Below are 144,179 nucleotides of genomic sequence, written 5' to 3' on the forward strand. Positions count from 1 at the left end.
TTTGTACCCAGGATTAGAAGGGAAATAATATATGTGCATAGAAAACCTCTAATACAATCAACAGAATAACAAACTGATAAAATTCGTGGCCAGTTTAGAGAAAAGAGTAAAGTGTTCACAACCATCTGGGAGAATTGAGTCATTCATCAAAAACGCATGAATATCTACCAAGTTTAATGTTAGGCAGTGGAGGTGATAATGACATATGTCAGACTTATCACTACAATTAAAACATTTCTATCTCCCTGAAATAGGCCTTTCCTGTTTCATCTCCTGGCAAAAAAAATTCCTGCTGTTCGGAAGCTGTGCCTTTTCCCCCTCCTCAGGGGTGTGCTTTCTTATCCTACACTTGTGCAATAGTGGCGCCTCAGCACCACCAATCTCACCAGCCCCTCACCCACCCATGTTTATCAAAGAGTGAGTGTGTAATCAAGACAGGTCAAGCAGACTGTCCCATTGGGCTTATTATACAAAAAAGAGATATATTAAGTGTTCCATTTCCTGAGGATAGGAACTGCCCTCACTAGTAGACAATGGAGCCAAACTGACCACAGAAGCAAAGGCATGAGAAACGGAGATGAATAATGGTCTTTCCAAAGACCAAAAGAAAAAAGTTTCATTTTAATTTGACAAAATAGGCAAGTTGTAAACTATCGAGAATTTACAAGACTTTCTAGGCCAGAGGATGGCTACCTACAGTCCACACACCAAATCCAGCCTACTGAATTTGAATTACTATTTTGTGTACGTTTAAATTATTTTATTTTAAATGGCTACATAGATATGACATATTTTCAATTTTGCCTCATAAGCCCAAATTCTATAATTCTATCAGCCCCTTTACTGGGAAAGTTTGCTCCAAACTGTGCTAGGCAGAAAGAAAGTTCAGTAAGTTAAACCTGTGAATAAGAAGGAGGTAATATGAGAAAAGTGAGTTTGTGGGTTTTTTTTAATGGTCCTGCTAACTATTGACCTATTTTTAACCTCCTTTGGTTATAGAGCTTATTTATAGCGGCAGTACTTTCTGTTTCCTCCCTAAATCTATTGTTTTCACTTCTCTACCAAGCTCTGCCTTGGGAGGCAGACATCATTAGATAAGTCATCAGGCCCCCTTGCCTTCTGGCTTCCTGTTGAGTTTATACAATGAGAAATACTGGCAGAAGGTCACAAGGTCACAAGGCAGGAGAGAAATATCAGTGCATGTATTACATTCTTCTTCCCCTATGCTAAACTCAAATATGGCCATGGTTGTGTCATTCTGTGACTAATGCCTGTCCCTAGGCCTCTTCCATAGCAAAACTTTATATTTTGTTTTCTGCAGTTCTGGGAGTTGGACTTAGGGACTTGCGCTTGCTAGGCAGGTGCTCTTGAGCCATGCCCCCAACCCTTTTAGCTCTGGTTATTTTTGAGATAAGGTCTTATTTTTTGCCTAGGCCAGCCTAGATCTCCATCCTCCTACTTATGTTTCCTGCATAGCTTGGATTACAGGTACACACTACCACTCAGATTTTTTTGTTTATCTGGGGGAGGATCTCTTCCTTACTTTTTACCCTCAAGTTGAGATCCCCCTGATCTCTGTCTTCTGAATAGCTGGGATTGCAGGTGGAAGCCACCTGGCCTGCCTCTCCAGGGTTTCTAAAGATGACATTTCCTTCTATTGCCCCTTAGGACTAGGGGGATAACGGCTTCCCACTGTAGATAGTTCCCTTAACCTTGCCAAAACCTCAGTAACTAGTCCTTTCATTACATTCTTTTCAGTTGAAACATTTTGATTGTGACTTTTTTCTTGTCTAAAATCTGATACACTAAGATATGCCAAAAGGTCACTGCTTTGCTTTGTTTAAAAAAGTCATTTCTGGTCTGGATATGAATGAATATATATCTGAAAAAAAAAAAAAAGCCTGTTGTTTAGGGCATGCCTACTGATTGCTGCCTTCAAGAGAAAAAGTTGTGAAAAGGACCCAGAATCCCCATCTAGTTTCTAGAGCAGATGACCAGGAAAACCCCCTGCCTACTTGGGCTTTCCCTGTCTGACTCATCCCCCAACATGAGCATACAATTAGAAGTCAGGTTATAGAATCTGACACCTTCAACAGAAGACTGAAAGCAGCATGGGTAATAACTAAAGATTTTTTGAGAATTTAATTAATGGGAGGTGGATATATGGTAAATTCCTATAACTAATTTATATCTTTTCATGTCTTCATATGTCAATTTCACAATAAAAAAAAAAAAACCACTGGAGCAGGCCTCCCAGAGGGAGTATAAATCCCTAATGTGGAGCAGATCTCAAACAAGTAATTCAGGATCAAATCACAGCTTGAATTATACAGTGAGAACCACTAATTGACTTTTTAAGATAATACACACTTTCTATTTTAAGAAAGATAAACCATTATATTATCAGAAGCAATCTACATGTCCACTGAAATCCCCATCAAAACTCCAATGATGTACATCACGGAAATTAAAAAATCAACCCTAAAGTTCCTATGGAAGCACAAAAGACTAAGTACCCAAGGCAATAGTGAGCAAAAAAAAGCAACTGAGCATTGAAGGTATCACAATACTCAACTTAAAACTATACTACAGAGCCATAGCAATAAAAGCAGCATGGTACTAGCACAAAAACAGACATGAAGAGCAATGAAACAGAATAGAAAACCCAGATATGAATCTATGCAGATTTGCCCACCTGATTTTTTAATAAAACCACCCAAAACAAATAATGAAGAAAAGCCAGCTTCTTCAACAATGTTGCTGGGAAAACTGGATATCTACATGCAGAAAACTGCAACTGCATCCATTTCTTTCATCCTGTACAAATATCAACTCAAAGTGGAATAAGGACTTTACTATAAAGCCTGAAGCTTTGAGGCCAATTCAGGAAAGACTAGGATAAACACTGGAACTTATAGGCATAAGAAATAACTTCCTAAATAGAACTTCAATGTGTCAGCAACTAAGAGAAAGGATAGACAAATGAGACTACATGAAATTAAAAAACACAACAAGAGAAATGGTCACCAGATTGAAGAGGCAGCTATACCTCTGACAAGGGATTAATGACAAGAATATGCAGGGAACTCATAAAACTAAACTCCGCCCCCAAAAAATCAATGACCCAATGAAGAAATGGGCAAATGAACTAAACAGAGCTTTTTCAAAAGAAGATGTCCAAATGGCCGAAAAACACATGAGAAATGCTCAACACCCCTGGTCATAAAGGAAATGCAAATCGAAACCACATTAAGATTCCACCTCACTCCTGTTACAATGGCTATCATCAAACACAAACATGGCTGGTAGAGTGGATCAAGTGCTAGAGCACCTGATGGCAAATGTGCCACCAAAAAAGAAAAAAAAGAACACAACAAATGTTGGCAAGGATGTGGAGAAAAAGGACCCTCGTACACTGTTGGTGGGAATGTATAAGCACTATGAAAAACATTTTGGGGCCTCCTCAAAAAAACTAAAAATAAAACTGCCATATAATCCAGCAATAGAACTTCTAGGCAGACACCCAAAAAACTGTAAATGTGGTTACAATAAAGACACTTTTACAGCAGTGTTTAATGCAGCATTATTCACAATGGCCAAGCTATGGACACAGCCCAAGATGCCCCACAGCTGATGAATAGATCATGAAAATGTGGTGGTTATATACAATGGAATTTTATTCATCCATAAAGAAGAATGAACTTTTGTCATTTGCAGGTAAACGAAAAGAATTGGAGAACATCATCATTAAGTAAGGCTAGCCACGTTCACAAAGCCAAAGACCACGTTTTCTCTTATATGTGGAATATAGACACTATACAAATACAAACAATATTGTATATACATACAAATATGTACAGAACTTGTACCCCAAACTGGGACTGGTAGAGGAAGCCAAAGGAGGAGGAAAAGAAGGAAAGAAAGGTATCAAGTGAATAAGAACAAAATGCATCACATCTGTGGGAACAAGATACAAGGAAACACACTGAGAACCATTAAACGACACAGGATGGGGGGAAAGGGCAAGGAAGAGTGGTGGATGGGAGCTACATTGACTAAAGCACAATGCATGTACAGGTGTAATAGCAGGACAAAAATCCCATTGAATAATGAACAAACACCTAAACAATGAAGGACGGGAATGAAAAGCAGGTCACTCTAAGGTAAGGTCACTAATGGGAGGGATAGGGTAAAAGAAAGAAGTAAAGAAGGTGAATATGTTGATATACTGCCTATAAAAGAATGAATATAGCATGTTTAAACCTGTTGAAATCATCATAAGAAGGGGACTAAGGGAGAAAGGAGAAAAATGAAGGGGATGAATAAATTCAGGATATAATACATACTTACATGGAAATGTCATAACGAAACTCCCTGTACTGATATCTTAAGCAAAAATGTCTTTTCGCAAAAACAGAGAACAGGAAAGTAAAACAGGTCCTGTTTAGGGGTTGGTACCAGTGGAAGGGAGGAGGATATAAGGAAAGGGTGAAGGAGGGTGAATATGGTGGAACGTTTATGTATTCATATATGAAAATGGAAAAATAAGACCATTCTAAGAATGGAGGTGGGGGGATAAAGGAGAATGATGAATAAGGGGGTGAATTTAATACATATTATAAGCACTTTAGTAGATGTCACAATGTACCTTCAGACAAAAATTATATGATTTTTAAAATTTTATAGAAAGATAAGCCAGGCATAGTGTTGCATGCCTGTAATTCCGGTACTCAGGAAACTAAGGCAGGAATATTGAAAGTTTGAGACGAGCCTGAGTTACATAGAGAGAACCTGTCCCCCCCCCCCCCACAAAAGCCAATACATAAATAAATAAGCAAATTGGGGAATAATTTTTAAAATGTGTAAACGTGGAGAATTTGGTTGTAAGAACTTCAGTTGGAAATATAAAATTCAACAAATTCCTCTCAAACTGGAGGTACCAGAGGATAAGCTCTGGGAGGGCAGGGGTTTTTATCTGTTTCATTCACTGCTATATGGGGACTCAATAAACTTTAAATAAATTGATATAGTCATCCAGTAATATTCCCAATAAAAATCCTAAGGAAAGCTATATGAGCAAATAAATTAATGACATCAGGCCTTGACAATATAGGAAAGCTGCTCTAAAGAGTTACAAATACTGCAGGAAAAACTTCTCCATCTCTGGGCAAGCAATCTCTCCTACCTTATACGCAATCTTCCTGAGAGAGCAGTTCCCAAAAGAAGACTGTATTAGAACTGCAATCCACCTGTATCAAGGAGACTACATTAATTTGCTGGGGCTGCTGTAACAAAAGTCCACAGACTAGGTGGGTTAAACAACAAATATTTTATCACAGTGCTGTGGTCTGGAAGTCAGATCAAAAAGTATAAGCAGATTTGGTTTGGTTTGGTTTTGGCTTGGCTTTTACTTTTGTTTTGTTTTGTTTTATTTTTTGTTTTATTCTGAAGCCTGTCTTCTTGGCTTGCAAAAGCTAGCTTTCCTGTTGGGTCTGACATAGTCTTTTCTCCATGAGTATACACCCAACAAGGTTCTTTATATGCCAAATTCTTTTCTTATGGGGATATCAGACAGATTTGGATTACAGCCCACCTCAATGTCCACATTTTATCTTAATCTTCTCTTAAAAGGCCCACATACAATCACACTTAGTAGTAATTGGGGTTCAGAAGGACGCAATTTAGTTCGCAGCAGTCTTTTCAAGATAAACAATTACACCATCCTGTTTATCTCTGTTCCAGGCCTCAAAGCATTTTTTGTTGTTGTTGTTTATTTATTCACATGTGCATACATTGTTTGGGTCATTTCTCCACCCTGCCCACCTCCCCTATCCTTTCCCCCTCCCCTCCTCAGTTTCAGGCAAGTCCTGTTCTGCCCTTTCACTGATTTTGTTGAAGAAAGGACATATGCATAATAAGAAAGACAAAACGTTTTTTGCTAGTTGAGTTAAGGATAGCTATACAGAAAAATTCCTACTATTGCTTTCATATACCCATGTGTTACCACCCAAGTTGAAAACCCAAAACATGCAAGCTTTTGATGTCTCCACTCCAGAGGAACTAATACAGAAACCTTAAAACAACAGGTTATCATGAGCAGGGGATCAGGAACCAAGGTAAAGATCAGTTAGAGATGAATCAACTTAGCTCAAAGCATTTTTAAAATTTATTTTTATTGTCATATTCTTGTTGTACTGGAGGTACACTGTGACATTTACAAATATGCTTATAATATATCTCAGTTAAATTCACAGCCTCTGTCACTTTCCTTCATCTGTCTCCCCTAATCCTTGGAATAGGTCTGTTTCCATTTTCCTATATGAGTACATAATATTTCTACCATGTTCACTTCCTTCACCTTTTCCTTATATCCTTCCCTATCCCACTGGTACCAACCCCCAAACAGGACCTGTTTTACCTTCCTGTTCTCTATTTTTGAAAAAAGATATTTTTTTGTTTATTTAAGATAGCTATACAGGAAGTTTCATTGTGACACTTCCGTATATATGTGTTGTATTCCGAATTTATTCATCCCCTCCATTTTTCTTCTTTCTACCTTAGTCCCCTTCTTATGGTGATTTTAACAGGTTTAACAGGTTTAAATATTCTATATTCGTTCTTGTATAGAAAGTACATCAACCATTTTCACCTTCTTTGCTTCCTTTCCCGTTCCCCCTCCCATGAATACCCTACCCTTAGCATGACCTGCTCTTCATTCCTGTCCTGTGTTGCTTAAATGTCTGTTCATTGTTCACTGGGATTTTTGCCTTGGGATTATACCTGCACGTGCATTGTACCTACGTCAATTTAACTACACTTCCTTACTCTTTTCCCCCATCCCGTATTGTTTAATAGAACCCAACCACTCAAACCACTCCAAAGAGATTTTTTTTAACTAACTTTAGCAATAACCTCCATGTTGCCAAATCCAGAGGTCAATCCTCTTATTAATTAACTAATCCTCTTGTTAATTAATCATAACAGAGATGCACCTCATTCCTTCATTTTTGTTTTTGTTTTTGAGGTAATAGGGTTTTAACTCAGGCCCTTGTACTTGCTAAGCAAGCACTCTACCAATTCAGCCACTCCTCCAGCCCTTTTTTTCTCTAGGCTATGTTTCAGATAAGATCTCAAGTTTTTGCCCAGGACCAGCCTTGGACCATTATCCTCCTACCTGCACCTCCAGAGTAGCTGGGATCACAGACATGACCCACCATACCAAGCTTGTTTGCTGAGATGGGGTCTCTCTAACTCTTTGTCCAGACTGATTTTAAACTATGACATTATTGATCTCTGCCTCCTAAGTAGCTGGGATGACAGGGGTGAAACAGCATGCCTGGCACCTACATCCAATATTCAAAAACTGTTTTTTTTTTTTTTTGAATGATTCTTAAAATATTTTTATTTAAATATTTAATATAGCTGCAAAAGAGAAAAGGGATATTAATCATTAGCAACTTAGCTACAGGTGAATTGATCTTGGTCAGAGGATCATACTTATGAAACATGTTTTCCAGGAAGTAATTTTCCATATTATAATTGTGAAATTTGTATAAAGAATTGAAATATTGTGGGTTTCAAAAACTGTTTTGATTCCTCTTTATCATTTTAATTATATTTTGTTTCATTGTTTGCTCACCTTTTTATCTTTAAAGACAATTGTAGGCTGGCAGAGTGGCTCAAAGGGTAAGAATGCCTGCCTAGCAAGTATGAGGACCTGAGTTCAAACCCCAGTACTGCCAGAAAAAAAAAATTGAGGTAAAAACAATTGTACATCACTAGTTAACTGTTGAGAAGTTACTTAATCCAATGAATGTTCAACTCTTGAATTATATTGGGCAATGAGCTCTACCAGTTATTGGCTATAGCTGTGGGTTAACAAATACATCCAAAGTGCAGCATTGGTGTTATAGTGGTGAGCATAGCTGCCTTCCAAATCCATCCAAAATCTCCCTGGTAAGTTACAAAGGAAGTCAGTCTGAAACCCAAATATATGTGTGTGTGGGTGTGCGCACGCGCATGTGTGTATGTGTGTGCGTGTGTGTGTTGTAATGACTGTGTATATATACACACATTTATATATACCATCTATATTTATATGTACATATATAAACATGTACTAGCAAATTGATATAAAAAAAGTCATAAAAAATGTTTTGAAAACTTGATAAAGTCCTAAGTTCTTATTGTTTTATGAAATTTGACTACTGAATCCATAAAAGATTTGTGCAAACATAGACATTGTTGCAACACATGGAGGGTAAAAGGGTCCCTTAATTCTTATACTCTGTCAAAACAAGAGCCTGGAATTTCTTTGAGCAATCTAAGTGATGCTATAAGATTTATATTGTAGATTTACGATTTTAAGGACCACCTTCAGCTTTTGCTACAGCTTCCTTTAGAGGGTAAGCTTCTTGTAGACTTCTTAAAACTCCCTCAGTTTGTTTTCATAGTTACACAACTGTCCACCCCTAGAATGGACCCCTACCCTATAGGTTACATTTGTTAACATTCCTCTCCAGTTTCCAAGCTTTTCGATGTACAAGTTTTCAGAGAGCTCTCCAGTTCTCCAACTTCTATTTCCTAACTATCCTTACACTGGAAAATTCATTCAATCTGTTTGTTTTAGAGGCCAGCTCTCAGAGTAAATGATACTGTCAAAATAAAACCAGTTTGACTGAAAAAATTAGTAGTTCATGTTATTCAACATAATATTCTGATAGCTCCAAAATTTTTTTTTGACTCAGACTCTCTCCTGAGTTCCACATTCATGTATTTAGCTGATTACTTTTCATATTCTTTTGAATGTTTAGCTGGCATTTATGTGTAAATGACCAAAGCTAACCTCTTGATTTCCACAATGCTTTCTGCTCCTCTGCATACCTCTGCTCTATAGAGAACACCTCTACTCACACACTATCACGTCCAAATATAAATCTCTCTATCATAGTCACATCAGCACATTCAGTCAACTCAAACCTCAAATTCAGCTAAAATTTGACTAAATCTCATTTCCTGTATGCTACCACTATTGTCCAAGACCCTATCATCTCCCACTTAGATTTTTGTCATAGCCTCCTTTCCAGTCTTCTTATTTCTGCCCTTGTTCCCCTAGAGTTTATTATCAACCCATAACCAGAGTGACTTAAAATATGCAGAGCATGTAATTTATTTTGTACATTTTGTATATTTTGTTTCTTATCTTCCTCAAGATATAGTCCAAAATATGTAATCTACTAGGGGCACCCACCCCTCTGTTCTTAGCTCTTAACCATCTCTTCATTCTCTCACTCACTATTCTATCACATTCCATGTTCTTTGATAAGCTATACATATTCATGTCTCAGGACCTTTTCACTTAACTGATCCCTCTTTCTTGTAAGCACCTCCCCCATGACAATAACTGTGTGATGTACTGCCCAGATTTCATCCAGGTGCTCATATGTCTTCATCTGAGATCTTCCCTGTCCTAATGTAAAATAGCAACTCAATCTCTGTCACTCCATATATTGCCCACTCTTTTTCCTCTACAAGTCAGCAGTTCCTATAGATATTGAATGCTTATTTTTTTTAATCTGTCCAGTTTCCCACCAGGTCTGGATGTTTGTCTATATGGATTGCCTCTGTGTCTTCAGTACTTAGAATAAAGTTTGCATGTAATACCTGCTCTTAAAATATGTACAGAATAGGGGATGAGGGTGTAGCTCAGTGAAGGGGAGAGGGGGAATGCTTACAAGCATTCACAAAGCCCTGAATTCAGTCCCCAACATATACATGTGTGTGTGTGTGTGTGTAGAGAAACAACAGTATTAAAAAAAAAACCAGATATCTCACACTTTGCCAAGAGGACACTTAAGCTTATACTACTACAGTGAGAAAGGGGAAAAAATCCCAAGTTTCTGCTACAATGCAGAACACTTCTGTGTCCCCCAAATATATGGGTTCCCCTGCCATACACACATACCAAACAATTCAGCAGATTCTCCAGTGGACAAGCTGGGTCCCTTCTAATTCAATTTAATTCTTACATTGTGTATATAACCTATTGGCTATAAACTGAGATTCCCACAAACCCCTCCTGGGTTCAATTAATTTGATAAGTAGCTCCAAACTCACAGAAACAATAATTTATTATTGTAAATGATATTACAAATTATATAAATGAACAGCTAGATGGAAGAGATGCATAAGGTGAGGTATGAGAGAAATAGGAGAAGAGGCATAGAGTTTCCAAGCCATTTCTGGACATGCTACCTTCCAGCAATTTCCACCTGCTAAGCCACATGAACCCACTCCTTCTGTGTTCTCTATGGGAGTTTCATTTCCTAGGTGTGATTGATTGGATCATTGGGCATTGATGATTATCCAGCAGTCCCTCTCTGCTCCCTGGAGGTGGTAGGTGGTACTGAAAAGTTCCCACCAGCTAATCTTGCCTTCATCTTTCCTGTGACAACCCTCATCCCAAAGAGGAGCTCCTAGTCATCAGTCAGCTCAAGAGCATACAAAAGACACTCATCATTCTGGAAATTCCAATGATGTTAGGAGTTGTGCACCAGAAAACAGGGATACTATAGAATTCTTAAAACTGTTGAAATCACCATAAGAAGGGGACTAAGGTAGAAGAAAGGAGAAAAATAGAGGAGGTAAATCTATCTGGATTATAATGCATATATACATGGAAATGTCACAAGGAAACTCTCTGTATAGCTATCTTAAACAAATAGAAATGTCATTTTGTTCTTTTACAAAAATGGAGAATAAGAAGGCAGAACAGTTCTGGCCTAGTAGTTAGGGGAGGATGTGGGAAGAGGGTGTAGGAGGATGAATATGGTGCCAATACTGTGTACAAATGTATATAAATGGAAAAACGGGACCAGTTGAAACTATTCCAAGAATGGGGGATAATGGAGAATTATGGAGGGGGTGAATTCAACTATGATATACTATAAGAACTTTTGGAAATGCTACAATGTATGTCCTGGGGAGTGGCTCAAGCGAGAGAGTGCCTGACTCACAGGTATGAGGCCCTGAGTTCAAACCCCAGTACCTCCAAAAAAAAAAAAATTCATTACAATGTACGTCCAGCATAACAATAATTAAAAAAAATGGGGATGAGGACCAAATGTAAATTTCACAATATCACAATCACCATGTTCTGAAGTCCAGATTTTATTTAAGGGCCATTTATTTCTTACAGATAAATAAATATCTAATTTGAAAAAATAGAATTAAAATAGATTTATTGATAACTACTGTCTTTTGAGAGGCTTTCCATGACTGCCACAGAGTGCAGGCAAAAGACAATGTTGAAGAGTCAATGAGGAGAAGGATTCGGAGTCACTGATTGGTACAAGTTGCATAATGTAAAGATTGTGAGTTAACACTCATCTAGAGCAAGATTCATCAGAGTGTGAGCAATGGTAAAAGGTTCCTTACATGCTGCAGTTATTACAATAAGTTCCACAGATTAGAGTATTATCTATAGACTACATAAGTGATAAATCTCTCATAAATCATATTTTGAACATTTAAATGATTGATAAATACAAATTTGTTTGCAAGTATTACTAAATTCATAGGGTTTATTATAATGTACCTTTTTAACTAAAGGTTCATAAAAAGAAAAATACATATGTAGGGAGATCATGCTTAAAAGAGCTTTAAGCTGGACAATACTGAAGCCCATTATTAGAGGATAAACCACACAGTCATGGTTTTTCTGCAGAAAGTTTACATGTAAAGGCTACTCGGCAGGTAATCTAACAAAACTTAAAACCAAGGCTTGTCAGAACAGAGAAGATTTTCTGGTAAATTAATTTCTGATCAGAACATAATTCAGCAATCCTTTTAAAACAGACAATCTAATCCAAATTCCTCATAATGTCATCACAATGTCCACCATTCAATCAAAAGTTACTTTGTTACAAAGAAGTAACAAAATGAGAGGTGGTGAAAAATCACGAAGAAGGGAATTGGAGGATATAGATACTAATATGTTGGATTTAGTAGGCAAGTACATAAAAAAGCTCTTATAAGCAACTGTTATCCATATTTTAAGGACCGAAAGCAAAATATATGGCTTTAATGCATTACCAGTGGTGAAATGTCAGAGAAATAGAAAGTATACAAAAGTCAGTGAAAAATAATATACAGTTTTAGTGCATTAAAACTAAAAAATGCATGGCAATTCTACAACCAACAAACAGAATATTTGAAGTAGAAAAAAAATCACCGGATGACTTTAATAGTAGATTTGAGATAATAGAATAAAGACTTGGTGAACTTGAGGATAGATCAGTACAAAGTATTTAATCTGAAAAATAAGAAAGCAATTTTTTTTTTGTTAAGAAAGCAATTCTTAAAAAATGCCAAAAATCTTTTCTGACACACTGGTACATTCCTATAATTTTAGCTACTCAGGAAGCTGAGCCAGAAGGATCAGTTGAGCCCAAGAGTTCAATTCCAGCCTGGGCAACATAAAAAGATTGTATCTTAAAAAAGAAAGAAAGAAAGAAAGAAAAGCCTCCCATACCAGTGGTACAATATTGTACTGTTTATAATACATGTGCCTGAAGACCAGAGGATCAGAGAGAAAATAATGCAGAAAAAATGTTTGAGAAAACAATGATTGAAAATTTTCCAAATTTATTTCAAAACATCAATCTACATGTTCAAGAAGCTTGGGAAACTCCAGAAGTAGAAATATAAAGGAAAGGCCCTAGGACACTCTAGTCAAAATGTTGAGAGATGGAGATGAGAAAATCTTCAAGGCATGCACGATAAATAAAAAGCACATTGCATACAAGCAAATACCTATACAAATGATGGCAGACTTCTAATCAGAAACAATATACACCACAAAATATTAAAACGGTAACCTTAATATGTTCAAAAATAACAAATATCTGTCAGGTAAGTATTAAATATGTAGCAAAATTGTCCTTCAAAAATAAAAATGTGACTCAAAGGTAGAGTTCTTGCATAGTAAGTGCCAAGCTCTGTGTTCAGTCCCCAGTACCACAAAACAACAACAACAATATCAACAGCATTTTCAGATAAAAGCTGAGAAATTTGTAACCACAGATCTACACTCTTTGAAGCAAAGTTAAAAAGAATGTAGTGGCACGCACCTGTAGTCCCAGCTCCTCTAAGGGCTGAGGGGGAGGATCACTTGCCAGTAGCTCAAAGCTAGCCTGGAAACACAGAGACCTCATTTTAGAAAAGAAAAAAAGGGTAAGAATAATAAAGAAAACTTCAAATTTAAGACAGAGAATGATTATCTAAAGATGAGAATGTTTTCAAAAGATTAGACTCTTATCTTTTCTCTTTATTTCCAAAAATAACAATTTATTATTTAAAGCAAATAAAAGTAATAATTGTAAGGTAATGTTTACAAAGAATGTATAACTAAAATTCATAACAAAAACACAATGTAATGAGTGAATCAGTGAAAATAAATTTCCATGAGGTTTAAATGTGAAAAACTCAGAAGTTAGGAGGAGAGAACATGAACCAATTAATTCATTTTATGTGTCCAGAATTGTGCTGACCATAAAACCTGGCAGAGATATTTTATAAAAGTAGCAACATAGACCCATATACTCATGAAGATAGATCCAAAAATCTTCAACAACATTTTATCAGATTAAATCCAGAAATAAGACAAAAAGGTTAACAGTTAAATACCCAGTGTTTAACCCATAAACAGGCCCTAGAAGGCTCCTCTTTTAAGGAGATGAGGGTAGCTTAGCAACAAAGGAAAACTCACCACTGCTGCCCTGATATGGGGTTGGCTACAGAATTGTATAGAGTTTAACTGGGATTTTGATGATTGGTTGTTTCTTTCTCATGGGTTGTGTTGATTGGTTATTTGTTCCTTAGATCATAGTTTGAATTTAATTCGCATGGGAACATCTCCTGAGAGTGGATTCCTGATCCCATCTGGCCCATTTCACTTGCTTGACTCATTTCCACATTCCATCCAGTCAGTCCTTGACATTTTTCCACCTGCCCTGTTTCCTTAAAAGGGACCCTCCTTCACATCATTAAACATTTTACATTGCAATATTCAGTTAGATATTATGTATATATGTGAATGTCTAAATAAAAATCCTAAGAAATCTAAAAGCAACTACTAGAAATAATAATAAAGCAAGAGAACAGTGTAAACATTGAGATGCAAAAAGCAATTGTATTTCTATCTGTTAGTAACATATAATAAGAAAATGGAAGTAAAAGTTAAATTTACTGTAGCATCAAAATGCATAGAAGTTTTAGGATTGAGTTTAGACGGTCTGCTGTCCCAGAGTCCGAGCTCGCTGGCTGGCGGAGATGCCTGCCCCAGGCCTGGCGATGGCGAGTGGCCAGGTGCTCCCGGCCTTCCTGCTCTGCAGCGCACTGCTCATCATGAAGATGTACGTGGTAGCTGTCATCACAGGCCAAGTGAGGCTTCGGAAGAAGGGCTCACCGGAACGACATGGAGACCATCTATCCCTTCCTCTTTCTGGGCCTCGTCTACTCTTTCCTGGGCCCTAACCCTTTCGTGGCCTGGCTGCACTTCCTTGTCTTCCTTGTGGGCCGCATGGTACACACTGTGGCCTACCTGGGCAAGCTGCGGGCGCCCATCCGCTCAGTGTCCTACACCCTGGCCCAGCTCCCCTGCGCGTCCATGGGGCCCTGCAGATCCTCTGGGAGGCAGCCCGCCACCTGTGAGCAGCAGCTGACACCTCCTCGGCCACCAGACTGGGATGAAAGCCACTGTGGCTATACCTGCAGACTTCGTGTCACTTCCAGATTGGATAGTTCGAAGTCCTGGTTTCCTGGCCACCCATGAATGATGGGTCTGGGCCCAGTGGGCCTCTCAGTGTGAGTGTGTGCATGAATGTGCGTCCAGGTTTATGAGACCTTTGAATTCCTTAGAAAGTTGTTCAGCTTAAGTAACAGAGTGTTAGACATTGCTTTCCTAGCTGGGCACCAGTGGCTCGTGCTTATAATCCTAGCTACTGAGATCAGGAAGATCACAGTTTCAGGCCAGCCTGGGCAAATACTTTGTGAGACCCCCATCTCCAAAATAGCCAGAGCAAAATGGACTGGAGGTGTGGCTCAAGCAGTAGAACACTTGCTTTGTGAATGTGAAGCCCTGAGTTCAAACCCCAGTCCCACCAAAACACAAAACAAATCACTCCCTCTCCTGCCCTAAGAGGAAGAAGAAAGAGGGGAGACTCTTCAGAATTGTCAAATCCGTACTTCTCAACCCGCTAGGATGCAGACTTCTAGACTGTGACTTCTTCCACCCCCCAGAGATCTGGCACAGCCAGTCAAAGGGAAAGCCTGGCTGTGTGGGGTTTGATTTTGGTTTGGTTTGGTTTCTAGAGTCAGAGTCTCAGGCTGGCTTTGAGCTCCCAATTCTCCTGCCTCAGCCTCCTGAGTGCTGGGATTATAGGCCTGTACCACCACGCCTGGCCCACGTGTTTTAAAAAGGCCTCCATGAGAGTTCCAGGGATGGAAAGTTCCCACTGGACATGGGATGCTTGTGACTTTTATGGAGGGATGGCTGTCACCGTTTCCTGTGGACACTTCCCTTGCCCTTCACTCCCAGTTTCTCAGCTGGCTCCTCCTCCATGTCTCAGGCAGGTAGGAAGTTCTCTTCAAGGCTTTGGTTGCTCCACAGAGCTGTCAGCTTGGGACAATGGGCTGTGAGTGACCAATCACTAAAAGGAACTTTCTGTCTCCTCCAGTATTTGTGAGATTTGAAAACTTAATGTTCCCTGTGGGGAATCACGAGCGTGCATGCATGTGTGTGTTGTCTTGTCTTGAGACCTGTGTGGTTTTTCCTACATCATTAAATAGCAGTGCCTGACCTGTGCAGCCACTTTCTCTTAAAAAAAAAAAAAAAAAGGATTGAGTTTAAGGAATATATGCAAGACATCTAGCCTGAACATTGTCTTCAGTTCTGTGAGTAATATTTGGTATTACTGTATTATTGGTATCTGTAGTCATGGATCAGAAGAAAAAATAGATTATGAGGTTATTGTTCTCAAAAATTGATCTATAGATATAGTGCAATTTCATTTAAACTTCCAATAGGCTTTTTTGGTAGAAATTGACAAGTTGACTTGCAATGCAAATACTAAATGTTCAAAACAATTTGTGAAAAGAACAAAGCTGACTGATTTGCACTTCTGGTTTTCAGATCTTATTAAACTACAGTAAATAGGACTGCAAAATTGGCATTAGAAAATAATTCAGTGAAATAAAATAGAGAATCTGGAAATTCCATGTATTTGTTTAGCTGATTTTCTTTCATAAATGAGGCAGACTAGAATAGGGAAACTTTGGGACTCATAAGTAGGTTGCCTAGGGATGGCCCAGATCACCCTCTCCTTGAGGGAATCTCCCATGCCCCTCCCTGCTTACTGATTATTGGATGAGAATCACCTGGTTCCTCCCTTCCCATAGATTAGTGTAAATTTTAAAAGTACCTAAAAAAGAGAAGCTTGCTCTCTCCACCTCCAGATTCCACCTGCCCTACCATGCTCCCCTTTGTAATTTCCTTTCCTAATTTACAATAAACCCCATTTACACCCCAAGCGGTCTGCTTGGGTTGTGCGATTCTTTCACACCAGAGTGCAAGAACCAAGATCTTCTGGAAAAAATTTTTCCATTAACAGAAAAATGCCATGGATTGTCTTGTTAACAACTGAAGGAATTACTATTTTAGAAAAGTGACAGGTACTAATTCTAAATATACTCATCTTACGGAACTGCCTATAAAAATGTGGCCATCAAAACAAACATCATTTTGTATCTGTTTTCCCTTGTTTCTACCTCATTTTCTTTACTTCTTTTGCTTCTGCTGCTCTTACATTTCCCAATAAGTGGTAACATGCAGTTAACACTTAAGTTTTGCCACAGCTTCTGTTTCTAATGGCCCCAGGCAAGTTAACTGATAGAAGGAGTGGCTCCCAGGAGCTAATCCTCAGTATTATAAGGTTAATCATTCAGGTTCTAGAAGCCATAGGGACTCATTCCATTGCTATTATTAATCAGAGTATCAAAAATTCCTGACCTCTGATGGAATCACATTTATTAAAGCTTTCACTTTTGCTTAAGTAAAGAAGTAGGGATAGAAGGAAGACCATCAGAAGGTGAAGTAGTTTTTACAACTGATTGACATAGAGGCATTTATAATAACCAGGTTCTAAAAGCTAGGAAAAAAATTTTTTTAAATCCTTGATTAATCTTCCATAACAAAGGGAAAGAATGGGTCCTGAAGTCTTGAGAAGAAGATATTTGGGTGTTTGACCCTCCTAAATTCCCTGGGCTGTCATAGCCAGCAGAACCAGTCCTTGCCACTTGCCAGAAGAAAACAGCCTAATTTAAAGACCATGTAATAACCTCATTCATGACTGACTTGCAATATGACCATTGGTGTTCTAGGGATCCATGACTGTCATTGCCTGTTGTCTCCAGGACTGTTGATCAAGTATTAAAACAACTTGAATAGAGAATTATAAACCTCAAAACTTCTGTTGTGATTTCTTGAAGCCTGGAAGAAATGGCGATTGTTTATAGTAAATGAAGGTGAAATGCTGGAATGTCCATGCCATTTAACTGAAGGATTTTTTTGAGAAGACTCAGGGAAGTGGGAAAATCGGAAAGAAATTGTTATGCAACACCTCAGAACTATCACCTAAAGCCCAGAAAGCACTGCCTCACTAAGGTAAAAATAAATGCATAGGTGAAGACCATGCTGAAATCACTGGAAATCTTAGTGATAGTTTCCTTCATCCGTGGAAGATGCTGCTATAGAGCTAAGCTACCTTATAAGTGTGGGGAAAATAAGCACATGACTTTACAATGGTTCAGATCAAATGGAAAGCTACATGGGCAGAAATTGTGGAGTAACAAGTCTATCTCTCAGTGGGCTTACTGTCTATATACTAATCTTACGATTAATTCCACAATCAAACAAATATGTAACTGAAATGTGCACACTTAGCAGTTGAAAGAATTCTTGCATGGATTCTTTGACCTTTGGAAAAGTGACAATTCAAGGTGGCAAGTAGAAATATCTAAAACTGCATCCCCTACCCCAAAGATAATAAGTAAGAAATAATATCATATTCCAAAAGAGTTTAAGAGATTCAAGATACCATGAAAGATTTAAAATATAAAGGAACATTATTACTCAGCATTTTCCTGATCAATTGATCTGTTTGATCTCTGTAATAAACAGATAGTGGGAAGCTTCCATAACTTTAACAAAATCATAACAGTATTCATTGCTTTCTGTCTGATTTCAAGAACTGGGAAGGGTCTGAGATTTTACTCTATTTGCAAGAAAATAAGTTATTCTGCTACAATTTCATGAAATTCATGGGCAGAAATTCATGGCAGAAATCATAAAATTCCTGGGTTAAAAATAAAGGATAGTTTATTACTCACAGAAATAGCAGTGTCAAGATCATCAACTTTCACCAGCTCCCAAGCCTCAGTTCACAAAGGGCAATGGGAGGAGCGCCAGGGATTTCTGCACTAAAGGGTTGTATTACAGAAGAGGAACATCAAGCTTTTAAGACCCTGACTCTTTGATAATGGTCACTAAGCTTGCTTGATCTTTGTCTTGATGGGACATATGTTTTTATTTTTATTAAATCCAGACTAGAAATAAGCCTATTCTTTGCTCTAAAGGGAGAGGCTATCTCTATTTTCCAGAGCTATTTGCTATGCAAACATCCCTGAAGACATAGTCTGGAACAAAGGTAACAGAGAAATGTGGGATATCCATTGAAAAATGATTCCCAACACCAGATGTTTTATCTTTTTTTAAGCACATTAATCCAGCCATTGGCATTTGGTACACTGTCATCAAATTAGTGATCTCTTTATTGTGGAGGATCAACTATAGTTTGCCTTTACGTACTATGTTACTTCTCCTAGAATCTTTTGTAATATCGTCTTTGAGTATCTTGGCTATGTTGATCATTTTCACAACTTGTAGAATATAATTCTAATCTCTTCTGCAGATAACTTCATTCAGATTTGCCTTGTGTTTTAGTGAATTTTCTGATGCTATAACAGAATACCTGACAATAGGCAATGTATAAAGAAAAGTGTTTTATTTGGCTTTTAATCATATTGGCTAGAAAATCTAAAAAGCATGGTTCCACCCCATGTGGCAACAGAAAAGAGGATCAGAAAGGAAAACATCCACATTCAGAAGAGGCACATGTGTGAGCAAGGAAGTAAGAGAGTGGAGAGGAGCCAGGTTCATTTTTTATAACAACTCTCTCTCATGGTAACAAGTCCAGTCCTGTGAGACAGCGTTAATCCACTCATGAGCATAGATCCCAGAGTATCTAATTACCTTCCACTAGACCACACCTCTTAAAGTTGCCACCACCTCAATATTGCCACACTGGGGACCAAGCTCTCAGAAAATGAATCTTTGGGAAAAAAATCAGATTCAAGCCATAGTACCTCATAAGCAAAAGAGGCAATTGTCTTCAATGTTCTAATAGGAAAAATGTGCCCCATAAAGATTCAAGAGTAAGGATCTGAACTAAACCAGGATAAGCTTATTTCAAAGAGACATTTGGCAATGTCTGGAAATATTTTTGGTTGTAAAAATCAGGAAGGGAGGTGACATCAAGAAGATAGAGGTCAGAGGAGCAACTAAACATCCTATAATGTACAAGATAGCCCCTCCTTCCATAATAATTATCCAACCCCAAATCTTAATAGTGCTAATATTGAGGAAACTCTGCTTTAAAGCAATAAATGTACTATAGTTTCTTGCAAATTCTAAACAACAAAAGCGGAATAAGGCATGTGGACCCATTTGAATTTTAGAAGTAACATTTACTATTTTGACTCTTTGAGTGACCTAGAAGATGCATGTTTTGAATGAGCCCCTATACAAAAGACAGTTTTATGCAGTTTTTTCCATATTTTGGTGCAAGCTATCTTACCATTTAAGACACATGCATTTGGCTCAGCTCTACCCTTATTCCTGGTTCTAGTACTTCACTTGCTTCCTAGCCACAGAGGTTGTAGCAACAGCTTTTGTCATTCCCATGTTGACAACCATCCAACTATTTCTTTATTTTTTATTTTTTTAACTGTTGTGCTGGGTGGGGGTAAACAGTAGCATTTACAAAGGTTCTTACAATGTAGGAAATATATCATACTTGAATTCACCCACTCCACTGATCTCCTTCATCCCCCTACCTTCAATTCCTGGAATAGTTTCAATAGGTACCATTTTTGCATTTATATACATGTGTATACATTATTTGTACCATATTCATCCTCCTACTCCTTTCCCCACCACCACCCTCCCCACTGGTGCCACCTTCCTCCACACCCTGCCACAGAACCTGTTCTGCCCTCCTGTTCTCCAATTTTGTAGAAAAAGCATAAAAGATGAAAAGAGAAAACATGATGTTTTTGCTAGTATGAGATGAATATAGCTACACAGGCAGATTCCTTGTGTTGTTTCCATGCACGTATGTGTTGCAACCTTAATTGGTTTATTTCTTCTAGTCCTCTTCACTCCTCCCCAGTCCACTTCCCGTGGTGACCCTGGCCAGTGTAAGAATTCTATATTCATTCCTGCACAGTGAGCATATCCACCGCATTCAAGTTTTTGCTTTCCTTCCCTTACCCTATCCCTCCTGTGCATGGCCTCCCTTAGTGTGTCCCATGTCCCATAATATTGCTACATTTGCTTTAGGTCTATAATCTGCATATGAGAAAGAACATGCAGCTTTTGGCCTTTGGAGCCTGACTAATTTCAATTAAGATGAACATCTATTTCTGCTTGTCCTACCAACCCAAATAAAGAAGCCTCTACATAAAATGCTGACTAGCAAAGACAGACTAGTTCATGGTTTGTTAGTAGTACAATATTGAGGAGGTTCCTGTTTCTCTATTAAAAGGTTCAGATGAAGGAAGGGAATTAATAGAGCCTGAAAGTTAATAAGCTTAATAAGTTAATAGAGCTGGGGAGTTAATAAGTTCTGGGACTGACCAGTGAGATCCAAGAGATGAGATGGAAGCAACAGAGCATCCCTGGTACTTCCTACCCACCACTGACTGTTCTGGGGTGAGTATCCTTTGTAGTAGTTCATACTTACCCTGTAGGACTCAGCAATGGAAGTGTTTTCACATGAGAGTGTAGCCAGCACAGAAACACATCGCATTGTATTTGCTTTCCCTTTGTCTATGCCTCACTTTTCTCTTTCCTTTTGTGTTTCCATGAACTCTTTATTAGCATGGAATTTTGCCTCAGGTATTCTTTTTTAAAGAACTCAGGCTAAGATGCATTGTGCCAGAATATGGATGGCACACATGGAAATGTGGTTGATGAAGAGATTGTACTGATGGATTGAGCAGAGATTATGCAGAATCTTCAATGTCAAACTAAGGATTGAAAGTATGCTGAGTTCCAAAAATGTGTGATTCTGTATTCATACGGAATGACAAGAGCAAGGCTCCACATCAATGAAATGACTCAGGGTCTGTCCAGGCATACATTAGCTAATTAAACTGGGGAGCTAATATTGCTGATTCTTTCTTTTCATGTAATTCCTATGAATCTCTCTCTCATTTAATTATGTGGACTTTACTTTTCTTCCTGCCACAAACCCATCTCTCATGTATGGGGGAGAAAAGGTCTGCAAGTGGTGAACCACGGATTCTGCAAGAAATGACTTAATGAGAAAATCTGTAGCAACCACAAGCATGAAAGTTTCCCCTCCTCACCTTTCCCCTCCATAACAGAGAAGACTATTTGGTGCTCAAGTAGCCAAGGGGAATCCCAAAGTAGGTCTTCTGTGCCACTGCCATTATCAATATTTCTATAGTGCTTCAGGGAATTTTTAAAACTAACATGGAATCTGGTTAGTATTGTATGTTTTTACTTACATTTATAAAACAAAGATTTATAATATAAACTAAATAGTTAATTCAGTTATGTATAAATTATGAAATGTGTTAGAGTTCAACAATTATTATGCCTCATTTATGAATACTAAAATAAAAAATCCAGCTTAATAGATTTGTGAAGTTTACCTGTGCTCTTTATGTCTTTGAAATGCAATGAATCCTAGGCCAGAGGACCAACTTCTGGGATTCCACATGGCAGGTCTGACCACTTGCCCCAATATGCCAATTGAAGAGATGAGTATTGGTGAAGGTCAGAGAAAGGAGATATATTAATGCTCTGGCATGCACAGGAAGAGGGTAGAAAGCATTTCAACCCATCTTTTGAGTACTGGCAGGAGGTTTAGGTTAAAATAGAGGAAGAGTTGGGGCAGTAGGGAGAGGTATACATAAACAGTCCCAGGCAAAGTGTGGCCTGGTTGATCGTTATCTTGGTTCTGATTCAGCTTGGGTTCCAGAGAACTTGTTATTGCTGTCATCACTTGAGAGGAGCAATCTAGTTTCCATGAGATGGTTATTCTACCTCCTGAGTGCAGCCCCATTACTATTGGTAACTGCCCTGCCAGTTTTCTCTATTCCTTTGGAGGTGGTTTCAGTCCGTTGTCATAAAGATATTATCCACCATTCTTTCCATTCCCACTATCAAAGGTGACTAAAGGAGAGACTGACACAGAACAAAGGAGACAGATGCAAAATGGAAGCAGGGATGTCAGGCTTTTATTCTGCTTGTTTTAGGATGTGGGTCCAAGCGAAGATTCAGGGCTTTATAGCAAAAGCAGTTTCTAATTACCTATTAAGAAGCAATGTGGTCTTTCTTTATGTTTCAAGGGAAAAGAACATAAAGACAACTAGTGTTTGACAGGTTTCTGTGCAATGAAGTTCTGAGGATAAAAATGTGATGTGAGTATTGTATTGATGGAGTACAATATTTCAAATTGGTTATCCAGAGAAACTGCAGATCTCTGTAGGCACAGGATAGCTGTGAAAGCCTGACCTTTTCCCAAAGAGGTTTACAATTGTAAAAAAGATGTGCATGAGAAAAGTAAACAACTAGGGGACATAAACAGGCTTTTCTAGTTTATACCTCCCTTTCTCAGCCTAGGAAAAACTTTTCACAGGAGGAAGAGATTGGGGTTTGATACCTGGCTCAGACCGAGATTACCACAGCTGGCTATTTCCTGGGGGTACTTTCTCTGCATAACATGACAATCTTGCTCCTTGTGCACCTTCTCTCTTCATCATTCCATAGTCTGAACCATTTTCTTACTCCCAGAAGGGCTCTTTCATCAGCTCTGTATGGACTTTAACTGTCTAAGCACCCTTTGAGTTCCACACTGTATTTGTGTAGATTCTGTATTTATAACAATAAATGTGTCACGTTTCCCCATATTAATCTGCCTATTACCAATTTACTTGCAGACTAAAATTATGAAAACTTCAGGGGGAGAAAAGAAAATTTAAGACTTCCCTACTATATTTACATTGTATTAAATGTGTCTTAATTTGTTTCTGTAGGAACACACATTCAGACAAGGATTTAAGAAATGGGTTATATGAGAGGAAATACCAGGAGGAGAGTGTGAGGGAAAGAAGGGCATATGGGAAAGAAAGCAAAAAGCCAAGAGAGAGTGCTATTTAGCTGTATGACTCTGCGCAACTGGAGCACTGATCCACTAAGGAACTGGAGGGAAAAGTGAACGACATTCTGCAGTTGTACCAGTTGAGGTGGAGACAGCCTGCATTGTTATTTTTCAAGACCTCTTCTTTCATTGGATGAAGGCTGCTTCAGGGAGCCTTTGAAATTTCCTTTTAAAGCTATCAGAAAAAGTTTCTCTTTTGAAATGTGTCCTTTCCCAGTGATGGTCTAACACAAATCTGGGCAAAACAAGTGTTCCTCATCCTAACCTGCATCTGGCCACGCAGAAAGCTATAACCCCCAAATGGCATAACATGGGTTACAATTATGATGTACTCTGTATACAGCTGCACATTGTCCTGTTAACCTGTCACATTGGGAGGAACATTGGAAAAAGAGTAAGAAGATAAGGAAATTAGCATCGGACAAATATAACACTGATGAGTAGTGCATCACAGACTGAATTTAAGCATTCTGAATCTTAGTAATGGGGTTCTTGAAATATGGAGCACAGATTTCTGAGTAATTTTCTCACTTGGTAACACTTAGCTCATAACATCAGTTATGGTCAGGGTTAAACAGGTCCTTCAAAACTGACTGTGAGATTTGTAATCTCAGATGCTACTGCTTAAATTTCTAACTTAAATTCCTTCCCAGAGGAATAACTGTACAAGGGATGTCAGGAATGCCTGATGGAGGTGTGTCCTACCAAAACTATTGTTACTGAGGTCCTGGGCAGAGGCTTGGCTCTGGGGAGTTCAGTAAACCAGGTTTGCCACCCACTGCCTAGACAGCCCAATTTAACAGAAGGACACAGAGAGGTAGTGAAGCAGAAAAGGAGTTTATTTTGATGTGGTCATATTGAGAAGGTGGTGGGTCTAGGCATCTCCTAAGAAAACTTTTTTCCCCATATGGGCAGTGTTGTATAGGGGAAGGACCATGGTGGGAAAGGGATGTCAAAATGGGGTCTGGTTATGTAGAATTCTCTTGACTCCAAGAATTGTGGAGTAGTTTCAGTTCCAGCATGAAATGATTGTCTGCAGGGCTCCATGTTCCTGAAATTCGAGATAAACTAGGAAAGAGAAATAACTTAAAAGAAATAGATTAGAGGGAAAAAATGGAGTCAGTTAAGACAAGGACTGGGTCCTCTTTCAGTGGGGAGCAGAGAACAATTCCAAAGGAGCTTCTGTTATACTGTTAGTGGAGCTGAGCTTCAGCAGCCAGTAAAACATTGATTACTGGCTGCTGAAGCTCAGAGTTTCCTTCCAGGGAACTCTTTCTTCTGAACCCCCACCTCTTAGCAAAGCTCTCAGTAGTACCAATAAATCTGCATTCATCCTGTTATGGTACTTAATGGACTTAAGAGCAGCTGAGCTAAAAAGTCATACCCAGGCAGGAGTTACAAATTATAACAAGTCAGGGTAAAAGCTCCATAAATATTGACTCCACTTAATGGTTTCTGTCAGAGGAAGAAATCTCATTGTGATAATGGCAAGTTCTCCCTAAAGCACTGCTCTTTGACCAGGCATTCTGCAGATGTATTAATATTACCAAGAATTTAGTTAGCCAAACTTAATCTGAATAGTCCAATATATAACTTTGTCTATTAATCAATATACTGATGGCATTGGAGGTTTTTCACAGTGAAACCTTGAAAAATATTATGGTGAAAACTCAAATGAAATTTGTGGAGAGTGAGGTAGCCTCATGAATCAACTAGGACTGAACAAAATCACATTAAGTGAAGCCAAGAATGCTGTTATCGTTTTACAGTAGTCTGTGGGTATGATGGTGTTGTATTGACCTCGATTCTTTGGGTACAGTGTTTAAAATTACGACACGGTTCTGATGGAGGGAAAAGGAGAATTAACAGGAAAAGAGTAGCACAGTGAGAATGTACAAGGCTTTTGTTACTAGTGATGGTATGCCCCTGTGAAGATATGGAACAGGCATTTCAGGAGAGAAACCCTGGCTGTCTAAACAGTGACAGCACAAATGGAGACCAAGTGAGCAGTTGGTGGGTAAGGAACTTCTGCCCCCAGTTATCATTGTTTAGATTCTTTGTTAGGGTGGGTTCTTGGCTCCTTCCTTAACTCTGCCAGTGCATGCACACATGTTGTCAAGCTTGGGAACCTCTGTAGGAGGTGTTTGTTAATCATAAACCCGGGTGCTTGTTACTTAAGGTTTGTCTCACACATAGGGTTGAGGGCTGTTCCCTTTCCCACTCATGTCTGGCTACTTACGTGTGGTAACAGAAATGCTCTGTGTTTTTTTTTTTTCTTTCTTTCTTTTTTTTCAAATTTTAAGCCAGCAGTGAATGAGAGAAATTCTTCTTCTGGTTTGAATGACTAGAATCCCAATCAATTTGGCCTCCCAGAAAGAAGGCTGGAATCCACCTAGAGAAGAGGAAATGGCTCAGTTAGTTAAGGAGAGGAAGAAGACATTCTGTGGTTAGGGAAGTAAGTCATTCCTGTAAATGAAAGAAAATAAGTTAATAAAATGAAATGCAAACAAAAATAGACTTAGGAAAAAGAGTAACTATTCAAAGTTAAACACATCAGTGATTTTTTTTTTTTTTTTGGAATTGAACTCAAGATCTTTCACACAAGCCTGCTGTGGGTATTATTGTGCTAGTACAATGCTGAGAGTTAAAATTTAAAAAGAAATTGATTACCCTTTGTTCTAAAAAAAAGACAAAGAAATAGATTAGGACTAAAGAACAATAGTAGAATAAAAAAATTGTTTATTACAATTGCCACAGAATTTTCAAAAGAAAAGGATCTGAGATATTATTAACTTCAACATCTTTTTCCATTTCTTTTTTTTTTATTATCATATTATTGTCGTACTGGTGGTACACTGTTACAGTTACAAAAGTTCTTACCATGTATCGTCGTTGAAATCATCTCCTTCATCATTCTCCTTTATCCCTCCTCTCCCTATTCCTGGTGTACCTTCTGTTTTATTTTATTTCATTTTTATTGTGCTGAATTCCTTTTTTTTTTAATCTCTGTACTGGATGGGGGCACATTGTAGCATTTACAAAAGTTCTTACAATGTATCAAATATATCATATTTGAATTTACCCCCTCCATTGTCTCCTTTTCTTTTCCCTCCCTGCATTCCTGGAATGGTTTCAACAGGTGTCATTTTTGCATTTACATACATGTATACATTTTGGCACTGTATTCACCCTCCTACACCTTTCCCCACCACCTTCCCCATCCCACTGTACAAACTGCCATCCCCCCTCACTGCAGGACTTGTTCTGCCCTCTTGTTTTACAATTTTGTAGAAGAAAAAAGAAAAAAAAAGACATTTTTCCCCGTTTGTGATAAAGATAGCTATACAGGATGTTTCCTTGTGATATTTCCATGTTTGTATTATAACTCTAATTGGTTCATCTCCTCCTCTATTTTTTCTTCATTCTACTCTTGTCCCTTTCTTATGGTTAACCTCAACATCTTACATGTGAGAGATCAAAGCCCAAAAATTTAGAAGTTCCAATGTTCTGTTATAGAAGTGGAAAGTGCCACTTATTTTCTAAAAGTTCAACTCAATCAAAGACAATGTAAATATTTTTAAGTGCAATGTAACATGCATAAAGTTTTCTTAAAATTAATTTTCTTAATAAATGGTGATTATTTAAATAAGGATAATCATCCATGGAATGTTATTCACTTCATCCAACATTTACAATCAATACTATGTGTCTGATTTTTTTTTTAATTAAAAAAAGTTTTTTTATTCATATGTGCATACAATGTTTGGGTCATTTCTCCCCCCTTCCCCCTCCCCACTCCTTTACCCTCCATATGTGTCTGATTCTATGTTAAATATTTTATATCTATTTTCTTCACAGGATAGAAGAAATGTAGTACAAGGAAAACTGAGGAATTACTATCATTGTTTCCTGGCAACTTGGAATTTCAAGGAAGATCCAGAAATTGGCTTAATAATAAAATGAAAATTGGTTTAATAAAATGCAACAGGTACAATAACACATGTTAGGATGCAAGGCTATGAAAGATGAAACAATTAATTCTGTTCTAAGAAGAAGATCAGGAAATTTTTAAATTGGAATATATGCTTTGACCTTTGAGTTTTGAAACAATGAGTTTGCAGGTAGCATGGATAAAGGATATTCTAGACAAAGGGAATTGTGTGAACAAAGAAATGGTCTTTTGAAAGCATTCCCTTACCTCTACTGAACCGAGGCAAAGTCTAAGCTGGTTATCAGGATAAGAGAAAAGTAAAAGCTGAAATCAAGGTCAGAGAAGAACAAACTAGACTCCAGAGAGTAGGTCTTAATAAAGCTAGGAAAGTGACCAAGGACAGATGTATTACTCTATGAGACAGACACTTCCAAGGGACAGATTTTAGATTAATCAAAAATTGAAATCCAAAAGGAATACAGAAGGTAAAAGATAAAGTTATAGGAGTCTCATGATTTGAAGGTATTTTCAGAGAAGAAAGGCTTTTCATATCCAAGCAGCTCTGAAAAGATGTTTGAAAGAAGCATGCCTTTTTTTTTTTTTTTTTTGCCTTTGCTTGGCTTCAATACTGTTGCTTCTCACAGACATTGACATTATTTTCCAGGCAAAACAAGCATCAGTACAGTTTATTTCCTACTTTTTTGCACACATGAATGTGTCCACATGTTGCTAGTTAACTTGTCTATCAAATCATCAAAGTTATGTTTGGTTTTCCTCTACTTCCCTTACTCAATGCCAACTATTTCTTCACTTAGGGGACAACAGACACATATTCCTTTCTCATCCTCTTTTTCTCCAGGCACCATGACTCTGTATTTAAATGTCTCAGCTCAACCTGGATTTGCAGACATTCATCCATCTGCTTGCCTTGGAATAACCCTATTCTATGTCAAGATAATCAAGACTTCATACATCTAGCAGGTGGGGTTTGAATTAATCAGTTTAATTGGAGGCAGTGAAGCACAAACTGAACCACAAGTGAACTCTTATTCTGTTCCTTTATTCATTTATTTAATCATCAGATATTTCTGGGAAACATATATGGGCCAGGAATTCTGGTTGCTGGAGACAGATACCATTATGCACAAGGCAAAGATACACTATAGCATGTTGACTCTTATAGTGCAATAGAGAAAGATACTGTACAAAAACATACATGAGTATTGATTTAGAGCTGGGGCACAAGCTTTTCAGTAAATGTACTGAGAGGTTATAACAGGTTGACCAACTTAGTTTGAAAAACAATCAGAGATTTTTCTAAGGAAGTAGCAACTTTAACCGAAGCTTAAAATATAGTGAGTGTGTGTGTGTGTGTGTGTGTGTGTTTGTGTGTGTAGTGTGCCTCTCTGCAGGTGCAATGTTCCTGTGGTAGAAAGTAGCTTGACATATTAGAAGAACTGAAAGGAGGCTAATGTGGCTGACTTATGGTAAAGAGAATGTAGATATGGATGAGATTAGAGATGTAGAGGGAGGCTTGTAATGTAAGGCCTTATAAACCAAGCTATGACTTTCAATATTTATCCTGAGGGTAGTGAAAAACAGTTGAAGGGTTTTAGTGTTGCATGCAGGTACTTGGATTTCCAAAAGATTACTTGAACAATTTATGGAGGTGGATTGAAGGTGAGCCACAATGGGCAGGAGGAGACTTGTTAATGAGTGTATTTTAGTAGTGTAGATGTGAGGTGTTATTTTCTTGGTCTACAGCTGATAAGAAAGAAGTGAAAGACTCAAGAAATTAGGAGGTTTAATTTAAATTGTTGTAATTGATTGGAAAGGGAAGGACAAGAGAAAAGTAAAGGTTTCTTGAATGAATTACTGTGTAAGTGGCCATGTAATTTTGTAAGATACTAAATACCAAAAGAGAAGTGAAACACTTTGGTAAAGATGCATAGTTCAGTTTTAGGTATGATTAAGAAGCTTATATGAAATCCACGTGGGACAGTGTTTTTGTATACACAGGTGTAGTACTCAAAAGAGTGAGAAGAAAGTTGTAAATTCTGTTGTCTCTGGCAAGTAGATAATAATTAAAGCCATGTATAGCTTAAGAACAGATCAAAACATGATAGTAATGTTAGAAGCAAACCTTGAGGAAGTTCATTTTTAAAGGTCAGAAAATAAGGAAGTGATAGAAGAAAGTGAGAAACAGTGACCAGCAAAGTAGGAGGAAACTACGGAGTTTTTCTAAGGAGAAGGATGAGGTCAACAATGGAGATGCTACAAAGATATCCAAGAAGAAGAAGATACTAATGTATTTGTCGGATGTAGCAGCAATATTTTTTTTTGGGAAAAAAAACTGTTTCAGTGGAGTTTTTGAAAAAGAGGTGAAAGCAAGATTGAAATGAACTGAAAAGTAAATTTGAGGGGAATAAGTAGAGGTGGGATATTTGCCTTGACATCACAGAAAAACTGGGAAAGAGAGAGAGAGAGAGAAACTAAAGATCTAAAGATCCAGCTATAAAAGGAATAATTGATAATATTAACCTCTGGAGAAAATTGGAGGAACATAGTTAGCAGACAATAGACGATCCTGATCATTGACAGGTTAGACTTTGCAACTATCATCATCATGGTAGTTGAAGAAAGGTAGGAATATTTGTATCATATCCCAGAATTCCTGTTCTTGTTGGCCAAGGGGTCTACCCTTTAAGTGCATCCCAAACCTTTTTCATGACAGTTTCTCTAGTGTTAGCTGAGTCTGTTTTCTTGCTGCTTTTAAATATCCATGGAGATAGAGCATCTTTATCTTATATAGAGATTGTTAAATTAACCTTGTGTCTTCTAATAGACCCAGGATTATTGGATCTAGCTTTTGCTCTCTTCCTGTTCCTAGACACTTTATAATTCAGGTAATTCTTGCTTAATGGTTCCACTTTGGTTATACTAAATATTGTTTTGTTTTACACCATATTGTATAAATGTAGAACCATATATTTTACCCTTTATGTGAAGCCCCAGGCTAAATCAGAATCAGGTTCCCCATTTACTTCTACTTAGGCATCTTCCCTGCTGTCCAACATAATGGAAGATGCCTCATGAAAACAGATTAAACTTCCACACTAAAGTGTCTGTTCTGGTAATTTCTGCTACTATACCTACTCACTGGAGCAAAGCTCATTCTGGATGTTGTTAGTGGTTCATATTTGATAATTAGTATATATATTGTTGTTACTATTACTCCCCTTTGTACTTTGTAGAGAGGCTCTTCTTAGTAATGCTGTGACAAAATAACACAGTGTCTTATCTTGAGATTTAAAAAATAAAGCAAAATTCCAAGTTTGGGGTTATTACAAACAATCTTATAGAGACAAAAAGGATTATAAGGGAATATTATGAAAAATTGTATGTATGCCAACAATTTAAAAAAAATCTATACAAAATGGATAAATTCCAAGAAAGATACAAATTATTAAGACCAAATCAAGAAGAAACAGACCAGTAAAAAAGTAAAAAGATTAAATGAGCCTTTCCAAGTAACTCACAAAGAAAAAGGAGGTGACTTTACTGTAGAATTGTACCAAATGTTTAAAGAAAAATGAATACTAGTCCATTTTGTAAACTCTTAAAAATGTAGAAGAGGAGAGAAACATTGTAAGTTGATTCTATGAGGCCAATATTACCCTGATATCAAAACTGGACAATGACATCATAAGAAAAGAAAACCACAGAACAATATGCCTAATAAGCATAGATACAAAAATCTTCAATAAAATGCTAACAAACTGAACCCAGCAATATATTAGAAAGATCATATACCAGGATCAAATGGAATTCATCCCAGGAGTACAAGTTTTATTTAATAAATAAAAATCAATGTCATGCACTATATTAATAGAATAGAAAAGACCTTTATGATATTTCAGTAGATGGAGGAAAAGAATTTAGAAAAATACAGTACCCTTTCATAATGAAAACACATGACAAAGTAGAAATTGAAGAGAACTTCCTTAATTTACAAAATGGGCATTTACCAAAAACCCAGAATTAGTATTATACATAACAGAGAAAAGTTGAAAGCTTTCCACCCTAAGTTCAGGAACAAGATAAGGAAGTTGACTGTCACCATATCTATTCAATATTGCATTAGAAATTCTAGACAAGGCAATTAAGTAAGAAAAATAAATAAAAGACACCCATATTATAAAGGAAAGAGTAAAATTATCTCTATTTGTTGATGACATCATATTAGAAATTGTAAGGTACATGCAAACAAGTACATGACAGCAAATAAGAGTTCAGCAAAATTGCAATATATAAGATTCATATACAAAAATCAATAGTATTTTCATATTTTAGCAATGAGCAATGCAAAATGAAATTAAGAAAATAATTCTATTTACAAATAAATAAGTATATGAGCACTAGTAAGAGTTCAGCAGCATTGCAATATATAAGATCAATACAAAAATCAATAGCACTTTCATATTTTAGCAACAAATAATGAACAATAAGATTAAGAAAAGAACTCCATTTATAATAGAATAAAAGAAGGCATGGTGGCTCATGCCTATAAATCTCAGAATTTATGAGGTAGAAGCAGGAGGATTTTGTAAAGACAGACTCAGCTACGTAACAAGTTTTAAGCCAGCCTGGGCAAAGAAGCATGCCTCTGTCTCAAAAAAAAAAAAAAAAAAAGCAACAACACAACAAAAACCCTAAAAACAAAAAACAAACAAACAAAAAAACAAAAACAAATACAAAATAACCCCCCACAAAACAAAGTTGGGATGTAGCTCATTGGCAAAATGCTCATCTAATGTGCAAGGTCCTGGGTTTGATCTCCAACACTGAAAAAAAATAGTAAACTGAATAAATGAGGTACAAAACTAACTTGTTCACCAAAACACAAAACAGCACTGAAAGAAATTAAATGTCTAAATACTTATGAAGATAGCCTGAATTTGCAAATATAAACATTTAATATTGTTAAAAGTGCAACATTTCCCAAATTGATCTACATATTGAATGCCACCTCTGTCAAAATTCAGGTTTCTTTCTTCCCTTAAATTTTTGTTTTTCAGAAATTGACAAGCTGATCCTAAAATTTATATGGAAATGCAAGGGACACAAGAATCCCAAAGTCATCTTGCAAAAGAAGGACAAAGTTTGAAGTCTCACACTTTTCAATTTAAAGCCTCTGACAAAGCCACATTAATCAAGACAGTGTGATTACTAGTATAAGGATAAACAAATTGATCAATGGAAAAGAAGTGAGAGTCCAGAAATAAAGCCATACATCTAAACTTGGTTGATTTTGACAAGATGCCAAGACTATTCAATCAGCGAAAGAATAATTTTCTAAATAAATGGTGCTGGGACAACTTGATAGCTATATGGAAAATAAAAAAGTTTTTGCACATGAACACATCATGTGGAAAATTTAACTCAAAATGGATCAAAGACCTCCGTTTTATGTTTAACACGATAAACTTCCTTAGGAATAAGTCTTTATGGTTTTGAATTAGGCAATGGCTTCTTAAATACATTGCTAACAACACAAGAAGCAAAGAAAAGTAGATAATTAGACTTAACCTAAGTAAAAAACTTCTGTGTTTCTAAGAACACTATTAAGAAAGTGAAACAAAAACCCACACCCTGTGAAAAAACTGTAAAGGACTAGAATCAAGAACTAAAACTTTTAGAGCTCACTAACAAAAAGACAAACCAAGTTTTAAAAAATGGGTCAAAGAAGATGAGTAGATATTTCTACTTTGTTTTGACAAATACAGGGCATTCTGAGCTCTTTAAAATGAAAAAATTCAAGTGCTATCTTGTCTAACTGCCAGACCTCCACTTTGGCCTTTTTCCTTCTGCATGTTGTTTTTATTCATTAGTTTAACTCTGTGTTAGAAATTCTAGAAAGAAATTAAAAAGAGGTCAAAATTTGTTCAATTTTTCTTCTTTAAAAAAAAACTCAAGTGTTTAATTGCTCTGAAAGGAATTATTCACATTAGTTAGGTTAGCATAGGGGTCTCATGTGCTTTTCATGTCACTAATTATGAGAAATAGTTAAGATCTAAGTAAAATTTAGAGCTAACTGCACACTGTAAATTACAGTTTGGCAATGATTTCATTGACAAAATGGAAATGCTGTTTGTATATAATGACTGATATATGGATTGTGGGATCTAAGAATTGAATATACAATGTGAAAATGCATCAGTCATTTTCACCTCTGTTTTCTTTCCTTAATGTGATATGTGAGCAAGGCAGCCCTTCTATTAAGCATGAAGTTTTGTGGTTGAGTAGATCTGGGTCTCACTTTTGGCTCTACAACTTTCTTTCTTTGCTGTGAAAGTGAAAGATCATAACCATTTTTATATAACCATTTTAATCAGTTGAGGGACTGATGTGGAAATTAAATGAGGCATTATTTGTGAGGTGCTTAGAATAGGGCCTAGAATGTATAATTACTCAATAAACTGCAACAATGGTATTGCTGTATATTATAACTGCATATACTAAGAGCCCTAGAAACAAATATTGTAACTTCATTTATCCATTCAATATAATTGATAGTAAAAATTTGTTTTTATTTGAACAATTTGAATATGTGCTCAATATAAGGGACTTATTTTTTGTTTTCACTAAAAAATAATTATTTTAAATAGACAAAAGTGCTACTTATTTATCATGTAAAACACAATTTATTGAAATATATGTACATTGTGGAATGGCTAAATCAGGCTAATTAGCATATACATTACCTTACTTGCATACAATTTTTTTTTGTGTGTGTGGTGAGAACACTTAAAATCTACTCTCAGTGATCTTCAAAAATATAATTGTGATGGCAGTGGCACAAAAATAGATATGAAGACCAGTGGAACAGAATAGAGGACCCGAATATGAACCCTCCTCATTTTTGACAAAGTTGCCAAAAACATACAATTGAGAAAAGACAGCCTCTTCAACAGATGTTGCTGGAAAAAGTTGTTATCTGCCTGCAGAAAACTGAAACTACATCCATGTACTAGCATCAACCCAATAGTGGATTAAGGACTTTAATATCAGACCCGAAACCTTGCAGTTAGTACACAAAAGAGCTGGGAATACTATGGAAGCAATAGGTATAGGCAAGGACTTCCTCAGTAGAACTCCAGCAGCCCAGCAACTAAGAGAAAGGGTGGACAAATGGGACCTCATGAAATTAAAAAGAGACCACCCACAGAGTGGGAGAAAATATTTGCTGGCTATACATCAGACAAGGGACTGCTAACCAGAATATATAGGGAGCTCAAAAACCTAAACTCCTTAAAAATTAATGAACTAATAAAGAAGTGGGCAACTGAACTCAATAAATCTTTTCCTAAGGAAGAAGTCCAAATGGGCAAAAAATACATGACAAAATGCTCACCATCCCTGGCCATAAAGGAAATGCAAATCAAAACCACACTAAGATTCCACCTCACTCATGTTAGAATAGCTATCATCAAGAACACCACCACCAACAAATATTGGCAAGGATGCAGGAAAAAAGGAACCCTTATACACTACTGGTGGGAATCTAAGCTAGTATAACCACTTTGGAAAACAGTTTGGAGGCTTCTTAAAAAAGAACTTTCCATATGATCCAATAATTCCACTCCTAGGGATATATCCAAAGGAATGTGACTCAGATTATTCCAAAAGCACCTGCATGTCCATGTTTATTGCAGTACTATTCACAATAGCCAAGTTATGCAAACAGCCAAAATGCCCCACTAACAACCAATAGATTAAGAAAATGTGGTATTTATACACAGTGGAATTTTACTCAGCCACAAGGAAGAATGAAATTTTGTCATTCGCAGGTAAATGGATGGAACTGAAGAACATTATTTTAAATGAAGTTAGCTAGGCTCAGAAGGCCAAAAATTGCATATTCTCCCTCATATGCGGACTTTAGACCTAAAACAAATGCAGTCATATTATTGGACATGGGTCATACACTAAGGGGAGAATGTGCATGGGAGGCATAGGGAAAGGGAAGGAAACCTAAAACTTGAATGTGGTTGATGTAGAGGAGCGAATACTGTAATCTTAAACTGGCAGAGGCCACTATGGGAAGGGGAAAAGGAAATAGTGAAGAGGTCTGGCAGAGATGAACCAGTGTGGTTTACAATACACAAGTGCATGGAAGCAATGCTAGGAATCTCTCTGTATAACTATCTTTAACTCAAACTAGCAAAATCCCTATGTCTTTCTTACTATCACTTATGTTTTCTCTTTAACAAAATCAGGGCGGAACAGGTTCTGCCCAGAAGCTGGAGTGGGGGAAGTGGTCCAAACAATGTATACACCTGTAAGTAAATGTAAAAATAACAAAATAAAAGAAAGAAAAAAATACACTTTGATAAAATAATTCACTTAATCCTAGAATAAACTTATGAGGTAAGTAATTCTTTTTAGAGATGAGGAAAGCAAAGCACAGATGTTTAGAGCTAAATTTTAATGAAGTCAAGCGAACTATTTATTACCTTGACAACTGTATAGAACTCAAATTTTGTTTTCATAAGGAAATTTAATTGCATTTTCTGGCAATAGTGTGTGAGGGAAATAGAGTATTTTTTTGGAAAAAAAGAATATAATTGCTATTAACTGGAGTCATCACATTGTACAAATAATCTCTTGAAGTCTGTGCTTTTGGAGTAATAGCTAAAATATTAAAAACTATTGCCCAGATCAAGGCCATAGAACTTTTCTCCTACATTTTTCTTTAATAGTTTTATGGTTTCAGGTTTTACATTAAGTCTTTAATCTATTTTGAATTGATTTTTGTATGTGGTCTAAGATAAGGATCTAATTTTATCCTTTACCATGTGATTATCCAGTTCCCCCAACTTATTGAAGTCCCCCACTTATTGAAGAGACTAACCTTTACCCATTGTGCATTGAACTCAGGCCCTTGCACTTCCTAGGCAGTTCTCTACCACTTGAGACATACTCCAGCCCTTTCTGCTTTAAGTTATTTTTCAGGTAGGGTCTTTTTCCTAGGTCAGCCTGAACTGTGATCCTCCTAGTTATATCTCTCACATAGCTGGGATGGCAGGTGCACACCACCACACACAGCTTTATTGGTGGAGATGAGAGTCACAAATTTCTGCCCAGGCTGGCCTGGAATTTTGATCATCCTGATGTCTGCCTCATGACTAGCTATGATTACAGCTATAAGCCACCATACCTGGCCTACATGTCTGTTTTTATGCCAGTATCAAGCTATTTTTATTATTAAAATTTTGCTGTATATTTTGAGCAGGTAATATAATCTCTCCATATTTGTCCTTTTTTACTCATTTGCTTTCACTTTTGGGGGTCATATGAGATTCTATATGAATGTTTCACTGTGATCTTTTTCATTTTCTTTCTTTCCTTTTGTTTTCTTTTATTTTTATGTGGTGCTTAGAATCAAATTCAGAGCCTCCTACATGGTAGGCAAAGACTTTACCATCAATCCCTAGCCTTGATCAATGTTTTGTGTTTTTTCAGTATACAGGTTTTCTTACCTCTTTGGTTAAATCTGTTCCTAAGTATTTTAATTTTGAGGTGCTACTGTAAATGATACTGTTTTCATGTTTTTTTCTTAAGATATGTTTAGTGTATAGAAAGGCTATTTCTTTTTTGTATGCTGATTTTGTAGCCTTTGACTTAATTGAAATTCTGTTAACATTTAAAAAGTCCAATGTTACTTTTATTGGGCTTTTAAATTATTTTTCTAGCCTTTATTTTATTTATTTCTTTTCTGATCTTTATTTTTCTTTAATTTTAATGTCTTTGAGCTTAGTTTGTTTGTGTTTTTCTAGTTTCTTGAGGTGTAATATTAGACTGTTTATTTGAGATCTTTTTTTGGCATAGGTGTTTATTGATGTAAACTTTTGTCTTAGAATTGTTTTCTCTGTATCTCATAAATTTTATACTGTTGTAGTTCCATTTGTCTTTGTCTCCAGATGTCAACATAGGTGAATGGCAGGTTCTTGGTCTTGCCAAGGGGAGAATTCAGGGGAGGATGCACAGATGCATTTTAATAAAGTGAGATTTATTTAAGCAAAAGCTAAATTTTATTGAAGCAGAAGCAAATGCAAAGAAATATTTATTCCTCAGTGCAAACTGAGGTTGTACACCTGGACCAAGGAGTCAAGTGCATTGAGCTGTCAGGTCTTAGGCACTTTTATGGATAGGGTTTAATGATTTTTGTTAAACATATGTACATTGTAAATATTTCTTAGAAAAGGGAGGACATTTCCAAGAACTGGGGAACTGGAAGTAGCTTACCTAGTAAAGTGTCTTCAGAGCCAAGATGGTGACTTGATGAGAGGTGTGCACATGTTTTCTGGATTTGAAGTTGGGAAAATCCTTATTGGGGTTTATTGCTGGGGACCATTTGCTGCTGCACCAAGAAATTGCCTCAACCATGGCCAACCTTTACACCAGGACAATGGTGGAACACAATGTTCTGTGAAATGTATGTGGATACAATTCTGCACCTTTTCTCTGGCTCCTTTGTGTTGTTGTTGCCTTTCCACCTGCCTAAAATATCAAAGATATTTAAAAAAATTCCCCTTAATTTCTATGTTGACCCAATGGGTTGTTCAGGAGCACATTGCTAAATTTTCATGAACTTAAAAATTTTCTTAAAGTATTTATGTTATTGATTCCTGGTTTCATTCTGAGGCAGGTTAGATAGAATAAGGCCAGAGGCCACTGCATGGTAGCTAAAGGCTGATGCCACAGTAGAGCTTCAACATGGTAGGACATCATGTGATCACTCAAATAGCGACAAACAAGACCTTGCCAGAACTGGCCGGGACTGATATGGCTGATAGAGATGACCAAACTAATTCATTGTAATGGCATTTGCAGTTTCAGCTGTTCCCATCATGAATCTGATGTTATGACACATCCAAAAACCCATATAAGGACAGAAAAGGAGAGTAAGCCCTATTCTGGGAAAATCCTGATCCATTCTGGGAATTCTCTGGTCTTTCTCCTCCGAAGCTCAAGAGTAATGCTCCCTTGCATTGAAGTTTGTCCATTGGATAAGCTGTCTAAAACCCCTGTGGATACAAATTACCATAAGAATGCCCACACTCACCTTTCAGTGTGTACATTTTCTTTGTAATAAAAAAAAACTCATTCCCAATTACTTACTTAGTCTCATCTCTAAATTCTTTTTCTCATGGTAACAAGAACTTGAAAACACTGGGTAGATGTCTCCCTGTCTTTCCCTGAGACGAGCCAAAACCCTCACTGTGGCAGCAATACTTTTGTGGTTGATGAAGGCTTACTTGTAGTCTAATATATAATCTATTGTGGAGAATATTTTCACTTGAGAAGAATGTAGATTCTTTTGCTGTTGAGTGGAATGTTCTGTGTACATGTTAGGTCCATTGTTCTAAAATTTAAGTTAGTCTGATACTTCTTTATTGATCTTCTGTCTGGATGGTCTGTCAATTGTCAAAAGTCAGGTATGAAATCACCTATTATTATTGTATTGCAGTCTATCTCTTCCTTCAGTTAATTAGTGTTTGCTTTAAATATTTAGGTGCTCTTATAATAAACATACATGTTTATAATAATGGTATCTGTTTGATGACTTGGCTTCATTATCATTTTATAGTGATCATCATCTCATTTTATAGTTTTAAACTAACATCTATTTTTACTGAATCAAATTTAGCTACCCTGTTCTCTCTTAGTTTTTATTTTAATGGAAAAGCTTTTCTTTATCCTTTCACTTTCAACCTATTTCTGTCCTCAAAGGTGAAAAGAGTCTCTTTTAAGGCAGCATATAGTTGGGTCTTGTTTTTTTTTTTTATACCATTCATCTATATCTTTTTATTGAAGAATTTAATCCATTTACATTCAAGGTAATTATTCATAGGTAAGGACTTGCTACTGTCATTTATTGCTCACTTCACTTTGCGATTAAAACTTTTCTCTAGTGGTTTGTCTTGTCTTCTCACTTGTATTTGTCTTTTGTGTATCTACTACAGATCTTTATTTTTGGTTATGATGAAGCTTACATAAAACATCTTGCTGTTATAACATGCTATTCTAAGATGATGACAACTCTTTCTTGAGACAGAGAAAGTACATTTTTGCTCTATTCTCCTCTACATTTTCTGCTTTTGATGTCCGAGTTTATATTTTATGGTGTGCATTTTCTAAAAGTGATTGTAGTTACTATTATTATTATTTGTAATGACTTTGGGTTTAAATTTTTACCCTCAAGATGTATGGGATTTATTTATAAAGCACTATTGCAGTATTAGAATATTATGAATTGACTGTGTACTAGCTTAACAGTGAGTTTCATACTTTAATCCATTACACATTAGTGTCCTTTTCTTACAGTGTGAAGAACTCTCTTTAGAATTTCTTTTAAAACAAGTCTGATGGTAATGAAGTCCCTTAGCCTGTGTTTTTCCGAGGAAGTTTTTCTCTCCATCATTTCTGAAGGACAGCTTGAGACTTAGTTTTCACCACTTTGCCAATATCCCCTAAACCATGACAGAAATAAAGATTTGTGACATTGCACAAGATTTCCTACAACAAAAATTTGTGGAACAAAAGCTGTGAGAAAAAAAGTCATCTTATTTAGGAATTAGTCATCATACTCAACTTTTTAAGAGAATAGTTAAATTATTTGCCAGTTGCAAAATAACGTCCATGGGTGGTAGAGCACTTGCCTACCATGCATAATCTCCAGCCCCTCCAAAAACAACAACAAAGAAAAAAAAAAAGAGAAAACAACAACATCAAACTTCATGAGGATTCAGGTTCTTTGTGCAGTTTACATCAAAACTTAAATATAGATTAAGTAAATCTCATTTTTATTTATGCTTATTTATATTTACATTTTGCTTGTATTTCAACAAATTACGTTTGTTTCTTTTAAATTAAAGAAACATGAGCTGAATATATCACTAGTACTGACATATTTAACTTTCCCATTTTATTGAGAAACTTATTCCAAGGTCTTATTTTTGGGTTATTGGTTCGATTTATTATAAGTATTTTATGTAGTATTCTTAATTTTGTTTTGTGTTTAACTTATAATTGTATGATTTTTCATTGTATTTGTACACTTTCTCTACATTAAGTGATACCGATTTTTGATTTTTCATCTTGACTTTTTCCTAAAAAATAGACTTTAAAAAGCTAATTTAAAAAACTTGTTAAATATATCATGACATATCATCAAGACGTATTTGAATGACAGGTTTTGAAACACTGCAGAATGATAAGCTTCTAGGATCAAGGTTTAAAGACATTGTTCATTCTTGAATTTTGAGATTTAAATAAAAACAGACACTTAAGTGCAATTGTTCTTTCAACTCATTTAGCATTATAACCATTTGTAAAGTTTAGGGCATTATCTTATTATTGCTTTTCAACTATTAGATATTTCAGTTATTTAGTCACACATCAAACATATTCTCAATTTTCATTCAGATCACTGTGATACTCGCAACTAGAGATAGAAATGGCTATGACAGCTCTCAATGTGTTATCCATTTAATAGTACAGGCACACATACAAAATGAATGAATTTGGAACTATGAAATATAAATAAAGTGTTGTGGCAGTTCTAAGAAGAAAAACAATATTATGACTGAAAGTAAAAACAAACAAATGAATAAATAAAAATGTTCCCCAAGTCTAAACACACCTGGTAGCATTTGATCAGAGACTTCAAAAATGAGTAGGCAAAATCGCCATGAAATAAAGGACTCCAGGCAGATAGAAACATGTCAATAAAGCTTTGGAGTGAAGAAAGTGCAGTTTACGTTCAGGAATTATGAGTGATAAATGAACCTGCCAAAGAAAGGGGAAAAGAAGCCTAAATATCAAGCTGAGTAATTTAGACTTTATTCAGAAAAATATTAAAGCAATGGGTTAGTGAAAAGTTTGGTTATTGCCTGAACTTACTGTCATCATGGGCTGTTGTGTGTACTCTTAGAATTGAGTCAGATTTAGTGCTGATGCATCTTAAGTCCCTTGAGAGAAGTAAATACTAAGACTAGAGGTCATTATAACATCTTTGGATAGGAATTGGAGCTATATTGAAAGACTGACTAAAAATTAACGATTAAAGTAAGTGTTAAAGAGAGTAATTGATGGGACATTTGCCAACTTTGAATTAATTAAATTGAGCCTTAATTTATAAAAGTGCTGCTTGCAGCAAAATGAAACCATCTTTCTCCAATGCAGTGAGACAGTAATGCTATCCCATTATGATTCATTTCGAATTGGAGCTCTTCCCAAATTTAATCTAGTTGGTTGGTTAAGAATGAACTAACCGATGGTTGCATCAGTATCAGGAAGACCATCATTTGGCACAAAATTAGTCAAATGGAAGGTGTTGTTCCTACTTTTACCTGCTTTGCATGATCAAAATCTGAATATTAATAGGATTTGAGTTTAATTAATCCCAGAATCAGGAAATTAGACAATATTTTACAAAAATCTATGTTCTAAGTTTTTGTTTTATGCTTGTGCATGTGTTTAATTGTGTGGGCATGCATAAGAATGCCTGCTTTTAGTGAAATGGGCATGAGTGAGATACATTGATTGGGTTCTTCCTGCCATTGATTGTGTAGCCAACCTGTCACTTCTCCAAGTAGTGGATCATGTTGACAGGATGCATTACATTTTATGAATTTTTTTCTTTATCTAGAAGATTTGTAATTGAAATACACTTCCCTTTTAAGAGTGAGCTCCTCTGCATTTCACAGCCATTGAAATATTTATCTTGAGCAGACAGTGAGTTTCTCTGCTAGCACAGAAGACTTTTAAGATGAAGATCTTCTCAACCTCTCTTTGCTTTGGACTCCTGACGTTTTTATCTGTGATGATCCTTTTAGAATCAGTGCATGGACGGCCATATCTTACCCAAGGTATGTACACATGATCTAAAATCCTACAGGTGGGTAAATAATCCTTATCTTCCTGTTTGCATCACTTTGATTTTTCTGTCATTAATGAAATTAAGCTTTATGACAATAATATAATTCAGTTACCAAATCTCCTTTAAACAGTTGCTATTTTGAATTAAGGTAGTGCACTGTGCTCTCTGCAAGTAAATTGTGCCAGATGAACTTTACCCAGCATTGTACTAAATTAATCTTGATTTCAATTTGTTTTTTCTTTTGAATGCTATGATCAAACATCAGGAACATGTATACAGCAACATAGTCACATGATCTTTGCACAGTCTAAAGTACATTTTGGAAAATGAAAAAGGAGATTTTCATTATTTGAGAATATTAGCAAATTACTTGTGAAAAGAGAGCATCTCAGAGAAAAATACCTGCAGATAAAAATGTGTTTGTAGAGACTGAGGACAATAACACACAGGGAAATCTCTATGATACTTTCAGGAAGGCAGTGCTGGTGCTTCTGCTATGTACTGACTGCATTTATCAGATTTCTAATAAATTTGTGGTACTTAAGCTAAATGAAATAATTTAATCTATGACATTTATAAAATATATACCCATATAAAATTGATGATAGTAAGTTATTGCTTATGGCATTATAATATTTCAATCTTTCTTTAAATATGTCAGTAGATCCTAATCTGAAAATCAGTAGAGTTGGATTTTGTGCTGATTCATTGAGGCAGACAATTTTATCAAGACCTTTCTTTATGTATTTATTTATGTTTTAAGAATAGTGACTTAAAATAATATCGCCTCAAGATTGAAATTCTGGGGTTTTCTTCAATCTAGCACACCTTCTTGTCAGGAAGAAGATATTCTTTTACTTTATCTTATGTAGTTGGAGCCAGGAGAAAATGTAATAAATTTTGTTTATGTGACAGTGACTTAAAGAATCAAAATTCTTCATATTTGGATTTTATTCATCTTCACTAGCCCTTTTTTCCTCCAGTGGTTTTAAAAGTCAATAAAAATTAGAGCTATCATTTAGCATTGGGAAGACATTGCATAAGTGTTATCATTTATTTACAAGGATATTACCACTGAAAGACAAATAGTATCAGAAACCTAAATAAAAGCCTGGGAATCAAAGATTCTGGATTTTATCTGTGACACTAACATTTTATCTTTGTCTGGTCAAAATCAATGCACTTGTAGGTCTCTGCTGCTCCCTCTGCCAAATAATGAGATTCCCAGTGGTTTCAACACAGTGTAAATATGTGAAGAAAAATATCATTTGTTGAGGACTTTGCAAAAATTAGTATGTGTACATGTGTACATGGCAATTGTAACTTCTGATTTCATATATATGAGAAATATAAAGAGGAAAATACTACTCTGAAGCATTTGCTAGGTTACCATTAAGTATTACCTCTGACAAGAGAGTTCCATAGTGACTTGCTTCTATCACTGGCTCCATAACGGATGTATTTTTCTTTTGTGATTTTAGTGTCATCATCCTATGTAAATGAGGATGATTAAATTTTTAGTAAGATTATTTTATGATCTAAATTGATTAAGACTGGTGAGGCATGCTTCTCTTCATGCATACAATTTTCCAAAACAACTAAATAATTGACTTTATCTTTCAAATAAACATTTATGGACAGACACAGATGATAAAGTTGGAGTCATCAGCCTTCTCTCTGTGTGGCAGATAATATACAAGACGAATACCACAATTCTGCCAGATTTTATTTTGTGGGAGCCATATAAAAACATGCTTCAATGGGCAAGCCTAAAACTGGGAAAGCAGATTACCACAAATATCATAACCAAGATGACTGTGGAAAATTTCTTTTTGATGTAGTATCATTTTGGGAGTTTCTTTCTGGTAAAACTTCTTGTCTCTATTCAGTTAAAGCTTCAGATGTGAATACAAGCAGGAGAACTGAGTTGCTAAGATTTCACACCTTCGGGAATAATCTGTAATGAATCAGCATTTTCTGTTTATTTGCCAAAACACTCACTCTTTCCTCTACGAACAGCTTTAGTATCTTTTTTGCCAAAGATAGATCTAAATTTTGATATTTTATATTGAAATATCCTTGTCAATATTAATTCAAAGATAGAAACATATTTAAGGTTACATGTACTTATTCCTTTGAAGCTGTATGTTTTTAAACTTAAACAAGAAACAAAATTATTTTCTATTATTTTTCTTAGTTCACATGTTTATTTTAGCAATGAAATATAAAGAATCTTGAAAAATCATTTTGTTCAATGATACATATGAAAGATGGTTATCTTACAAAGTAGTGACAAGAATTTCTGAAGACAAAGAGGTAAGCAGGTATAATCCCTGGAAGCAGAACTGGTGAAGGCCAATAATTCATTTTGTCTTTTGAAAAATGTTTCACATAAGCACAGAAATTGTCCATTAAGTAAAGGAAAGCTTCAGATCTCTAGCTAACTTCCTTCCAGTTTTATAAATTTTGTAAGCTGGAAGAATTGAATCTGTTTCTCTTATCACCATATAATTGTTGAAACAAATAGTCATTGTCATCTGGCTCTAAAGTTTACCTTCCCCCCAAGAAATAATTCAAAATATTAAAATGTAACATTTTAATTAATGATTAAAGTGAAAATTATATTTTTGTATAATCAGGTCTTACTCTTAAAGTATCTCATGAGAATTTTTGTGTAGTCAATGTTGAGCAAAGTAACACTGATATTCTATTAATATATTAAATACTCAAGCCCACACTAATTTCTGTGTTCATGGAGAACTGAACAACAATTAAGTATCTTTGGTCAATGAAGAAACCTTTGATGCTGCTATCTGCCCCAAGTCATCATTTTCTTTCTTTAGTGAGCCATTTAATTTATTTCATCAACTGAATGAATGACACAGGGAGACAGATGACTTAAAGAAAAATATCTAGTAAGATAATGAGCCATTCTTCCAGTGGAAACCATAGTACTTTTGGTCCTAATCTCCAGCCTGATTAATCTAGCCTCTGCCCACACTGCCACAGTTAGGATGAGGAATTGGGGAGGGAAAGTGATCCTATAGAAACTATATGATAAACTTTTGATTTTTCAGGCCAACATATATTAATTATTATTTCAATGACATTATCGTTAATAGAAATCTTCCTGAATTCTCATGTTCAGTACTTGAATGAAGTCTGTTGTCCCAATTTTAATTACAGAATAAAGACTAATATGCTGAGAGAGTTGGGGACCTGAACAATAAATGGCTGGGAGGTAACCAGAGAATGATTCAAAGGTGTCAATAAGGAAAAATTTGGCGGCATTCTGTTTCTTCCACAAGGTTTTCTTGGAGGGTTTAAAAGCAGTTACTGGAACACAAATTGACTCTTATTTAAATGCATATCAAATAAAACCACAAAATCAAATGTTCTTTTATCTTAGAAACAACTTTCAGCCTTTACTTCTTCTGTTAAATGCAATAGCAGAAAAATTCAAAAACATAGATTTTAAAGATGAAAGTAAAATTCTCCTGCAATATCACTATGCAGAAGACCACAGGTTACACTTTAGGATGTGACCTTCCAGTTATATTATTTGTCTTTCTGCTTCTCTTTCATGATCTCTTCCTGTGTAACATACATGCACTGATTTTTAAAGTGGTCTATCTTTTTGGCTAGGACATCTCCCAACATCTCTTTCATTGGTGGATATCTGCATTGATGGTTGTCTGTAAAACTCATTTGATTAGGACACTTCCAGTACTAGATTGACAATGGTGGTCTGTGATCACTACAGGCAATGAATTGTTTCCAGTGAAAGAAGATGTGAATCTTGAACTATTGCTGGCTCTACTCAGTAAAAATTTTGATATCCAAAGGCCCTCCCACATTGGTGAGTGAAGAATAAAGTCATGCTTTTTCTATTAAAAATAATAGAACCTATTTTATCTCCAGACTTGCTCTTTCTAAATGGCAATTTATATTAAGTAAAATAATTATTCCTTTATGTGTGATACACTGAAGACATAAATGTTTTTCTTACATAGTCATGCTAAAAGCCATGGGATTATTTGAAAACATTAAATAATGTTTGTGTGTAGCTATTTTAAACAAACCAAAATGTCAGTTTTTTTCTTTTACAAAGTCAGAGAACAGGAGGGCAGAACAGGTCTTGCCTAGGGGGGGTTGGTACCAGTGGGAGGAGGGAGGAGGTGGAGAAATGGTGAGGGAGGGTGAATATGGTGCAAATGCTGTGTACACTGTATGTAAATGGAAAGATGAGACCTGTTGAAATTGTTCCAGGAAAGGGGGTGGGGGAGATAAAGGAGAATGGTGGAAAGGGGGAAATTCAAGTATGATATGTTTGATATACTGTAAGAACTTTTGTAAATGCCACAATGTACAAATGCACAACAATAAAAAGAGAGAAAAGAAAAAAGATTTTGTTGTTGGATTTGAGGGTCCTAATGGGATTGGTAACCACAGAAGTAAAAAACAATTACTTTTTCTCACATTTTCCTCTCATGGATGCAACTCTCCACTGTCACTGTTAATATTTCTTTTATTAAATGTTTTTTTTTAATTTGTTCTGGGTTTGGTTTTGGTCTTTTTAGTCCACTGCACCCAGCACTAAGTGCATTTTTTTGGGGGGGGGAATTGAACCCAGAGCACTACTAGGCAAGTGCTTTTTTTCTTGATCCATGTCCCCAACTTGTTTTATTATGTTTCTGAGATAGGGCCTCACTATCTTTGCCCATGAGACTGGTCTCGAACTGCATCCTCCTGCCTTTACCACCAGAATAGCTGAGATTACAGGTGTGGGCCAACACACTCAACCACTAATGTTTTAAAACATTGTATTTTGATAGGTTTCCACTATAAATTTCACCAATTAACTGTGGTTTTTGTGATAGTGAAAGTCCCTTTTATTTGGGAAATGGCTGAGTAGAGACTATGAATTGGAAATTGAGGCTATATCAACTGAGATTGTTTTCATTTGAAGAACAGGAGAATCTGATTTACAAACATGCCTCTGACTGCTCTTCAAGAAATTACTGAGACCTTATCAGAAATTTAGCAAGTTTGGACTTAGAGAACAAGTGTGTGACAATATGACAAAGTGGTACCCTCTCAGACAACTGAAGTATGTTTTTTTTACTATTCTTGTACTGGGGATACATTGTGACATTTACAGAAGTTCTTACAATATATCATAGTTGCATTCACCTGTACATCATTCTCCTTTATCCTTCCTGCCCCATTCCTGGAATAGTTTCAACAGGCCTCATTTTTCCATTTATATACATCTGTAGACACTATTTGTATCATATTCACCCTCTTATACACTTTCCCCACATTCTCCCCCCTTCCACTGGTACCAACCCCAAAGAAAGGACATGTTCTCCCCGCTTGTTCTTTGTTTTTGTAAAAAAATAAAATGACATTTTTGTTTAAGATAGCTGTATAAGGAGTTTCTTTATGACATTTCCATGTATATATGTATTATAACTGAAATTGGTTCATCCCCTCTATTTTTCTCCTTTCTACCTCAGTCCCCATCTTAAGGTGATTTGAACAGGTTTAAGAATTCTATATTCATTCTTGTATAGGAGGTACATCATCCATATTCACCTTCTTTACTTTGTTTCTATACAAGACAGGGTGGGTAAATGAAGTACTATTTTAAAAGGTTTGTATTTGCAGGACAGAATATTAGTTAAAAGAATTCTTTTGTGGCTGGAATATAGCTCATGCTAGCCTAGAATGCTCCAGACCCTAGGTTTTATTCCTGGCAATGCAAATAAAAATAAACAACAAATGAAAACAAAAAAAGACCCTCCCCAAATAATAAATACTTTAAAGAAGTTGGGATTGTAAGGTTGGAAGTAGGATATTTTACTGGAGAAATATAAATGACATTATTAAAGGGAAGCATTCACACCCACATTATAAAGTTTGGAGAGTTACTGTTTTGGAGGAATTTCCATTTTGATTGAATTATATGTAGAATTTGTGTCCTCTTTTTTCCACTTAATATTGCTCCATGAGAATGTCCGCAAGTCAGTAAAAATACAGTACTTTCTTTTTAAATAATAGTACATGTTAGAACTCTGCTATACTTTAGAAAACTGTGCCTGTTGTTGGAAATAAGTATTTTCTCTTGATGTGACTGGTTGCATCTCAGTATGATGGACATTGAAAAATATATTGAGGGCTTTACATTAGGAATGGATGGGTTGACCTCAAATAATATAAAAAAGTCCTTTGCCTTCCATATAAAATTATGAATGTGTTTCCTGAAGTGACTTAAATATTATATGCAATGTACATTTTTCATATGACAAATGTTTCTTGCAGATGTAGAGCTGGCTAACAAACTGGAAGAACTTAACCAGGTGAGAATGAGAAACACTTAAATGCTCAATTTTAATAATTATTGCAAGACAATTTATTTTTGACACAATGTTTTTTAAAAAATCACTAATACTACAGTGTGAAACTTTTAATCCTGCTAGAGAAAGAGTAAAGTAATTCACTAGGAGAAATAGTCAAGTTATACTAGAAAATTAAAAATATAACAAAACTATGCCTGATGTGATCACTCCAATTACCCAACCTTGAGACCTTGGGCCCATAGCAATTCTCTCTCACTGGTGTTTTGTGAAGTTTCCTCCCCGGACAAAATTTCATATGGTCTTAGCAAACGAAGCGTGTAAGGGTGGAGCTCTGCAGCTGGGTTAGAGAAACTGCAGTGCTGCCCTCTTGACAGGGAGCTCCCTGTGAGCCCATCTTTTCCAGTTCTTTATATTCTATAAAGAACGTTTGGAAACTGTTGAATTGTATGATCTCTAAACTCCTTCAAATATAAATGCTTGCTATTTCATTATTGTGCAAACAGTACTGCAAGTTAGGAAAGGAGAGAGAATTGTGCCCATCATTCTTTCCTGAGTAGCAAGGACAGGGAGACATGCAGTGGCCCAGGCTTGACGCTACTTGAGTGAAATGAGGACTTCAGGCAATTAGAGAGATTTTCAGAAATGAAGACGGTTGAATTCTGAGTGGAAATCATAGGCCTCAAAATACATCTCCCTTTCTGCTAGAAAGGACAGAGACTTCAAGAAATCTAAGCTTCACACAATTCTCTGGAATTCCTTGAAAAGGACTGTTGTTCTTCATAGGTGACACAAAATCAGGTCCAGCTACCAGGCTACATGTGCAGGCTGCCCCCACACTGCCTTTCTTTGCAAAAATCCTGTTTTGTTTTGTTTTGTTTTTCCTGATCTCTGTTGAGCCACATACCTTTTTTAATGAGCCTCTAAATGCATTTCGTGTCTTTTTATTTCTTTTTGTTTTTTTCTTATTCCTTTTCTTTTGCACTTTCTTCAATCTTTCCTTCTTTTTCTTTCTTTCTTGATTTTATCCTTCCTCTTCTTCTATAGAGAACAGCATAGTTGTTATTAAAGACTAATGAATTATCATTTAAAATCCTGAACAGTTAGAAAAGCTAAAAGAACAGCTTATGGAGGCAAAGGTCGCTGAGATGCCCTACGCTATAGGTGGTCTATCTGTTTCCCATCCTAACAAACGAGGTAAGCTTTCATTTCTAAATTTTAAAATGGGCTTCCAAAAGATTAGTTTTGTAATTACTTCTAAGAGGGAATAAAGTTGGCAGTTTTTAATCATGTGATGGTACTCAAGATCACAGCTCAGATTTTTAAGAAGCAAGCCCAATGAAAGTGCTCCACCAGGTGTGCTTCTGATCCTTGTTATGGTTGCAACAGTGAGTAGCAGTTACTTTCTGGGCTTAAATGAAATAGGTTCTTATTGTTTCAAAACACTGGTGTACCCTTTCTATTTTGGCTTAAATATTGATGCCAGGAAGATTAAAATAGAAACAATCCAGTTTTAACTCAACTCAGAATTTGTTTTTTTGTTATACTGAGTTTTGAACACAGGACCTCATGTTTGCTAAGCAGGCACCATGTGAGCCATATCTCCAGTCTTTTTTGCCTTGGTTATTTTTTAGGTAGGGTGTTGAATTTTTTGCCCAGGCTGGCCATGACTTTCATCCTTCTACTTATGCCCCCCGAGTAGCTGGGATGACAGGTATATGCTACCATACCTGTTTTATTGATTGAGATGGTATTTCCTAATTTATTGCTTGAGCTGGCTTTGAACTCAGATCCTTCTGCACTCTGCCTCTTGAATAGCTGGAATTCCTGCCATGAGCCATGGCACCCAGACCTTCAATTCAGAATTTTATTGATACAAAGAGAACCCTAATTGCTATAACACTTGTTATAAATTCAAGGATTGACCCAGAATGTTTAATTTTAGAAAAATTATTTTTTTGAATCACTTTAAATATTTGTAACTTTTCTAGGATATTCTTGTTTCTTGTTGACTTGGCTATTATTTTTGAAAAGTTATATGTACTTTATATTTCTCCAATTTAAATGATATCAGATATTTAAGGATATATATATACATATATACATATATATGTATATGTATATATATATGTCTCTTGTCCCAAATTTGTCTGTAACTTCTGTAAAGACATATTTTTACACTACTACTAAGAGGGAAGAGGATACACTAGTATTAAGAACTTAGCATATCCCAGATATTTTATATTTTAATATCTCAAAATGCAGTGACTAAGTACTTGGACTCTAAAGCTAGAGACCCTGGGTTCAAATCTTTATTTTGCCATTTCCTACCTATGTTGTCTTAGGTGTTTAATTTCTTATGCATCATTTTTTCTTAGCTCTCAAAAACATATAATAAAAATATTTCTCATGGCAATGTTAGAATGAGATAAATTAATTTAATTTAGAATAATATCTGACATACAGTAAGCACTATGCAAGGTTAAGTTAAAATCATTTTAATGAAGACTACTACCATTATTAGTTTATTCTCTATTATAGCTAAAAATATAACTATTTTATAGATGAGAAACTGTATTTTAGTGGGGTTAAATTACATTCCCCAAATAATCCACCCGCTATGAGACTTGGAGAATGAATCTGAAGGAGGAAGTAGTGTAGGATAATGTCAAAGGTGGAGAGGAGGGGAACTTGAGCCTACTAAAGAGTTTGTATTTTTACTTTATATCTCATGGGCAACCGCTGGAAAGTTATAAGCAAATCAGTGATTGATAGGAAATAAAATTTAATAGAATCACTCTTCATGCTTTATGGAGAATATAGTGCAAAAGAGGAGCAAGAATGGGAGCAGAGACTTTGATAGAGGCCCTTTAATGGTTTAGAAGATAAATGGTTGAGCTTAGATTAGGGTAGCAGTAGCAAATTGAGAAGGGATCTGATTCTGTATATATTTTAAACAAAAACTCAACAAAATTTGCTGTATAATTATATATGGGCTATAACAGGATGACAGGTATCAAAATAATTCGTAGGTTTTACTTCTGAGCAACTAGGAAATAAGGGCAATTTCTATTTATTGATAGCTGGAGGAGGAGAGAATTTGGAGGAGAAGGGTTGAATAGAATTTGGACAGACCTTTCCTTAGTATAGTTTAGGCCACAATGTGTAAACAATGTTAATCTAAATCTCAGAAGCCTAATTTCATATAGTCAAATGCATGTAGCAAGTACCTCTCCATTTCATAGCTATATTACCTAGCCTGTTGTTATATTTTAACCTCTTTCAAGACGATCAAAATAGAGAAATACAGAGGATGTGCTGATGTTGCACACCTTATGCCCCAGGTACTCAGAAGGCAGAAACAAGAGGATCACTAGTTCAAGGCCAACCCTGGGGAAAGTTAGCCAGACTTTACCTGTAAAACAAAATAAACACAAAAAGGGGTCTAGTTAAAGTGATAGCTTCCCTTGTAGCTGTAAGGTCCTGGGTTCAATCCCTAGTACCTCAAAAAAGAAGAACAGAAGATACATTCCAACTCTCAGTCTCTTCAGTTGAAGTGACATGTCACTTCTGAAGTCCATTGGCCAGAATTAGTCATGGGGTGCTGCCAACATATAGGCAAGAGAGTCTGGGGATAACAAGGAAGTATCTACATTTCAGGACTCTACCAGTCAATCCTGTGATCTGTTCTTAAAAACATCAGACTACACTAATCTCTTTCTCTTTCACTGATGGCACTCAGCAGATATGCTCACTCATCTTCATCAGATTGAATATGACTGTTCTTTATTTACAGCCTTTTAATTGAAAAGACAAGTTATTTACTACACACAAGCCCAGTAAGATAGAACAAGGAAAGGATGACCATGATCAATGATCCAATTTATGAAAGAGAACAATAGGAGACCCATGACATCTGTAACGAAAGCCTCCAGCAATTCTGAAATTTCACTGAGCAAATGATGTGGACATAGCACCTACCCTGGAGATGGACAGAGGTCTTTCTCCTCCTCCTCCTCCTCTTCCTTCTCCTTCTCGTTCTTCTATTTCTTCTTTTCCTCCTCCTCCTCCTCCTTCTTTTCTTTTCCTTCTTCTCCTTCCTCCTCTTCCTCTTCCACCTCTTCCTCCTCTTTCTTCTTCTTTATCCTTCTCCTTCCTCCCTCCTCCTCCTCCTTCCTCTGGGCTTTGCATTTGCTAGGCAGGCACTCTACCATTTGAGCCACACCACCAGCCCTTTTTTGCTTTAGTTATTTTTCAGACAGGGTTTTGTGTTTTTTCCCGGGGCCAGCCCATGATGCTTCTTCCTATGATTTCCTAGTAGCTGGGATTACAGAAGTGTATGACCCTGTCTGCTTGTTTGTTGAGATGAAATCTTTCTAATTTTTTGCATAGGCTGGCCTCTAACTTTGGTTCTTCCAGTCTCCACTCCCAAGTAGCTGGGGTTACAACATTTACCATCCTGCCTCTCAGAGAAAGGGTTTTTGATTGGAGCCCTCTAATGTCTAAGAGGAATCCTTTATGTATTGTGTTCTTTCTCCTGGCCTCACCCTGTCTGAAGTTTTTGTTTTTGTATTATAGTCCCCAGACATATGCCCTACTTGGAGCTATTTCCTTCTTATGAATTACACTACTTTTTCAAGTTTCTAAAAACTCTTGCAGAGTTAGAGGTGCTAGGTTTGTTTTGTCTTAAAATAACAAAGATATTTTTTTACTCTAAGGTTCCAAGTTTTTTTTGGTAATGACATGTTTCAAAAATTTGGAAAGCTTGTCAACTATTTTCTACACATAAATATTTTCATAAAAAATATATTTTGAGACAGAATCTTACTATGTAGCCCAGGTTGACCTCAAACTCTTCATCCTCTTCCTTCAGCCTCCAAAGTGTAAGGACTATAGGCATGCACCACCATGTTTAGTGCTCAAAATATTTTATTTGGCATTATTACCCCCAACTTAATATCAGCTGCCTTGAAAGAATCTGGACTATCCCTTAATGACCATGTACTTATTCTGTTTTCTTCCTGAGCTCTTTATTCCAGCTGATACAAACTAAGCCTCTCTCACTTAAAGTCATTTAAAAATCTCATATCATTTGGGCTCTCGAAGCAGTTACTTCTTTCATCATTTTAAGACACTGTTTCTGAACACTTTTCACTCCCTTTTTATTTGATTACAAATTCACAAATTCTTTCCTAAATTCACTAATCTCCTGTTATTCTTTGCTAAATGTATCTAAAAGCAACATAAAACATTCTGCTAATTTTCTAATTTCTAACCTTTTCTTCAGAAGTTCAAGAGATACATGATCCAAATACCAAGCTGTTGCAGATATCAATTTTACACACATATTTTACCATTTTGTAAAATTGTTTCAAGTTTTCCCAACCTATAACAGTTTCTTTGTCTATCATTAATGACTTTCTGAGATTATGTTATATTTTAGATACTTCTTAGTGTAGTGTCTCACTTCAATTTACCAATTTGCATGTTGGGATATGCTTGGTGAACTACATTAACAGAATAATTTTAAAATCTCAATGGTTCAATTTCCTCTGTTTTATTTTGGGTCTGTGTATGTTGATCATTTGTTTTTTGTACTTTCTGCCTCTACTATGTTGAACACATGCTCTCTATTGTCCTTCCTTCAGAAAGAACTGAAGGAAGTAGACATATTCTTAGCTGCTACAACTAAGTACATGATCCCAATCTAACTTATAGGGTTGGAGGCATCTGAGAAATGTAGTGAGCAGAAGGAATACTTGGGGAGTCCTAGCTCTATTACAGATATTTAGGGCTCATTATACTATGTGGAACAGTATCTCCTTGGCAATGATTTGAACAGACCACCACTGGATGTATGAATTTGGAATTGAGGGAAGTAGCACAGGTTGGAAATATAAATTTAACATTTATCAGCAAATTCATATTTGGCATTGCAATGAGACCATCTAGGGAGTGATTCAAGAGACAGAGAGAATACATTCACAGACTGAAGTTCAAGTCACTGCAAAGTTAAAGATTGGGCAGGTGAGATAGAATCAGCCAAAGGGTTGAGTAGGAGCAGCTACCAAGGAAGGAAACAAGAAAGAAAACAATGCCCAGAAGACAAGTTTAAAAAAAAAAACTGTGTCTAGGAAGAAGTTCAGCTGCATCTAAAGTTATGATGGATCCTGTAAGATAGGAACTGAGAACTTGTAGTTGAATTCAGAAACAAATAATCTTGACAAGAATTCTTAGTGAACTTTTGGTTAAAGAGAACTTGATTAAAGGACTGGAACTGTGAACAACAGACAACTCCTTTGAAGAATTTTGTTCCAAAGGGTAGGAAAATTTGAGACACTAAAGGACACTAGAATACTGGCTGGAGTATTACTTCATGTTAATGAGAAAAGATATTGTAAGCATTGAGGAGTTGACTCTTTTGACAATACCACTCATGGCAGTTCCTTTCAACAAGGTCTAAAATCTTTTCCCTTGCATACTTAATTGAACTGCTTGTGTGGTACATGTTATAGGCTTATATTTTTCTGGCAGACAGAGATATTCAAATATATCTGAAAGCACAGAGTGCACAGTTATGGTGATTTTCCAAAGCATACTATAAAAGAGAAGATTGGATTAGTGGGCCAAATTCTTCAGTTCCATATCTGAAAATAGACTTCTGCTTTCACAGGGTTTGAATCTGGTTCTGTTTAAGGAAATCTATGGCTCTTGTAGAAATGAGAAGTAGACTCTGAATGCAATCACAATGTTCTTCATACGTGGTGAAGAGCACAGGATTATAGGTTAAAGACGACTTTAGTTGGGCAAGCAGATAAACTTGTATTATTTATGGTTACCTTACTATGAGTTTTTAACTTTTCCTTTTTCTCTTTCTTTCTTTCTATTCTTCTCTTACTTCTTCCCTTCCTCCCTCCCTCTTTTCCTTCCTTCCTTCTTTTTTCCTTGGGGGGGTTGTGGAGGACAGGGTCTTGCTATGTAGGCTGGGCTTGAAATCCTCACTCCAGGTGCTGAGGGTTTTAAGAGTGAGCCACCTCACTGGGTTCCAAAGATCTTAGTTTTATAAGCTTCTTAGAAAGTAATTAGAGAAATTTACAATTAGATGAAGCTACTATAAGTTGGATGAATGATTGGGAAAAACCTACAGATTTTAAATGATTCATTTATGCATTTGAAGATTAAAATGCTGCTAAACTTGGTGTAATTTGTCTGAAGCATCATTTTGTAATCAGAATATGAAGACTTAACGTGATAATTAATTTACTTAAATATCATAGGTGGTTTGTAAAATGATCTTTGACCTATCTTTCTTTCTATTTCCTCAATAAATAGAAGCACACTTAGCACTGCTTTTTACTTATGTGACTTCCTTTTTAGGAGTTCAGTTTCTCCAAGTGTAAAAGAGAAGGGTGAGCCTCATAGGTTAGACTACCTTGTCCTTTGGGCTGTATTATATGCATAATAATGTACAGTAGTACTGCCCAACAGTGATTTCTGTGCCTGGACCATTCTCTAATTTGCACTGCCCAATGTAGTAGTCACTGGCTAAAAGGCATTTATTGTACACTTGGCATGTAGCCAGTATGATGGAGAAGCTGGATTTTTAATTTATTTAATTTTAGTTAATTTAAAGATCCACATAAAGTTAGCAACTACCATATTGAGTACGTTTTACAAAACTGCTCTCTCTCTTACTCAGGCCCACGTAGACTATTTTATTTAAATGTAAGGTTTTAAAAAAATACACATCTAATAAAGAATATGCTTTGTTTTCTTCTTTAGCTTGCTTTTGGAAATACTGTGTCTAAAGCGTTGTTTCTGGATACAAAAAAGAAGAATGTTAGAAAAAGACGATACATATATATATATATATACTCATACACACACACACACACACACACATATATGCTCTACTGCTTAAAGATTGTAGTTGTTTCATTATTTTTCTCACTTTGTTAACTTGTTACTATGTGGGTTACAATATTACAATGTATTTAATGTTTATGTTATGAATAATGACAAGCCAGTTGCACTTTAGAATTGTATGGGACTATCAAAATGAATTTTGAACTAAAGTCGAGAATGTTAATGTATTGTATGCTTTTCATAAAATGATTGTCTATATGCAGTTTCATCCTGTGTTAACTATATTGTTGAGCTGTCAATGAAAATATTTTAAAAAACATCTTGGAAAGTGAAAATAAATTATATTGACTCAATGAGTGTGGGAAATATGCATTATTATTCATTCTCTTTTTATGATTTTGCTGGCTACCCTCTTTTCTGCTAATTAGGATAGCTGTCATTGAGATTATGCTAATTTATATTGACTACCAGCAAGCATATATATGAAATTTATAAAGCATGTATATAAATTTTAAGACACTGTAGCTAGCAATTAACGACATCGTCTTATGAAAGGGTTCTTGTCTGATTGTCACCAGTACTCATACAGGAACAAAAACAACAAAAATGGCAAAGTGTCTTTTTTTTGTTTAAACATAAACGTACTTTCAAGTTGATGCTTCGCAGTGAAATAGAGTTGGACTAGGATAGACAATGCATTGAACAAAAAATGAGATGAATTGTCACATTCTTAACAGAAATATTTTAATTTACCCTTGTGCTAAAGAAGACCCTATTTAAACTAGTATATTGCTACCTTATTTTCTCTTCTTGATGAAGTGATGGGATAATTAAAATATGAAATAAAATGGAGCTGTAAGTGGAGAAAAACATTTCGTCTCCATTAAAGTTTAGTGTATATATTACGAGATAAATGCATTACACAGAATGCAACATAAGTTAATACAATGTGATCTTTTATTTTAATTATATTGGATGTCATAACCTAACTTCTAATTAAAAAATAAAGACAGAAGGAAAGGGACTGTTTAAATCCAGCTTCAAATTATTAACATGAGAAACTTTTAGGCTAAAGCGGGTTTTAATATCTTTGGTCAAAGCTCAAAGCAGTGTCTGATTGGATTAGAGGCTTACAAATGCCCAGTGGGAGAAAAAGAAAGAAATAGTTTCCAAGAAATAGGAAACATTTCCATAGGACATCAGAGGGCAAGTGAAAGATGGACAAGAGAGATAATTACTTTCACATAAGTAATTCTTTCAAACTGTGAGTCCTGCAGATTTTTGCACGTCACCATTAGCTTTCTAATACAACTTTATGAAGAGCATTATTGGTTTCCTCAAAATTCATTTCTCTTTGCTACAGCTCTCTACTATAACTCAAAGAAACATTCATTTACTGTTTTTTTTTTCTAAACTTAAATTGAAGAGTATCATGAATTTGGTAAATTTAGAGAAAAGCTACAAAGTTACCTATAAAACCATTATGTATTCTAAGTACACATATTCATTTCTTTCACCTCTTCAGATCTTTTAAAACTGGATTTCTAAAAAGCACATTGGACAACTGAAATATGAGTATTTTGTAAAGACTAGTATTTTGTCAAGTCTTCTCTAACGCGTTTTTGTCACCATGATGTGTCTTTGAATTTATTTCATTATTTGAATCATAAAAATTCCTTAGTTAATTTTTATTTAAGATTAGCTACAGCCATTTTCTCTTCTTCACTTTTAATATGAAGGCATCTTTTCATAACACTCTTTCTTTATATGCTAAAATATGTCTTTCCTCTACTGGCCAAAACTGTTTTCCTCCCACATCTGGTCTGTTTGACAGTGATTGCTGGGTTTAAAGAAGTGGTTTCTAAAAGTTGCATACACTTCAGCTAAGTAGTTTATGCCAAATCTCTGGTCCCTGGAATAAGTTATTTTTGTGTTTTGAAAGCATATACAATGCACAACAGACTTATGTATTTAAATGACATGGTACCACAGTTATTGCTGAGAACTGAGCTTTCTAAAATACGAAGCCTGATGCGTTTGATAGGTCAGTCAAGATAATGTGATTTTTAAAAGTCACTCCCAAATATATGATGCTTCTCAATGTCTTATAAGCACAGTATGTAAGATAGATTAAACAACTTTTAGATGAGTCAATACCTTAAAAATGTCATTTATTATCCTGTGCTGAAATGAACCTTGCTACAGTTCTATGTACTTTGCTGGCTTTGGCTGCTTTGGTTGCTTACTTGGTGGTCCTTTAACTTCCTTCCTGCTTTCACCTGTTAATTCCATGTGTAATTTTTCCCCTGACGATGAACCACTGCCTTAATTAACTAGTAGTTAAAATTTAGAGAAATTTTAGGGGGTAAAGAATATTGAAACTTAACGAATGAGTGATATCCTTGGCTTCTTTAATTCTAAGGTCACTGGGGATTCACAACTCACTAGGGTTGTGTTTTATTTGTTTAAACTTGATTGAAACTTCAATATGGTAAGAGAAGCCTAATTATTACCCAACAGGTTCTAGACAAAGAAAATAAGAGAGATAAAAGCACTCAAGAGAAAAGATACAGAATTGCTTTCTTCCCTTCTTCTCCAGTAACAGATTGTATCTAATTTTATAAAAGCAAATCTGTCTTTCATTGTTATTCTTTAACTACAAAAACATGAATGATAAGTGCATACAGATGGTAAGTGAATATAATTTCACTGTATTGCATTTTTTTTACTATTATTTTTTAAAGTAAGGTTTAGGGGTGGGTAATCATTCTTGAATAGTCAAAAATATATTTAAAAAATATGCATGCATTGAAATGATCTGCACAATTTAGCTGAAACTGTAACAATACTGTGATGTGATGGACTGAAGTTGTAGCCTTGGAAAGAATTTGCAGAAGGTCATTTCCTTAAAAGTTTAGTTGTTAAGGAGTATTGAAATCTTCACTGAAGCATCGTCCATGTTTCTGTGACATTTCACACAAGGAAGCTGCATCTGCAGAAATGAAAGTAGAAATTTTTAAAGCCAGTCTGTAGGTCAGGTGAAAATCCATCAACTTCACCAGAGAAAAGCCAAGTCTATAAGTAGATGATGTTTCATTTTAGCTTTTATTTACTGGCATATTTTCATTTTGAAGACAATAATGCAAAAGGATAATTTCAATAAAAATGAGTAAAAGGAGCATTTGTGCTCAAGTTTGAATGAAAATTACTAAATTTCTCAGTCCTTTCCTCAGATAGTTACAATATATGCATGTATATGTGTATGCATATATATATATATATATATATATATATATATAAATTTTTTTTTTGGTGATGGTGGTACTGGGAGTTATACTCAGGACCTTAGCTTGCTAGGCAAATGCTCTCCCGTTTGGGCTACTCTGCCATCTCTTTATGTGTTGGTTATTTCTAAGATAGGGTCTTGCCTCATGCCCAGCCTGGCCTGGACTGTGGTCTTCCTAGTTGCGCGCTTTCTCACTTAGCTGAGATGACAGGCACATGCCACCACTTCTAGCCATTGTTTGAAATGGGGTCTTCAGCACTTTTGCCTGGGCTGGCCTTGACTGTGATCCTCCTGATCTCTGTCTCCCTAATCGTGAGAATTACAAGCTTAAGCCACTGTGTTAGGCATATAACTACTATATTCTATTTCTTTTGAATTTTCAGTATTGGTCCAAAGGATGTTGACTTGACAAGCAAAAGAAAAATAGATAATAACTGACTATAACTTTCTGCTTATTGTGGTAACACATTGATAATTGTATATTTTGTTCATGTCAAAACGATCAAACCATATACCCATGATATTCCTGCTGTATTTCAGTTATATTGATTTATATGAGTGATGGTGTCCACTTTGCCCTATTATAAAAATTATCAGTGCAAAACCGCTACATGGACCTGACATTATTAAAAGTCTTAATGCATGTAGTAACAAGAGACAGCACCATTAATAGTTATATTTTTTATTTCATCAAGTAGTAGCCTGATTGTCAATGGTAGAGATACAGAACTTGCTAATTGTGTCCAGGGAAGCTATGATACCTTAAACAAAATATCTGAATTTCAGTTACCCAGAGAGAAGTCCTATTAGAAGTTAAAACTTTGGTATAATATAATAATGGTTTGAGGAAGACATTGTATAAATATCAGATTATTTTCCTTTCTAGAACATATTAGCAGAGAAGCGATTGGCATTTAGTTTGGAAATTTGGTAGTACACTGCAGCTGTATCTAGACTAGACCCTGAACCAAGCAGAACTTCTATGATTAGATACTTCTTTTAGTGTGAAGACTAAAAGTGAAACCCAAAAGGTGAAAACCCACAACTAACCTTTTGCAAAAGAGAATATTTCAATCCCCACTGAAAATTCTGCTTGTTTCAAAAATATGTGATCAGTGAAGTTAACAACCAGCAGTGACAATTTAAGACCAAGAAGGCCTGAGGTGTCATGAAGAGTACATTGTCCTAGAAGTTCCAAGACTTGGGACCTTGGGTCTTGTTCTGTTGAGATTTGTAAAATTCTGGGTAAATCCATTTCCTCTCACAACCCCAGCATACTAAATTGTTATTTAAAAAGATGGGGTTGGATTAAAGAAAACTTTAACTTCTTGAATCTGTATCTACTTTGCTATGTGACTATTTGAATGCTATTTGACTTCTCTTAAGTTTTTATCTTGTAAATGATGTACATATTGTATCCACTGTTTGATTGTAAAGGATATTGTGACCATAGAAAAGAATACAGCAAAAAATTTTGAAAATTTGATTGGAAATTATAAATATATGATTATTTTGTGGATTTTTCTATTTATATAAAACACAAAACTTCAAATGAGGAAATGGGAAATATCTGAGAAATCTCAGTGATAAATGGTGGGAAATAATGGATAGAAACATAATGGTTGAGCAGGTGAACCCACAGTGACTGACAAAAGAGAAAGAGAAAATATATGATGTTCTTTTCTAAGCCTATTCTAAATGTTTTAATAATAAAGATAGCACTTGTCAAGATGGTCATTGTAGTCTGGCAAGAGAAGGACACAAAGACCTAACTTGGCTTCCACCTACAATGATTCAGGACATTGGATTAATTCAACTCTCTTCATAGTTTAATAGCTCTCTAGAGTGTCTATGATCCAAGAATTCATGTGAAAATGAGTTTCCTATGTAATTTATTTGTCACACTTGTTTTGATTGAATTCAGAAATATAAAGAGGGTGGCAAAGGTAGAAACCAGTCAAACTTAATTATTTTAATCTCAGACTCATAATGTTAATATATTAACAAACAGGAAGATGTGATCCTGATCCTGATTCCATTGGTTTATAATAGCAATTTCTATTCAAGTGCAGTGTGGCAGTTTTTAACAACTCAGAGTGACCACACTAAGTATATTTTTGGGGATAAAGAAAAACAGATTAATCTGAATTTTGAATATGGTGCTGTTCGAATGGCATTACTTAATAAACCCTTATATATTTATGGGAACTCAGTCACTATAGAATATCATCAATTAGCAAATCCCTATAGAACAAAATTCTTCTAATTAAGTTATTCTGACAAAAATATTGAACTCTCATTATGGCTTTAGAGCATTTGAGGAGAGAGAACAACTCAGCTGATTTAAATTATGAGATGAAAAGGGCTGATGTGACACTTTTTGGCTGTCTGTGCAATTGGTCTGAGGATAGCCATGAGTGAAGTAGAAAGCAGACTTTCCTCTTCTCTAGCCTGAAATCATTTAAGCAGTTCCAGGTTGCCTTAATATCCTATTGGGAGAAAATATCTTCTTAGATTTCATATTGAAATATTTAGTGTCTGTGGTACTGGGGCTTGAATTCAGGGACTACACCTTGAGCCACTCCACAAGCCCTTTTTGTGATGAATTTTTTTGAGATAGGGTCTCAAGAACATTTGACCTACCTGGCTTTGAACCATTATCCTCCTGATCTCTGCCTCCTTAGTAGCTAGGATTACAGGCACGACCCACTGGCACCCGGCAAATATTTAGTGTTTGAAGGATATAATATATATGCTTAAATAAAGTGTTTGACATATAAATCAGTATTTAAGCTTTCCAGATTTTAATTCTAATTGCATAACTTTCTATTTTATGTTGTGAATTAATTATGTCTAAACCTTCCACTACAGGTCAGACACTATGTTAAGTGCTTAATGTGTGCCAGTTCATTTAATCCTCAGGACAATGCTATATGGAAGATATTATTATCATCTTCATTTTATGGAGGAAGATTTCAGAAATTCAGTAAGGCCCCATAGTTTGTAAATAACTGAGATATGAACCTGGAATTTGAACCCACAAAGCCTGATCTCTTTCACTGTCACCTTTACCCCATTTACTGTTCTAAAGATTCTAGAGATAGTATTATTTTATAGAACATGATGATTAAATGAAGAAATTCATGTGAATAACCAAGTATAGGATCCAGCAGAAATGTAGTATAAATTACTATCATTCGCAAATATTGTGTGTTCAATATATTCTAGGACCACTATGAACATCTGATTTAATCTTTGCAATCCACTATGCTATTAATTAAATGTAAAGGATGTAGAAAAATAAAGTATCTTATCAGAAATAAAGATAACAAATGAGTGACAGAAGCAGGATTTGAATAAGGTGTGAATAAGGTGGTGAATAGTCTTTCTGCTACATCATTCTCTCTCCTCTGTTCCTTATTATCATAATTCAGCAATAAATCCATCAATAACAAAAAAGTGTACATCACTATAATGTGTCTCCACAACAAAGGGATTGGTACAAATTTATGTATATTTATGAAGATGATTTGTTGTGTTAATTAGAAATGTAACCCTTATTTCATATTAATATTCAATCATTACACAGGAGTTTGTGAAAACAGCTAAATCATGTGTTCAAGGTGAAAGACCAGGATGGTTTTTTAAAGGATAAGGTATAGGATATTCCTTTGCGTTCTAAAAGTCTCTCAAATTATTCAATATCAATATACTAGTGTAATACAGAAATGCTTGAAAAAGTGAATTTATAAGCTAAGAAATCAAAAGTAATGTATATGCAAACACCTGCACATATTGCTGCTTGTTCAAATTGTACTCACAATTGGCATTGATTAGCCTCTGGAATTTGAAAGCCGGTTTCTACCAATTCGATCCATAGGGATACCAAATCGCTTTTTGGGATGATTTACTACTTTCCTGAAACAAACGAAGGAGATTTTTTTAAAGCGAAAGTACATGTCATCAGATTTTGGTCTTGTACTTCATGGATGTCTGGAGGCTTTCTTTAGGAGCTAGAGTAAAAAAAATAGTTACCATTCTCATACTTTGAATATTTGTCAAGAAAATTGAAGCTTAGAGAAGCTAACTTACTCAACTTCAAATAGGCCATAAGAAAAGCCAGGTCCTATGAGCAAACTAAATTGCTGAATGCTTTAGTGGGTAAATCCATTCCCTTCTCAGATTTCATTTCCTTGGTAACTGAGGAAGATTAGACTGGATGGGCTGTTTTTCTCAACTTCCACCTCAAAATGGGTATTCTGGAGAAGTATTGTGGTGGGAAAGGAAAGAGTATAGATGCTAAGGCTGGGGTCCCTCTCATGCCTTTACTTAGATGTCACTACAGATGTTCTTTTTTTGGTGTACTGGTGTTTGAATTCAGGGTCTTACACTTGCTAGGCAAACACTCTACCACTTGAGTCACTCCGCCAGCCCTACAGATGTTCTTTAGGTGAGCTATGTTTGCTTATATCTTTGCTATGTCAAATGTTATGTGAAAAAATAAAACAGTTTCATTATCAAAATGAAGTTAAAAAAATCCACACTGGGCTATAAGAGGCCTAATGAACCTTACAGTTTATGTGTTTCTATACATTAGTTCTTTAAGAGGAAAAGAATTGTTTTTAAAAATACATTTTTATTTGATTGGTTATTATCATAACTTTTGGTATGAAACCAAAATTCTAATAGGGAAGGTCCAAGAACTTTGAGTGTGTATCTTTCACTGTCTGACTGTGGAGTTAAGAGAAGTTTGAAACTACTTAATGAAGACAGAGATGGGTCGGATAAGCTCAGAAGACTATGTAAATGACTTATTTACAAAAGAAGGTAATTGATTTATACATTTGTTAGATGCTTTTGGCTTATGCATGTAGAAAAGAGACTATACTATGTGAACAATATTAGCCATAATACAGATTAAAAGTGGAATAAATACCTAAGTCAAGAAACAAACAATATCATCAATTGAACATTTTTAGAATAAAAAGAATCTTTAAAGTTACTCCCCCCGCACACCAAATACAAAGATTTCTGCTTCAACTTTTTATAAATGAACTATAATAATACAGTTTACTGCCTGAAAATCTCAGTGATATAAGACTTATTACCTTATAAGACATTTTAATCTTAATAGCTTAAAGAGTTAAAGAGGAGAGAGGATCCAAGATGGTGACTAGGGTGTGGAAGCAGACTGCATGAGCTCCATGACTTCAAAACCTTGCTGAGGTGCTAGAACAACACTTGGCAAAAATAAAACACCAATGAAAATCAAAACTGTGACATGCTGAACCCCTAGCCTGTGGAAAGCTTCTCCTTGCCACATTACACTGAGAAAACTTGTGGGATGCTGCCGCTACCACCACCACTGGCTCCAAACTTGCCTGTGAGAGATTTGGCAGACCAAACAGGTGAGCACCAAGCATCATGCGAAATTCTCCCAGCTACCCCTGGGATAAACCAGCATAGCCCCCTGGGCAGACTGACCTCCTCCCCCCCCAAAAAAACCCCTGAACAATAAACAGTGAACTGTAATCTAGCACACAGCAGAGGGGGGTGGGATCTCTGAAGGTGCACTGGAGAAAGGGGGAGGGGCAAAGAGATAATCTCAGCAGAACTATCAGTAAACAAACACAGGAAAGGCAGGAAGGCCAACAGCGGGTGGATGATAAGTCACTCCCAAAGTGGGCAGGTAGCAGATCACAAAACTCATCACCTGAGTCAGTGAACAGCACCCAAAGTCAAACTGCCCCACAAAATTGAAAAACAAACAGCAAACCATCATAACATTCTGACAGCAGGGGAGGGCTGATGGAATACTGACCCTGCTGATGGGTTGGGCAAAGAAATAAACCCCCAGCACTGAAATCCCAGTAAACCAGCACAGCAAAAAGCCACCTCCAAAGCAGGACAACTAGTGGACAACAGAGTTTATCTCCAGAACCCGAGGACAGCATGCAAACTTAAACTGCCACACCTCACTACGGGGGAGCTGACCAAGCAGCTGCAGCTAAAAGACAGAAGAGCAAAAGACTACTCACAAACCAATCACTTGGTGAGACCACGATAGAGCTTCTGCTTATATGCCAATACCAGGACTGGATGCCAGAGGAGTAACTCCAGAACTTAAGCTAAGAATAAAATTCTATTGTTCCTGAACCTGGAGGGTTTTTTGTTTTGTTTTGTTTTTTGTTTGTTTGTTCATTTCTACCCTCTGATTTCTTTGGGTTTTTTTTGTTGTTGTTGTTGTTTTTGCTGTTAGTCTTGTTATTGTGGGTTTTCTACTTTTATTTTTATTTCTATTATCTTTTTTCTCTTTCTATACTATCAAACTTATCATCATCATTCACTTCTACCCTCTTCATGCTCCCTCCCTCTCCTGTGCAAAAACCCATTGCTCTCCCTCCAACAACTCATTCTGCCCCTTCTCAACCACTCTGTTCACCCAGCCCTCACCTTATCCTCCCATTCTCCCCCAACCTGTCACCAGACTACCCTTTCCTCCTTCAACTTACTATACCAACTTTACACAACCCCAAACCCCTGCAATCCTTAACATAAACACCCTCTTTTACAACAACAGAAATACACACAAACAGAAACAAGGACACAAAAACAGCAGCCCCCACACTGCTTCCCCACTCACCCAACCCACTTCCCATCTTCCCCTTTAGTGCCATCCTATCCAACTCCCCAAATTTCTATAGCTAGCATTACAAATGCTAACCTCCCAACTCTCACTGCTTATAGACATTACTACCAAGGGGATCTTCTATACAACACATAAACTACTAGTTGGGTATTAAACCTGTGAATTACTTAATACTAAATTACACCTAGACCAGGGACAGAAATAACACACCAACTTAGCTAAAAACCCAAGAGAGCCACAAAACAAAAAATTAAATCAAGGGCAAGAAAACAGGTGACTGAAACCAACTAGCCTATCAAGAACATAGTTGCACAGTACCAAGTGGAGCGATGGGAAGAAGAAAAAGGGATGGAAATCATTCTCCCTCCAAAAATAATTTAATACAGGATTAGAGGGAAATGAAGATACCCAGCTCTGGACTGAAACAAAACAAAGATAAATGACACCAAGGAACCCAACAATGTCCACAAAAACAGACTCAAAAAGAAATCCTGCAAGTAATCACTGAGAATTTCATGGAGATGATACTAGATACAGTTAACCAAAGCATACAAGAGGCACTCAAGAAATACCAAGACACCAAAAATAAAGAAGACACAGAAACAAATAAATGAACTCAGAGGAGCCCTAAATAAACACCAAAGTGAAACAGAGAACATTATAAATAGAGAGATAAATTAACTAAAGGTGAAAATAGACAATATTAAAGATGAAGAGACCCAAGAGATGGAAAACTTCAGAAAAAAGAATGAAACAGAAACACAAAACCCAGTGGAAGGCCGCTCCAGCAGATTAGAACAAGTGGAAGACAGAATCTCAGAACTTAAAGATAAAATGAAAATTAAAGAAAAAGCTAAAGAGCTATTAGTCAAACAACTCAAGTCCTGCAAAAGGAATATGCAAGAACTCACCAACTCCATCAAAAGACCAAATCTGAGAATCATGGGCATTGAAGAAGGAGAAGAGGTGCAAGCAAAGGGATTTGTAATATATTCAATAAAATAATAACAAAAAATTTCTCAAATCAAGAGAAAATTATGCCCCTTCAGATACAGGAAGCCTCCAAGACACCAAACAGTTGACAAAAATAGAACTTCCTCACGACATATTATCATTATAAAAACAAGCACAGAGAATAGAGAAAGACTATTGAAGGCTGTAAGACAGAAAAAGCAAGTAACATACAAAGGTAAACCCATAAAAAGTCATAGCAGATTTCTCAATGGAAATCTTAAAAACAAGAAGGGCATGGAGTGAGGTATTCCGGGTACTGAATGAAAATAACTTCAACCCTAGGATACTCTACCTAGCAAAACTATCATTCAAAATAGATGGAACAATAAGAGTCTTTTACGATAAGCAGAAACTAAAACAATATATGACCACCAAACCACCAAAAAAAATTCTCCAAGAAATTCTGTACACAGAAAATGAAAGCAAACAAAACCATGAGAGGACAGGCAGTATCAAACCATAGGAGAAGAAAAGACAAGGAATTGGAGAGTAACATTGATTCAGCTGCACACAATCAAACCCTCAAACAAAAACAACTAAATGACAGCAATCATCACATACCTATCAATATTAACACTGAATGTCAATGGATTCAACTCCCCCATCAAAAGACACTGATTGGCAAACTGGATTAAAAAGGAAGATCCAACAATCTGTTGTTTATAGGAGACCCATCTCATTGACAGAAACAAATACTAGCTTAGGGTGAGAGGCTGGAAGAAGATTTACCAAGCCAGTGGCCCCCCCAAAACAAGCAGGAGTAGCAATACTTATCTCAGACAAAGGAGACTTCAAACTTACATTGATCTAATGAGAAAAAAAAGACACTCCATAATAATAAAAGGAGAACTACACAAAAAAGACATAACAATGATCAAACTATATGCACCAAATGTCAGTGTACCCAATTTCATCAAACATACTCTAAAGGATTTAAAAGCACATATAGACTCCAACACAGTGGTAGTAGGAGACTTTAATACCCCATTTATCACCAATAGATAGGTCATCAAAACAAAAAGTCAATAAAGAAATTCTAGAACTAAATCACACCATAGATCAAATGGACCTAGCTGATGTCTACAGATATTTCATCTAATATCCACGCAATATACATTCTTCTCAGTAGTCCATGGAACTTTCTCCAAAATTGATCATATCTTAAGGCACAAAGCAAGCCACAGCAAATATAAGAAAATAGAAATAATCCCATGCATTTTATCTGATCATAATGCATTAAAACTAGATCTCAACAACAAAAAAAACAGCAGAAAATATGCAAACAATTGGAAGTTGAACAACACATTGCTCAATGATCAATGGGTCACTGATGAAATAAAGGAGGAAATTAAAAGGTTCCTGGAAGTTAATAAAAATGAAAACATGACCTACCAGAACCCATGGGACACAGCAAAGGCAGTTCTAAGAGGAAAGTTTATAGCCATGAGTGCATATAATAAAAGGACAGAAAGATCCAAATTAATGACCTAATGCTACATCTCAAACTCCTAGAAAAACAAGAACAAGCAAATCCCAAAACAAGCAGAAGGAGAGATATAATAAAAATAAGGGCCAAAATCAATGAAATAGAGACAAAAAAAATACAAAAAAAATCAATGAAACAAAAAGCTGGTTCTTTGAAAAAATAAACAAGATTGACAGACCCCTGGCAAACCTGACTAAAATGAGGAGAGAAAAAAACCCAAATCAGTAAAATCAGAAATGCAAAAGGAGAGATAACAACAAAAACAACCAACACCATGGAAATCCAGGGAATCATCAGAGACTTCTTTGAGAACCTATATTCCAAGAAACTTGAAAATCCTGAAGAAATGGACAAATTTCTATGTACTTATGACCACCCAAAACTGACCCAAGAGGATATTAGTCACCTGAATAGATCTATAACACAAAATTAAATTGAAGCAGCAATAAACAGCCTCCCAAAAAAGAAAAGTCCAGGACCTGAAGGATTCTCTGTTGAATTCTATCAGACCTTGAAAGAAGAACTAATGCCAACTCTCCTTAAACTTTTCCATGAAATAGAAAGGGAAGGAACATTGCTCAATTCATTTTATGAAGCCAGTATTACACTCATCCCCAAAACAGATAAAGACACCCCCAAAAAAAGAGAACTATAGGCCAATTTCCTTAATGAACATTGATGCAAAAATCCTCAATAAAATAATATCTAAGTTATGGAAACAGCCAAGGTATCCCACTATTGATGAATGGATTAAGAAAATGTGGTATTTATATACAATGGAATTTTACTCAGCCATGAAGAAGAATGAATTCTTATCATTTGCAAGTAAATGGATGGAAATGGAGAACATCATTTTAAGCAAAGTTAGCCAGGCTCAGAAAGCCAAAAATCGTATGTTCTTCCTCATATGTGAACTTTAGATTTAAAACAAATGCAGTAATATTATTAGACATGGGTCACATGCTAAGGGGAGGACATATACAGGAGGAATATGGAAATGTAGGAAACCCAAAACTTGAAAGTATTTGATGTGCCCACTGTACAAGTACAAATGAAGTAATCTTTAACTGACAGAGGCCACTATGGAAAGGTGACCGGGAAGTAGGAAGAGGTCAGGTAGAGATGAATCAATTCGGGTTGTAATATACTTGTGCATGGAAGCAATGTTAGGAATCTCTCTGTATAGCTATTCTTATATCAAACTAGCAAAAATGCTGTGTCTTTCTTATTATTGCTTACATCTACTCTTCAACAAAATTGGAGAAGAGAACAGAACAGGTTCTGCCTGCAAGCGAGGGGATTTGGGGGAGAGGGAGGCTGCAGGGGGCAAGGGGGAGAAATGGCCCAAACAATGTATGTACATATGAATAAATGAATTAAAAAAACTTGAAAAAAGTAAAAAATTTTGCTTTAGAACATTTTGAGTAGCTTCTTTGATTCTTTTCTAATTACTTGAATTATACTGTTAATTTCTGTTACATAAACCCTAAAAATGAGTGAAAATATCTGTTTTTTTCTACTATCATTCAAGTGTTTTTTCTACTATAATTTACTGTGTGCCTACTAAATATAAGGTGCTTTTAGGTACTCAGGATTGATGAATCAGAAATTGTATTTGCTTTCAAAAGTTTTAAATGACTCTTAAAATTGATGATGAATTAATATTAATAGCAAAGATAATCTCTCATTTTTATTGAAGGTAAGTTTTTCCTTAAGTGTTAATGTTATTACAATTAAGTAACTTATTAAAAGGCTCTGAAAAGTATGGAGAAAAATGAAAATATGAAAGATTTTAACTTCTGTAACTTGCATATAAAATCTAAAAATATTGCTTAATTTATTTAAAATAATTAATTGGAAGCAGTTACTCTATATTTAGAGCCTTCTATCCACCAGGCAATGGCTTAGTACTGTGAGCCTAGGGTGATAAAAACACACATGAAGGTTGATATGATGTTTACCCTGAAGGGTTATTAAGAAATGATAGAGTTATGGTATATTTTTCTTGTAATTCAACCTTCTTTTTTTTTGGCCTTTAATTAATTTTATTAGTTTGAGGTAATTGTAAATTCACAAGCAGTTTCAAGAAATGATACAGTGCAGAGAGATACTGTGCAGACTTTACCTAATTTCCCCCAAAGACAGCATCTTGTTAAACTATATTACCATATCACAGCCAGGATCTTTTTTCCCAAAAAGCAATACTGTGGTTTTTTTTCAAATGTAAATAGCATCATAATAGGATTCATTCTAATTAATAGCCAAGAAAATATCAAACTATGTACTGTACACAGACAGCTTCAACACCCATTTTCATTTTGTTATAAGGAATAATATATTTTATTAGCAAGCACACAAAAAGCCTGTCATATTATGCATCACCCCTAGAAGTAGATCATGGAGCAGCAAAGTAATGTTGCTAATAAGAAGCAGTTTTCTGTAGTAGACAGCAATTTTTACCCTGTCATGAATTTATCTCATTATTGACAGCAAATTTGGTTGGCATTAACCAGAACTGGTATTTTGTCCAGCCCCATACCAGATCTTGAACGTGAAATAGGCTTATACCACACTTGATGTTGGCCACATATTTCCTACATTCAAAGTCACATTCCTCTTCTCATCTGAATGATTAAAGAAGACATTTAAAACAGAGACATTTCTATGGTTTATTAACGTGTTTGATAAGTACGACTTGAAATGCCAATACTTGTCTGACGAGGCAGCAGCAACTACTTTAATATGATGAAAAGTAGCAGTACGCACTGCAACAAATGAAGTCTAACATTGTCCAGAAGACATTTTTTTGTAGCTAGTTAACTTTCCATTTACTTTGAGAAACACCAGACCAATTAGTAGAGGAAATTGTTGTAATTCAACCTTCTTTTGTGCTAATTCACATCCATCCTTCTTTCTGGGTTGGCTTTTGGTTTTGTTATTGCATTGACTTTATGAATTATCTTATAAGAATTTGTCTCCTAAAACTTTGATTGGTTAAGAGAAAATTAAGGGTGTTGAAGGTTCTCTGTGTATGTGTATGGAATTATCATAATGAAATTCCTTCATATTATTAATATATGCTAATTCAAAAATGAAATAAAATTTTAAAACAAGAAAATCAAGGAAAAATATTTATTCTTATTGTATCCACACCTGTACGTCCTTCCAGACTTCTAGAAAACATACACTCTTAGGACTACTATTTGCATTTCCTTCCCTTATTTTCCCTTTCCTTCTCTTTCCTATCCTTTTATTCTTTGTGGTGGTGGTACTGAGGTTTGAATTCAGTCTCATGCTTGCTAGGAAGGCATGCTATCACATTGGCCATACCCTCAGCCCTTTTTGTTTTACTCATTTTTTTCCTATAGGTTTTTGCCTTTTTGCCTATGGCCTGCATTGGATCTTGATCCTCCCACCTACACCTACCACAGCTGGGACCCTAGATGTGCCCCAACATGCCTGACTGCTTTGTTTAGATGGGGTCATATTAACTTTTTGTCTGCACTGGCCTTGCGCCTCGACCCTCTAGAACTACAACTCCTAAGTAATTGGAATTACCAATGTAAGCCATCCTGCCTGTACCTCTTGGTAACAAATTGAATACATATTTTTAAACATAAATTTGTAAAATTAGCTTAAAATTATTGGCTAAGAGTCATGAAATTTAGGCATATCCATACCTTTTGATTTAATTAAGTAATAATGACTGTTGTGAGTTGGGTGTGCCTCAAGTGGTAGAAGGCCTGCCTAGAAATAATGGCTGTTGAGAAAAACCAGAGAAATTCTCTGGTAATTTATTTTCTGATAATTTATGTGGATAAATTATCTGTATCCACATAAATGAATTTATGACTCTTATTTCAAACAGTAATTTTCCAGTGGTAGTCAATATAGTAGCTTCTTCACCCAGCGAAAGAAATTTGGAGATAGCATTAAGTTTAAGGTCCTTAAGGTGCAAAGATTTTCTTGAATTATTTGAGTAGACTCAATCTAGCCAATGGAATCATTAAAAGGAGATGATGAGTGAAGAAGAATGAATCAGATAGGATCACCAATCTGTGAAAGACTTTCACCTACCATGCTGGCTTTGAACATAATGGAAAAGGTCATGAAAAATGTGGCTCCAAGAAGTTTTTGAAACAAAATGGGGACCTCTGTTCTGCCAACAACTTAAATGTGTAGAAAACAAGTTCTCCCTTAGAGCCTCCAGGAAGGAAAACAGCCCGCAGACATCTTGACTTCCTTGCATCGAACTGGCAGATGAGAGAGAGAGAGAGAGAGAGAGAGAGAGATTCGAGCAATATGCAAGAGAAAGGTTTGCAGCCGCCCACTGCCTAAGGGTCAATCATCAGACTCTTTCTAACTGAAAAGGAGATTGGGAAAAGTTGTCTAACAACATATGCCATGCAACATAGGGTGCATGGCGAGGATTTATTGGACTCTGACCTACAGAATTACAAGATAATAAATTGTAATTTATTATGATAGCAGTAAAAAACAAACTTTTCTATGTGATTTAGGCTTAGGTCTAAGTGTAATTGGGGGATATATGAAAATATTAAACTGACATGTTTTTCCCTTTACCATTTCAATTATTTTATTTACTATTACACCATTATAACAAGGAATGGGTGAAGCAGAAACCACCTTAGTATGCAGAAGACTCAGGGCAAGTCTCAGATAAGTTGGAAGAGGAAGTGAAAAACCAAACTCTTCCAGGTGTTTAAAGGACAGTGAAAGGGGAAGGAAATCACAGCTGGGACAGAAGTCAGGTGACATGTGTTGGTCTCCCACAACCCATCTTTTCACTTTTCAATACAGAAGTGTGATATTCTTATGAATTATATAGATTAAAACAGAACATTTATTGGTCCCTGCTACCAATTTATTTTTTCAAGCGTAAGAAAAATAATGCAGGTAGCATTTTTATTTCTTGCTTACTATAGTTGAACTTTCCCTACTCAAATAGAGGAAGCTGTAATAGTGTTGAAAGCAAAATAAAATGTACTTTCTTTCCTTCTTCCCTTCTTCCCTCCTTTCCTCCCTCCCTCCCTCCCTCCCTCCCTTCCCTTTCTCTCTCCCTTCCTCACTTTCTTCCTTCCCTCTTTCCTTTCTTTTCTTCCCCATTTCTACATCCCTTCTTTCTCTCAGATTTGATTCAAAATGTTAGGAACCAGGAGGTGGAGAATGTGAGCTCTGATTAAATTTATTACTTATCTGTTCTTGTGATCCTCTGCAATTCTGTTGTTCTAAGCTTATCTTTCCTTTTTGATAAAACTTGGATAGTATCTGCAGTCCCTATCATATGGAGCTGTTTATTTATTTAAGATACTTAGTTGGTAAGTAGTATTTGATTGTATTTGTATGTATTTGTTCTTTATACTAGGGATAGAGTAGTGAATAAGACATATGTTACCTCTCAAAATTTACATTTTACATTGAAAAGAGCTAATGAGGTAACGAGTATAAACATTTTACACATTTTAATTGAAACTATTCTACCAGTCTAGTCTACCAGTTTAGTCCAGTCATTTTCAAAAATATGTAACCCTTGTTCCTTCCTATTATGGCTTATACTCTCTCTACAACAAAATTAGAAATAAGGGCAAAATAGTTTCTGCTGGGTATTGAGGGGGTGGGGGGGAGAGGGAGGGGGCGGAGTGGGTGGTAAGGGAGGGGGTGGGGGCAGGGGGGAGAAATGACCCAAGCCTTGTATGCACATATGAATAATAAAATAAAAAAAATGTACAGATTGCTTTACAAAGAAAGCAGTTTCTAAAAAGTTAAGTGAATTGTCTCAGTTAGATGGTTACTCCTTCCTCTACATATATTGTGATTAATGAAATAGCTTCCAAAAATACTTGAAGTTCCTCAGAACAGAGAACCTGGCCAAGTGAGTAAGGTAAAGACTTAGGTTGCATGTGTTTTTATTTAGCAATAGATCCATAATTCCTTTTTCATTTTATCAAATTTGGAACTGGTTGCAAATTGAATTTAAAAAAAAACGCATACACACACACATATAAATTGTTTCAGCATTTAACATTTTTTCACTTATATAAAAACAAAAGCAATTATTTTCAAAAATACATAAATAAAAAACATAATGGCTCAGTAAGAATAAAGAATTTCTCTATAATTTTATATTTGATCAGAAGCACATAAGCAAGTTAGTAGTTATGTCAACATTTTTGCTGATATGAAATATAATATACAATATTACTTTACTCAGTAAGACATACATTGCCAGGAATATACAGTATAAAAATTAAGGATAGAGAAAGAAATATTCTTAAGACCAAATGGGAAAGCTGTACTTTCTGACTATCTAGTCCCTCTTGTGACAAAATGATGGTATGACATGGCTTATGTTATATGCATTTAAAACAATCCACCTTTGTCATTTTAAAATAGTCTAAAGACAGAATATCTACTAAATTAATATAAACAAAATGATTGGCTTGTTCATTTTAAACACAATCTTCACACTGACATATAGGCTTTTTAGGTTAAATATGATTTTTCAACACATATTCTCGAATAAGTCCATTTCTAAAGATATTTTATAGGAAGAAAAAGTAGCAAAGAGGTCTGGTAGAGATGAACCAGTGTGGGTTGCAATACACAAGTGCATGGAAGCAACACTAGGAATGTCTTGGTATAGATATCTTTATCTCAAACTAGCAAAAACACTATGCCTTTCTCATTATCTTATGTCTTTTCTTCAACAAAATTGGAGAACAAGAGAGTAGAACGGGTTTTGCCTGGAAGCGGGGGTGGGGTAGGGTGAGGTGGGGGGGTGGGAAGGGAGCAGGTGGCCCAAATAATGTATACACATGTAAGTAAATGTAAAAATGATAAAATAAAATAAAAATAAAAATGAAGATATTTCATATTCTAAAAAGGCAGATAGAAAAATTGTAGTCAAATATTTTATTGAGAATCACTTCTCACACACCTGAACTGCCAGTTTATCTATGCTAGATTGTAGAAAATGAAAAGAAACATCTCTTTTGCAGCACCAACATCAGAAATAGAATATTACCAGCACTTTAGACATCCCAATGTCCCCCTCCCAAAGCACAGGCCCCTGGTGGCTCAGTCCCAGGGTACTTTATAGTCTGGAGTTTAATCTAATCATCCCTTTGATTTTCATTGTCTTATAATCTACACATGTATTCTACAAATATCTTATTTACCTTAGGCAGCTTTAGAATTGTACTTGAACCACATACTGAAGATGTAATGTATAGCATGGTGACTAAAGTTAAGGACAATACTGTTAATATTGTTATGAGTGCTAATAATGCTAAGGTTGATAACGATAACTATGTTATTAGTTATGCCTACATTTTGTATTGTAATTTTCTAAGAGAGTGGATCTCAAGTACTCTCTCTGTTAAATAAGCAGGTGACTGTGAGAAGATGGGTATATTAATTTGCTTGATTGTGGTAATAATTTTACAATGTATACATATATCTGACCACCATGTTATACATCCTAAATATAAACAATTTTTGTCAGTGATACTTCAATAAAGCAAAAAAAGTAGAATCAGGATGAATTGTATGTCAGCAGTTGTTATGTATTTTGAGATTTGACCATGTTGACATGTGTAGTTGCATTATTTTTGCTGCTATATTTTATTTTATTATGCGAATACACGTTTATCTATTTCACTGTAGATGAAAACTTGAGGTAATCCTTTTTTGTTGTTGTTATATACTGTTCAGCTAAAATTTTCTTATACATGCCTTCCTATTCACTTAAGGAATTCTCTATAGCATATATGTGTATATATATATATATATATATATATATGTACATATTGTTTTTATTTATTTATTTTTTTAGTACTGGGGTTTGAACTGAGGACCTCGCACTTGTTAGGCAGCTGCTCTACACTTGAAACACACCCCAGTATTTTATAGAATATTTTCTGTAGTACAATTGCTAGGTGCTTATAGGTAATTTTTTCTACATACTGTCAGACTTTTCTAAATTTGTACCAATCTGCACACCTGAGAGCAATGTATGTCAGTTACTATTATTTCAAATCTATGCCAATGTAGATTGTGTTATTTTTAATTTTGCCAGTCTGATGCATTGGTAATCATGTCTTAGTTTGGTTTTAGTTGACTTGCCCTGACTTTGCTCACCTTTTCATTGGATTTGATTTTTAAATTTCATTAATTGATTTTTAAAATATACCAACTTTATACAGTAATTTTTTTGGAAACCTAACACAATAATGGTGCATTGTCTTTAAAATATATTACTGCATTTGTTTTGCTACTCTCTCTTTTTTTTTTTGGTGGTGGTACTAGGGCTTGAACTCAGTGTATCATGCTTGCTAAGCGGGTGCTCTACCATTTGAGCCACACTCCTCCTGTTTTGCTACTTTTTAAGGAATTTTGTGTCTGTGGTCATTAATGAGGCTGACCTGTAATTTTCTTTTCTTCTTCTCACCATATATGGTGTTCAGACAGTGTTATTCTCATTAAATGGATTAGGGATTGCATCTTTTTTTGGTCATACTTTTGTTATTTATTTGATTACCTTATGGTTTGAGAACATATAATTTATGAAAACTATGCCTCTAAAATTTGTAAAGCTTATTTTGCAATCTAGCAATTCATTAATTTCATGTGTAAATGATGATTCATGTGTACTTAAACTTCTCTCTCCAACTGTTAGACATAACAACTTCTTTTTCTTATTCTATTTATGGTTTAAGTTCCAAAAAAAGAAACTTGGAAACAGAGTATGGAGAAAGTTTGCTAAAAACAACAATCAGATGTGCTGCTACATCTTCAAGAGGGAATAAAATACTAGTCCTCTTCAAGAAAGACATGCAGCTCCACCAACGCTAAGTGCTAACTAAAAAGAGAGATATAGTAATAGCTAACAGAGGATGTTCTTTTAAGTCGTTCAGTAATTTAGATTGGTAAAGCGGGGAGCTAAATATAGTAGTATAAAGTTCATATGAGTATAATAGTCAGGATCTAAGATGGGCCCCAGTAATTCTACCATTATGGAGTCTTCTTCCCCACTATTCAGAAATGACCTCTGTAACCAAGAATATTGTGGAAAAGACACCATGTGAAATAATGAAAGCTGTCTGCCTTGCCTTGCTGGATCACTGGCTCTGGGGAAAAGCCAGCTGCCATTTCATAAGTACATATTAATAGCTCTATAAAGAGGTTTACATGGCAAAGAAAGAGGTACTCCTGCCAGCAGTCAGAGAGGAACTGAGACTTCCTCTGTCAGCCAAGTGAGTGGGCCATTTTGGAATTGGATAGCCATTCCCAGCAGAGCCTCTGAACGACTGTGTCCTCAACTAATGTTGTCACTGAATCTTTGGAGACTCAATGAGCCAGAAGCCCCCAGGCAAGTTTTTTTTTTTTTAAATTTATGACATAGAGAAACTGTGTGAGAATAAAAATGCTTATTGTTGTCTTTATTCAATTTTGCAAAAATTGTTATGTAGAAGTCAATATCCAATGCCATGAGAATTATGAGAGAAAAGATTGTACCCAATTTGTGTGTTCTAGGAAAAACTTAAGGAGCATGTGGAAACAATAAAACACATGGTCACCTCTGATTACTGTAACTTAAAATTAAAGTATAGAATTAAGAAATGGCAACAGTAGTACTGATATGCAACTTGTAACTACACAAGGTTGGAAGGGCTGATATGAAGATCTTAACAAGGCTCTGAGAAGGAAATAAAGTCCATAGAGTCATGTTTAATTTAAAACAGACAATGAGACTTTCAAATGCAAATTCTAGAATGTTGAGATGAAGGACCACATTAAAGTTGAGTGATGATGTGGTATTAAGTGTCATGCCTTTTCCCCAAAGTCTACATTCAGAAATAATAGAGAAATAAGATATACGCTATCAATGCATGAAAATCAAAATACCGTTTTTATTACTGACCAAGCCAAATGTAGAATATTGTTTACATCTGCATTTAAAATAGCTTCCTTATATTTTCTTCCTGGATTAGACAGGTTTATAGAAGTAGTCATTGTTATCCAATTAGGACAAGAAGAAAGTGGATGAGTTGAATATAGTAAACTAAAACTGACCAATCAGACACAAGGCTACTCTTCCTATGAGCAGGAGTTAATAAAGGGTGGGACAAGGGTTCAGGTTTTCCCTAATAGAAGCTCCTCCATATAGGGGAGAGAAACAGGTGGATTCCTTTCTAGTAAGTGGTAAAAGTTTAGAATGATGAAAGAAAGTGCTACTTCAGTTAGCAGAAAGCGTACTGACATTTAGAATTCCATCTCAAAGGTGGTAATTCTTTCAAATTTCCTATAATGGGACTGACTAGACATAATGTTATCTTGTGAAGTATTATTTCGAGGAATGGGCCATACGAACAGTCATTCAGAAAGAAACCATGAGCACTGGAGTCAAATAATGAGATTTTAGTAATTGTGAAGTCACCTACCATGCTTCATTTGGAAGCTGCTGCAGAGTTGTAGGATAAGATAGAGGGGATAACCATTTGCTTGGCTCATGAACCCCACTGAGGATTTAACAAAAGTTTTAAAACTTATAATCAGCAAATGAATTTACAAAAAAATGTATTACAGGATTTTCTTTTTAGTGGGGTGGGCAAAATACACTGCAAACTCTATATATGGAATCAAGTATTATCACTTTGGGGAGAAAGGTTCTTTTTTTTTTTGGTGGTACTGGAGATTGAACTTCAGGGCCTAGTACTTGCTAAACAGGTGCTTTACCACTTTAGCCACTCCAAAACCCCTTTATGCATTGGTTATTTTTAGATAGGGTCTCACTTTATACCTGAGATGGCGTGGACCATGATCCTCCTATTTACTCTTCCTTGTATAAGTAGGGTGACAGGTGTGTATCACCACGCCTAGCCATTGGTTGAGATGGGGTCTTAAAAACTTTTTGCCTGGGTTGACTTCCAACCACCATGTTCTTGATCCCTGCCTCCTAAGTAATTAGGATTATAGGATTGAGCCATGCAGCCAGCCATGGGAGAAAAATTTAAACCTCCATAAATAAGTTGGGTAGGGAGAAAAAGTAAAAGGACTGTCTTACTAGGTGGTGCAGGACTGAGGTGAGAAGAGACAGGCACTAAGGAACAGTTAATGGCAAGAATGGTCTAAGATCATTATGCTGAAGGGCATTTCCCGTCATACAGACAGACTTTTTAACCAGTTGGAAGGAAGCAAATTAAAGGGTACCAAACTTTGGATCCTTTCTTGTTTCTCACATCTGAAATGGAGCCCACTTTGAGCTACCTCCTTTGGGCAAGACAAATAACAGCAGGAAAGAATTAGCAAGAACCATGAGATGCCTTCGCTGGTCCATGTTTGTCACACTGCCTCAAAATAAATTGAAAACAAAATGAAATGTTAGGATTTTTATTGTAGTCTTTGGAACTGTGATCAAGAAGGACAATTATATCTGACACCACGGTTCTCAGCTTTGGCCTGAACCTATGACTGGCTTATGATAGAAATCACTGTATCATTGCTATGGTAATACTAAGTTTTGATTTAATGCATGTATTCTAAGTGAACTTCACTGTTCCTGGTCTTGGATAAGCATCTCATTCACACAGCTTTAATTTCTTTATAGGAAGTAGCTTTAAATGGAAAGTCATTGAACTGGAAGTTAAACAACTTGACATGTAATTTATAGGTAGGTAACTCAGGGATGACTTTTTATCTCTCTGAAAATAAACCAATAAAATGGGAATCGTGTTACTGTATGAATTTAAGGTGTTATGAGATTAAAAAAACAATGTACCAGAATGTTAAAATGGGATTCTCTATTTCTGTTTTTGACTGGGGTCCAAATAGACTGAGGGGGAAAAAAAAGAGTAGTTGGCAAGTATTTGCTCTTTCATTCTAAAGCAAGGTGCTAGACTTATGTAATATTTGTTAAAGAAGTTGCTACAAACTGATTTTTTTCCAACCTTAACCCAATAAAAAGATTGATATTGAATAGTTCAGGAAAAAAGATTTTCTTGGGAGCAAGTTACTGGAGAATAGCAGAATTTTCCCTCTACCTTCGCATTAGGGAAGGGCTTTAAGAAAACCAATCAAAGAGCTTGAGATAGACCATGAAGCACAATAGACATGATGGAATACTGTCTATAGATCTAAAGGGCAACCTGCAGTAGGAATGGGCTTGATGCCAAAGTGAAGAGAAGACTACATATGGGACAGCTTCATTTTAGTAACCAAAGTCAAGAATGTACAGTCCATGATAGAATTGGCCTAGGTTAATTATAAAAGGTACCTTTCCACAAGGGCTTTCTGCCAGGTGTGATGAGTGAAGCAAACTTGGCAGGATGCTGGTGATGGGGCCAAATGGAGAAGCCAAGAAGATAGGATAAAAATTAGGACCAGAAGAGCAGCAGTACTAGAGGCAAGGGTGTTTACAGCAATGTTCCAGATGGGGGTTAAGTGATCACCCACAAAAAGGAGTCAGCTTTGGATATTTATCAAGGCCACAGAGCATGAAAGCCAGGTTATGGTAATACTATCATGTAAAGTAAAACTTTATAGTCAAGACTTAACTTTACAGTCATTAAAACTTTACTTTTCTGTACCTATAACCTAAAGAAGTTCTGGAGGAGACAAAAGGCAACCTACTGTTAGGGGGGGCAGTGAAGGTAAATTGACCACAATCTCCTTCCCACTCTAAGTTTCCTGACTTGAATGGGTCCATGTTGGGAAAAAGAGAGCTTTAATAATAGTCACAGTTTGGAATGAGACGTATGAATGAATATTCTAACTACTGAAATATGTTTTATTTTTTTCCAAGTAAAATTAGGAAGAGGGATTCTTATTTAAGAATGGGCTGACTCATGTGGAGGGGGTATAAAACTTTTTCTGGTTATGTCCTATGGAGTTCTTCTCTTTCAATTAAATGGTTATAATAACAATATTCTGGAGCTAAGTGTTTATTGACACATATCTATAGAATGAATGTAATTATGTTAGGTAACTTCCTTCTGATCTCCAGGCTCATCTGTTTACCTTTTCTTATGCCACTTTTAGACCCAAGAGGTTGATATTTTTGGATCACATGAAACCTCTTGTGTCCTGGTTTTGGTTTGGGTCAATCAGTAGACAGGCAGCATTGGTAAGAGAGACTTGAGGCAGAGCAGACAGATGTCAGAGTGATTTTTTTCCTGTGTTCTCCAAACTTCCAGTGAGTCATACTCCTGAGTGACTCACTGAGTAACAGTTGCTTCTCTCAAGCCACCAGACTCTTCATAACTTTTTACTGGTTTTCAGAAACCTCTCCTTTCATTGATGCTTTATGCCAAGGCCTTGGGTTGTTGTGTCATCCTAAAAGATTTGTCTATTACCAGATTTTGTAAATAAGCTTCTTGTGAATAAACCTTCTTCAAATTTTCTTATTTCAGAGGGATCACCTGTTTTCTGATGGAACACTGACCAATATAGTAACATTACTTGCTTTGCTGACCTCAAAATGTTAATGGGATATAATGTTAATGTTAAAGCAATAATAGTTGTGAAATATTTAATAGGAATGAAATTTGAATATAATCATTGTAATTCATACTTGTAAGATAATTTCAGTATTGTGTGAAAGCATTCTCCAGAAAAATTCTAAGCCAATCACTGATGTCTTCTAACATTAAAGGGTCACTCAGATATCAGATACAATTTTGCCAGAGATATAATCTAACCTGCTTTCTCTTATTTGCATAAATTGGGTGAACATCTATTAGCTTCAGACACTATGCAAGTGAATTGAAATGATGAAAGTACTTTAGGCTTCAAAGCATAGATGACTTAACTTTGCCCTGAGAATTAACATAATTTGCACTTCATCTGAAAATAAATATACTGTCATGTTAAAATGAGAAAATCTGGTGAATAATACAGAATATGAAACAATAGATGAGTCTTCATTTCATCCTAATATATATGATCTGACATATACTTCCACCTAGCATAAATCAAGAGTCTATAAATGTGGATGGGCAAAGGTTATATCTTTAGTTTCATTAACCTGTAATGAAATTTCCTTCAATTATGAGTGTAGGGAAGAAATATAATAAGATTAGTTGCACCTGGACCTTTGTCATAGTTAGAAGTCACAGATACTTTCAAGCTACATTTTAGTTATCGTAGATACTTTAAAGTGTTTTTTATGTTCAACACTTCTTGAAATTATTGTTTTTAGATCCATCTCTAATCTTGCTATTTTATATATTAATAAACACAAATATTACTACTTCACAAATTAATTTGATAAATATTTTGATGATGATTCTGTTTATAAATAATTGGTAACTTTTGAACTGGTATGAATTTTATCTATTTAAAAATAATCCTCTGAGGATGTAGGGATGTATACAAAAAACTATTGAAAAATAGGGGGTGGGAGGTAAAGGGGTAAGAAATAGTAATGGCCGGGGTTGAATGGACCAATGGAGATACACTGAGAAACCCCTCTGAACATCAACTCAAATGTTAATAATGAAAGACAGAACTGAAAAATAGGTACAGTGTGTGTGAGGGGTACTAATGGGTGAGGAGAGGGTGAGTGAAGGAGATTAAGGTGAGGGTATATGGTGGATGGACTTCATATACCTATATGAAATAGATCAAAGAAACCTCTTGCAATTGTTTTAAGTGGGGCTAAGAGCAGATTCAGGGGCAATGTAACTAATGTACAATATAAGCCTAATTGGAATTGTCATTATGAATCCCTCTTGTATAATGAATATATCCTAATAAAATTTTTATAAAAAAATTCACCGAGAAAGCAGACATAGGACTTATCAAAGTGCCCAGGGGACCCATGGCACACATGCACACAAAGGTTATGGAATCTGGATTAAGCGATGAATGCTATCTTCAGGGGTAGAGTGTGGCAAATGCATATCAAACTGTATGTAGCTTCTCTTCTATCTGAGGGTAAGAAGTTGGAGAATACATGCCTGAGAAGCAGAAAACTTGATGGTATATACATGAATCTCAGGTGTTTATAAACAAATCAGAACACATTTGTGTACATTCACACATATTAAAGTAACAAAGGCCATTAATTATTCTACTAAAGGCCATTGATTATTCTACTAAAATTCCTTCTTGCTGGGTCCTTTACAATCGAGCTATAGGAATAGTGATGAGGGTTACATGGGCTTTGCACTGCACAGTCCAGTGGGCAACAATAGGCATGATTGTAGCACACAGTATCCCCCTGTAACTCCACCTCTTTTTTCCCCAATTTTATTTCTTATCCAGCTTCCTTCCCTTATTACCTACGATTGAGGCCCCACTGTGTGACTCAGCCCTCCCCAAAACTTATCCCAAACGTTCAAGTCTTTAAGCCATGATTTTCTTTTAACAGAATAATGCTATTTTTGGTTTCGTTTGGTTTTTTTTGAGATAGGGTCTCACTAAGTAGCCCATGTTTGTTTTGAACACACAATCATTCTGCCTCAGCCTCCTGAGTACTGGGATGACAGGCATGTACCACCATACAAAATATGTTCTTAAGCCACTTAACCTGCCAAAAAGAGTACTAATTATTTGTGTCAAAATTTGTTATTACTCATACTGAGAATTCAACTTTTTATCATTCCTTGAAAATAATCCATAAAATATATGTATCATCAGCTAATATTTTTTTCTCTATTTGTTCCCCCAAACTCTTGTTAGATTAAATGATATGTTATAATTTCTCATACACTTCTCCACATCCTTTGGTTATATTCTGAGTCCTTTCCTTAGCCATATCATTAATTAATTATTTATCCTTCTCCCAGGTCTAACCTGCTGCTTATCTCATAGTTTATTTGTTTAAAAAATTACTTTTGAATGTTTCAGATACATGCAAAAATAGAGTAGTATAATGGACTTCCTTTTACCCATTGTTCTAAGTCAACAATTACAGTTTGTTGTGAATTTGTTGCAGCTAGTCTATTCCCAATCCTATATTATTTTGAAGCAAATCTCAGATAAATATGGGTGGTCCCTGACTTACAATGGTTCAACTTACAATTTTTAAAAATTTTATGATGGTGAGAAAGCCATACACACTGAGTAGACATTATACTTTGAAGTTTGATCTTTTCCTACTTAGCACTCTGCAGTACAATACTCTTGAGCTCTGAGTCAGCCACATGATCACAAGGGCAAAGAAGCAATATTCTACAGGGTACTATGTTGCTAAGTTATGATGGTATGTCAAGTGTGCTAAATGCATTTTTTTGACTGATGATATTTTCAATTTGCAGTAGATTAATCGTGAAATAACCCTATCATAAATTGTAACTTCAAATTTAAATATTTAACTGAGGGCTGGGGGTATGGCTCAAGTACTAGAGTAGCTGCCTAGCAAGCATGAGCCTGGAGTACAATTCCCAGCACCACTCCAAAAATAAATATTTAACTAAGGTATTGTTCTCGTTTTTAATGATGGTATCATTTTCCTTTATATATTTGATATATTGTAAGAACTTTTGTAAATGCCACAATGTTCTTCTACCCAGCACAATAAACAAAAGAAAAAAATAATAGACATCAAACAAAGAAATTAAATGATAATTACTTAATACTATAAAGTAGTCACTGTTCACATTCAATATTGTCTCTTACATAGGCTAACTTTAAAAAAAAACATTTGGGGACCAGACAGGGTAGCTCACACCTAATCTTAGCTACTCAGGAGATGGAGATTGAGAGGACTGAGGTTTGAAGTCAATCCTGGCAAAAAGTTTTTAAGATCCCATCTCAACCAATAGAAGCTGGGCATGGTGGTGTCATTCCAGCTATGCAGGAAGCATAAATAGGAACATCACAGTCCAGATTGGGTTGAGCATAAATGAGAGATATTATTCAAAATATAACTACAGCAAAAGGGAATGGGGCTGTGACTAAACCAGTAGAGTGCCTTCCTAGCAAGCAGAAAGCCCTGATTTAAAATCCCAGTACCACTGTAAAAGGAAAAAAAATCAAGACCCACCCCCAAAACACTCTAAGTTGCTAAGTCTACTTTGATCTTTAGAATCCTCTTCCAACTCTCTTTTCCCTCCTTTAAATCAATTTATGTATTGAAGAAACTGGATTATTTGTCCTGTAGTTTCTAGACTAGATTTTCCTGTTTGCCTCCCTGTAGTGTCTCTGAAGACAGTTTTTTTCTGGTAATACTATTTTATAGGTATTGTTAGGTTCTTCTGTCAAGAGGCATATGATGACTTGCTCTTTGACCTCATGGTGTTAGAACAGTTAATGGTCACTGTCTAGATACATCTTAGCATTAGTTTACAACACAAAGATATTCAGTCATTTCTTCTTCATTAGCCAGAATGACTCCACAAAGGGAAATTTCTACCTTATCTAATTCTATCATCTGTTGATTTCTTTATCTATAAAATGTAAAATGTGGAAAAATTATAAAATTTAGAAAATTTCACATCTATGATTAGCAGTAGAGTTCGCATAAGAAAGATGGGGTTAATACTGTCTTCATTTACAAGTTTTCAAACATGAGATAAAAGTTGGCCCTCTAAAGATGACCAATTAGCCTTTACAATATTTCTAATTCATGGATTTAAACAAATTTAATGCATTGTAAGTTCTCAACTAATTAATTGTCATACCTTAACCAGTGGTAACCTCTTTAAATTGGCTCTTAAATCCTTTTAATGTGGCCTTAGCAATAGCTTAGCAATAGCAAGCTTTCTTGTACCAGGAATGTCAAGATATTCAAATTCATTTTGTTGATTTTCAGTCTCAATACTTTTTTGGAGGAGCCTGAATAGTTTCTTTCAGTGAGAAATGGTATTGAGAGACCGCAACCTGGGTCCAAAAGTTGCTCACTTATCTTGGATTGGGGGGGCGGTTTGAGGAATTTTCAGTACATAGATTAAATCATGAATTTATGCTGATATGAATTTAGAAATATGAATTCATACTAATGAGAATGCTTCATAAACCTTTAGAAAACTTACAGTATGAGGAGTTACAATTTTATATAACTTGCTCACTTATCAGCTCTATTTTATTTTTCCCCCTTCTTTGAATCCCAGTTCTTATTAGCACAAGGAATAATAAAACTAGACTGTGAAAAAATATTAGCTTTACTTCATATTACATAATCAATACTCTCGGAATAGAATTCTCAAGATTACCAACAATGACATAATTTCTGAAAACAGTTTTTTTTTCTTTCAGACATTTTTTCTCTTGGTGCTGGGCATAAACCCAGTGCTTTAGACATTAGGCATGTACTTGACCACTGAGCTATAACTCCAGTCTCAATTTTTAGGTGATTTTGTTCCACTAAAGAGCTGCCAACTATTTTATGTTATTGCTTGATATAAATTTTCTTTGTGCTGTAATGCACTTGATTGAAATATAGAAGTGGATTTGTTTCAGTTTATAAAGTGTTTGTTCTTATTTATTAATATTTAGATATTAGTTTTAAATATTTATGCTTGTTACATACCATTGTTATGCAGTTGGAATATGAAGTATCCCCCTTAAAGGCTCAGTATTGAATGGAAGGCTTGGTTGCTGATGTAGGAAATATCAGAGGTGGGGCTTTTGGGAAGTGATTAGATCTCTGCCTTTATGAATGGATTAATCCATTGATAGATACAAAAACTGAATAAACTATTTGAAAGTAGTAGCACTGTGGAAGGTGGAGCCAAGTTGTGGGTCAGTGGGTGTGTTTTCTGGAAAGATACAACTTGTCCTTGGACTCTTCTTATTTTTTTCCCACCTTCCTGCCCACCAAAAGGTGAATAGCTTTGCTCTACCACATACTCTTGTCACCATGTTGTTCTGTCCCTCTGTGGGCTCTGCCCACCATGGACTAAAACCTCTGAAACTGTGAGCCAAAATAAGTCATTCCTCCTTTAAATAGTTTCTCTCAGGTATTTGTCATAGCAACAAAAAAACTAATACAATTATTACTTAATACATACCTTTTTATTGCTGTATTGCTCCATTGTGTTTCATTTTGTGGATATCATAGTTTCTTGAACCAATGCCCTTGGATTAACATTTATGTATTTTTATTTATTTATTTACAGATGTGAACCACTGGCACCTGGCTATTTATGTATCCTTTTTATTTGTTACGAACAGTTCTATAGTGAAAAACGTTATGTATTTTTTTTTAAGCAACAACAAATGACAAACTTTTACTAGTACATCTTTGGGAGAGATTTAAATATGTGTGGGAGGAACAGTGAACCAAAGGAAGGTGCATACATAATGCACTGCATATCGCATTTTCAACTCCACATTCCATGTTACTTTCCAACCAACAACACACAGGAGTGCCGTTTTTCACAGCCTCACAGATCATTCTGTTTTTCATGAATAACTTTTGAATCTAGTGAATGAGAAATACTATATTGGTAAAATGTGCATATTTTTCATATAATGAGGATGGTTGGAGTTGCTTCACACGGTTAAGAGCCATTTTTTTTCTTTCATGAACTGTTGATTAACTATTTTTCAGTAGTTGTGTTGTTATTTTTAAAAGCTCCTTATGTATTAAAGAAATTAACCCTTTGCACCTGATATAAATTGCAAACATTTTTCCAATTTATTGTTTTTTTTTAACTTTTATTTGTGTTATCTTTTGCTAGGGAAATGTTTAAAAATATAAACAAACCAATCTACATTTTTCTTATTTTTTTTCTGGATTTTGCTTTAAAATTTAGAAATGTTTATCTACTTCTCTGTATAGAACTTCATCAATGTTTTCTTCTAGTTCCTATATAGATTCATTTATTTTTTTCACTTAAATCTCTGATCTATCTAAATTTTATCATACTGTACAATTTGAGAATGAATTAATGTTATCTTTCCCCATATTATCAATTATTCAACGTCTATTCTTTCCTTTGCTAATATAAGATCTTGTGCATGCAAAATACACACTTGACCACTGAGTTATCTCCCCAACCTCTATGCACATATTAAAGTTGCATATACAACTGGCTCTATTTCTTAAATTTCTTATTTGTCTGTTCATGAGCTGATATGTAATTATAAAGAAAAAAATAGGCTGAGAATGTAGCTCAGTGATAGAGTCATTGTTTAGCATGTACAAGGGCCTGGGTTCAATCCCCAGTGCATGCACATACATAAAAGAAAAAATAGACTATAAAATATTTCAGAATGTCTTTTTTGGGGGGAGAAATTTTCCTGGCTATTTTAGTTTTCATCCATTCAAATTAACTTTATAATCAACATTTTTAGTTCCAAAAAAATCCCTTGATAGTATTTTAATTTAAATTGCATTAGGATTATAACTTAATTTATAGAGAATTGACACCTTTGTGCTTTTGAGTCTTTTGTCCCAAGAACATAGTGTGTATGTCTCTATTTGTTCAGAGCTATTTTTCATATTTTGGCATTACTTTTGTAGTTTAGCTCACATCTTCTCTGAACATACATTTTTACCTTTATGCCTAAGTATATTCCTGACATTTTTTTTTCCTTAGAGGTGCTAGAGTTTGAACCAGGGCTTTGTGCATACCGGGCAAGTTCTCTATTGTTGAGCTACACCACTGACATTAGTTTCCTCTCTTCAGGCATTTAAATGAGATCTTCTTTTGCATGTTTCATATGATTTCTGTTTTCAGATAGAAGGGCTGTATTAACTTTTATATGTCTATGTACTTCTCTGTTATTTTTACTAAAAGAATTTGGTTCTACTAGTTTTTCATTTATTATCTTAGTTATGTACATAATGTATAAATATAGTTTTAATTCTTCTGAATGTTTTCATTTGCCTAAGTGGATTTCTAAATAGTAGTATAAGTAATGGGTATTAATTTTTATTCTTCATTTTAAAAAACCTTCAAGTATATCCCTCCATTAAATAAGATATGTTTTTGGACTGAAGTAGACACTCAAACAGTCATGAACACACACATAATATTAAGGATGTATCTGCCAGCTCTAATTTTATTTGTTCTTATTCCCATTTAATGGCTATAAAAAATAAAAATTCATCTTAAATTTTATATGGTCTCACCGTTGTCCTTGAATGTTTGACAGATTATGCTGTATCTATATTGCTAGACCAATAGTATAATACATCACTGTCTTCCTCAAAATCATCATTTCAGATTAGTTTTAAAGGTAATGCTTGCAACCAATTCTTACAGCAATAATTCTCAAGTTGCTTTGGTTGCCAAAAGTAACTCACCTGTTGTCTTCCTAAGGATGTGCTCATGTGAGCAACATCTCCTAAATTTTTATATGCTTAAAATAGTTTTATAGATTTTATATGTGAAAATCTGTTCAGATGGATATTAAACATTCGCCAATTTCTCTCTTTTTTTTTTTGATGGTACTGGGGTTTGAACTTAGGGTCTCACACTTGCTATGCAGGCGCTCTACCACTTGAACCATTCTACCAGCTCACCAATTTCTCTTTATTTCTTATAAACTGAGCCATGTTGGAGAGATAGAAAACAGGCTGATTATATCTCCTAACACAGTCTTGTCTTTATGACACTTCCTAAACAAATTCTTATGGCAAGAGAAACTTCAGTGTAGAGTAAATATTTATATTATGTTTACAATTTTATAATATATACTTGGTATTTATGCTGTCTACGCTACTATAAATATTTACTTTTATCATATGCTCATTGATTTTCAGATTATTTAGTTGGTGATGTTGCAAGATCCATGAGAAAAGAAATAATATTTATTAGAAGGCACATTTTTTCCTTTAAAAGTCTTTTTGGATTGTAGATTTTCATTTAAAATTTCTCTTCAAACATTTTAAAATATAATCTCATTTAATAATCATATAATTCTCATTTTTAATATAATCCCTATGAATATTTCTATTTCTCATTAGTATCTGATTTCTTTGAGGGCTAGAGATTATGTTTTACTTCTTTTTCCCACCAGACTCCAACACAGTACCTGGAACATATGTGGAAATAATTTGTATTTGTCTACTTGGAGTCTGAATTATTTTCCAAGTACTGGTTAGATAAATTACAGTTTATGGTGGATAGTTCCATTCCTAATGTAGCTTTAAGACTCTTTCACAACAGAGGCCTGGAAAGCTGTATTCTGTCCAGATAATCAATGAATGAAGTCAGCAAACAGACTGACAGTTCCTAGAACCCTAAGTAAACCAAGTCAGCCTTGGAAAAGGCTATGCAGATGATCAAGAAAGATTGAGGTGTCAGGTCAGGAAATTCTTTGTAGGGTTTGCTATTTTGCTATTGATTTTTAGGGTTGACTTTATGCTGCAAGCAATAGGTAACATTTCAGACAAAGATTTTTTTTTTTTTTTTGTAGGCTGGACACTGGTGGCTCACGCGTGAAATCCTAGCTACTCGGGAGGCAGAGTTCAGGAGGATGGCGGTTTGAAGCCAGCCCTGGCAAATAGTTCGTGAGACCCTATCTAGAAAAAATCCATCACAGGAAAAGGGCTGGTAGAGTGGCTCAATGTGTAGGCCCTGAGTTCAAGCCCCAGTGGCATTAAAGAAAGATTTTTTGCAGATGATCATCCTCAAAGTGTAATACACTGGTGATGAAAGGGGGTGAAGGTGGCAGAGGCAGAGATGAGGAAAGACTACAGAAAAAACAAATGTGAAAAAAATAATAATTTAGGCCAGAATTAGGAAAGCCTTAATGGGGGGAGGACTATCTATCTATCATCTGCTATAAAAATAGGATTGAGAGAACTTAGTGGGAATTGGAAAGTTCAGGGTAAGAGAAAAGTAAAGGGAATCTTAATCAATCCACCTCAGAGACTTGGCTATGGTAATCGAATAGTCTCTTGTGCCATTACTAAGACAAAATATACAACATGAGGAACAGATATTGAGGGGGCAGGAAATGAGTTAAGTTTGCAATGATTGCTTTAAAATACTAAGAGTTATTCAATGATTCTTTAATCATTAATTAAAGTATATGTATTTATTTTAATTATGTTATAGTGGTTAATGGCTAAAAAGTACTTCTATTTGATTAACTCATCTGATGTTTGCAGAGGTAAGTAATTACACTTATTTATTTATTAATTTTTTCAGTACTGGGATTTGAACTCAGGGATTCCCTCTTGCTAGGTGAGTGCTCTACCACTTGAGCCACTCCACCAGCCCCTTACAGTCATTTTATAGAGAAGTAAGTGGAGCCTCTTAGAGGATAAGATAATTTGTACAAGTTAAATGACTAGAAAATAACAGAATTTTCATTAAAAGACTTGTCTTCTGACCCCTAGTCCTGAGAGTTCTTCATTACTTCTTATTATAGGAGAAGAAATTAATTTACCTATTTTACCAAGCTATGTATTAAGGATAAAAAATAGTCAGATTTATTAAATAGAAAATGCAAGTGAACAGACTATCTCAGTTTTCACACTTTCCTCTGCACCTCTCACACGTAATAGTGTCTTACCATAACTATTTTTTTCTATCTCCATACAATAGGGTCTTCATTAGAAAACATTATGACTAAATTTTGACTCATACTATAGTAGTCATGTTGCTCCCTAAGTAGTTACTTCCAAAACCATACTATTTAACAAACAAGTTGTTTTTTACTGCATTTTTAAAATGTAGAATTCTCTTATCAGGACCCAGAATGAAAGAATCAGACAATGAAAACTTTCCTTTTGCACTTACCTCTGTTTACCTTTGCGATCTACAGAGCCAGCTGAGAGTCTGTCCAGGGGAGACCCAAAACCAGAGAAGCTCCTCTTCTTCTTTGTCTCAACCACATCGTTCTCCAAGGATACAAGTTCATTGAGGAGCAAGAGCTTTGCTGCCAGGTCAGTGGCTGATTTCTCCTCCCTGACTGTTGGTGGTAAGTGCACTTCTGTGAGTCCAGAATCAAAGGCCTATTGGACATAGAAAGATTCTATTCATTTAGACAAAGAAACTAAAAATATGTTCAATCCATCTGCATTAAGCATTTTCTACCTTTAGATGACATGCCTATTATACAACATTTTATAATATTTCATGGAATTATATTTCAGAGAGAAAGCTAAACTTTTGGGGACTGAAACACGTAGAAGTGGAGTATATCCAAGAAAAAACACAAAACAAAGCTAGGGGATTTTTTTCTAAAATTTAACATATTCACTGACTGTTCTTTCAGACTTAGTCCCAGTAACAACTGCATCCTTCCTTATCATTACTGTAGCATTGTATCTATATCTCTTCTTTACAGTTACATTTTACCTATTATTAGATTGGTTACAATAAATTTGCATTTATTATTAGATTGTAAATAACTTATGGACAATAACTGATTAAACTCTTATTTACTCTATTTGATGCATATCGCACTATTTTGATTATAGTATTCAATAAATTTCTGATGAATATTGTATGAGTCCTGAAAAACAAACCTCATACTATTTTCTGTTTGCCACTCATTTATTATTTATTTATACAAACCACTAAAATTTCATCATGTATCAGATTCTGCCTTAGATTTAAGGGACACAAAAATGAACAAAATCCAGTCTCTGAGCCTCGTGAATTTAACATCTTTATCCATGTGATTTGTTAACAAGTATTCATGAACATCTATTATGTGACAGAACTATTCCAATAATTTTATTGTCCTAGTTAAATTTTTTGTTACTTTATTTGTTATATATATTGTCTCTTTGTATTTTACCCAAGTCATAAAAGTATAGGTGTGTCCACTTTGTGAAGTTTTCCTTTTTTAAGTTCAAATAACAGAATTTCAAAAACTGCTCCTGTTAATAGTCTTGAGTCATTCCAAGAACCTGAGATTATTCCCTAATGGGAGGAAACTAGCTCCAGGGAATTTCTTTCTTTTCTCCCCTTAATGACATTCTTCCATGTGTCACACTTTTGGTTACAACCTAGAAACTGGAGAGGGAAGAATGCTAAAATCACAAAAAAGAATCCCAAAAGAGCAGAAGACAAACCTTAAAAAGGCAAGGATCTTTTATTATCTCCCAAAGCATCCTCCAAACACATGCTTTTATTTTTCCAACTACCAAACATACAAAATAGAATTTTGTTTCTTTTAAAAGATATTCTTAATCCTCAGAAGAATAATCATAGAACTCATACAAAATTTATCCTTTTGTAAAATTCACTTTAAACTCTCACTTTATTTTATTGAATAAGTACAGAGTACTTTTGTTTCTCATAAGATCAAATAAGCCAAATTAACTTTCTCTGTGTGGAAATGTCCTCAGAGTTCTTTTTTTTGTACTTCAGTCATGGCACCCAGAAAACATTTGCATTGTAGTAAAAGAATTGGTCAAAACTACACAAAATCTGGGATGCAAACAACTTCAAATTTTATATAGTAGCACTTCATCTTGGTACAATTGGTGAAATTAACTTATGGTTGAAATAATAATAAATTTCCTTGATTTTTGTATGAGTGATAAAGATTTTTCTTATTTAGATTTCTTTCAATGTCTAGATAAATGACTTGTTCTGAATCCACTGAGAAGATTAATAGTTATTGCTGTTTATTTCTAAAGTTTGCAACCTTGAATGCCATTGGGAATAAAAATAAGACAATGGAAAAATAGCTATTTCCTTGATTTTGTGTTATCAAAACATTTCCCTGGTTGTCAGCTACATCTCCTTCTGGCTCTAGTAGAAATGACTTATGTCCATAAAATATAGATATGGTCCTGTACGCTGGTTTCCATTACCTCTGTTGCTACTTCCACTGAGAGGACTTTTCCTGAACTCCATAGCATCAAAGTCATAGCCAGGATGAACTGTGCACTTGCCAATCTCCAGTCCAGCATCTAAGGGCCACATACATCAGGATTAGCATCAACTAGTTTGGAATGTAAAGATAGAAAACAAAAGCTCTTACAAAGCTTGTTAGAGGGACATAATAAGCCAAAACATTTACTTTGGTATTTAGGAATGCATTTCACCAACTTAAATAATATTTGATAGAAGTTGTCATTCTCACAGACCAACATTCATTTCCATGGAAACCTAGGTTAGGTTTGCATAGCTATAATAATAATTTAACCCAAACTAACCTAGATCATGAGAAATCAAGTTCATTATATAGAGACTACAACTTATTGCACCTAAGGAGAAATATGTAAAATTGGCAAGGTGTAAGAGAATAAGCCTGGTGGGATCTGAACCAGAGAGAATGTGGTACATCTAAAGGCATTTAAATTAAAATTTTTGAAAACATTACATATTCAGTAAGAGAATACCTTTACATGCTTGTGTTATGTCAGGTTTACCTAAGCAAGATTTAGAAGGGGGGCATCCTGGAGCTGAGAATGGAACTCAGTGGTAGAACACTTTCCTACCATGTGCAAGGCCCTGGATTTGAATCCTATCACCACAAGAAAAGAAAAAAAGTGGACATCCTATATAAAAAAATTGTCAAATTTTAATATATCAAAATTGAAAAATTCTGTATGATAAGATGTAATAAACAAAATCAGAGCACAAATTACAAAGTGGAAAATATCTTCAACATATGTAAAGAAGAAAAATTAGTATCTAGAATATGTATGTAAGTCTGATAAATAAAATTTACAAAATATATACACAATCAAATTAAAATAGGCTAAATTTATGAATAGACATTTCATAGAAAAGTAGAGAACTTCATGGAAAATAAATATTCCACAGCACATGCAACCTACTTAATGTAAACAAAAAGAAAAGTGATTCACCATTTTGGAAACATAAGATGAACAAAAAAAGTAAAGTTACCTTTGCAAATATTAGAATAAGGTTAAGAAAAAGAAAATACAAAAAATGTTGGTGGAGTTGGAAATGGATACAATCACTTGAAGAAAATTGGCCAATAAAAAGAAAAGTTGAAAATAGTCGTGTTCTACTTATGACACATTTATTTTGCTTTTGAGTATATATTCTTGAGAAATTCTTACATGTTTATAAGGAGATATGTGTCTGAAAGTTCACAGCCTCACTGTTCATAATAGTAAAAAATTGAAGTCAACCATGTGCTATATTCAAAAGAAAATAGGTTTATTAACTGAGACATATTTAAACTATGAATTTAAAATAATAACCTAGAAAAATGTGTATTTACTGCAAAATGACTTAAATGTATGTGTGTCTATATATGTGGATTTCAAGACAGAGTTTTTGAGGGGTGAATAGAGAAGTGTAAAATAATATATATATCATAAGACCATTTACCTAAATTGGAAATACACAAAGCATTTCCATATAGTTTGGAATCTATACATATAACTATAAAATATACCAGTCAAACATGACTCACAATTATTGCTCCTCTGAGGAGGAAAGAGAGTGAGTACGATTATGGAGGAAACATAAGGGACTTAGCTCTTAATATCTAATGTTTTTAAAGGAAATATGTAAAAATATTAAATTGATAATTCTGGATAGTAAGCACAAAGATGTGTCACTTATAAATTTCTGATTCTTTTTAGATTAAAACCACTATACAGCCAATTATATCAGGCTGGCTGGTTGCTAGCTTGACCACTTGACCTCGTAACACTTCATAGTAAAGGAAGAGGCATTGTTCTACTGAGGAAGAGTTACAGCCTTCTATTACCTTCAATCATTTGGAAAACCTGTTGGGGGCAAAGAGAAAGGAATGTTAGCATGGACTGTAATGATTTGGTTTTGGGTCGCATTTTGCTTTAGTATTACTGTGACTTTGGATGTGTATTGTTTAACCCACTTAATCATTATTTTTCTTGTTTGTGAAGTCATAAAATAATTCCCAACTCAAAGAACTTTGAGAGGATTGAATTAATTCATATATAACCCCTGTTTGTAATATAGTAGTTACAATTTGTAAGTGAAGTTACATGTATGAGGCATTACTAAATGTTTCTTCAATAACTATATACAATTTGGTATGAGCCAAGATTTCCTTTATAAGTCCTTAAAAATTATTACCATAAAACTTCAGTGTATATTTTAGTAATAATTGTTATATGCCAGAATGTGAATAAATGTTTTATTAGATATAGTAGCATTGGTATTAAGTATGTTGATTAAGATATAAGACAGACAGAACAATTAAGTATTATTTTATCAAATATAAGTTCAACTTCACATAATTTAGCCTACTTCACATAATTGTTCTGACAGACAGAACAATTAAGTATTATTTTATCAAATATAAGTTCAACTTCACATAATTTAGCCTAAAATAGATTCATTATGACATTAATTAGTCATTTTGAAATGTTGCCACATAGAACTACTTCTCTGTATTCCATCTTTTTCTGGAAGGTGGCAGTAAATTCTTCCTGTATTCTCTTTTTGTTAGATTGATAGTTGAGTTGAGATTTTCAGTATCAGAAAATAATATATTATGACTATGTCCCTAGATAGAAAAAATAGACAAATAACAAGAGTGCCATAGTAATTATTTGTTAAAAACACGAACGAAAAACTGCATTAGCTCTTCCTTTACAAAATCAGTCATTTGCTTACTCATATTCTTCTCCCGTATTTGCTGATCTTTTGGACTTTTTGCCACATGAAGAAAGATATTTTAAGAACATAGCTGTGCTTTCAATTAATCTCATAATTTGTATGTTTTGAAAAATAGCTCTCATTGAATCAAAGATAAGCTACCATTGTAATGTTTTCCTTCCTCACTTTTTATTAAGTTAAAAATAGGTCACAAAGTGAAAAATTGCCCAGTTTTATAAGTCTTTCCATGTGGATTTCCTCTATTTTTATTCACATTTTACTATCTAGGTTTCTCTTCATCTCTGCAGTCTTATAAATGGCACAGGATGATGGGTGTTTACAGTATTGATGATTATGTCTGAGGCATATATTTTTGTGCTTGGGTGTATATAGAAAAAAGTCATCATGTATCATCTAACAGATAGCCACATCCTGATTATTTGGAAAGGGAGAAGTAAAAATAAATGCTGAGTTTAAATGCATTCATTTAATGGTTTAAAGCCATGCTTGTAGCCAGTTAACCAAAAGGCCAAGTTCCTAAATATGGCATTTGGTACGCTAATGAAAACAAGCGCTCTGGCACCTGCCACACAAAAGACATTTGATTAACTAGTTGAAACTCTATTGCTACGAAATTAGAAGCAGAGGAAATTACAGGGAGGAAAGGAAAAGACTAGGTTTAGCCCCATTTCCCTATTTTGTTGATAGTGGGTAAATATAGCCCATGATTTAAAAATTTCCTCAGCCCTATGTATACTCCGGATTATGGAAAGAACCCTCAAAGAATGGTCATTGACTGTGAATTCACCAAAGTGGAAGTTTTTTTTTCAGCAAATCAATTTTTTGTTTTGTTTTGTTTTGTTTTGAAACAGGGTCATGTTGTGTCACTCAGACAGGCCTTGGCTCAGAATCCCCCTACCTTGGACTCCCCAGTGCTGTGATTACAAGCTTGAATAACATCTTAATTTTTGCTTCAGAGTTTAAGTAAGAACTCATTGTATGATGAAAGGATCTTTCAACCTGAGGCCAGAGAGGTAATGCATAGGTCAAGGTGGAGAAGCTTTGAAGTTTTGTCATATAAGCTTGGGAAATATCATATATCATTCATTCCTTTAGGATATATGGACATCCAGGATGCTTAATTATATTTAAACCACAGCTTAATGAGAAGACTGTTACAATGAAGAAATATGATTTTATTACTAAGAGTTAATGCAAGAGTGAGTCATTGTTATTGTGAACAGCAGCAACAAAAATCTCTCAACTGGACTGGATAGACAAAAATTGAGAATCACTATTTGAAAAAAAGAGAAAACAGAAGTAAAAGAAAGTGCTAATGTTAGAAATGATGACAAGTAATGTGAACTAGTATCTAACATTAATTTTTTATATTAAAATGTTTTGTATATAAAATTGTAAAAAGTAGTGGTTTCATTATGACATTTTGGATTTTTTAACTAATAAAACTTAAATTATATCAGCATTTGAATGTTGGTGTTGAAGAAAAACAAAACACTCAGATGATTAAAGAGCTTTCTCTTTAATCTGAGCCTTCATGATTCACATCTGACTTAGGTTTGGTTGTTCTAAACATTATAAACTCACTAAAGTACTAAGTTTGTGGGGAAATCTTGATATCATCTGGGAATTTTTTATATTTCCTATTATCTTGACTAGAAATATTCAAAATAAACTCTATCTTCATTTTCAATAAAAATTACCAAAAGTGAATTGATATATGAGCTAATACAACTTTACTTTCTCTTTACCTTCTCTTCCCACCTTGACAGAGTAAGTTATTAAAAGGATACTAAAAAGAGATTTAACAGGACATTTCACAAAGAGGCCCTAGTTCTGACATCATGGAAGAGCTCTCTGTGTCTGCCAGCAACGCCCCCTACAGGCTGCTTTCCCTGGAAGTCAAAGTGCTCTTTCTGGCAAGTTACAGTCAATATGGCCCTTAAGTAAATCTAAGATGTGCTTCTTTCTCCTTTTCCTTTAGCCTAGTCACTGAGGTACAATCATAGATCTTTTTGACAGATCTTTGGCAGGAGCTTCAGGAATAACAGATAAAAATAGAATGACCATAACTTTCATTTCAAAAGATAACGTAAAAGGGATAATGATTAACACAAAGTCTAGATAGCAAATTGTAATAGGAAGAGACTTGCTGCAGGAGTTGGGTTTAGGTTCTTAGTGTCTCTGTTGCTATTTAACCATGTGATATTGGGTCAACCTTTTCTTCTCCAGACCACGTAAAATAGGGTTGGCCTAATTGACCTCTGATGTTGCTTCTGGGTTTTAGAGTCAGCTGGTGAGGCTTGCTTTTTTCCTATAGTGGAAGCAGACACTATAGGCAAATAATTGTGGTCGATGCAGTTTAGCTAAGGAAAACCTTCCCCGTGTTCCTCACTTCGGCTGGAGAGGCAGGTTGTGACATATTCTCCTCTGCAACTGTAAATATTTGTAGCTGAAAAGAAGGACCCTCCAAATCTTCAATTTGAAGATGACATTTATAGTAAGAATCTATTAATTAATTATCCTCACTTTCAAATATTTAGTTGTAATTTTTAAAAACACTTCTTTTTCTGATTATGTGTGAATCATTAGACTCATTTTTTCTACAATTCCAAAAGAAATATTAGGATCCAGGTATTTTCCCTCTTTGAAGTCTCAGAGAACAAAGGGATGGTATGATATTTAACTTGAGTACCAGAGATAATTTTTAAGAATGACATCATAATTTTTAAAGAGTTGACTGTGACCTACTCCCCGGTAGCTGGAACTAACGATTTCTCCCAGAAACTTGGAGTTCAGTGGGTACAGCATTAGTGTCTACTAACTCTAGTTCTGAGAGTTCAATTTTCAAACATTGGAAACCATCACCAATGTCACACATATATGTCCATATATGTACATATATTTTTCATATAATGTTTACTTTAGAAATCTTATCTTTGAATTAATGAGTAGTTTAAAAATAAAATGTGTCAATAGACAGTTATTTAATAACATCATAAATTATTTCTGTGATGATTAGGAGAATCTCAGGATTAAATTTGAAAGATAAGGATAAATATCTTGCTGTGCTCCTCATTGGCCTGATTACTTTGAGCAAGACTCTTAAACTGTCTAATAACTCACTTTATTAATGAAGAAAATTTTAATTAATTATAGTAAGGTGATTAGTTTACAAATATTAAAATTCATTCAATGGACTTAGGTTTGTGATGTAAGAGCAATAAATATACTTAACTGAGTAGTTAATGTTATTTACTGAAAAAAAATATAACTTGTGTACAAAAAACTGTTCTACATCTTTTTTTCCTTATCATGGGTAAACCTTTACAATGGGAACATTTTGTAAACTCTGAGATAATGCAAAAAGATTGAGTACATATTATAAAATTGACTATTACTGAACTGAAAGCAGATCTTTGAAGTCATGTTCATTCAGAAAACATGAAAGTTATACCCACTCAACAGCCATATATGGAATTTAGAGCCATGCACAGAGACAATCTGTAAAACATATTAAAGAATAAAGGGCATCTCTAACAGCGTGTCATTATATAGATAATCTGGGCATTTCAAAGAATATCAGTATTTGAATGGAGTTTGAGAAAAGGATGGTTCCAATTTTCTTTGATGGGTAAAGAGACTGGATGGTTGATATACCTACTCAAGCCTCATTGTTGGGTTCTCTTCTTTATTGCAGCTGTGATTCCAAAGCCTTTGGTGAATTTGGATTCACAAAAAGACAATTAAATGTGGTTGTGGCACTAAGTACTTTAGAAATGGGGGATTAGCTTAGGATCCTCATAAACTTAAATAAGTGACTTAAAATCACTAAGGAGAAATTGAATCAAGAGCAATTGAATGATAGCTTGTATTCTACCACTAGCATATATTCTATATATTATTTTCACAAAAATAGTTGTGGAACTCAGCCATTTATTTAAAAAATTATTCTTAAGAAATTTAATTTTTAATTTTGTAATGGACATTTTAGTTTATGTTTTGGGTATGATTCTGAAAAGAAGGTGCCAATTGAAACTAAGAAATTACACATTTCCTGATTTAAAAAAAATTAAAATATCAGTGATGTGTTCTTCTCCATTTCTCATTGCTCTGCAGTTGGCAGTAGCAACTTTTCCAAAGTCACAAAGCCAGTTAGAAGAAGAGCCAGAGTAACAGCTTACATTTTCGGACTCTAGTTTCATGCTCTTTCAAGTATAACCTATTTGTATAAGTATAAAATAGTTTCCATTTTCAAAACAAATTTCATATAAGGTAAAATTTTTATGGATGACCTATTTTCATTATGGTAGATACCTACATTTTAAAATGACTTTCCCCGAATGTTGTAAGTCAGATAGAATGATAATTCTCTAGTGCACATGTAGGACCTGACTTTATTTTTTGGCAACATTTTCACTTTCTCAGACACTAATTGCCTTCCAAAATCTCAAAAACTTTGTATTTAATACCTCTGTAGCTTTTACATTTGACAATTTCAATCATGCTACTAGTCTGTTTCTTTCAGTAAAAAGGTAAAAAACTACAATGCTACTTTATAGAAATGCTATTTTATAGAAAGATGCAATTAAAAATACCCCAGATGTGTATGTTTAACAAAGTTTAGTTGTGGTTGTAAACCCCTGGTGGGCAGGGATTATGGAATGTTAGTACCAATCCATCTTAGTACCTAACAGAATGTCTGCCACAGAGTTAAAACATTATGTGTTAAATGCAACAGGCTAACATGGTAGGTAAACAGGAATGCACAGAAGTTATTGATATTCCAGTTCAATTGAGATGGAAATTAAATTAACAATCGAATGTAGAGAAGATTCATGTTTTTGCACCTACACTAAAATGTGATGAAATATTTGTTAGAATCCTATGTCCATTTTTCTCACATCATAAGCTTCTAATGAAAGTAACATGCATCATTATTCCCTAAAAATCACCACTCTAGAGCTTAAAATTTCATATTAAATATTTTTTGTACATAAAGCTCTGAGCAGCTAAGCATTTCTTGATATAAAATTATGTGACCTACAAACAAAGAAAAAGAACTCTAGCTTATGGCTGTAGACAATTCTGTCAAGAAAATTTGTTGTTTAATTCTAATGCTTACAAATTGGAGAAAGGGAACCTTTATAACTATAGGTAGGGAAAAAGTGATAGAGTCACACATAAACATTCTGGATGGCCGTTCAATGCACAGGAAATTTTATGTGTCATAAAAAGCCTTTCAGAGGGTAAAGTCGGATAAATGAAGTTAAATATATAGGATAGATAAGCCTCAGAATAATGCAGCATATCACCACACCCTTCATTCGTTATTCAACTCTGTGCCTATATATTTACAAAAAATCTAACATTTAAATTTCATTAAACTTGCCAAGATAATCAGTGCAAAAGTACTCTCTAAAATGTAACGAGGGAAAATATAAATCTTGTGATACTCAAGAAGAGGATGCATTTATTAGGTATACTTTGTCAGGCATATAGAAGTAAAGAAGACATTCTTTTGTCCCCCAAGTTGCTCACTTGCCCTCCTATAGATTTCCTCCTGCAATAGCAGACTGTTTCTACAAGGTTCCCATTTCCTTCAAGCATAATTGTAAAATACCCTTTGAGAAGTCTTTTGCATAGTGTTTGATTTTAAAATTAACTCATGTCCTGTCATACATGTAACACTCTTTCGATCAATATAGAGAGTATTATGAATCTTTTTAAGTGGATGAACTGAAATAAGCTGAGTTACTTTAGAACTCTGGTCTACAAACTCCTGGTATTGTTTGTGCACATTGTAAAACAACAGAGTAAATTAGTAGAAAGATGTTAGCAGTTATGTTACACAGACCTGGATATGAATCCTGATGAGACATGATATTTACCCTCTGGGTTTTAACATCTTCATCAGGGAACTGGAGCAGAGACTTACTTTGCATGTTTATTATAAGGATTAGGATTAATCACATAAAGTGACTGGCACAGATCAGTTATTCAATAAATAATAGTCATATTATCCTGACATTGCCTCCTAAATGTGATAATTTTCAAATACTTTTTACTATTTAATTTTTATGAAAAACAATTTTAAATCCTTATTTTTAAGGAACAATATTAATTTTTGGAATCTAGAATTATGGCATAACAGTAGAAAATAAAATACAATCATGAAAATACTGAAAGGAGGAAGGAAATTTCACTGAGTTCTCAGTAGCAATCACTCTAACATTTGATGCATTATTATTTTCAGTTGTCATAAATCTGTGAAAATATTAGCATACAATTATAGAGACTATACTCCTGGGTAGAAAGCAAAGTGGAGAGAGAGAGAGAAAGAGAGAGAGAGGCTCAGTTGTACCCAAGGCATAATTAATCTTCAAGCTCTAATTATGTTAATTAAAGTTAATTTTTAATGTCAGTTTACATGATTTTTTTTAAGTTCCATTTTCACATTCTTAGAGCCTTATGTGTCATAGGAATATGGAATTTTAGCAAAGGAGAAATTGATAAATTTAACACTATCAATGGAGCAAGTGAATCTCAGAGAGAATGAACGTGCTTAAGGGAGAGGAGGTAAGGGCAGAAGTCAGTAATGCATGAAGAAGAGGATGAAGTAGAAGGGCTGGGAGAGGAATTGTTACTGGAGGGAGGGGGTGCTTAGTTATAAGGCTTGAGCAGATGGGGCTGTCTAGAAGTGAGAAAGGGTGATGTTGAACAAACCCAGTTCATGCCAAACAAGTCACTGGGCAAGTTGGCAAGTGATGCTAATCACTCCTCCAGAGAGGTATCCTTAGACTTATTTGGAGAAAGCAGAAGGAGAGTGTAACTAAAAAGTCTTAAATCAGGGATATTATCCTGCCTAAGGGTAGCTGGTCTGTTTAGAGAGGTGCCAGAGTTAGGAGGAAACTTGTCATTCCTTCACTGACTCCAGTTTTACTAAAGGTAAATCCCTAGCAAGGCTGTGATTTTTCCAAGATCACAGAACTATTTATAAGGTTTAGAAGTCTGAGTCCAAAGTTTGTGTTTCTTCAACTGAGACATCAAATTTAAATTATGGTACTTAGGGAACACAATAAATGAAATTTTGATAAAGAGATTTAATTAGTGTCTAAAGATTAGCCCCAAGATTCTGTAATGCTGAGTTCTTATTCTCTAACCTGAGGGAAACAGTGATAAGGGATTTCTCCTGGTCATTCTTTTCTTTTCTTTTTTTATTGTTGTGCTGGGGATACATTGTGGCATTTAGAAAAGTTTTTACAATGTATGTAATACATTTTCATTCCATACTCCAGGTACTTCTATTTCTTTTGTCTCCTTCAACAATAGGATATTATTGAGTCTTAATTTGTGCTTAAGGCTTGCCTGAATTGTATGGGTAGATAGCAGTAAGGCTAGGACAATACTTTAGGAATTCTTACTTTGGGTTCTTTCCCTTTTAGAAAAGTTCAATTAATTTACTGTTATTAAATATTGAAATCATTGAGAGTGTTTGAGCAAGGAGTTAAAATTATAGCCCTGAGGTTTAAATAACTAATCAACTAAAGCCATCTGCTTCTCTCCTGCTCATGATTCATTATGTAAGAATCAACTCAAAACCCTGGGAAATTAGGAGGAGAAAGCAATGCCAACCTTAAACACTTCAATTTTGTGAATGAAGTCATAGTGCAATTCACTTACAGGAGAAACTTGATTTCCTATCTACAGAAGAATTTGCTTTGAAAAGTTCCAAAAGAGTGCTGAAGAATAGTTGAAAAGAAAAGAGAAACTACAGAACATGCCTGATGATTTGGAGTAGAACATTAATTATGCACTATCAATTCTATAACTTAACGGATATAAAATCACCATAATTCATTTCTAGAAGGATAACTCAGCAAATAGTAGTCACATTCCTAAAGCTATACAATCTATTATTATAATTCAAAGGAGGAATATTTTGCATTGTTAGAGTTGAATTTTTGAATGTATGCTTATATTTACATAAATCAAAACCTCAGACAAAAATTTAAGTTTGCTCTCAAACAGAACCCAAGTGTGTGTTTTATATTATAAATTCAGTTCAATCAATAAGTAGCAAGATCCCTTCAAACACTGAAGAACAGAATGATCCAGTTTACTTTAACTACTTTATTAGTATCACACTTGACTTTTATAATAAGAAAACCAGGATGCTTCAGGATTTACAAATATAGAATTTAGAGTTTGACTCAGGACCTTCTTAACTCTAATTTTGATAGAAATGAGATAAACTTGAAACTTTCCTTTCTACCCAGATGATTTAAACTAATATACTATTGTATATTAAAACATTTTCTGGTATTGAACATTTGTGAAGAAAACAAAATAATACAACATAATATAGAATATTTCTCTTCAGTTCCCTTTCTCTTTGTTTTGCAACTAAAAACAAACACAAAGCAATGAATAAATATGAAATGTCTGAGCTCCACCTTAAGTTTGTATTACAAAAATATCTTAGATTTTTTTACTCATTTTTAGAAAGGGAAAATTATGTACAGAAAAAGAATTAAAAGTATGTGAAAGTAGATGTCATAGTTAAGAGGATTAAAAATCCACTAGCTTCTTACCAGTTCTTACATTTACTTACCTTATAAAAAATCAGGAGATCCTAACTTTAGAGTCCTGTCTGTGCAGCTTCTCCCAAACTCGGTCCTAATGGTGAGTTTTCTGTCTGGGTTTTATAGTCTCAGTTATACACCCCTTACTCCAATCCCTGCCTTTGCTTTCTCTTACATCATTTCTACAGATTTTCCACTGAACATTTTCCCAAGCCTGTCTTCAATCTCCTCTCTCTCTCTCTCTCTCTCTCTCTTTCCCTCCTCCTTCCCCTTCTCCTTGGTCCTCCCTCTTCCCCTCCATCCTTGCCTTCCTCTCCCCTTTTCTTCATCTCCATATTCATTCTATCTATTGCATGGCTTATGGCATTTCAGTAGCAATGGGAGCTTGACTCTGGAAAACATAAGCACACCTTTAGTATTGTGTTCAGCTTCAGATCCATCACCTTGCATGGAGCTTTTAGCCCAGCTCTGAGTATTACAAATCACATTTGGGAAATTAAATGCTCTAAGACTTTAATTTCTAAAGTCAGCAGCGCATTTCAAAGCAAGATTTAGAGAGATTATAATCAGAACCATACTGATTTATTGGTGTTTTTGGACCCTTAAATTAAATAATTATCTATGGAAATGACCAGTAGTTTTAGCCTTAGTTAGGTGCACAGTGCTGTGTCAGTGAAACTAACAGTTACTTCGTAATTAACATGGCTATACTGGGAAGGCTGTCACTAACAAACCTATAAATACTGAACCGTGACATGTGGGCTATAAATGCAGGCATTGCAGTCACTCTTAACTTACTCTTGTTCTCTAGTATTTTAATTTCCTTTCCACCAAAATATTCCTCCCTGTCTGAAGGTTTCCTTCATTCTCATCTCCTGCCAATCACATTTGCTTTCTTATGTACACATTATTTTAAAATGTGATTAAAATATGATTAAAGATTTATGTTAAGTCATTGGATCATTATTGGATCACTGTATTCACCAGCAAGACCCATTTAACAGATACAGAGACTGAGGCTCAGATAAACTAAGTGACTTTATAAAAACACAAAGCTAGGGGACAGCAGCAAGACTGGATTCCAAACACAGATCTCTTTATTTTCACATTCTGTTCTTTACTCATGTCTGCATTTGTCACTATTTAAAAAGTTAGAAAACAGAATCCAAGCCAGATAATATTTTTTTGCACAATATCAATAAATTTGTTCTTTTTGGTTTTGCTTAAAAGCCATTTAAAGCACTATTCACTACTATAGGAACTATTAGATGGTTAATTTGGAACTAGATAGGGGAACTGACCAGAGCACCCTGAAATGGTGGGACAGTAATGCTTCATTTTTATGAAGGGTTACCAGGGATAACATATGTCTCAACAAACTTGAAATTTGAGTAGTTGGCAGCAGTAGTTCACAAGTCAAGATAAAAATACAGCTTAATTGTGGAGCCTTGCTTAGACATTGCTGCTATAAAACAATTATGTTAGTTTGAGTCCACATGATGGAAAACTCTCAATATAGATTTAACGGATGCATCATAATGCTACTGCATAACCAATATTCTTGACACACTTCTACCCTTATTTGAAATGTCTCCCTTAGCATGCTGACAAGTGATATCTGTGGCTGATTTATTCTAGATCTGTCCTTGCTTAGACAGTCCAAAGATTCCACCCTATTTGTGGATTTTGTTGACCTAATTAAAAAGTTTGACTTAACTGTTCTGTAGTGGTAGAAATAGCAACAGTTTATTCCAGGAACAGAGGCATGCTACATTTAAGTATTTATACAGGCTTCTGAATACTATACACTTCTAAGTGATTTACTTACAAATTCAAACACAATAAAAATTAGAATATCATGGAAAGGAGATGAGAAATGGGAGCATACAAAGAAACAGAAAGATGAAGATAGTAACCATCCAGTGATAGATGGAGATAAACTAAGATGAAAAAGGAAGCATGAAATGATATAATTTATAGGAAAATGGATGGAACTGTAGATCATCCATGCTAAATGAAATAAGCCAGATTTAGACAAGTATCACATATTTTCTCTCACATATGGAATGCAGTAACAAAAAGACATGGAAGTAGAATGGGGACTGGGAAGAAGAAGGATGTCAGGCGGAGGGGAAAAGGGAGCAAGTAATGGGGATAAATATGATCAAAGCACCTTATACACATGTATGAAAATGCCACAACGAAACCCACTAGTTTGGACAATTAATACACACCAAGTAAAGGAAATTCTCTTCAATTAAAAATAAAAAGAATAAAGTTAGCCAAGAGCAATCTATAGGGGATAAACCTGCAAAACCAACACCAAGATTTCACTCTATTTCCTTGCTCTGTTTCCTGTTGCATTTTCCTCTTTAATGAAATGCATCTGTAAAAGAAATTGAGAAAGGGAAGATAAAAGAAATGTAGCATGTTGTTCAACCTCAAAACTGTGCTAAAAGATATACAAATGGGATCCTTTGTGAAAATCAACATGACTGAAATTGCTACTGTTATCTTTGTTGTTTCTAATACTTCTTGCCTTTTGTGGTACTGGGTATTCAACTCAGGGCCTCACACTTGCTAGATAAGGACTTTATCATTTGAGCTATGTCCCTAACCCATTCCTTCCTTTTTTCAAGTCAGGTTTTCTGAAATATGACTCACAAACACAAATTCATTCTTTTAAGATATGTAGTTTGATGAGTTTTGACAAGTGCAGACAGTATGTAATATCCACTACAATCAATATATAGAACATTTCTATTAGCTCCCAGATTTCCTTCATGCCTCCTTTTACCCAATCCCCTAACCCCTCCCAGGATCTTGCAACCACTGATCTAATTTCTTTTCCCTAATTTGGACTTTCCAAGATGCTATAGGAATGGAATACACGGTATATTGTATTTTGTGTCAGGCTGCTTTCACTTGAAATAATGCTTTCAAGATTTATACATGTTTTTAAATATCTTTCATTTTTTTAAATTATTGACATAATTTGTTTTTTAGTCTACAAAGTGAATTAACCTTTGCTTTCCTGAGATGAACTCCTCTTGATCAGTCGTATTATCCTTTTTTATGTATTTATCTGTGTGTTTGTTTTTGTTAATATTTTAAAGGATTTTATTCATAAGGGATATAGACCTTTTATATTTTTAAGTACATTTTCAAGTTTGGGTATCATTGTTATGCTTGTCTTATGAAATAATTGGGAGCATTATGCCTTTGGAAAGTTTGAGTGGATTTTGTATTATTTCTTTCTAAAAGTTTGGAAATTCACTAGGGAATCCATCTGAACCATTTGTTCCTTTGTGGGAAAACTTTTTAACTAAAACTTCCAAATCTTGCTGGAGGTATCACAATATCTGACCTCAAACTATACTACAGAGACATAGCAATAAAAACAGCATGGTACTGGGACAAAATTAGATAGGAAGGCCAGTGGAACACAATAGAGGACCTGGATATGAATCCACACAGCTATGCTCACCTTATTTTTGACAAAGCTGCCAAAAACATACAATGAAGAAAAGACAGCCTCTTCAACAAATGGTGCTGGGAAAAGTGGTTATGTGCCCGCAGAAAACTGAAACTAGATCCATGTCTGTCACCCTGTACTAGTATTAACTCAAAGTGGATTAACAACCTTAATATCAGACCTGAAACCTTGCAGTTAGTACATGAAGAGCAGGGAATAGTCTGTAGGCAATAGGTATAGGCAAGGACTTCCACAGGAACTCTAGCAGCCCAGCAACTAAGAGAAAGGATGGACAAATGGGATTACATGAAATTAAAAAGTTTCTGCACAACGAAAGAAATGGTCTCTAAATTGAAAGGACCAACTACAGAGTGGGAGAAAATCTTTGCTAGCTATACATCAAAGGACTGATAACCACAATATACAGAGAGCTCAAAAACTAAGTTCCCCCAAAACTAATGAATCAAAAAAGAAGTGGGCAACTGAACTAAACAAAACTTTTTCAAAAGAAGAAGTCCAAATGGCCAAAAAATGCATGAAAAAATGCTCACCATCCTTGGCCATAAAGGAAATAAACCAAAACCGCACTAAGATTCTACCTCACCCCTGTTAGAATAGCTAGCACAAAGAACACCACCAACAACAAATGTTGATGAGGATATGGGGAAAAAGGAACCACCACACACTGCCAGTGGGAATGTAAGCTAGTACAACCACTTTGAAAAACAATATGGAGGCTTTTTAAAAAACTGAACATAAATCTGCTATATGATCAAACAATAACACTTCGAGGGATATACCTGAAGGAATGTGACTCAGGTGATTACAAAGGCACCCGCAACCCATCTTTATTGCAGCACTATTCACAATAGCCAAGCTATGGAAATGGCCAAGATGCCCCACTACCAATAAAAGATTAAGAAAATGTGGTATTTATAAACAGTGGAATTTTACAGATCCACAAATAATGAAATTTTGTCATTCGCAAGAAAACTGATGAACTGAAGAACATCATCTTAAGCCAAGTTAGCCAGGCTCAGAATGCCAAAAATTGCATGTTCTCCCTTATATGCAGATTATAGACCTAAAAACAGGCATTAATATTATTGGACATGGGTTATACAGTAAGGGGAGAACATGCATGGGAGGAATAGGGAAAGGGAAAGGAACCTAAAACTTGAATGTGGTTGATGTGCTCACTATAGAGTAGCAAATATAGTAATCTTACCTGGCAGAGACCACTATGGGAAGGGGACCAGGAAGTAGCAAAGAGGTCTGACAGAGATGAATCAATGTGGGTTGCAACACACAAGTGCATGGAAGCAATACTAGGAATCTCTCTGTATAGCTATCTTTACCTCAAACTAGCAAAAAATGATATGTTTTTCTTATTATCTCTTATGTTTTCTCTTCAACAAAATTGGAGAACAAGTGGGTGGATCAGGTTCTACCCAGAAGCTGGAGGCAGGGAGGTGGCCCAAACAATGTATACAAATGTGAGTAAATGTAAAAATGATGAAAAAAAAAAAAGAAGAAGAATGACACTAAACAACAAAACTTCCAATTGTTTGATAGATACAGGGTTAATCATTTGAGCCATTTTTTTCTAAGCTACTTGTATCTTTTAAATATGTCCATTATGTCAATTATTGAAGTTGTTTATATTATTGCCCTTCTACTAATAGTAAAAGGCATATATGTAGGATATATGTAGGATCTATCACAATGTCTCTATTTTACTTCTAGTGTTAAATTTTATGGATTTTTTCTTTTGATCATTAAGTCTAAAATTTTATCCATTTACTTATTCAAATTATCAACACTGAGTTTCATTTGTTTTTCTCTTTTATTTCCATCATTTCATCTAATTGATACTTACTTTGGGGTATTTCCTTCTTTTTGCCTTACTTGGATTTAATTTGTGCATAATTTTCAGTTTTCTTATGATACTTTAATGATTATTTCTTTCTTTCTAATATAGGCATTAATTGTTATAAGTTTTACTATTTACAACCATTCTATCTCTATTCTGTATACTTTGATATATTCTGTTTTTCATGTTTTATTATGTTTGAAATGTCTTCTAATGTTCTATATTTTTTATGATCAGTTATTTTACATATATGTCATTTAACTTTCATGATGCTTTTCTGTTATTGATTTCTCATTTAATTATTTTGTCACTAGTAAGTATGTTTTGCAATATTTCAAGTCTTTAAAATTTGTCAACATTTACTTTATGGTTGACAATATATGTAACTTGGGTAGTTTTATGTGAACTTTGAAAAAAATGTGTATTCTATTGTTATAGAGTGGAGAATTCAATAATCTAAACTAAGTTAAGTTGACCAGTAATGCTTAAATCTATATTTTAATAACATTTGTGTGCTTATGCTCTCAATTGCTGAGGAAGAATTGCTGATATCTCCATATACAATTGCAAATTCATCTGTTTTTATTTTCAGTTCTATCTGATTTTGCTTGATGAACTTTTAAGCTCTTTATCCACTTACTGTTATGAAATTTATCTTTTTATCTCTAATAAAAATTCACTGTCTTAAAGTTCAGTTTGTCTGCTGTTAGTTTGTTCACTATGGGTTTCTTTTGATTATTGTTAGTATAACATGTCTTTCCTTGCTATTCTCTTACTTTTAGTTGATGTGTGATATTATTTCATAAAAAAGGGTTCTCATAGAGAACACAGAATTGGATCATGCTTTTTGCCCTATAGTCTGATAATTTCTACAGTTCAATTGATGTGTTCAAACCATGTATTCTACCTTACTTTGGATTATTATTTAAGCCTCTATTTTTACTAAATTGCTGCTATAGGTTTGAAAATGTGTAATTACCTTGCTTCCCTCAAGTTGTATTTTTCTACTTCTCAATAGTATATATCCATTTCCCTCTCATCTTTTATAGTATTGTTGTTCATATGAATTTTAACACCACGATTAATTTTTCTTCTTTTGCTTTAGATAGCTATTCTTGGTGTAATAACCAATTAAAAATTTCCACATTTGCCCACATTTGTCATTGCTGATACTGCTCTTGTGTATGTGTATGTGTGCTTACATCTCAAAGTAGTATAATTTTCCTTTCACCTAAATTACTTCATCTAACATTTTTTGTAGTTTTATCTCTAAACAAGTATTTAATGCATCCTAATTTTTGAATGTAATTTTTGCCCATTATAAAATTCTGAGTGAACAAATTTTCTTCCTTTAGTATTTTGATCTTAATTTTCTATTTTCTTGTGGATTTCACACTGATGGGAAGGAAGGCTGCTATCATGTGTTCTCTATGATGTATTTAGTTATACTTTTCTTTATATCCTGCTTGGTGTTCTCTGAGTTGACTGTTTTAATTCATTAATTTTGGGGAAATTGGCCACTATCTCCTTATATATTTTTCTTACCTCATTTTCTCTGTCTACCCTACCCTCTTTTCTGTTATTACAGTTGTATATACATTAAATCATTTGGTATTGTCCCATATCTCTAGGAGAGTCTATGTTTTTAATACTCCTTTTCCATTCTGTATTTCAGTTTAAGTATTTTCTATTGTTCTAGTTTCAAACACACATTTATAGTTTTCTATTGTGAACCTAGTCTCTGACATTTGTATTTGTTCTTGTGTTTATTTTTTGCATATTATAAATCTAGCAAATAAATGTGCACTTCACTTATGTCTAGGACTTTCAGGAATTCTAAATTATCATGCAGTCTATATACTGACTTTTAAAAATTATTAAAATTCCAACTGTTTCTTTCTTAACTGCCTTTATGGTGGTTAGATCATCATGATAAAACTCTTCCTTGAATGTTCTAGCAATGGGGAAGCAGTTCTTGTGCCTTTCTTCCCTTGGAAGGGCTCGTGCTATTTGAAATTTGTCCTCTGATTATCTAGTGATATTTATGATTGATTGAAAAGTAAGTTATGGTTTTGAGTGGCTTTGTAGACGTGGTCTTGTCTTGCAGCTTTTTAGTACTAAGTGGAAAGATAAGTCTTTCTAATTTTTTTGCTTATTTTTCAGCATAAGATATTTTGATAATGTGGTTCTATTTTTCTGAATAATACTGTTTTCATTATTACCCCAATTTTATAGGTATGAAAATAGAACTGAAGCCATTTGTAATACAAAAATAAGCTATAAAGTAAGCTTTAGCTTACTTAGCTAAGTGAACTTTTAGCTAAGTTCAACCTTTCCCAGGATGTTTGCCATCTTTATAAACATCCCTCTAATGATGCAATCCAAAGGTGTGGAAACTGCATTCAAAAGCATCCTCATATCTTCCCTTCTATTATTCTAAAGTGAAGTCCAGAAGGCTACTTTCCAATTTCATGTCAGGGAACTAATTTCTACTTGTGTACCATGGTAGGATTCCTCACGTTACTCTGATCTTGCACTGATTTTCGATGTATTCTGAGAGTGAGCCCATCACGTGTATGTACTTGCCATTGTGGGGACTTTTCCATGAGAGGGTTACAGATGACCTTTGAGACAGAGCACATTAGCTTTCACCTTTATTTTTATAGGGGTAGAGCTTCAATTAGTCGTGGTGGCCATATTTCAAGACTTTTTACAGCTGTGCTATTTGCTGACCCTGATGGAATGCCCTTGCCATTTGATACCTCCAACCTTTGCACCCTTTCCTCATTAAGATCACTCTGACTAGTTACAGTAACTACAGAACTCTGTTAAATTTAACAGCTCATTTTAACTTCAATTTTGAGGACATGGACATTCTGGGGAAGCCACTGCTATATATCTCCATTTTATGGCACACGCGCATACACACACACACACACACACACACACTGTGCCTACACATAAAATGATGCAATGATTATATACATAAGGTGCTGCTGGAAAACCAGTTTCCTATAATTAGGCATTAATATAATATTAATAACCTATCAGAATATAGCACATCAAAATTTATAATTAATTTTATGATTTATATTGCTATAACAATAGTAGTTCTCTTGTTACAATAACTTTAAATAGCAGACAGCTATTATTACCACCATTATACAGATGAAAAACCAAGATTAAGGAATGATAGTTATTTTTCCCATTTGATGTGTAAGAAATGTTCTTGTTGTGTGGAAATAGTGGCCCTGCTCTCTATGACACTATATTTTAACGAGGAAGGCAAAATTTAAATGTAAAAACTTCAGGAAGTCTTCTTTGTTATTCTGTGAAGAACTCAACTTTCCTTTTTGAACTCTTATTTGCATCATTTTTGCAGCGTCTCATTCTCTAGTGGATCTTATCTGATACTCCAAGAAGTTTACAAACAACATTCTTATCTACTATATTTCGTTTCATGTTAATAAGGAATTATTTATATTAATTTAGGAATAAATTAATTGTAGGTATCAATTGTAGATAACAATAATCATTTATTTTTTACAGTCAGTAAAATTAACATAATTTATTGAGAACTTGCCATATGTCAGCATTGTCATTAAATCTTCACTTCTATTAGTCCTCACTGTACTAATAGAAATTATTATTATCCTAATTGTAGTGAGGAAGAAATAAAAAATTTAGCTATAGTCAATAAACTAGTTAATGGTAAAGTAACATTTCAATCAAGTTTTTCTGATCTTAAAGCTTATATATTTAACAATTACACTATATTATCTCTTTCTTTAATTCTGGAAACGATTTAACAAGATAGATGATATGTACAATCCAGTCATGGAGATTTAGGTTTGGAGTTTGTTCAAGGTCATGCAAGTATAAAGGCCTGAACAGGGAATTGTGGGCAAGAAAGGCTACTTCAAAGTCTTTTATCTAAATCCTACTCAACCCTCCCTTTCACTGCCCTGCACCAGTGACACTGGGAAGCCAATACCTCTGAGCAACCATGGCACTCCTCATGAGCAACTATTTAGTCTGTCAACATCCATCATGTGGAGTCATGTGGAGGAGTATTATCTCTGAATTATGTATTCCTTAAACTCATTTCTATGAATAGATACAGGGAAGGGTCTTCAGGCATCATGAAATATATAAATTTCAGTCAAATAACATGATAAGATAAAACTGGAACCTCTCAAGTAAGTAAGTATGAAATGCTACTAACAAGTTACTAAATTCTCTAAGCATCTTGTAAAGTGCTATAGTCCATATACCCACTATGATATGATATTTAAAATATTTATAAAACTTAAGAAAATAGACATGATATCAAAAGGATGATGACACTAGCTCTACTCTACTGTGTGTATAGCTGACAGAGATTCAGAGGATGCTAAAAATGAGGCTTGGGATAGGATGGGGGCTGGAAATCAGTTAATTTCAAGGTCATTTAAAAGCATGGGTATGTTTACCATGAAAAAAATTGTTGAGAATCCTAATAATAATCTTGGGTTATAAATTATAGGCTGACAACCTTGAATTCAATAATGTCAAAAAGACCATTAATCAAATATATTTTTATTAGTTTTTGACAATGAAATTATTTCTCTTCAAAGCAATAAGCCCTTATATCGAAAGGTATTTATGTTAAAGTAGAGATGTCAGGGAATTACGAAAGGATTATCACATCAAGTAAGAGGTGAGATTAGAGAACTAACAAGGTCTGTCTATATGTTGTGATTCTATTAAAAATAAAAATTAGATACATACATAACATCAAATTGATAGAATGCTTATTTCAATAATCCCTCATTCATTACTCAGTTGATTACCCTAGAAAGTTTAAACTATGACTCACATACCTTAGCATTATTGCTGGACATTATCCGAAAATGAAAATAAATTTTCATTTAATAATTTTTATCTTTGCAGTATAATATATTTACATTTTGTTTCCTAAATAAGCACACTGCTTGAATAAATCATGTCTGTAATATGTGATGTTATCATCTTTCTTGTCAATAACACTGTATTTTCTCATAAAATTGCACATATTTTAATTTTAAATGGGGACACAAGAGTGTATGTATGAATGTAAGTCCTGGTTAGACACAGTCTTTGTCAGATTTCGCTTACCTTTCTGGTTATTATAAAAATAACATAAATAATTATATATTATATAATTAATATACAAAATTAAGTCATTTATTCAAACCACAGGTAGATATTCCTAAAATTTCATAAATTTTTCATTCATTGTTTCATCAAACAAAAAGTTTTAAGTTTAGTTTATTGTTCATCTGTTTTAATAGTAAACTCAAATTGGGAAAGAAGTGAAGAATAACTTACAAGTGACTTCACATTTTAAACTTGAAGCCTTTAAGCTTTGTTTTTTTTGCTTTAAATCAGAAGGCACATTTATGTCTAAAAGTTATTACATTTGCTTTTAGATTTTAATGTAATTAATATATTTTCCTAACAAATATTTTTATTCAAAGTTAATATTTCTCCCACTTATACTTTCTTTCTCTTGTACATACATTAAAATTTGTTTCTGTGCATTTTATGATCCGATGCACTAGAAATGCGGTTCAGAGTCACTAAGTTATTTTTTTGTTGTTGTTGTTCATTTATTCACATGTGCATACATTGTTTGGGTCATTTCTCCACCCTGCCACTAAATTACTTTTTACTTCATGTGGATTCTTTATATTTCATATCTTTCCACAGAACTGAACTTTGGGCCACCAGCCCTGAATTAATTTGTGAGCATCACACAGATTTTCTGTTTGTGGATTTGAATAACATATTAATTATAATGATGACTTTGGTGTCTTTTGACTTTCCGTGAACTTAGATTGCCTCAACTGGAATCAAGGAGTCTTGAACAAGTATTACATTTTTAGTCTTTTAGTTTCTTATCTGTGAAACTAAAAGCTTATTCATGTGAGCTGTAAGGCCTCTTCCATAGTTCAAATCTGTTTGATTTACTAAGTCAGGCAATTGCTTATTTGTGAATGCATCTTCTTTGACTACACTACTACATGTTTCATTTCCGAAAATATTTACCCAGCATCTTCAATGTACATGGTCCTCAGGAAGTCACTGTGTAGGATAAAGAGTTTGTAAGAGATAACTCCCTTCAAGTAACTAAAGTAGTAAAGGAGAGGGTTAATAATAAAAAAAAAAGACATTTCAATGTGATTGCTGCTATATAAGCAATATGAAAGCTATTAGTGGGAGAATATTTTAAACATTATTTGAGAGATTTACCTTCTTTCATATTATTTTAGTTGCCAGGATGCCTGAATAGTGGCACAGATCTTGCCCTGACATGAAGTGTGTGAACACATGCTTTTTGGGTAAGGATGCATCTAACTATGATACACAGGCCAAGACCAGAAGAGGTGTTTAAGGTCCAAATCTTTAAAATCATTGATGGGCAAAAAGGAACTGTTTTGTATATCTAAGATTCACTTTGTCTCTCAAGTTCCATAAATGATAAAAAAAATTGAAGCTGTAAGTCAAAGTCCAGGCTTAAAATGACCTTAGCTATAGTCATCACCATGAACGATTCCTTTGAATAGATATCACACCTGCTTAGTCTTGTTCTTCAACATTTCCTAGACTATAAAACAATACCTGTTCCCACTCTTTACACTGAAACTTTGTTCTGGCATTTGCACTGATCTTTCTCATTACCTGAAATAAACTTTCATCTATACATCTGCCAAGTTACTAGAATTCACTGACTTGCCAAAATTTAAAAAAAACCAATAATCAAGATATAAACTTTTTCCATAAATACAATTATAAATATAGATTTAGTAATATAAAGTTAAATGCAAAATTAGAACTCAGTCTTGTGAAGAGCTACCAAATGAAGGATGTATGAGTGAAGAGAGCTATCCCAGTCCATCCCACAGCACATTTCACCTTCATCCTGTCCTTTCAGGGTAGCATTGAAATGCTAACATCTTGCTTTAATTTTTACATGTTTAAAATTTACATGAATTAATAATAAAAATACATTATTTTATTGGAAGAACAATTAATTTCACTATTGACATTAAACTAGAAAAAAAACTCTCAAAACAAAACATTGAAGTTTATAACTATATTAAAAATGACTTACTTAAATGAAGATTTAAAAGGGACTTACCTAGCTAGTTCTTCATTTATTAAAAGTTCTAAAATATCTTTCCAAAATCCCAAGTTCATTAAGCGACAGAACTCCCAATTAATTTTTTCCCTGAATTTTTTTATTCATGGAAACTTTGGCATAACACTATTTAATAATGATGATTTAATGAATGCATTAGTAGATAAAAAGTATTTATTTGGTTTTGATTATCTGATTTAAACAAGTTCATGAGCTGTCATTTTTGTAAACTGTAGGGTGATATTTGGATTAAAGTAAAGGAAATTAAAACATGCTAGGGTACATTTACTTTTATATTTCCAAAACATGAAGTCCAGCAATGATGATTAATAATAATAACTAGCATTTATTTGATGTGTATACAAAGCCAGTATTATGCTAATAGTGTCACATTCATTATCTTGTTTAACCTTCATAATTTTAAGAGGTATGTATCACTGTTATCCCCCAATTTAAAATGAGATAACTTCGGCATGAGGAGCTTATTGAATTATCAGCACTCACCCACCTAGTAAGTGGGAGAGGTGGGATTCAAACCTGTTGTGCTCAGAGCCCATTTTTTTTTAAACTATGCATTATAAACCTCCTAAAGATAAGTAATTTCTAGTCACTCTTTTCTAATTAGAACAAGTTACCTAGAATTATAGGTAACTCTCTTTCTTTAGTTGAAGTTAAAAAAGAGTATTTGGGAAAATTCTAAGAAAAATCTAAAGAAGAGATTATACTGACAATATATAAAAATAGAAATCCCTTTTCAGATGCAGAGCTGTGAAATCAGAGAAAGAGAAGGACATAGAATCTGACCCAGTATCTACAACAGTAGCCCCCAAAATTCAAAATCCCAATGAGAAAGATCTCTGTACAACTGATGATTAAAAAATTCAAGGGTTAACTATTGTACTATTCTGAAACAAGAGCCAAATTGTTTTTCTAAACCAAATGTCTTAAAATTAAAATTTTATCCATTTATGAACAGCAAAATTGATTTACATAACTTGGTGTTTTAGTTGATTTTAAAATAGTGATTCTTTGTATAAAATATAAAACCATATGCTTAAATTCAAGAGCATTGGAACTGATTTCAAATATGAAAAGCAGTGTAATTCTTTTATTATCACCTCATTCGATTAGGCCAACTTCAAAAGTAGCTTTCATTTTTAAACAGCCCCATTTTGTCTTCTATAAGGATAATCATTTTGGAATTGGTGTGAAAATTTAATATATTCCCTCAATTTATTTGTCTCAACAATCTAGCTTGATACCTGACTTTTACTAACAGTAAGTTTTCCCTTGCTTGAACTAATGACTTGTTTTAGTTTTTCCAGGCTCGTTCTTGAGGTTCCAGCTATGAATCCTTGCTGGTATCTTCTCATAGCTCTGCTTTGTACTTTGTTTTGTTAAAGATAGTAGCTTCTATTTGAAATTTCTGGTTTATTGCCTTAATGAACTTAATATAACAATCAATAAAAATCTATTCTAACCAAATGATCTCAGTTGTTCACTTGTCATATTTCAATTCTTTTTCATCAGATTAGTAGTTTTGTTTTTACTAATCCCTGCTCCAATACACACACACACACACACACACACACACACACACGGGTATTTTTTCTATGCAATGTGGGCCTCAATATTTATTCAGTAAAGCTCTAAGAATGATTAAATTTGATAATTTATATAAATTAAAAGCAAATGCATACCATCATAGTTTCACATCCAATCGACAATTGTATTGTCATTGTAATTTTTCAGTTGAGGATTTAAGAAAGTGAAGTGTTCTGCTCCAAGTTACATATTCAATAAAGCATAGAGATTGTCCTGAACTTTGAAAAAATTGTTCTCTGGTTTTCAGATAGTTTGCATAATGGAAAGAATCAGGCACACTCACATGCAGAGAAATTAATGCTGGATCTTTCCAGAAGTATGATAGTTAAAATAGGACTGACTGTGATGTAAAAGCAGATGCTATTGGTAGAGGTTCTGGCAGCTGAAGCAATTTTCAGGGGCTCCTTAAAATACAACAAAGCACAGCTCTCCTACTTTATATATCTATGAATATCTCTGAGCCAAGGACTGAATAATATAGACTGGTCCAACTCTTTTAACAAGCTTATAACAAGAATGTGAAATAATAAATAGTCCTCTGTGTCTGAAGGACAATAAGGTGCATATAGGTACTGGAGTAAGGCATGATGAGGACAAGATCTACAAGGCAGGCTTACTCATTCATCAAATCACTATTTTTCTTAGCCATGTCCTAGTACTGTGCTAAACAACAGAGATCTAAAGACAGCAAGTCATGACATCCTGATGTTGAAAAATGAATCCTTGAGTAGGAGGTAGAGAAATCAACACATTATTATAACAAAGGTGATGGCTGCTTTCAGTTTTGTGGGAGCAGAAGGAAGTCTTTAATTGGCTTGGTCTAGAGGAGTGGAGGAAAGTTCTGTAAAGGAACTGCTTGAGTATCTCACTTGAAGGGTGTTTTGAGTGAAAATACTATGTCATTAGTAAATACTATACGTAAAGGCATTCCTGGATGAATGTGAATGCTTTGAGAGAAGTGAGGAATGCATTTGGGCAATAAAATAAAATAATTGGGGACATAATCTTTTAACTTCAAAACAGAAAAATGAAAAATATACTCTCTTAGTACTTAGAAAGTTGTATGCCTTGAATTTAGGATAACATTTAATGAACCTCTCCTACTATGTGCAAATTTCATGCACACTCCTCTCATGCCTATTATTAGAGCATTTTATCATAGACCTGAGTTTTTAAACCAAGATATGACAAGTTACAGTTAATAATCATATCTTGTTTATTTTCATTGAGCCATTAAGCGCAATATATTCTGAAGTAAGGAGATCAGAGACGTGTGAGCTATATATAGTCAGAAAGACTAAAAGCCTCAGTAACTAGAACAGACTTTTGCTTATTGGCATAGGTACACCAAAGGATGTCCTCTCCTCACATTACTGACATGTCAGGATTTTTAACAGATGTTATTAGGACACCACAGTAATGCAGAGATGTATGTAAGTTGAGAGCATAATCACTATGAGGACTGAAGGCTGATGATTTGACTGTGTTAAAATTACTCCTGCATCCCTCTAATTTGTCACATGACTTAATGTTTAACCCTGTTGTATGGTTTTAAAATCTGGATTCTCAATGATTTCTTTTTCTTTTTCTTTTCACAACGAGGATGATGATTTGTAAACTGACTCTTCATGTTCCCAAACCACTGAGTATTTTAAAAATTAGTTTCCATGAAATAGAAGTGGTTTCAAAGTAAGTCTTGGCTAAAGTAGCTTCTTCTTGGAGGCTATGACTGCCAAGATATCCATTCAAAGAAAGATGGTGATTTCTAAATTATTCTATTTTTACTTTGATATCCTCCCTGTAACTCTACAATTTTCTCTATGTTACTTCCCATGATCTTCCTCCTGTTTGTCCTCAGGGTATGTAACCATTGGCAACAGCTATTACTGGCCTTCGCCCTTCCATCTGCCAACAAATCTTAGAATAAAAGTGGAAAATCTTGCAAATATAATAGTTGAGGGAAATATTTCAACATATAATAGTGAAAGTCATCTTTGGTATTCTTTTTCAATGTGGTAATACATGAAAAGCAGGTGGGAATCAACAAAATTAATTATTCAGCACGAAGAAAGCCTTTAGTAATATGGAAAGGACATTGGATTTTCCAATTCAAACTTTTCCTGTGCTCTCAGCAAAGCTGAGGCTCTGAGTTCAAACCCCAGTGTATTAAAAAAGAAAAAAAACCACAAAAAAATAAACATTTGATGTGTTCATTCATTTCATTTCATGCAAACTTGAACAATAAACATTAATCAAATGCTTACTTGTACTAGGCACCATGTTGTGTGCTTAGAAAATGATTATAAAAATTACAGCAAATTTATGCTTTTAGAAAATCATCAATTAAAGAAACAGACAGGTAGAGAGATGGTTTGCATGTGGATACTAGAAGAATTCATGTGATGCAATGTTAAATTTCCACTTTTTGGGTGGAAAAGCAAATTCCATTGTATTTTGGGGATTTATGGATCTCAGCATTAACAGTCACTAGAAGATTTAGATATGTTTGGAAATGTCTAGAGGTTCAACACTGGGTACTCATCTGGAATTTCTTTGCATGAGATACCAAAGAACTTCAAGAAGCAGAGTGAAGTGAGATATATAAAAAAAAATGGGTCCATATCTCAGTAGAAATGGGAACTTCTAGATAGTACACCTCTTTCAGAAATGTGCTCAGGTCCTAAGGAGAGGGGAAAAAAAAAGAAAGATGTGAATTTTTAAAATCTCTGCTAACAACATATACAGTATGTGGACAAATCATCTGTGTGGCAAGCACAGCAGCCCAAGAGGCCAATGCGCTCCATCAAATGGGCCAGAATAAAAGTAGAGGAAGATGCCATGCTTTAGCACTTCTGGATGAGACGGACAACAGAAGAGGCATCATGTCCTCTTCTGCATACCCACAAGCAATTTGGACCTGGGCACTGGCAGCCCTGGCTGCTTGGGCAATGTCTCTGTGTCTCAGTGGTCATTTTAGCTATCTTAGCCTTAATCCTTTGCTGTTTATCTGGAGTAAGAGATAAGAAAATGGGATATAGTACATAATCACTAAGAGAGGTTATGTTATTGTGAGCACACAATAGTACTTTGTGAGCACTAAGAAGAAGGTTGGTAGTGGCCTGGAAGTATTCAGAACACTGATTAAAATGCAGAAAATTATAATATTACCTGTCTCCATTTTTAATTTCTTTCAGGTGACTTTTCATATTCATTCTAAATAACATGCAACTTCCTCTTCTATATGTTCTGAATAGTATCTTATTATCAACTTGTATCTGTAAGAAGCAGCTAGTACGTTCCTCAAAAATTTACTCCTCTAATGCCTACAGGGAATCCAGTCTAATCTTATGGCCTGTCAGTTGAATCAGTTTCAAGAAAGTGTCATACATCACATGTTTTCTTTAATTTTTGGAAGCTGGGCAGGGATGGGGGGGACAGTCATGAAAAGTAAAAGAGGTGGAAGGGAGGTAGAAGAGGAAAGTAAAAGGGAGAGGAAACAGTGGGGTAAGAAAGAAGGAGTATGATCAAAGTACATTATATGCATACATGGAAGTGTCATAATGAAACCCCTCACTTGGTACAATTTAATATATGCTAAAAAAAGGAAAAGAACATTAAAAAAGAGTCATACATAACATTTATGCATTCTCAGTAAATTTCTTCTTCTACAAATATTCATGTTATCAACCTGCTGTTTGTTATACTCTTACTCCTGACCTTAGCCTGGCTTTGTAATATGGAGCTGTGTCTTGTGGATCTTGCCAGCTGGTGGATTGTGTCTTCATCAATAAAGGGCAGAGAAATGTGGTATCTATACACAATGGAATTTTATGCAGCCATGAAGAAGAACGAAATGTTATCATTAGCTGGTAAATGGATGGAATTGGAGAACATCATTCTGAGTGAGGTTAGCCTGGCCCAAAAGACCAAAAATTGTATGTTCTCCCTCACATGCGGACATTAGATCAAGGGCAAACACAACAAGAAGATTGAACTTTGATCACAAGATAAAAGGGAGAGCACACAAGGGAGATATGAGGATAGGTAAGACACCTAAAAAATTAGCTAGCATTTGTTGCCCTCAACGCAGAGAAACTAAAGCAGATAACTTAAAAGCAACTGAGGCCAATAGGAGAAGGGGACCAGGAACTAGAGAAAAGGTAAGATCAAAAAGAATTAACCTAGAAGGTAACACACATGCACAGGAAATTAATGTGAGTCAACTCCCTGTATAGCTATCCTTATCTCAACCAGCAAAAACACTTGTTCCTTCCTATTATTGCTTATACTCTCTCTTCAACAAAATTAGAGATAAGGGCAAAATAGTTCCTGCTGGGTATCGAGGGGGTGGGAGGCAGAGGGAGAGGGCGGAGTGGGTGGTAAGAGAGAGGGTGGGGGCAGGGGGGAGAAATGACCCAAGCATTGTATGTACATATGAATAATAAATAAATAAATAAATAAAAATAAATAAAGAGCAGAGAGTGAAACTGCCAGGAGGGCTCTTTCCTCGTGGTTGGTCCTTCTTTATTATCATTCAGCTTCATCCAAAGGAAGATTACACTTAGAGAAATCACTTTGAGCAGGTTAAGTGCTTAAAGAGATCAGGTCTGCAGTGGCTGTTCACTTCCACAAGCACTCTATCCTGAACTCTGACAAATTTCCTGACCAAGGCTGACCTGTGTGTTTCCCTGGTTGCCAGGCCTTGCCAGTGAGGTTTGAATACCAGGGCAGTCGGGCAAGCTTTCTCTTGCTCCTCTTTCTACCTACCTAACTGGCCTAACTGGGGGCAGTGGGAGATGCAGAAAGGACAAAGAATAGACAAACAGACATGCAGAAAGTTGGGGCCAGGTGTGTTGGGAGCTCCGATGGAGACGCGCTCAGATGGAGACGCACAACAGCTTCTTGCTTTTTAACTTCTCTTTACTCTTCTTTTCTCTATCTTTATTCTTTAAGGCCTTGCTTCTAAAGTCTTTCTTCTTTTCTGTACCTTTTTTTATTATTCATTTATTCACATGTGCATACATTGTTTGTGTCATTTCTCCCTGCTGCTCCTGCCCCCACCTTCTCCCTCCTACCCTCCTCCCGTCCATGCAGAACCTGTTCTATGCTTTTCTCCAGTTCCGTTGAAGAGTAGAAATAAGTAATAATAAGAAAGACATAGCACATTTTTGCTATTTGAGATAAGGACAGTTATACAGAGATTCCTAGCATTGCTTTTATGTACAAATGTGTTACAACTCAAGTTGATCATCTCTAACTGATCTTTACACTGGTTCCTGATCCCCTTCTCCTGTTGACCTATGTCGCTTTAAGGTATTAATTGCTCTGGAGTGAGGATATCAAATGCTTTCATGTTTTGGGTTTTCTATCTAACCCTGTAGTTCCTGTGTGTGTTTTCCCCTTGTCATGTAACCAAGTCCTACAACACTGCTGTATTTGCCCTAGATCTAAAGACCTCATATGAGGGAGAACATACGATTTTTGGTCTTCTGAGTCTGGCTAACCTCTCTCAGAACAATGTTCTCCAGTTCCATCCATTCACTTCAAATGATAAGATTTCATTTTTCTTCATGGCTGAGTAAAATTCCATTGTGTATAAATACCACATTGTCTTGATCCATTCCTCAGTAGTGGGGCATCTTAGCTGTTTCCATAACTTGGCTAATGTGAATAGTACTGCAATAAACATGGGTATGCAGGTGCCTCTGGAATAACCTGCGTTGCATTCCTTTGGGTATATCCCCAGGAGTGGGATTCCTGGATCATATGGCAGATCTATGTTTAAACTTTTAAGAAGTCTCCCACATTTTTTTCCAGAGTGGTTGCACCAGCTTGCATTCCCACCAGCAGTGTATGAGGGTTCCTTTTCCCCCACATCCTTGCCAACACCTGTTGTTACTGGTGTTTTTGATGATGGCTATTCTAACAGGGGTGAGGTGGAATCTTAGTGTGGTTTGATTTGCATTTCCTTTATGGCTAGAGATGGTGAACATTTCTTCATCTGTTTTTTGACCATTTGAATTTCTTCTTTTGAGAAAGTTCTATTTAGTTCAATTGCCCATTTCTTAATTGGTTTATTGATTTTGGGAGAGTTTAGTTCCTTAAGTTCCCTATATATTCTGGTTATCAGTCCTTAGTCTGATGTACAGCTAGCAAATATTTTCTCCCACTCTATGTGGTCTTTTCAGTTTAGAGACCATTTCTTTTGTTGTGCAGAAGCTTTTAAATTTTATGTAGTCCCATTTTTCCATTCTTTCTCTTAGTTGCTGGGTTGCTGTGGTTCTCTTGAGGAAGTCTTTGGCTATACCTATTAGTTCCAGAGCATTTCGTGCTTCTTCCTGTACTAACTTCAGAGTTTTGGGTCTGATATGAAGGTCCTTGATTTATTTTGAGTTGACACTCTTGCAGGGTGATAGACATGGATTTAGTTTTAGTTTTTCTTGCAGATGTATATCCACTTTTCCCAGCAGAATTTGTTAAAGAGGCTGTCTTTTTCTCCACCATATATTTTTGGCCCCTTTGTCAAAAATAAGTTGGGTATAGTTGTGTGGATTCATATCTGGGTCCTCTATTCTGTTCCACTGGTTTTCATGTGTGTTTTTGTGCTAGTACCATGCTGTTTTTATTGCTATTGCTTTGTAATATAGTTTGAAGTTGGGTATTGTGATACCACCAGCATTGCTCTTTTTGCTGGGTATTGCCTTGGCTATTCACAGTCTCTTTTGTTTCCAAATGAACTTTAGGGTAGATTTTTCAATCTTTATGATGAATGTCATTAAGATTCTTCTAATCCATAAGCATGGAAGACCTTTCCATCTTCTGTAGTCTGCCTTGATCTCTTTCTTCAGGGGTTTGTAATTCTCCTTGTAGAGGTCATTCACATCTTTTGTTAAGTTTACTCCTAGTTCTTAGATTTTTTTTTGAGGATATTGTAAATGGAATTTTTTCCATGTATTCCTTCTCAGTTTGTTCATTGTTGATGTATAGAAAAGCTAATGATTTTTGTAAGTTGATTTTGTATCCTGCCATCTTCCTATGCCTGTTTATGATGTTAAGAGTTTTTGGGTCTTTAAGATATAGGATCATATCATCTGCAGATGGGGATATTTTGACAGTTTCTTTACCTATTTGTATTCCTTTTATTTCTTCTTCTTGTCTAATTGCTCTGGCTAGAAATTCCAGTACTATGTTGAAAAGGAGTGGGGAGAGTGGGCACCCTTGTCTCATTCCTGATTTTAGGGGAAATGGTTTCAGTTTTTCACCATTAAGTATGATGTTGGCTGTAGGTTTGTCATATACAGCCTTTACAATGTTGAGGTACATTCCTTCTATTCCTAGTTTTCTTAGTGCTTTTATCATGACATGGTGTTCAATCTTGTCGAAGGCTTTTTCTGATCTATCGAGATGATCGAGTGCTTTTTGTCTTTGTTTCTATTAATGTGCTGTATTACACATGTTGAATCACCCCTGCATCCCTGGGATGAAGCCGACTTAGTTGTGGTGTATGATCTTTCTGATGTGTTGTTGGATTTGGTTTGCCATTATTTTATTGAGGATTTTTGCATTGATATTCATTATGGAAATTGGCCTATAGTTCTCCTTTTTTTGGAGGTGTCTTTGGTTTTGGGATGAGAGTAATGTTGGCTTCATAAAACAAGTTAAGCAGTGTTCCTTCCCTTTCTATTTCATGGAACAGTTTAAGGAGGGATGATATTAATTCATCTTTAAATGTCTGATAGAATTCAGAAGTGAATCCATCAGGTCCTGGACTTTCCTGTTTTGGGAGACTTTTACTTGCTGCTTCAATTTCATTTTGTGTTATTAATCATCTTTTCAGGTGGTTAATGTCCTCTTGGTTCAGTTTTGGGTGGTCATAAGTGTCTAGATATCTATGTATTTCTTCAAAGTTTTCAAATTTATTAGAGTATAGGCTCTCAAAGTGGTTTCTGATTATTTCCTAGATTTCTGTGGTGTTTTTTGTTATCTCCCCTTTTGCATTTGTGATTTTACTGGTTTGAGTTTTTTCCTTCCTCAATTTAGTCCAGTTTGCCAGGGTTTGTCAATATTATTGATTTTTTCAAAGAACCAGCTTTTTGTTTCATTAATTCTTTGTATTTTTTCTTTCCATTACATTGATTTCAGTCCTTATTTTAATTATTTCTCTCCTTCTGCTTGTTTTGGGTTTGCTTGTTCTTGTTTTTCTAGGAGTTTGAGCTGTAGCATTAGATCATTATTTGAGATCTGACATTTTAATTTATGTACTTATGGCTATAAACTTTCCTCTTAGGACAGCCTTTGCTGTGTCCCATAGGTTCTAGGAGGTCATGTTTTCATTTTCATTAACTTCCAGGAATCTTTTAATTTCCTCTTTTATTTCATCAATGACCCATTGATCATTGAACAATGTGTTGTTCAGCTTCTAATTGTTTGCATGATTTTTACTGCTGCTTTTGTTGTTGATTTCTAGTTTTAATGCATTGTGTTCAGATAGAATGCATGGGATTAATTTTATTTTCTTAAAGTTATTGAGGCTTGCTTTATACGCTAAGGTGTGATCAGTTTTGCAGAAGGTTCCATTAGCTGCTGAGAAGAATGTATATTGTGCAGCAGTTGGGTGAAATATTCTGTAGACCTCAACTAGGTCAATTTGGTTATGGTGTGATTTAGTTCTAGAATTTCTTTATAGATTTTTTGTTTGGATGACCTATCTGTTGGTGATAGAGGGGTATTAAGATCTCCCACTATCATTGTGTTGGAGTTTATATATGTTTTAAGTCCTTCAGAGTTTGTTTGATGAAATTGGGAGTGTTGAGGTTGGGTGCATATAGGTTGATAATTGTTATTTCCTTTTGGTGTGTTTCCCTGTTTATTAGTATAGAGTGTCCTTCTTTATCTCATTTGATCAATGTTTGAAGTCTACTTTATCCGAGATAAGTATTGCTACCCCTGCTTGTTTACTGGGGCCATTGGCTTGGTAGATCTTCTTCCAGCCTTTCACTCTCAGCCAGGGCTTGTTTCTGTTGATGAGGTTGGTCTCCTGTAGGCAGGAGATTGTTGAATCTTCCTTATTAATCCAGTTTGCCAAATGGTGTCTTTTGATGGGGGAATTAATTCCATTAAGGTTTAGTGTTAGTATTGATAAGTATGTGGAGATCTCTGTCATTTAGCTGTCTTTTTTGTTTAAGGGTTTGTTTGTGTGTAGCTGAATCAGTGCTACTCTCTACTTTCTTTTTTTTTCTTTTTACATTTCTAACAAGATCACAGTGGATTTTTTTATTGTTTTATTATTCATTTGTGCATACAAGGCTTGGGTCATTTCTCCCCCCTGCCCCCCCACCCCATCCCTTACCACCCACTCCACCCCCTCCCTCTCCCCCCTACCCCCTCAATACCCAGCAGAAACTATTTTGCCCTTATCTCTAATTTTGTTGAAGAGAGAGTATAAGCAATAATAGGAAGGAACAAGTGTTTTTGCTGGTTGAGATAAGGATAGCTATACAGGGAGTTGACTCACATTAATTTCCTGTGTGTGTGTGTGTTACCTTCTAGGTTAATTCTTTTTGATCTTACCTTTTCTCTAGTTCCTGGTCCCCTTTTCCTATTGGCCTCAGTTGCTTTTAAGGTATCCGCTTTAGTTTCTCTGCATCGAGGGCAAGAAATGCTAGGTAATTTTTTAGGTGTCTTACCTATCCTCACCCCTCCCTTGTGTGCTCCTGCTTTTATCATGTGCTCAAAGTCTAATCCCCTTGTTGTGTTTGCCCTTGATCTAATGTCCACATATGAGGCAGAACATATGATTTTTGATCTTTTGGACCAGGCTAACCTCACTCAGAATGATGTTCTCCAATTCCATCCATTTACCAAGGAATGATAACATTTTGTTCTTCATGGCTGCATAAAATTCCATTATGTATAGATACCACGTTTTCTTAATCCATTCATCAGTGGTGGGGCATCTTGGCTGTTTCCATAACTTGGCTATTGTGAATGGTGCCACAATAAACGGGTGTGCAGGTGCCTCTGGAGTAACCTGTGTCACAGTCTTTTGGGTTTATCCCCAAGAGTGGTATTGCTGGATCAAATGGTAGATCAATGTTTAGCTTTTTAAGTAGCCTCCAAATTTTTTTCCAGAGTGGTTGTACTAGTTTACATTCCCACCAACAGTGTAAGAGGGTTCCTTTTTCCCCGCATCCTCGCCAACACCTGTTGTTGGTGGTATTGCTGATGATGGCTATTCTAACAGGGGTGAGGTGGAATCTTAATGTGGTTTTAATTTGCATTTCCTTTATTGCTAGAGATGGTGAGCATTTTTTCATGTGTTTTTTTGGCCATTTGAATTTCTTCTTTTGAGAAAGTTCTGTTTAGTTCACTTGCCCATTTCTTTATTGGTTCATTAGTTTTGGGGGAATTTAGTTTTTTAAGTTCCCTATATATTCTGGTTATCATTCCTTTGTCTGATGTGTAACTGGCAAATATTTTCTCCCACTCTGTGGGTGCTCTCTTCAGTTTAGAGACCATTTCTTTTGATGAACAGAAGCTTTTTAGTTTTATGAGGTCCCATTTATCAATGCTATTTCTTAGTTGCTGTGCTGCTGGGGTTTCGTTGAGAAAGTTCTTGCCTATACCTACTAATTCCAGAGTATTTCCTACTCTTTCCTGCATCAACTTTAGAGTTTGTGGTCTGATATTAAGATCCTTGATCCATTTTGAGTTAATCTTGGTATAGGGTGATATACATGGATATAGTTTCAGTTTTTTTGCAGACTGCTAACCAGTTTTCCCAGCAGTTTTTGTTGAAGAGGCTGCTATTTCTCCATCGTATATTTTTAGCTCCTTTGTCAAAAACAGGTCAGTTATAGTTGTGTGGCTTCATATCTGGGTCCTCTATTCTGTTCCACTGGTCTTCATGTCTGTTTTTGTGCCAGTACCATGCTGTTTTTATCGTTATTGCTTTGTAATATAGTTTGAAGTCAGGTATCATGATACCTCCAGCATTGTTCAATGACTGAGTATTGCCTTGGCTATTCGTGGCCTCTTGTGTTTCCATATAAATTTCACGGTAGATTTTTCAATCTCTTTAATGAATGTCATTGGAATTTTGATGGGAATTGCATTAAACATGTAGATTACTTTTGGGAGTATCGACATTTTTACTATGTTGATTCTACCAATCCATGAGCATGGGAGATCTCTCCACTTTCTATAGTTTTTCTCAATCTCTTTCTTCAGAAGTGTATAGTTTTCCTTGTAGAGGTCATTCACATCTTTTGTTAGGTTTACACCTAGATATTTGATTTTTTTTGAGGCTATTGTAAATGGAATTGTTTTCATACATTCTTTTTCAGTTTTCTCATTGTTAGTGTATAGAAATGCTAATGATTTTTCTATGTTGATTTTATATCCTGCTACCTTGCTATAGCTATTGATGATGTCTAGGAGCTTCTGAGTAGAGTTTTTTGGGTCTTTAAGGTATAGGATCATGTCATCTGCAAATAGGGATATTTTGACAGTTTCTTTACCTATTTGTATTTCTTTTATTCCTTCTTCTTGCCTAATTGCTCTGGCTAGGAATTCCAGTACTATGTTGAATAGGAGTGCAGATAGTGGGTGTCCTTGTCTGGTTCCTGATTTTAGAGTGAATGGTTTTAATTTTTCTCCGTTAAGTATAATGCTGGCTGTAGGTTTGTCATAGATAGCTTTTATAACGTTGAGGTACTTTCCTTCTATTCCTAGTTTTCTTAGAGCTTTTATCATGAAATGGTGTTGGATCTTATCAAAGGCTTTTTCTGCATCTATTGAGATGATCAAGTGGTTTTTGACTTTGCTTCTGTTAATGTAGTTTATTATGTTTATTGATTTTCGTATGTTGAACCACCCCTGCATTCCTGGAATGAAGCCTACTTGTCATGGTGAATAATCTTTTTGATGTGTTGTTGAATTCGGTTTGCCATTATTTTGTTGGGGATTTTTGTATCAATGTTGATTAAGGAGATTGGCCTATAGTTCTCCTTTTTGGAGGTGTCTTTGCCTGGCTTGGGATAAGTGTAATACTGGCTTCATAAAATGTGTTGGCAATTTTCCTTCCCTTTCTATTTTGTGGAACAGTTTAAGGAGGGTTGGTATCAGTTCTTTAAAGGTCTGATAGAATTCAGCAAAGAATCCATCAGGTCCTGAACTTTTCTTTTTGGGGAGACTCTGTGCTTGTTGTTTTAATAATAATATGTCTTGGGGTAGTTCTATTTTAGTGAAGTCTGTTTGGTGTTCTGGAGGCTTCCTGTTTCTTGGTGGGCATAGGTTTCTCTAGATTTGGGAAATTTTCTGTTATGTTTTTGTTGTATATATCATACATTCCTTTTGCTTGTGCCTTTTCTCCTTCCTCAATGCCCATGATTCTCAGGTTTGGTCTTTTAATGGAGTCAGTGAGTTCTTGCATGTTCCCTTCACAGGTCTTTAGTTGCTTGACTAATACTTCTTCAGTTTTTCCTTTAATTACCATTTCCTGTTCAAGTTCTTAAGTTCTGTCTTCTGTTTGGTCTATTCTGCTGGAATGACCTTCCATTTTGTTTTCTATTTCTGTTTCAGTATTTTTTCTGAGGTTTTCCATGTCATGGGTCACTTCCTCTTTAATATTGTCTATTTTTATACTTAATCCATTTATCTCTCTATTTATGGTATTTTCTGTTTCATTTTGTTTTTTATTTAGGACTCCTATGAGTTCACTTATTTGTTTTTGTGTTTTCTCATATTCTTTATTTTTGTCCTCTTGGAATTTCTTGAGTGGCTCTTGTACATTTTTGTTGACCATGTCTAGTAACATCTCCATGAAATTGTCAGTGATTACTTGCAGGATTTATTCTTTCAGAGTGTTCTTGTGTGCTTCCTTGGGTTCTTTGGCATAGTTTATCTTCGTTTTGTTGGAGTCTGGATCTGGGTATCTGCTTTCTTCATTTCCCTCTGAATACTGTACTAATTTATTTTGGGGAGGAGAATGGTTTCCATCCCTTTTTCGTCTTACCATATTTCCACTTGGTACCGTTTCTGTCCCTGGACTGTGTGTAATTTAGTGTTAGCTGAATTACAATAGTGAAACTAACAAAATCAAGGAAGAAGGAGAATATAGAGAAAGAGAAGTAGGAGGAAAAAAAAGAAAAAAGAAAAAAAGAGAGTACCAAGGAAAACAGCAGGGAGAGATGGTAGATGATCAAACAGCAAACCAGATAGCCAAACCTTTAAAGAAAGGCAGTGGAATTTCAGCCTTAGTAGTTCTGCTGTTACTCCTTTAGCATCTAAACTTGTCTGTGTCTCCTAGGCAGGTTTGGAGCCCTCCTATGGTGGGTGGCAGGTGGATGGGGTCCCAAGGGCCTGTGGGTGGAGGCCTGTCATTGAGGCAATCTAATATGCTTTTGGAGCATAGGCCTTGCGTGCATGAAGGGCATGGTCCCAGCAGAGTGGAGATTGTGCATGTCTGTGGATCGTTGGCTTAGCAGGCATGAGGGGCACGGCCCAGCAGAGCGGAGATTGTGCAGGCCTGTGCAGGCCTGAGGGGCATGGCCTGGCAGAGCAGAGATCATGCAGGCCTGTTCAGGCCTGTTGGAGATCATGTGCCTGTGGATCACAGGCTTGGCAGGCCTGTGGGTGTGGTCTGGCAGAGATTGTGCAGGTCTGAGGGGTGGGAGTTTGGGGGAGATCCAGTGGCACTGGCAGAGCTGAAGAGCAGGCCAGAGAATTGGAAATCCCATGGCCTATGGAACAGTGGCTCTGTGGGCCTATGGGGCAGGGCTTGGTGTGCAGCGCTGACTGTTCTTTTAGCAAATCATGGTATGGAGATGCCTTCCACAAGCCAGGGGTTCAGAGTTCTGGTCCTTTACCTCAGCCAATGTCTCTCCATTGTCTCAGCAAAGTCCCTGGCTCATGTGGTCTGTGGCTGTGTCCCAGTCGCCATCTTGGTTCTCCCTCTTTTCTAGTCTTTAAAACCTTTCTCCTAAAGTCTTCTTTTCTGTTCTTTAAAGTCTCTTTCCTTAGACTTTCACTGTCTCATGTTTTCTCTTTAGCTTTCTTAAAGTCTCGGTGCTCAGACTTGCAGACAAACAATGGCAGACACATCTAAAAATTGCATTAGCATAACTCTTAAAGTCTTAGTCCTTAGACTTGCACTTTTCCATGTTCTCTTCAGCTTTTCTTTAGCTTAGCTTTTCTAAAGCTTGTATAAAGTTCTCAGTGCAGAAAGCTGCTGTGGTGGAGATACACAACAGCCAGTATAGGTGGCAACCAATCAAAGTTCCCCATCAGACAACCCTGCATCAAAAAACCTGGTGTCCTCCTTCAGGGAGTCTTTTATATCCAGTAGTTAACAAGGAGGTGGAGCAGCAGTTCTCGGGGAGGGGTGTGACATCATAACCCCTTTCCTACTTCTCTGAACATTTTGCCTCACTCTCTTCTGTGCCTGGGGCCATTCCAAACTCAACCTGTCATTGAGCACAACTGTGTTTATGACAAGTTCTCATAAGCTTCTCAAAATTTCACTCCCCATGGCCAGGGGCCTTCTGTGGATCCCTACTTCCTTTATTGAGTGCACTCTCTCAGGTGAGAAGTAGTAGTTGCTTTTTTGTACCTGTTAGTTCTGGATCTTGTAAGAATTCTCTTTTATTCCTTTTGTAGCTAACTACCTGCTAATAGTGAGTAATTCTTTACAGCAAGCCTGCCTTATTTGAGGATTTACTACATGTGGTTTTGACCATGGTCAGTAAAAAATAAAATAAATAAGTAAATCACAGAAGTTTCAAACCCAATAATTTTGCATTCTTGTGTACCTTATGCAGCTCAGTTGATATGGAGAAGCTCCCAGTTGGTCTTGTGTTTTGCTCAGTTGTGTTTAAATCATTGTGTAAACTACTAAGTGTTTCCCTGCTCTTAATTTTGTGAAAATATAACTCCCTAAAAAGCAAATGAACCCCCACAAACAAGGTAAAATCATAGTAATACTCTCAAGCCAAAAAAGGGTATAAAATGTGCTTAATTGAAGTGATATAGTGAAAATTTAAGATTGTTGGAAGGCAACATGTCTTTAGCAGAAGTTGGGTAGTGTTATGGGAATAGTGAATCAGGCACCCACAGTACAGCAGTGAGCCCTATGTGTCCTAAGCATTCACAGTTGTTCCTCAACAGTGGTTTGTTTGAAGCTGTGTACCCACAGTTCTCAAGGGTGTATTATGTCAAAGTTTTCTCTATATAAATGACTGATGTGGTTCTCAAACCCATGATTGGATTTTGATGGATATGTCCCATTTTCTCTTATGCTCTTCACAGTAATGGAGATATTCAAATGCCAAATTTGGCATGACAAATAACATACATATTGCCTTACTTTGTTGTATATTAAAATTTATTACATTTTACTTTTTCTTTTGTTGTTAAGGAAATCAGTATATGCAATATATATTGTTGAAAAATAATGGAATGCAAATAGGGTTTAAGAAACTTTTCCTATGCAGAGCGAGGTAGTAAATAGCTTTAGACATTGTGGATCATAAACCTCTGTTGCAAGTATTCAGCACTGCCAGAGCAGCCACAGATGATAAAAAAATTAATAGGGTGGCTGTGTTCCAATTTTTGTTTTATTTACAAAAATGAGCATTTGGCTGGATTTGTCCTGAAGGCTGTGGATTGCCAACCCCACTTTAGATGACAATCTCATTATGCTGGTTTGTATTAAAATTTACTTTGTTAAGTGTATTATTCTCATTTTAGAGGCAGGAATTACAAAAATATAATGATTTTTTGAAGATTAAGAACCACATCAGCATATCAGTACTTATGCATGAAAATGGAAAAAAATGAAACCTGTTACTATTCCAGGAGTGGGGGGAGGAGGCATCAAGAGGAATGATAGAGGTGGTGGGTTCAGCTATGATATATTGTAAGAACTTTTACAAATGTCACAATGTACTCCCAGTACAATAATAAAAAAAGAATCACATCAGTAATTTATACAAAGACAATTTAAAGAATTATTATCTATTAGAATGTAGTTTACTAAAAAAAAAAGTAAAAGAGAACTCTTACAATCTTAAAAAATAACAGGAGCCAAAAAACAACTATTATCTCTTGCCTGAGAGAGAGGACACAAAAATACATACATAGCTTATATACAGGAACAACTATTCGATATTATATTCTTTAAATATTTATTTGATGTTAATTTAACATGTTTGTTTTCAAAAATTTTCATGAATGTTTAATGTGTGGAATACATACTTTAAGACAATAGAAACAAAAAGGAGAGTTAGATATGAAGCCTGCCTTTAAGAAAAATGATATGGATTTTTGAAATAGAACAGATATATATGGAAATTTGATATATAAGAACAACTGTGTAGTATATCATGAAGTCAATTATTTTATTATTGCTTCAATGTCATTTAAATTTCTGTTCAATGTTAATTTAAAGGAGATATAAAATGCAGAGGGAGGGATCTGATGCTCTCTACAGTCTAACAAAAATAGATTATTTTAAGAAAAGAAGACTTTTAGTTGCCATCTATTATTGCTTGTCATAGGGCTTTATAGTAACTTTACCTAAATTAGAGAAATTTGTGTTTTTATCAAACTCCAATTTCTGATCATACGTATGTAACATAGATACATATATTTGTATGTATATGTAGATACATACATAATGATACATTTCCACAGATAACCATAATGCTAATCATACTTATGGAAATCAGCATAGAGAAAACATGGTTGCAGAGCTCAACTAACTACCACAAATGCAATTGTAACCTAGTTTAAGAACAGAAATATTGTCAGCATCTACTCCTCTCAAGTATCCATCCCTTCCCAACAAACTTAACAAGAACATTAATTTATAATATTACCTTTTTTTTGTTTTTATTACCCTTTATTACCCCTTAGTTTTTTAACTTCATATTCATGGAAACACGCACTAAGTAATACCCTTGACAATTTTTTGATTAATATTAGCTTAGTGTTACTCAAATATGTTGGTACCTTTAGCAGTACTTTGTTTTCATTACCATATAGTATTCCATTGTATAAATATGCTGTCATTTAAATATCCATTCTTCTCATGGAAAGTTGAGTTTTTCATGTCTTGGCCATTGTGAATTCTGCTGCTATGGACAATTTTGTTTGTGTCTTTTGTACGTATGTGTACAATTTTTACATATATTGAACTGGAAATTCCCTCGTCACAGTTACATATTTCTTCAACTTTTGGAGAAATGGCAAATTTGTGCTTTGCTTTTTTATTTATTCACTTTCTATGGATCTACCTGTGTTCTTTGAGGGGTGTGCAGGTGTGGAGTGATGAATGGTGGAGTGATGCATAATTCACCTGGGTCAAGACTGTCAATCACATTGCTCACCACTCACTGCCCTTGTCATGTTAAAGTCTTCCCATGTAGATTCGTCTATTTCTTTTCATAGTTCTTCTTTCTCACATTTTTGACAATGACATTAGTTATTTATAAGTATATGTTTTAAATTCATTTTATACAGTTCTATATAATACTGGAGAATTAACTTTTCACCCTTTGCTGTATCTGTATTCATATATAATCATTATTTTTGTTTTGAAATTTGACACTTTTAGAATAAAGAGCTTTATTTTGGTTAGTGTTTGTATTCTACTGTTTTCCCAAAATTTAATCACCTTTCTGAGGTCTTTTAATTTAGAATTTTTTGTAAGTAATGGGTTACATTTTAATTCAGTGATCTCTTTCCTTTACTTGAAGCATGTAGTTAAGCTATTGGCTATATAATTATTAATATAATTACATTTATGCATATCATGCTCTTTATTTTGTTTTTTCCTTTGTTTTTTTCTTGTTCTACATATCCTGTTTCTTTCCCATCAGTTACATATTTATTTGGTTCCATTCTCTCTTCTCTTAAGTGAAAGTTACTTTATTATTATTCTTTTTGTGGCACTTTAGAAATACAATATGCTTTATTTGTTGTAATAATGTTTATTGATACTTTCATATTAGCTTAAAATTTTCAAGGAACTAGAGGCATGGCTCCAGCAGTAGAGTTCTTGCATAGCAGTGCAAGGATCCCAAGACTGCCAAAAAAAGTTCACTTTATTAGTAACCTAGCAAAGTAACCTTTGCTGGGTTGCAGATATTTGCTTTCTATTGCAGCCAGGAGTGGCAGCGCATGCCTGTATTCTCAGCTACCTGTGAATTGGAGATCAGGAGGACAATGTTTGGAGGGAAAAAATTGAGTGAGAACCCATCACAGACAAGAAGCAGGGAGCAGTGGTACTCCTGTTATCTCAGCTATGTAGAGGCCATAGATAGGCTGAAGCTGGTCTGGGAAAAAGTGTGAGAATTTATTTGAAAAATAACTAAAGTGAAAGAAGGACTGGGGGGTGGGGAGTAGAGAGAGGAGATGGTTCAAGTGGTAGAGTAGCTGCCTAGCAAGTGAGAGACCTTGAATTCAAAGCCCCAATACAACCAAAAAACAAATTCATGGAAATCTCAATACTTTGTTTCCTATTACTGCTACATTTCCATTTATTGTTCTCACATATTTTAATTCTCTCTCACTCCCTTCCTATCTATACATTCACATATATTTTTATTATTTTATATAGGCAGTGTTTACTTCAATTCACCTTGATAGTTTTTCTTTTTCTTCTGTATGAAAATAAAGCTAATTTATAGTAATGGTTTATAATAACATTGTGTCCTCAGGCCTTTTCTATTTATTATTTCAGATGCATGGAATGTTTTTCTTCACATCTTTGCAAGGCCAAATTTTTTCTTGACTCATATGGTTCATCCTCAAGGAGGTTTCTCATGGCCAACTAATCTGATACCCATGTCACCATTCTTATTATCCAGCTTTATTTTCTTCTTGGAATTTTTCTGTATCATTGCCATTTAAATTCGTTTTTTAGTTTAAGTGTTCTTCTTCACTGGAAAAAAACCTCTGTGACACTGAAGATCGTGTATTGCTTGTTTGTTTCTGTGTTCCCCAAACTAGAAGAGTGAGTGATCTCATGCAGACTCAAAAGCAACTCAGTATGCTCTCAGTGGTGAGAAGAGGGCAGTGATTGGGAAATACACAAATCAACAGACTTACTGATGCTAATGTCAATCAATATTTGTGGAAATTCCATATTATTATAATTCTTTGTAAAAACACCTGCAACTTAATTTAATATGGTTAAATTCTACTGTTTCAATTTAATATGGTTGGATTGGAAGATAAGTGTATTTTCTAACTTATCCTACATGAGAAAGGGGATGAAGCTATATAAAGAGTGTAGCTCACAGGGAGTAAAGAGAAAGAAAGAGGAGAGGGAGAGAAGGAGAGAGAAAGAGAGAGAGAGAGAGAGAGAGAGAGAGAGAGGTGATTAACACCAGCTATCTCATTCTCTCATAGAGAGAAGAACCACTTTAGTTTGATGAGTTATGATTTTAAGCTTTTTAGATATTCCACAAATACTGACTATTTAAAATATTTTTGGAGTTGTGTTTTGGTTTTTATGTGTATGGTTTTGATGATTTTCCATTTTGGTTCCTTGCTATTACTGCTGTAACATGTGGAACTAGCTTAGAGGAAAGTGCTATATCAAAGTCGGGCTACCCATAAAGGCTCCATTACATTTATATTGCGCTGTTTTTGCATAATATATCATATATATCATTAAAAACAAACAAGCAAAACCTCAAGATTCTTTGGAGAGTCAGTTTCAATAACCAAAGAAGTTAAGAGAACATAAATCTCGCAGACACAGCTTATTTATGTTGTGCTTTGGTTAATCAAATGTCCTAGTGTTATATCCATCATATACCTGATATGAAGACATATCACTTCATTTGTGACAAAAATTCTAGAGATCAGCATAAGTTAGAAATTACAAGCCCACATTTCTAAATCTGTGGGAGATGGAAAAACGACATCAGCAGCAAACTACAAAGATCTAATTACAGTTCTGTAGGACTGAATGCAAGAATTGGCACTGGGCATTCTGAATAATTAAACAAATCCATGTTACATATACATAGCACACATAGATATATAATATGGGAACATATGAAAATTTATATAATATATACAATAAGCCATAATTTTAATGTTTACCAATTTCTACTTACTAGCTACATGCCTTGGGCAAAACATTTTCTTTTATCTTCAGTTGGAGAATAATGAGTCAAAGTCAGGTTAATAATTTATCCTTTATGATTTATAGGGTTGTTGTAACAATTAAATAAGATAATGGTCATGAAAATGCTTGGTCAATTATAAAGAATTAACATTAAGCTATTAACATTATTTGTGAAATTCAGACAATTGGTAGGCAGCTCCATTCAATAGAATGCTACAAAGAAAAGTTTATTTCAGTCATTAAGTGTGAAATAGTATTTAACATTTATCGAGTGACTATTATATATTCAAAATTATAAATAAGTTTCTTCATTCTCTCTAAACCTTAGGCATCAGATAATAAATAGGCATGCAAACATGAAGTCTACTTGAGGATACATTATTATTATAAACTATTACTATAATTTTCATGTATTCACTATTAATTTTCATGTAGCAAAAAGAAGAAAAGAAAAAGAAAATCTTATCTGATTCTACCAAATTAAGATAGACTCACTATAATGTTATGCTTCTCAAAGTTTCAAACATTTTGAAGAATTCTCCTACATCAATTTAGACAGTTGCTTCAGATATCCCATAAAAGTTCATTTGACAAATAACCATTGCCACATACTGACCTTGTTGCTTACTAGGTTAAATATAAGCCCTGTCCTTATGAGAATATTTAGCAGCACAATATGCAAATTAAATAATAACGGTAGACAATTGTAAAACATTTTTATGATAGGAAAGTTTTATGATAAAGGAAATAAAAGGCACTAAGGAAACAGAAGTAAGATTCTGGAAATAACTTCTTAAGGAAAAGATGAAGCTAAGTTAGTCACAAAGGCAGAGATGGGTGATGTGAATAGCAGGCTGGAGAAGCAAGGCATGACAGAGGAGAGTTTGATAGGACATGAGTAGATTCAGCAGGTTAAAGAGGAGTCATTTACAGGACAGCCATATTGGTGATAGTAAAAAATTGATATCATAGTAAAAAATTGATATCATAAAAACAATAGGATCTATTGAAGGTTTTTAAGCAGAGGACAGAGATAGTCCAATAAATGATTTATAATTCTTCTATAACTGGGTGGAAATTAAATTCGAAGAGAGATATACTGTATATAGAGAAACCATTTATAAAACTAGTTAGAGGAAAGATGTCAATGACTTGGGCCAAAGTAGTGGAACTAGGGACACAAAGTAATGGATTGAGCTTAGGAAATTTAAGAATTGAAATGATAGGAGAAGGTGACCCAGTGTTACAGTGTTTACTGTGTCACTTCATTTCACCCTTTAGGAAATACTACTGCCCAAAAGCTGTAGCTTCAGCTGGAAAGAGAGCTGTTACTCAGGGTTGTATCATTTCCTGGGAGATTCATATTTAATAACTAACCAGTATGGGTTGTAACTGTTTATTAAGAAATAGACTCAGAGTTAGCTGGGACTTCCATTGACACTGCATCCCAACTCAATTTTTCTCTCTACCCAATCCAATTTCTTTCTCATCCCTTTCACAGATGTTGAGTCCACAGCTTATACAGTGATTGCTGCCTCAAAATTTGCTTCCTGGGACACCCTAATCTGTGATATTGGCTTAGCGGTAGGGACATGTAATGAAGAGTGATAATATAATATATTCCCATATTTCTGCCTTGAAAATTAGATAAATGTGAAGAAGTAACAAGAAGTGCCATTTTGACATCTTAGTGGAGCTATCTAAGTAGCTCTTAACATGGAGAAAAGTCATGAGTGCTGAGAGGAAAGGAACTGGGAAAGGGAATTATACAACTGAGCATTCCAACTCATCACTGGAGGGATAAGAAATAAGTTAACTAGAAAATGAAAACACATTATAAATTCTAAACTTTACCTTGAGAAGCCATAATTTGGCTTATGGGTTACATGAATTCTTATAAAGACAAGAAGTTTTGAAAAGATATCATGGCATGTTACCTCCTTTTAACATGACACTTAAAATTCAACTAATTGTTCAGAATACATTCTACCATTGTAGGAAATAAGACACTAAACTTCTCCGACTCATCAAACACTCTCTGCTTATCTTGAGACTAGTTGGAAAAATTTCAGCAGAGCTCAAGTTTAAACAGTGAAAATTGGCCAAGAAAGCATTTCAATTCACTTGACAGGAATAAAATAAAACGAATGCATTTAAAAATAAATAACTGGAAGAAAAAAAGCATTTCAGTACAGAGGTGTTTGATTCTCTTCTAAGATCAAGAGCATAGTTTGGCTTTTCTGTGATTTCAATTCAAGGTTTCTGTACTTATTAATGACATGGTAAAAGGGTCATGTAATGTTTGGCATCAAAGGATTGACTACCTAGAAGCCAATAGAGACGATATTCTTAAGATATTCCTTTGGATTTGATTTTAGAGAAATAAATGCATCTCTGCTGCACTGAAAATCACCTGGTCAGAAAATTGTTGCTGAGAAGAAAACTTCTCAGTCACTCATGACTTACTATTTACTGACCAAAAACTAGATCATAAAGATAATTTTCTAGCCGAAATAAAATAAAGTAATAATGTCTGTGGTCTAGAACTCTATCTGTGTATATAGACTGACATTTTCAGTTTTATTTGAAATGATATTAGGTATAAATAAGATAGAAATTGTAATTATAAGTCAAACAAGCAAAAAATTAGCACATAGTGTAAATTAAATATTTGTCTGCCTGTTATGGAAAAATACATTCTCACAGCTTTGGTAGTAAGTCTCTGTGCAGAATATCTTCCATTTGTCCTTTCAGAACCCCTACTCACATTTTTTGACCTGCAATTTATTTAGAGTGGAAGATCCTGTAAGGTGCCTCAGCTAGTTCCTTTGTCCTCTAGCACTTAGTTTATTTTGGCCCATGAGAGACATTTCCAGGATATCTGGTGAATGGGGGTAGGGGGAAGACAGTGTCTTATGTCCCTAGTTTATCTTCCTCAGGGGTTGCCAGAGGGTTGGCCCTCTAGATAGGTCATAGCTCCTGTCAGGTGGCCTTCTCTCTCTCTTTCCAAAAACTAATTACTCATTTCTCTTCCACAGGATGCAGGATGGTAACATCACTCTACCATTCCTAGACTATTAAGTTATTTCTTAAAGTTTTCCTATATCACAGCTACAACATTGTAAAATAATCACTTTATGAAAACTTTTCCTCCAAATACAATTTTTATCTCGACTCAGCTCTAAGCTAATCTCCTAAGTAAAACGCTAACACACTTTTTCTTTAGTCATATATTCATATGTGCATACATTGCTTGGGTCATTTCTCCTCCCTGTCTCCCCCTCCCTTTTTCTCCCATCCCCCTCGAATCCAGGTAGAACCTGTTTTGCCCTTTTCTCCAATTTTGTTGAAGAGAAGACATAGGCAATAATAAGAAAGACAAGGAGTTTTTGCTAGTTGAGATAAGGATAGCTATACAAAGAGATTCCTAGCACTGCTTCCATTCACAAGTGTATTGCAATCTGCATTGATTCCTCTCTACCTGACCTCTTCACTACTTCCTGGTCACCTTCCCATATTGATCTCAGTCATTTTAAGGTTACTATATTAGTTCCTCTGCAGTGAGGACATCAAACACTTTCAAGTTTTGGGTTTCCTACCTATCCCCGTTCCTCCTATATGTGCTCTCCTGTTAGCATGTGACCCAAGTCCAATAACATTACTGCCTTTGCCCTAGACCTAAAGTCCACATATGAGGGAGAAAATAGGAGTTTTGGTCTTTTGAGCCTAGCTAAACTCACTCAGAAT

The 144,179-nt window shown here is 35.1% G+C and overlaps 2 protein-coding genes and 1 pseudogene across 4 annotated transcripts; 2 read left to right on the top strand and 1 right to left on the bottom strand.

The window, feature by feature from the left end:
* Positions 1-14,302: 14,302 nt before the first annotated feature.
* On the top strand, positions 14,303-14,712 carry LOC109693023 (prostaglandin E synthase-like; annotated as a pseudogene).
* A 27,643-nt stretch (positions 14,713-42,355) lies between these two features.
* Uts2b (urotensin 2B) lies at positions 42,356-56,633 on the top strand. The gene is made up of 5 exons (XM_020174042.1): positions 42,356-42,455; positions 46,230-46,325; positions 48,791-48,828; positions 49,929-50,022; positions 56,608-56,633. Exons 1-5 carry the CDS (start codon positions 42,356-42,358, stop codon positions 56,631-56,633), a joined length of 354 nt encoding a protein of 117 aa, XP_020029631.1.
* Positions 56,634-57,670: 1,037 nt separating this feature from the next.
* Positions 57,671-106,436, bottom strand: Ostn (osteocrin). 3 transcript variants are annotated; one of them, XM_074072386.1, is made up of 6 exons: positions 106,207-106,436; positions 96,700-96,718; positions 94,820-94,918; positions 92,790-93,004; positions 63,799-63,895; positions 57,671-59,683 (listed from the first exon to the last, which is right to left on the bottom strand). In XM_074072386.1, the coding sequence occupies exons 3-5, from the start codon at positions 94,916-94,918 to the stop codon at positions 63,811-63,813; spliced, it is 399 nt and encodes a 132-aa protein (XP_073928487.1). In that variant the 5' UTR covers positions 96,700-96,718; positions 106,207-106,436; the 3' UTR covers positions 57,671-59,683; positions 63,799-63,810. The 3 variants fall into 3 exon arrangements, with proteins under 3 accessions (XP_073928487.1, XP_020029635.1, XP_073928488.1); XM_020174046.2 differs by lacking the exon at positions 96,700-96,718; XM_074072387.1 differs by lacking the exon at positions 63,799-63,895.
* Between the last annotated feature and the right edge of the window lie 37,743 nt (positions 106,437-144,179).

This window comes from Castor canadensis, chromosome 5 (genome assembly GCF_047511655.1).
Source record: "Castor canadensis chromosome 5, mCasCan1.hap1v2, whole genome shotgun sequence".
In the NCBI taxonomy this organism is placed as follows: domain Eukaryota; kingdom Metazoa; phylum Chordata; class Mammalia; order Rodentia; family Castoridae; genus Castor; species Castor canadensis.

Coding starts and splice junctions, on each gene's coding strand:
- Uts2b (XM_020174042.1), top strand. CDS start 42,356: ATGAAGATCTTCTCAACCTCTCTTTGCTTTGGACTCCTGACGTTTTTA. Junction 42,456..46,229: donor ACGGCCATATCTTACCCAAG/GTATGTACACAT, acceptor TGATCACTACAG/GCAATGAATTGTTTCCAGTG. Junction 48,829..49,928: donor AACTGGAAGAACTTAACCAG/GTGAGAATGAGA, acceptor AATCCTGAACAG/TTAGAAAAGCTAAAAGAACA.
- Ostn (XM_020174046.2), bottom strand. CDS start 94,918: ATGCTGGACTGGAGATTGGCAAGTGCACAGTTCATCCTGGCTATGACT. Junction 93,005..94,819: donor CAGTGGAAGTAGCAACAGAG/GTAATGGAAACC, acceptor TATGTCCAATAG/GCCTTTGATTCTGGACTCAC. Junction 63,896..92,789: donor GATCGCAAAGGTAAACAGAG/GTAAGTGCAAAA, acceptor CGTTTGTTTCAG/GAAAGTAGTAAATCATCCCA.